General features: G+C 48.0%; 1 protein-coding gene across 2 annotated transcripts; it reads right to left on the reverse strand.

Annotated features, from left to right (window-relative positions):
* Positions 1–1170: 1170 nt before the first annotated feature.
* LOC140384644 (uncharacterized) lies at positions 1171–92992 on the reverse strand. Of its 2 annotated transcripts, XM_072466533.1 has the most exons (6): positions 92501–92992; positions 68784–68883; positions 22529–22674; positions 9177–9425; positions 7425–7547; positions 1171–3253 (listed from the first exon to the last, which is right to left on the reverse strand). In XM_072466533.1, exons 4-6 carry the CDS (start codon positions 9397–9399, stop codon positions 1854–1856), a joined length of 1746 nt encoding a protein of 581 aa, XP_072322634.1. In that variant the 5' UTR covers positions 9400–9425; positions 22529–22674; positions 68784–68883; positions 92501–92992; the 3' UTR covers positions 1171–1853. The 2 variants fall into 2 exon arrangements, with proteins under 2 accessions (XP_072322634.1, XP_072322633.1); XM_072466532.1 differs by lacking the exon at positions 22529–22674.
* Between the last annotated feature and the right edge of the window lie 51187 nt (positions 92993–144179).

The raw sequence follows: 144179 nt of genomic DNA on the forward strand, positions 1-144179 counted from the left end.
TTGCCGGACCTCCTCAGTGCAGGATGAGATTGGGATCCATTTAAAAAAGGCATACTGATCTCTCAAACCCCCTGATGCAACCCCCGGACCCCCCCCCCCCCCCCCCAACTCACCGAAAGGAGGGTCCTCCACACCTGCTCTTCCCCTCAATCGCACTAATTCTCAAGACATGGAATGTGTGCAGCATATGAAGCAGGAGACTATGGACGAGATGTACCAGCCGTGTTATGCCCGAACTGCAACATGGCGCAACGTGGCCAGTAGATGCCGGGTGATACCTCCTCCAGGATCTACCAGGCTTGCCACGCCTCGCGGGATCTGACGCGATGCCCCCGGGCCTGATCCTGTCATGGGAAAATGCCAGCGTGGCATTTTGGCAGTGCCAGCCTGGCACCCTGGCAGAGCCACTGCCAGCCTGGCACCCTGGCAGAGCCACTGCCTACTTGCAGTGCCAGGCTGGCACCTAAGTGCCAGGATGCCATCCTGTCCTGAGGGTAAGCACCTGGGGGCCTCCAATCCCCTGGGAGACCCCCAATAATGCCGCTCCGTCTGGTCCCTGTTTGTGGAGACCAGAACTGAACGACGCTTGCCCGAGATCTCCAAAGCAAGGGAGTTAGATCCCAAACCTTGCGTAAATTGTGGGGATGCATATTAGAGTGAGACTAGCTGCCTCACTCTAATATGCAGATTTGCTGAAAAGAGATCCTGTCCACAATGGGCAGGATTCACAATGCGACGTCTCGCGAGATTGCGTTAGATCCCGTGAGGCGTGGCAAGCCGATAGATCCTGGGAGAGGGATCACCCGGCATCTACTGCCCACATTGCGCCACCCTGCCTTTCAGGCATAACGTGTCCGGTACGTCTCGCCCATAGTCTCCTGCTTCATATTCTGCACACATTCCATGTCTTGAGAATTAGTGCGATTGAGGGGAAGAGCACGAGACATCCATCATGTGGCAATTTTGAACTGATAGCTGCTGAGCTTTGCTGTGTTGAGACTAAGCTGCTGTTAAGAGACGCTATGCGAATGACATATGCTAAAGTAGTACAAGTGAAATTATGTGAGCTCTGCACTATTAAGTTATCAGATTTGGTCTTCCATTAAGGTAATACTGCAGTTCAAAAAAGCAGAGCATTTGCGGCAGAGGGATACGACAGTATCTCAGTAATTAATATACAGGAGCTATTTTAATAGTTGTATGATGAACTAAAACACAGGAATCGCAAAATTATACACAAGCACCTCCCAGAAAAGAGATGTAGATTTCAGAAATGTATAATTTTAAAAAATTAAAGTTTAAGGCAAGAAAACTGCATAGTGATAAATTACAATTGTACATTCTGGCTTCATGTTCAATAGCACTGTTTTTTGTTCTGTATTGCTGGGAAGGTTATTTTAGGTTACTGAATTGTTCTCATTAAAAACTTATTTTATTGCAAAATTCCTTTTTAATCAAAAATACACCGAGGACATTTTTTTTAATGAGACAGTGGCTGAAGCAGTAGCATTTTTGTTGTTGCAATTCAACCAAGGGGGGCATTCCCCCAAAATATTTAATCGATATTAATAAAGAGGAGCACAGTTAAACTCAGGATAGCCCAAATTAGAATCACAGTACCTATTTTCATCACAGTAATACGTGGGAATTCATAATGAATGTTCAGGCAACTGATCCTTCTGAAAGCCCCCCAGATGTTCCAGATGTGAGACAGTACTGTTTGACTTATGGCGTACGTTGCTGCTGATGTGCATCTTACTTTCTAACAATGTGCTTAGTTTTGACGCAAGAAACACTCTTATTACTGTAATGGAGAAGTGTTTTGTTTCCTATATTTCTCACTGTCCCTGTTCTTACATTTCTGAATCTGCATACATTCCATTTATTAAATAGTCCACTTGCACATAGTCTTTCCTTTTATAGCTTTCGAAAGCTTTCTGAGCAAACAATAGAACACTCACTAAGAAAAACAGCAGCCCAAATATTAGTACAGCTATTAATGAGCTGGTATCAGCTAAGTACTTGATTAGGGATCCAGCAGGCACCGAAGGAAAGGTGTAATTCTGCCCATCATTAAAAGGAAGTGTAGTTCTGGATTTGATTTCTGGTGGCTGTGATGTTCCTGCAGCCACTGTGGGCATGGGCATGGTTCCAGGAGCCAAACTACTCACTTGGGTTCTATCTCTTAGTTTCTGCAGCGTCGTTGATTCCTGGGTGAGTGGTGTTGGCGACCTACTTGTTGGAGCCCCAGTCAACATAAGGGTTTTGGTGGTCAATTTGGGGGTCGATGATGGGGCTGCGGTTTTCATGGCATGCGTTTGATTTGCAGTAGTTTGAGGAAGAGCTGTCGGTGGAATTGAATGACTATTGGGTTTTGTAGATGATGTATTTGCCATTACGGCTTGATGAACAGTTGTTGGAGCTGCCGCAGTCGGTACAGCAGCCGGCAGTGGTAGATCGGTTTCCGCTAAACTAGTCGTGGGAAGTTGTGTGGTATGTTCAGTTGATGATGTGAGTATCATTGAAGTTGGTTCAGTGACATTTATTGATGAATGATTTGTGGTGGGGGATGTTGTCACCACTGTATTTATCACTGATGCTGAACTTGAAACATTTGAAGCTGCCAATGTGACATTAACAAATGTGAATGTACTTGTAACTTCTCCTGACTTCGTATCTGTGGCTGTGGTTTTATTGGTGATAGCTAGTGTTCCTGTTGTTGTGGCTGTACTGGCGGCAGTTGGTGATACTGTAGTTGTGGTTGTCTTGGTTACAGTTGGTGATGCTGTAGTTGTGGCTGTACTGGTGACAGTTGGTGATACTGTAGTTGTGGCTGTACTGGTGACAGTTGGTGATACTGTAGTTGTGGCTGTACTGGTGACAGTTGGTGATGCTGTAGTTGTGTTTGTCTTGATGACAATTGATGATACTGTAGTTGTGGTTGTCTTGGTGACAGTTGGTGATGCTGTAGTTGTGGGTTTATTAGTAATAATTGGTGATGCTGTAGTTGTAGCTGTACTGGTGACAGTTGGTGGTACTGTAGTTGTGGTTGCCTTGGTGACAGTTGGTGTTACTGTTGTTGTGGTTGCCTTGGTGACAGTTGGTGTTAATGTAGTTGTGGTTGTCCTGGTGACAGCTGTTGACACTGATCTATTTGTTGGAAGATCATTTGCCACATCTCTTGGAGGCCTTTTATTAATTGTTCTATTCTTTTGTAGACGATTTATAAAAATCTTGATTGGTAAACTTTGCCCTAGAAAACACACAAGAAAAACGTTCAGTTAAAAATGTTTAATGATGCTATGCACATTCACACTAGGCACACATTATTCCTGTATGGCTACACAGAATGCTCACATTAAGATATACGATAGGTCTGCTTGGGTGTTCAAGAACCTTCTAACCCAGGGTTTTTCAAAGTCAGGGTCACGACCCTCGGGTGGGTCGTGGGTGGGTGTCAGGAGGGTCACGGAACGATTGGGTTTGCGGTTGTCCCGATCGCGGGAGGAGCGCCCATCTTTTACTTTGAGAATGGTGGCTAAGTGTGAGTCTCACCCCACAACCATAAAGATGTGCAGAGTAGGTGGATCGGCCATGCTAAATTGCCCCTTAATTGGGCAAAAAAGAATAATTGGGTACTCTAAATTCGTTTTAAAAAAGAAGAAAAAAAGGGACTAGTGGCCAAGCATGAATTGCGCCCCCCCCCCCCCCCATCCCCGGGATTCTTCGTGTTTTTTCTAGGGAAATGAGGCTTGTGCGGGCCCGAGAGTTCATCTGCTGAGACAGGCCCTGGTGACTGAGGCGCCACCCCCTCTGCCCGCTGTTCTGGGTGAGACCCAGCACCCTCTGGTTTGTGGTTTGCTTTTGGGGGTTACTGGGCACCAGGTTTTTTTTTGGGGGGGGGGGGGCGGGGGCTGCTGGGTGGGGTGCTGTATTGGTAAAGCCCTGGGCCGCACTGACTGTGGGGCTTGTAACATGGTTAGTCTCAGGAGTTGTGTCCATGGCTTTTTACATTTTATTTTAGTCTCTGAGGTCGCATTTGAAAATAAGTCCCGGTCTCAACTGACAATATATAACTCTTGTGATATAAACTGAACTTTGGTGTAAAATGTATCCTGAAACCCTGAAAAGTGTATCGCTTATTTTGATTTTCGCACAGCAGAGCATAATGTTTGGAGAATGCAGACTTTATGTTGTATCTTCTCGAACATTAAACTTCTGTGTCACGACTTAAAATTGCTATCTTGAAGAAATTTACCATATTTTCATTTTGACGTCAATTATAATGAAATTGCATTCTGGGAAAATAATGGATTTTTAAAAAACAAATTCCAATTAAGAGGCAATTTAGCATGGCCAATCCACCTACCCTGAACATCTTTGGGTTGTGAGGGTGAGACCCACGCAGACACAGGGAGAATGTGCAAACTCCATACTGTCAGTGACCAAAATAAAGGATTTTTAAAGCCAGATTGCGATACCAGCTGAAATATTGCTCTTTACTAGTGGTCAAGTTGTGATCTCTGGTGCCTACCTGTCCAAAATAAAACTCTTCTTGAAAAAATATATAGCGCCTGCTGCCGCCTTTTAAATGATAATAAATTAGGCTGTGTGAGGTTTTCCAGAAAGAAGCGGTGGCAGAGAACAGGTCACATGTCCTGCACGCACACTTGACGTTAAGCGCCCTTCAGGTTGTGCTTTCGGCGCCAAATCACGGGATCAGTGTTGCCTCCATTTCCCAGCTGCTGGCAAGCAAGCCAAGTGAACTGTGAAGATGAATGGTTTTCTTAAAAGTAACAGCCGGCCAGAGAGTCAAATAGTCAGTTCAGCTATTGGACAGGATCTCACAAGAGAATCTGCTGGAGAGAGCTGCTCAGGAGAGTCCAGGGCAGGACAGAGCAGTGCTCGTGTTCGCTCTGCTCACATTTCCAGGGCCTCTGGTTAACAGCCTACAAAGAAGAAACTTAACTTGGGAACAAAGCAGTATAAAGATGATTTCTTGACGTACGGTTTTGTCTTTCATGAGGACCTACATGTGCAAGGTTGGATTTTTCATTTCCGTAAAGATGAAGAACACATTGACTTCACTATTGAGGCACTAGAGCATGGCATTCCGTCAGGCGCCCAGCGCCAGCCACGATTTTTGGCTCACGCGCGCTTCTCCACCCGATCGCATTTCGCGATTCCGGCATCGGTCCCATAAGCCTCTGCCAAAACAAATCAACAAGAGATAATCCAGATAGGTCAGTCCTGTGCGGAAATGGTTAGCCTCCAATTGTTTTTTTCAAAGGAACTGGCTGAGGTCTGCACCTGATGCGCGCATTGCCCTCTCCTCCTTTGCACCTGATTCAAGTGAGATCATGAGGACCAAGCAGGCTCCCCTGTCGCATTAAAGCTAAGCAAACATGGCGAAGGTCGACCAGCGTGGGTTGCGAAAGTCGGCCGGTGTGGATCCCGAAGGTTTGCCGCTTGGTAAAAGTGGGTCCCGGGGGACGTTAAACTGTCTTATTTTCAATACTGTGCACCATTGAAAAGAACAATTGGAAGCTCACCATTTCCGCACAGGACTGCCCTACTTGGATTATCTCTTGTTGCTTTGTTTTGGCAGAGTCTTATGGGGCAGGATTCTCCGTAGGTCGATGCCGAAATGCGATTGGGTGGAGAAGCGCGCGTGAGCCAAAAATCGTGGCTGGCGCTGGGCGCCTGACGGAATGCCGCGCTCCAGTGCCTCAATAGCGACGTCAATGCGTTCTACTCTGCACGTACAGTAAACGCCGTTGGCATATCATTAATGGGCCCGACCCGGTATTCTCCAGGGCTTCTGCGATGTTCCGCCTCAGGCAGGAGGAATTACTAACGGTGAGCTTCACTTGTGATTTTACAAATCGGAAATAAGTGGTGGGGCTGCTGAGATAGAGAAGTGGTAGGACATGTTCCCAGATGCGCAACCGTGGGCTGCCAGTCCTGCTGCCGGCCTGGGGGAAGAGGAGGAGGGGTGGTGCCAAGGGGACGAGCCATGGCGTGCCAGGGGATGAGCAATGGACCGCTATTGCCGCAGCCTGCAAGGCAGCCATCTTTCTGCACACCCCACTGAGTGACACCGGCTGTATGTTTGCACCCATGGCCTTATGGAGGGCAGAGTGCCGGGGGAACAGCCGGGGGTAGGTATGGGGTTGGGAGAGGTGGCGGAGGGGAGAGAGGGACATGTGGGGCAGGGGTTGCAGTGCAAACCGGGGCCACCATGTAGCCCGTTGGACCTGGTTGGGCATGGGGGCACCCACCATGCTAACACGTTTGCCTTTCACCCTCTGCAGACAATGGACCGGAATTCAACCAGCCATCATCCTAGCCACCGCAGCCCGGGGTGACGAACGGAGGCTATACGAGCAGTTACTGCTCAGGGAGGACCCTGCAGCAGCAGAGCTTGCCCCAGAGGAGCAGGAGCCACCGGTGAGGATGGAGAGCCGCCCGCCCAACAGGCCGAGGAAGAGGTGGGAAGGAAGGCCCGCATTAGGCCTCGCGTGTACCGGCAGTGTCTGCCACATGCGTGGTTCACAGTTGTGGGGGGAGGGCGGGGTGTGTGTGTGAAGGGAGGGTTGGGGTGGGGGGGGGTTGAAAGGGGAGGGAGTGGAGGAAGGGTGATGGTGTCTACTCACTCGTGCTGCCCTGGCAGAAGGCCCCCCCGGCCAGCGGCACAACTGTCAGCAAACGATGCCGATGTTGGGCACCCCCTCGCCCTCCCTCAGCAGCCACCACTCCGGTTTCACGATTTTTAAAAGCAGAAGTGAACCTCGTTGTTATGAACTCGACCCATCAGAGACGGAGAATCGCGGAGGCCCCGGAGAATACCGGGTCAGGTCCGCGAATGAAATGCAAAGGGTGCTTACTGTATGTGTGTTCCGGACCGCATTGATGCTGCTGTCAAGGTGATGGAGAATTGTGATGTGGCATCAAATCGGCGCCTGCCACGATTTAAAAAATAAATTTAGAGTACTCAATTCATTTTTTCCATTTAAGGGGCAATTTAGCATGGCCAACCCACCTACCCTGCACATCTTTGGGTTGTGGGGGAGCAATGCTAACCACTGCGCCACCGTGCTGCCCGCCCCCCCCCCCCCCACTCGCCACGATTTTTCCGTCGGAACATACTCTCTGCCCAATCGCGTTTTCCGATTTCAGTGTCAGCCAATGGAGAGCCCCGCCCACTTAATTTTACAAAAAGGATTAAAAAATGCAAATTACTCTGGAGGGTGCTTCGTCCACGTAATCTGCAGTCAAAGGAAAAAGCAATAAACTTATCAAAAGGTTTCCGGACTTAAAAATCTGAAACATTTTACACCGTTATCAGGGATTTGTCAATTGTTATTAACAAGTGCTAAGTTTATGCAGTGATCCCTTAAAAAGTAAATTGATTCTGTTCGTACCTATTTGCAAAGCTTTAACATCTTCCACAGATACTCCTTCACAGATCTGAACATCAAGACAGTGTAAATAAAAACAGAGGTTTCGTTTTTCTTCAATTACCACCCAGTTACACTGCAAGCCATCTGCAACAGAAGTAAAATGTATGCATCAGCTGCATTGTTTTTAACAAATTCGCACACAAATATTGTATTCACAATAAATCATGGGCTAAAAATGGGTTTATGGCATTGGATGTGGACAGAAGGAAATATGCCCCATAGGGGCCAGGATCGTCTGATACCACCCTCAGAAAGGATTAGGAGCAGGTGGCCACTGAGGACAGTTCCTGGAGTCTAGTCCCAAGGAGCTGGCCGCTAGGCTACAAGAAGTCTGTTGGTCTCATGTGGGTGGTCAAAGTCAGTGAACGCATCCTCAGATGAAGGATTTGAAATTTGGATGGTTAACAATTGATTTCCCTCGTGGGGGTGCATGTTGCATCACCAGCTTAGTCCATGGGGGTGCATCATGTTGAGACAAGTAGGTGCCAGAAGGGCTGTGTATCAGCACAACAAGAACAGTTGTGTTTTTTTTCCCTTTCATGGGATGTGAGTGTCACTGGCAAGGCGAACATTTGATGTGATTGGACCACACAGGTCCGTTCTACAAACCTGCAAGGCATTCACCGGAGATCAATTGTTTAGCGGCAAGAAGGGCCCTTGACTGGTGTTATGTAAAGGGCCGAGCAACCCCTGCTGCCCCTTCAATGGCCAGAATGCCTTGCCTGATCCCCTCCCCTGCAATCAGATTCTCCACCATAACCGGACCTGAGCGCCAACCTTTAATCTATCATGGGAGGAGATGTCCAATCGAGGTGGTGATTGGGATCAAGTGAGATTGATTAATTAATTAAAAACATACCCAGCCAAAGCAATCTTAAATAAAGCAGGTTCCTCCAAGTCAGTGCCGTAGGAATGCTTTAGAAAATACCAATTCCCTCACCGTAGAAATGCTTTAGAAAATACCAATTCCCTCACCGTGAGGGAATCCATCCCTGCCGCCCAGGACAAAACCCTATCCTCAACAACTTTACCACGCCCAGTTCCCATTCATCACATTGCTTTCCCTTTCACTGTCTCATTCATACCCCCTACCTCCAATTGCCAACTTGTTCAAAGGAAAACTCCTTTGCTCAGTGTCTCTCTCTCACCCAGAAAATACAATAACATTAATTTCTGTTCATGCATTCTTTTTCGTCAAAGTGTATATTCTGATACTCAACTGAAGTACAATTTAGGAAAAGAGGATTTGAACTTTAAAGGGAGGTGAATGGAAAATATCGTGTGAATGTCATCATAAAAATAGATTATAATAAAGCTGCGTTTTCTGTATAAGAATTCGACACAGGTACGTCTTTGCGATTATAAAACAGGGAGCTGCTTCATTATGATGTGGTATATATGTAGTTTTAGGTGTTCACAGGAGGTTTGTTACAGCCTCAGCAGTACAAGAGACAAAATGTGATGGTACATTTTAATCGGCAGGAAAGAGTTTGGGTTAATGCCTGCTGCTCGGATTGGTGGGGTATGCTAGGGTTCAATTTGTAATCCTATTTAGAGTTGAACGATCAATACCAAAATTTATGTAGGAGGCTCAGCAAATACTAAGGAGGAATGCAAAATACTAAAGGTCATTCGCAGGTTAGCAGAATGGCTACAGTGGATAAAACATCCTCTGACAATATTCTCTTGCTCCCATATTTGTGCACACTTTACCTCGATCTGCCACGTTGTCACAAGTTTGGTTACATTCTTCTGCACCACTGACATGAAGCGACTTCAGCACTTTGATTCCATGATTTTGTAAATTATACATTGAGCTCGCAGTCAAAGAGGAAATGGATATGTAAAGAATCAGAGTCCACATTTTTGGGGGCAATCCAGACAAATTGCTGGCTTGGCCTGAACTGCAGCTTAAAGGAGTCATCGGTGGACTCATCGAATTCTGTTTGCTCTTTGCCAGATCTGAAAGAAAAGAATAAACATAAAAAATACGGTTACAGATTTAAAAGCAAAAGAAGTTTGCCATCAGGGAGCCTGACAATCTGTATGCGCAGCTCAGGCTGTGGAGCCAAGTTCAAATCGCAGCACTGATAAATATTTGATTACTGTTAGTCCCAGTGAGGAATGTTTTCTAGTTCCCAGTTTGGCTGCTTGCAAACAAAGTGCCTCACAGCACCAACTTACCCTCATCTCTGGCAGTAGACAAAGAACAAATTTCGCCCAGAAAATCACACCTGCTGTCAAACGATAAGGAACGACACTAATGGCTGCCAAGGAAAGATCTGTGCCCTTGATCACATGGCTGCACACCTCTATGGGGCTCCTTTGTGCCATGTCGCCACATTTGCTTTAAACCTATTTTTCTAGAAAATATCCCATCTTCTTTTAATATCACAGAATCATAAAATCCCTACAGTGCTGAAGGAGACCACTCGGCCCATCAGTCTGCACCCCTCTGAATCTCCACTGTCTGGAGGCCACTCGGTCCATCGAGTCTGCACTCCACTGAGGCCCAATCCCCCGCCCTATGCCCGTAACCTCACCCTGGGAAATTTTAGCATGGCCAATCCACCTAACGTGCACATCTTTGCACTGTGGGGAGGAAACCGGAGCACCCGGAGGAAACCCATGCAGACACGGGAAGAATGTGCAGACTCCACACAGTCAGGCACCCGAGGTCGGAATCGAACCTAGGTCCCTGGCGCTGTGAGGCAGTAAGTGCTAACCACTCTGCCACCGTGTCGAAGTACGGAGGAGGAGAGGTTTATGCTTTAATTTTTTTCAAATTTAGAGTACCCAATTATTTTTTGCAATTAAGGGGCAATTTAGCGTGGCCAATCCACCTACCCTGCACATCTTTGGGTTGTGGGGGCGAAACCCATGCAGACACGGGGAGAATGTGGAAACTCCACACAGACAGTGACCCGGGGCCGGAGTCGAGGCTGAGTCCTCAGCGCCGTAGGCAGCCGTGCTAATCACTGCACCGCCGTATCGCCCTTTATGCTTTAATCTAACCCAGCATGGGCAATAGTGCTCCTTCTAACAGTAAAAGCTTTGTATTAATTTTGGGTAAGTTTTAAAAAAGTGCCAAGGAGGTCCTTTCAATCCCCTTGAGATTTTTAAAACCCAGTTTGATACTGTATCAGAGTCAACCTCACCTCCTGACAGTGAAACAACCTTCTATCTGTCCTCTTGGACCCTTGACTCTACTAGAACTCTGGATTCTAATAGAACTTGTGTTGTTACCTTGCAGAGGAAACTGCTAATGTATAAAAATGAGTGCAATTAAGTCTGGAAAATGGAAGTGTGTTATCGCACAAAAGTAAACCTTCCATGGAGCGTCTGGACTAACCATGTTCACGAAAATAAAGGAAGATAAAGAAGAAACAAACAAAACTGAAACCATTCGAGGAGAGAATGTCACTGGACCGGTAATCCGGAGGCCCAGGCTAATGCTTTGGAGACACGGCAGCTGGTGGAATTTAAATTCAAATTAATAAATTAGGAATTGAAAGTTAGGCCCCGATCCAATGGCCACGCTGCGCCCGAAAAGCAGCTCGCCGTGGCACAGCGTGGCCAATAAAAACCGGAACCTACCCGGCTCGCAACACCTCAGAAAATCTAAAGCGATCTTGAGACATTGCGATGTAAATCTCACCTTTTGGGGGGCGGGATTATTTTTTGGCAAATCTGCATATTAAAGCGAGACACTCACTTCCCGAAGATTCCCGAGGTACCGGAGGCTTTGGGATTCATCCCCTTTGCCTCGAAGACCTCGGGCGAGCACCATTTGGTTCTGGTCCCCACAAATGGGGACCAGGATGGAACGGCACACGTGGGAGGTCTGCCAGGTGATTGGTGGCCCCCCCCGGCTGCACGCCTTTTGGGAAAGGTGGTACCCTGGCACTGCTGGTGTCACCAGGGCACCCTGGCAGTGTCACCTGGGTGCCAGACTGATACTGTCAAGGTGCCAAGCTGGCATTTTCCAAGTGCGTGATCAGGCTGGGGTGTGCCCTGCCTGGGTGTGGGGGGGGAGCTGGGGACCATCCCATAGTCGTTTGGGCTGGGAGGGGTTGCTTCGGGGGCCTTGGAGATCAGGACACCATTTAAAAATGGCGTCCCAATCTCTCGTTACATTAGGCAGCTCATGTGAGCAGAGCTCCTCAGTGTGCAAAAGGGGGCAATGTGCGGCCTCGGCCACATGTTCCCCACTGAGGCCCCTTATACCACGTTGAGTGACGTTGTATAGCCAGGTGTTCCTCAGTGCTGCGAGCGCCGGGAAACACGCAGTCAAACTGCTCGGCCCAAGACTGCAAGGATCTCCAGAGTCGTGAACACAGCCCTGTTCATCACACAAACCTGCTTACCATCCATTGACTCTATCTACACCTCCCGCTGCCTGGGGAAAGCGGGCAGCATAATCAAAGACACCTCCCACCTGGCTTACTCGCTCTTCCAACTTCTTCCATCTGGCAGGAGATACAAAAGTCTGAGAACATGCACGAACAGACTCAAAAACAGCTTCCCGCTGTTACCAGCCTCCTAAACGACCTTCTTATGGACTGATCTGATTAATACGACACTCCTGTATGCTTCACCCGAAGCTGGTGTCAATGTATTTACATTGTGGACCTTGTGTTGTCCTATTATGTATTTTCTTATTATTTTCTTTTCTTTCATGTACTAAATGATCTGTTTGAGCTGCTCACAGAAAAATACATTTCACTGCACCTCGGTACACGTGACAATAAACAAATCCAAATAGGAACCAGTCTTTGCAGGATGGACAAAACTTTGTAATAGAATGAAAGTTTTCCATTCTATTACACTCAAGAAAGTTACTCCTTTAATTTCATTCAGTATCTTGTTTGAAACAGGGTAGTAATGGAATCTCTCTTCATGGGAACTCCATGATTCTGCATTCTCATCAAATGATTCCATAGTACCACCTTTATTGGGATCACAGTTACCAGTTCTTAAGTTGTAATACTTTCTTTAATATTTCCTCCTCCCCTCTAATTTCTTTCTTATCCAATTTAATTTGTATTATTTCTTTTGTTGTTTCTTTAAAATTTATTTTCTTGCTTGGACTGTGACTTAGGGCAAAAAAAATTGTTTTTTTGCAAACATCAATCTGATCAAAATCAGAAGATATCAGCTGTTATTCTTCTTAATCTTGGTTACTATTGCTGTGTTTTTCCTTTTTGAGGAGTTGCTGTTCTTAAAAGGGGGTCTCTCTCCCCGGGTTAGAGGATCTGACGCTGTATGCGACCGCAGCTGGAAAAAAGCCCCAGCTTGATAAGTAACTTTTTTGTTTACGGCATACCCCCTGAGGGCTGCACAGTAGCATAGTGGTTCGCACTGTTGCTTCACAGCGCTAGGGACCCGGGTTTGATTCCTGGCTTGGGTCGTTGTCTGTGCGGAGTCTGCACGTTCTCCTCATGTCTGCATGGGTTTCCTCCGGGTATTCCAGTTTCCTCCCACAAGTCCCGAAAGATATGCTTGTTAGGTGAATTGGACATTCTGAATTCTCCCTCTGTGTACCCGAACAGGCGCCGGAATGTGGCGACTAGGGACTTTTCACAGTAACTTCATTGCAGTGTTAATGTAAGCCTACTTGTGACAATAAAGATCATTATAAAGATTATTTCCTGGCTTCTCCTTTTCTAGGAGGGTTTTTTTCTGAGCACACTGATTGTACAAATCGACTGGCACAACAGTCGATGCTCTTGCTGAAAACGTCCTTCTTTTTCGTCTCCGACCCTCCGAGTGTTCCCGGGTCGCTGTTGTGTAGAACAAATTTAAGGAATGGTCCTGAGTGCATCCTCTCACTTTTGAAATTAATATACACTCTTAGCAATGCTAAAACCATGTTCCCGATGACCAGTTTTACCGCACATTTATGGAAATTTGATCCTTGACTGGAGGTCCAAGTCTGAGTTGTTTCTTCTGACTATTTCACTGGGAAAAAAACATCCTCGTCGCCAGATTTGTCTTTATGTAAGACAAGTGTTTTATGGGGGTTTGCTTTTACTTCACAGTAGAGGCAAAGAATAGCCAGGTTGCCACACCGAAGGTTACTTAACCAGTTGTCAGAGTTTATTGCAGAGGCATTGCTTGCTCACAGCCTCAGATGGAAGTGATGGAAAATTGCCCAAGTCCCTCTGATGATGTCACTACGTAATCATGTGACACACTACACAGAGGGCATTGGTTACAATATATAACAAGTACCCTTACTGATATCTAGAAATTTTGACTATTTTTAATTTTGTGTCAAAATGCTGAGAGTGGAGTGCTTTCGCCGAGGATGGGTCAGGAGCCACACTAACTCAATTCGCCCAGTATCTAGAAGTTTTCGAAGTTAAAATGATCTTGAAATTGTGCTCTTTTGCTATGTTGGCTTTGTGTTAAGTTGGGGTGTTAATTTATTATTTGTGTACAGGGGGGAGGGGGGTATGGAGGGTTGTTTTTTGACTGTGTTTTGTATTTAACCCCGTTGGGTTCCTTTTTCATTTTGTTATTGATATTCTGTGAAAATCTGAATAAAAATTATTTTTTTTAAAAAATGAAATTGTGCTCTCCATTCTGGGTCTTTTATGCAATAATACAATCGGCTGCTTCATATAACATTCGGGCTACGTTTTTGTAAGACACATACTTGGCGAAAGATGACTCAACGCTCTTAAGAACCAATTAAACTGGCCTGAATTGGCTTTTTCGGAGCACATTTGCACAAATATAAATTTTTGTATGTTGAAAGAACATATAAAGAGCGGACCCCCCCCCCGTTGTGCAATGGATTGTGCCACAGTGCACACCCATAATCTCACATACGTTTTACCAATCTTGGCAGTGTTGCTGAGCCAGGACACGAGGCCCAATGCTTCCTTATAAAGAAATAAAGTAAATAAAATTTAGTCAACAGGTGAGTCACCCCAAGCCTTTTGGCACGCCTTCCAGCTGCTGTTTAAAAAGGACAGAATATGCCGGAACCTGCCTAATCTAGCAGGGAAATAGTATGCAGCATGTACGAGGGGGCTAGGAAACAAGAACAGTGTTTGAAGCTGTAATCGAGTTCCTGATCAGATCTGTCTGCAGTCTGATTCTGTTTTGAGCATAAAGTTATAGCTTTGACTTTGGTATTCAATGAAAAGGCACAGCAACCGCACGAATGCAAGCAACATTGATTCAGCACTGCAGTTACCTTAAACACTTCAACAGTGTGTGACTCAAGAGTGCCCCCAGCAGGAAAGTACCAATTTCCATCACAATCTTCACTAAAAGTCAGCTTCCTGTTTCTGGGCTACATCAAATGATCTCACCGTTTCTCACCTAAGCATTTGTCCACACAGCAAAACAATTATTTATTTCCCTCCATCTGGATGGGGAATATTTTTCCAAAGCAAGACGATGCAAAATTCCGTGCAGAGCACGGAGTGATTTGTCACTGCTCAGCCGACATCCAGGAATGACCAGCAGAAATGGTGGGCAGCACGGTAGCACAGTTGTTAGCACAGTTGCTTCACAGCTCCAGGGTCCCAGTTTCGATTCCCGGCCTGGGTGATCGTGCGGAGTCTGCACGTTCTCCCAGTGTCTGCGTGGGTTTCCTCCGGGTGCTCCGGTTTCCTCCCACAGTCCAAAGATACGCAGGTTAGGTGGATTGGCCATGCTAAATTGCCCTTAAGTGTCCAAAAAGGTTAGCTGGGGTTACCAGGTTATGGGGATAGGGCGGAGGCATGGGCTTACATAGGGTACTCTATCTAAGAGCCAGTGCAGACTCGATGGGGCGAATGGTCTCCTTCTGCACTGTAAATTCTATAAAATGTCTTCCGATTAACAATCAGGAAGAAGACTGAAGCCACTATCTTCAGTCCCTGCCACAAATTCAAAACGGTAATTCCAATGATCCCTCCGACCAGCATCCAAGGCTGCACTAGACCATTTGTAATCTTGACATTCTACTTGACTCTGAGCTGAGTTTCTGACTTGATGGGCAGCACGGTAGCACAGTGGTTAGTACTGTTGCTTCAGAGCTCCAGGGTCCCAGGTTCGATTCCTGGCTTGGGTCACTGCCTGTGCGGAGTCTGCACGTTCTCCCCGTGTCTGCGTGATTCCTCCAGTTGCTCCGCTTTGCTCCCACAAGTCCCGAAAGATGTGCTGTTAGGTAAATTGGACATCTGAATTCTCCCTCTGTGTACCCGAACAGGCGCCGGAATGTGGCGACTAGGGGCTTTTCACAGTAACTTCATTGCAGTGTTAATGTAAGCCTACTTGTGACAATAAAGATTATTATTATTATATCCTCTCTATCACCAAGACTGCCTACTTTTCACCTTTGTGACTGTAGCCATGTCTGCCCCTCTCTTAATTCCTCTGCTGCTGAAATATTCATGCATGCCAATTGTTATTTCGAGACTTAAATAATCACATGCTCTTCTGCAGCTCCCCATCTTCCATAAACATGAGCTCATCCAAAACACTACTTCCCACATGCCCACTCACATCGAGACCTATTCATCCCTCACCCATGTGTGCATTGACCAAAGCTCTGGAATTCCCTACCTAAAATTTGCCCCTCTCTCCTCCTTTAAAATGCTCCTTACAAATTACCTCTTTAACTAAATCTTTGTTCGGTTGTCCAAATATCTCCTTATTTAGCTCAGTGTTTGACACTGTTCCTTTGAAGCACCATAGGATGTTTTATTACAATAAAGGTGCTATATAAATGCAAGTTGTTGTTGACGATGAAAGGAAATTGCTGAACAAACCATTGCGAAAAAGATGTTCCAACAGGTTTCACTTTATGCTATTATTATGCTCTGTTATCAGTATGGTCCTTCACTGCTATTAAACTGGAAAGGAGCTGTTTGAGATAGCACAGAACATGTCGTGGGAGTTTGCTTTACTTAAGATGCCATTAGCAGATAAAATGTTGCTGTCACTTCATGCCTTAATTACATGAGGTGATTAAAGCTTTGGTTGCCAATTGTAATATTAAAAAATTCTTCATCACTTCACCACCCACTCCCCCCCCCCCATCCCTCAACATGCCTGGTGGCGCTATGTGCATAGAATCGGCTGGTGAGCTTACATCGACAGATGCAATCTTTACCTGAGCGTCCACCATGTTATGGAATAAAATCACTGTCGACCAAATTATTGTTGCCAATCCTGCAAGAAGGAAGCAGCCATTTCTTTGAAGCTGTTTCCTGAGGCAGGCTGGTTGAAGACTGACACAGCCTGTTAAGAGAGGCAATAAACTGGGTTTGAGTTTCAAGAAACCTCAAAACTCAAGATCACTACTTTATAGATCAAACATTGGAAAATTCATTTATGCAATTTATTAGATCAGAATGGTGGTTAGGGAGACTTCCGGACACAGGCAGTGCTGTAGTTCAAACTGGAAATGTTAATCTGCAGACATTATCTCATTGCTCTGGAGGCAATATCTTTAGTCTGGATAGAGTATTGTGGCGGTTATGTTACTGGCCCAGTAATGCAGAAAACATGAATTCAAATCCCACCACTGCTGTTCGACAACTTTAATTATTTTTTAAAAATCTGGAAATAAAATATTTATTTCAGGTAAGTAAACGTGACATTGAAGCTGTCAGGCTGTCATTCGCTAATTTCCTTTGAAGAAAGAAAGGCTTGAATTTATACAGTTATTGCGAGGCTATTTTTAAAAATGCGATTTCTCCGGCGCCAAGGGCCCGGGATGGATCCCAGCTCCGGGTCACTGGCTGTGGGGAGTTTGCACATTCTCCCCGTGTCTGGGTGGGTCTCACCCCCAAAACCCAAAGATGTGCAGGGTAGGAGGATTGGCCATGCTAAATTGCCCTCAGTGTCCAAACGAAAAGGTCGGGTGGGGTTACTGGGTTATGGGGATAGGGTGGAGGTGTGGGCTTAGGTAGGGTGCTCTTTCCAAGGGCCGGTGCAGATTCGATGGGCCGAATGGTCTCCTTCTGCACTGTAAATTCTATGAATTGGGAAAAAAATAATTTGGTACTCCAAATTTATTTTAAAAAATAAATGATTTGTCAACTTTCAACTGACTGGTAACTGTTAAATTTGAACAGAGACAGAGCAAATTGCTTAAAAATGCAAGGCTACATTTCAAAGTGAAGGTGAGTAACCAACAAATCACCTTCAGGGGAGTGTGAAGAGAGAGCCATTTCCTACAATCCAGACACACACTGAAACTTGTAACTGTCTCAGAAAGAGACATTAAAAATGCAAAGTACTGGATATTGAAACAATAGCTGTCACAGACAGATGCACTCAAACCTTTTGGAAATACACAATCTATTTCAAGGTAAGACTGCCTAGACATCGGAGTGATTGCAAGTTGGCAGTTTCCAAAGCCTACATCAGTGGAAACAAACTGAGGGCTTCTCGCACCTTTTCCCTTTGGGAATAAGCATGTGGCCCGGTTTAATAAGCCAACCGAGATCTCATAATAATTGCAACATTCTCTAGTAAAGTCGCCGTAGTGCCAGATGACCATAGGCTGCTTTCCCTTTTGAAGGGGAAAGCTGGCTGGTGGTGATTTAATCTGAGGATCACAACACCTCAGGCAAAGGGCAAGGTTGAAAACATGGACCTTCATGAATAATCTCAGCTGGTGCGGGAATTGAACCCGCGCTATTGTCCTCATTCTGCATCATGAACCAGCTGCCCAGCCAGCTGAGCAAAACCGGCCCCCATTACATCTGACTGCATCCAAGAAACTAGCTAACTTAATTCGGCTGCAACGTTTAAAATATATGCTTCAAGCACAGTAAAAGGACACTGAATCATCTATTCTTTTACCTTTGTTATTGGACTTTACCTCCCCTTATTTCTGATTTCTGTGTGTGAGGACATATGTGCGGACCCAAAGGACGGCATGAGAGTCAAAAGCTTGGTGCTGTGTTTCTATTATTTTTCCACCAGTTTAGCGGTTGATAAATTTACTCTTTCTTTGACTCAGAACCTTGCTTGATTGACTCCTTATTGCTCACAGTTTAAATAGTTAAATACATTCCGATTTGGAATAATTTATATCCTCGTAAAAAGATACTTAAACCTTTGTTGTGGCCAAAATAGAAGTCAAATAATTGGGAGCCAATTCATCCCTCCTCACCTGATCGTAACACAGCATCTTTCTCGACCACTGCATGTCTCAAAAGCGGTTTACAGCCAACAAAGTGTTTTTGAAGTGTAGTGACTGTTGCAAACAGCTGCCAATTTGCACAAAGCAAGCTCCAACATGCAGCAACTAATATAAACCAGATTCTGTTAATGTGATCGTTTGGAGACTTGGGCGGAGAGATGGCAGATGGAGTTTAATCCGGACAAATGTGAGGTAATGCATTTTGGAAGGTCTAATGCAGGTAGGGAATATACAGTGAATGGTAGAACCCTCAAGAGTATTGAAAGTCAGAGAGATCCAGGTGTACAGGTCCACAGGTCACTGAAAGGGGCAACACAGGTGGGGAAGGTAGTCAAGAAGGCATACGGCATGCTTGCCTTCATTGGCCGGGGCATTGAGTATAAGAATTGGCAAGTCATGTTGCAGCTGTATAGAACCTTAGTTAGGCCACACTTGGAGTATAGTGTTCAATTCTGGTTGCCACACTACCAGAAGGATGTGGAGGCTTTAGAGAGGGTGCAGAAGAGATTTACCAGGATGTTGCCTGGTATGGAGGGCATTAGCTATGAGGAGCGGTTGAATAAACTCGGTTTGTTCTCACTGGAACGACGGAGGTTGAGGGGTGACCTGATAGAGGTCTTCACAATTGTGAGGGGCATAGACAGAGTGGATAGTCAGAGGCTTTCCCCCAGGGTAGAGGGGTCAATTACTAGGGGGCATAGGTTTAAGGTGCGAGGGGCAAGGTTTGGAGGAGAAGTACGAGGCAAGTTTTTTTTACACAGAGGGTAGTGGGTGCCTGGAACTCGCTGCCGGAGGAGCTGGTGGAAGCAGGGACGATAGTGACATTTAAGGGGCATCTGGACAAATGCATGAATAGGATGGGAATAGAGGGATACGGACCGAGGAAGTGTAGAAGATTTTAGTTTAGTCGGGCAGCATGGTCGGCACGGGCTTGGAGGGCCGAAGGGCCTGTTCCTGTGCTGCACTTTTCTTTGTTGTTCTTTGTGATATTGATGGAGGAATTCTGGCCAGGACACATGGGATAGCTTCCTTGTTCTTCTTCAAACAATGTCATAGATCCAACTGACGAGACAAACGAGAAGGCATTTGAGGCCTCAGTTTAACATCTGATCTGATGGTGCCTCTGACAGTGCAGCTCTCTCTCAAGACTGCACTTGATTTTTTGTGCTCAAGTCCTGGAGTGGGACTTGAACCAATAAACGTCTGACTCAGCTACCAATTAAGCCATGACTGGCATGGCAAGGGAAGATGGGTCTAACTCATGTAGGATTCCAGTACACAATGGGCAGAATTTAATGATCACAGCGGCAGGCCTGTCCACTGGCGAAAGAATCAGTGACAACGCCGACGCAGGCATTCCCGGAAGCCCTGAAGGGATTAAATCCCACTCAGGCAGTCACCTGCCTGACGCCAGAGTTCCTAGGACCTGGCGGGCATATGTTCCGCCTGCGAGAGCTGCTGGCCAATCAGAGGCCCAAAGCTCTTCAGTACCAATAATGTCATTGGGAGAAATGGTACTGCAGTAATCTCGAGGAGAATGATCATTGCTAGAGTCCTGGAACACAGGTAAATGGGATGGGCTTGCTGAGGTTGGTGTAAAGGGCAGGGAGGGTCTTACTCTGTGGGTATAGACTGCCTGAAAAGTCCCCACCCCTCCCCCCATTAACTGGCTGAAGGCTTCCCGGTGCCTTGTCCACATGACATGGCCTCCAGCTCTCACTGCTGGTTGAATAGGAGTGTCAGTTGGCTGAGGCCCTTAAGTAGCTACTTAAGAGTCTTAATTTGCCTCTGATAGGAAGACTATCTTTGACTCTTCCTACCCTCGACTTAATTGGGGTGAGTCAGGAAGGTGTTGAGCTTCACACTCTGAAATTTCCCAGCCCCTTATACAGCCCCACTGGCCTTCCAGCCCGCTCCTGTGCAGGCATTAAATTTCCCCCAATTCATTTGTCTCTTAAGTGCTCCCTAAAATGGTCTGGCAAGTCACTCGGTGATTCAAGAACATAGATTTAGGTCAACTAGGGATAGGAAAATATATGTTATCCTCATCAATGATACCCACATCCAAATAATGATATATTTTTATAAAAATGAAAGCGTTAAGAAGCCAATCAGAAACTGTGGGCGAGATCTTCCGGCTGTTCATGCTAGCGGGGTCTTTGGGTCCCGCTGACGATGTACCCCTGCCGTGGGTGTCCTGGCAGCGTGGGGTGGATTCAATGGGAAATCCCATTGACAGCGGTGGGCTGGGATGATCCCGCCGCCGGCCAACGGTGGTTCCCCTCCCGCCGCCGAGAAACATGCCGCGTGGAGGCCAGAGAATCCTGTCCTATTTCTCGGTTAGCTGAACTCCGATAGTTTTTATACAGACACGTGTGCGCGACATGGCTGAATTCAGATACATTCACAAAGAACATAATCAAATGTATGAATGAGAGAAAGAGAAAATAGACAATTAGTACAGGACCAAAAATGAATCAAAATCCCAAGCAGCCGGCACCTGTTTAGATTTTATCAATCCTTATCTAAGTTTGGCAACAGATTTATTGGCACAATTTGACAGTGCCCTTGTCAGTTTATTCTGCCTATATTGATGTATGACAATTCTGTGCTACCTATTTGCATACACATAACAAACATCCTTGTAGTCATAGTGATAAATACAGAAGAGTATAAACAATAACCATTTGTGATTTGAAGATAGTCTCGACAGTCCGTACCCTGGGGAACAAGAGCCTCAGCAACATAACAACCCTAAATCATGCGATCCAGAAAACTATACTGTAAGGAAGTTCACAGTGAGAATAAACGGGGTTTGTATTCAATCATTAAAAAAACTGGGTTCACCCTGCATGTTGATTTTAGTATAAAAATTGAATCGCATTAAAAAAAAGTTATTATTAATAGTATTTGGTTCCAAACAATCCTGTGGCCTTGCTGAACTGCACAGTGAATCATTGAACAAATCCGTTAACTACTTCGAAATTGTTTATTTTTTCGTTTTTTGTGTATTGTGTGGACAGACTCAGTTAAAAAAGAAATAAGGAACTTAAAAGTAAAAGAAAGCTACTGCAGATGCTGGCAATCTGGAAGGAGGAGAGAAGATGCTGGAAATACTCAGCCGGTCAGGCAGCATCTGTGGAGATAAAAACTGAGCTAATGTTTCAGGTTTAGGACCTTCATCATAATTTGAAGGTTTGCGAACTTGGATTTCAATATGTACGCCTGCCTTTCTCAGCTCACATCTCTGCTGGACAATACACAGCAGTTCTTCAGAGTGGAGAAAGGGTTAAGTTACTTCCCGGCCATTAAACCGCCAAGGAAATGAAAGCTACTGTGTAGAAAACAGTTCAATTTGCAACAATGAATTCAAAAAATTAGATGATTGCCAAACACAGAATGCTCTTCCATTGTAAATCTGGGCAATATGTTGATCTAATTCCTTTCTTATATAAAAGGCTTTGTAGATTGTATGGATTCAGGCCGTGAAACAGCAACATCAACGTTGGTATCGCAAAACAGGAGGATGTATATTCATTCTCAGAATCTGCTTAGTGTCTGATCTGTGGTTGACCACAATGGCTGCAGCATTTTCCTTCAGCTGCTGAGGGAGAAACAGGAGTTCAGCTTTGGGAGCACCAAATGTACCCAGCTGCCAGCTCAATAAGGATGTCAGTGTAGGAATAGGCCGAGGTATCCACTTGTTCACTTTTGCAGTAAAATCGTTAATTAATTAATTTAAGAAAACACAATAACCTATTTTGAAAATTGTTACCTTTTTAAGTGTTGCGAACTTCAGCCATGGTGCAGGCAGGATGAAGTTAAAATGAGCCTCAGTACCACCCTGGGTAGGGTGGGGGGGGAGGAGGTATGGACCAGGAGAAGAGAAAGAAACTCACTCACATACCTACTGTTACTCTGCTTGTGTGAAGACCAGCGGAGGCAGCATTAGGTTCAATTATTCTGCCTGGCCCAGGTGACCAGCCTGCTAACTGAGGAGAATGGTCATTTGCCTGAGGTATCAAAGGGCACTTCACATCTGTGGTCTCTTACCTGGCATGGAGAGGAAATGAAAAAAAAAAAAGCAGCATATAATATTGGTGAAGGGACTACGGCAATTTAAATTAGTGGGTACTTTTTTCCTTATTGACCAGAAACATATTTGTTGTTTATCAGGCTGTTATGAGAATCTTGGAAACATACACTGTTTTGTCAGGATAGGAGCTTATATTACATAAAGCATATTGCCTTTCTCTGGTGCTACGGTGGGTTGCGCACATCTTGCTTAACTTATAAGGCTGCGTTCTCATTGTTTTGAGAACGCACATCCTGAAGTCAAACAGGGCTCATAAGCAGATTGCAAGGTCAATTAATGGAGATCTGACTCAATAAAGGGCTGGACTGGGCAATAAATATTCCTAAACATGAGGGGTTCGATTCTCTGCTCCCGCGCCGGTTTGGAGAATCGCCTGGCGCGCCATTTTTCCCCGCGACGCCGTTCCGACGGCCTCCCGCGATGCACCCAAATGGCGGGAACGGCCCCGTCGAGTTCTGCGCGGCGCAGGCCGGAGAATCACCTGGTACACCCAAAATGGCGATTCTCCGATACACCCGCTATTCTCCGGCCCGGATGGGCCGAGTGGCCTGCCCAAAACGACGTCATCCCGCCGGTGCCATCCACACCTGGTCGCTGCCGGCGGGAACAGCGCGGGAACGCTGGGGGGGACGGCCTGTGGGGGGGGGGGGGCGAGGGGGGTTCTTTCACCGGGGTTGCACTCAAAAGGGGTCTGGCCCACGATTGGTGCCCACCGATCGGCAGGCCGGCCTCTCTGAAGGAGGACCTCCTTTCCTCTGCCGCCCCGCAAGACCCATCCGACATCTTCTTGCGGGGCGGCCTCAGGGAGGACGGCAACCACGCATGCACGGGTGACACCAGTTATGCGGCGGATGACGCGGTGCCGCTTTTATGCGGCGCCAATGCCTGGCACGCACTGACAACGCTGCTTTAGCAACACGCCCCCCGAGTTTCACGTGGCCCCGATCCTAGCCCATTTTCGGGCCTGAATCGGTCGAGATCGGGGCCGTTTCGCGCCGTCGTGAACCTCAACGGCGTTCACGACGGCGTGGGCACTTAGTCGCGGGAGTGCAGAATCGGGCCCGAGATGTTCAGGTAAGATACGGAAGGAAAGCGGGAAGGAGGGGGTGTAGTATTAATGAGGGAGAATATTACTGTGCTGGAGGGCGAGTCACGACTCCGTCCCTGAGTAAGCGGTGATATTGCGGGCGGCTGACGGTGACGAATGTGATATAAAATAGTTACTTTAGAGATATTAGTTAATGTAATGTAGAAATAAGCCACTTTGATTCTGTCAAGTAGAGACAAAGGATCTTAGACCGCATGGAAAAAAGCAGGAAGAGGTGTGTCTATGAGAGTGATGCTGAATTGATAGGGGCCGGAGAAAGGGATTGGAAGTGAGCCAATCAGAATAGATCAAACAAGTCAGGAGGGACATAGGATGACCTATGGGTGTCGAGTATGTGAAACTTGATGCCATTTGAATGTATCAGTACTGATCTCTTTGTCTGGGACATTCACTTAGTCCCGGAGCTGCAGAGAGCAACATGTTATCTGTATCACTGTGGACTAAGTTTAGCTTGCAAGCTGAATAAAATAACTAATGTTATACTTGCAAATCCATCTCGACTTTTATTGAGGCCAGACTGACGGATAAAGAAATTTGGGATTCAACATTTGGTGCCGAAACGCGGGATTTCTCAGGGCGATCCTGGTCCAACTGCGAAATCAGAATTAGACTGATTATGAACAGGAGGATGGGGAACAAGGGGCCCTCAATGTAGAACTGGAAAATAACCGCGCATTGATTGTTCCCCTCTTCTTATCGTCTGATTAGTCTGGTCACTCGCGGTTGGCACAGAAAGACCGCCTCGACGAAATCACAGGTCAGTCTGGGGATTAGCAATTTAATTGATGGGATTAAATTTGTTGATTCGGCTTGGGTTAGGGTTTTGGGTTGATGTGACATCTCAAATGATGATTCAATTCCAAGTATAAGGGTTCAGAGGCTGATGGGACTTCAGTAGTGAAGGTTCAGTCTATTATATGGGTTCAGGGGCTGATGGGACTTCAGTAGTGAAGGTTCAGTCCAGTATAACTGTTTTTAAATCTGAAGATGGTTCAACTCTATGTGTGAGTGTTTTAAATATATAGTTGATTAAGCTAAAATTGTCTTCTTGGACTGTATTGGCGAAAAACGCAGTTCCGAGGACTAGTTGAGATTGTGGGGAATGCTGCATATTGGTTGAAGCAGAAGTCTCTCAAAGGGTTAACAGCAGCAGGCAAAATCAAAAGACAGACAGTGCTTCTCACTCAGGCTTTGAGATAACAGCAGCAGCCTGTAGTGTAATCGGATACCTTTCCTTTGAGTCAGTGAACACCAGCAAAGTTACGTTTTGAATTAATTAAAGGAAACCAGTGGGTTTCTCCACCTCTTTGATAAAAGTTATTATTTACGAAAGCAATGATTGAAATTGCCAGAATCTTAAGTTTTACTTACTTGAAATAATGTTTATCTCATTTTATCAGGAGATTGATAGAAACTTAAAGGAGGTCACGGACAGCATTTTGTGTAAATCTGGAGATGATAGTTGATTTTGCCAACACTTATGTGAATGTAAAAGGAAAAAAAAACTTGTTAAAAGAAAAACTGTTAAGATAAAGAAATAATTAAGTTGTAAATGTTATACAAGTTTGTGTTAAGCAAATTGTAAATTTGGTTCTGAGTTGAGATCAGAGCAAAGCTTGCAAGTTGCAGTAATTCAATTTGAATTTTCAAACATTTTAAAGTTTTAAATAAAAAGCGCAAGTAGAGACAGGAAAGACGCGGGTCAAACAAGAGATGAGCTACGTAGTTCAATGGCTGGCCTTGAATTGACAGAAAAAGAAAAATTCAATAATTTGGAAAAGTCAGTAAAAGTTCCGTCTGCACCCATAGCATGGTCTGCGCTCATTCCAGAACCACCAGAGTACAATAATATATACCCAGTCATTGCTCCCCAGATTCCAAATATGCCAGAAACTCAAGCCCTTTTGGGTGATAGTGTGGGTCCTGATTTACCAACTTCACGACCAGAAGAGCAAAAGGAACTCTGTCCCACAAGCCCAGTTAGCTCTAGGACAAGATCTCGGACAGCGAGAGAGAGGCTTGACCCTCACCAGAAACAATTAAGCATATCACCTAAGTCTCTCCAAACTAAGGAGAAACCACAAGATTCAGGAACAAAGGAAGCTGAAACAACTTCTTTTGAAGAGAAAGAACTCCCCCTAGTGACAGGGAGAGACGTTGAAGTCTTGGAACAACCAGGGGAAATAGCTAGAGTGCCCCCTGGTGACATTCGGAGACAGTTACCGATTAGGAAGATGCGAAACCCCGACGCAGTGACTGCGGAAGCGAACCCCACGATAGACGTTTACTTCCCATGGACACCCAGTGAGATGATGGCTATTATGTCTACAATCCCAGATAGAAAAAAATCTCCTGCTGCCTTCATGGATTCCTTGAGGACTACCATCTCAATTTATCAAGCTGATTTAAGGGACCTCTGGGCCCTAGTCCAGCAGATTTTAACACCAGCAGAGTACCGCAATTATCTTAACCACCTGAATTATGCAAGTCATGCCGCACTTCAGCAGGCCTATGCGTTAGACGACGATAGAAGGACACAGATCTTGAATGCGTTGAATAGCACATTTCAAAGGCCCATAAATCTTTCTGTTATCTTAGACCTAAAACCTAAGAAGACTGAAGAGCCAGAGGAATTTCTGGAGCGTTTTAATGAAATCTACCGGGGGCAGTCAGGCGATTTGCTGTATCAAAATGGTCAGAATTCCCCTCAATATTGTGCTATGTTAATGCATTGCCTACCACCTTCTGTGGTTACTGCTGTGAAATGTAATAACATGAATTGGACAGAGAACGACCCTTCCCAGATGGCAAGGGCAGTCAGATTTTATTGGAAGGAGGGTGTAGGCCAAGAAGGAGGCTCAGTTACAAAGGTTAAGACTGAGTATGTAATGAAAAAGGATGATTGGCGATCCCAACAAGCGGCAGAAATGGTAGTTTATCAGCAGGAGCCCCAATATTGTGACTTTTGGTGGGTGGATCAGCGAGGAGGAGGATACCAAACCCACCCAAAGGGACCCTCACCTCCTTTTTATGGCCCACCGAACGAATCAACAGCTCTACAACCGCAGCCCCCTCTGAGGGGCCATTGGTCTACTGGAAGAAGAGGACGGGGCAGAAATAGAGGGAGCAATGCATGTTTTAATTGCGGCCGTATAGATCACTGGCAACAGGAATGCCCCTTTAAAAGACAGGCAGTAGAAGGAGATTATCCGACCCAAAGGAGAGGGTACCCACCAAGGGGAGGACAGACGAGATACACTGACTTCTCCCAGGAAAACCCTTTCCCAACACAGGATTGACTAGCTAATTTAGCCATAAGGACTCTCCAATCGGACAGGGAACCTATTATCTCTCTGCAGATAGGAGATCAACATCACTCATTTGTAATCGACATCGGGGCAGCCATGTCTTCTGTGCAATCAGCACTTAAATTACCATTATCCGACCACACGCAGCAATTGTCAGGGTTCCAAGGACAGGTGTGTGAGTATCCTATTTCTGAACCTGTGACAGTCACTTACGAGAATAAGTCTGCAGAGCATCAGTTTGTAGTGACTACTGGATTGGACTGTAACTTGTTGGCCCGAGATTTACTGTGTATCTTCCAGCTACAGCTAGAATGCGGAGATGAGGGGGTAACGGTTACATCATGGAGGATGAGACAACAGTGCTATATTTCTATCACCCCCCAGTGGTGGACGTTAGACGTTGAACAGTCACTGCATCACGTTACCCTGGCCGATGACAGAACTGGACGAAACAGGGAGTTGGAGGACAAATACCGGCCATTACTTGAGACCGAATGGCCAGTCAAGGTTACAGCCACAGTCACGGGAAAAGAAGGTACAGCCGATTTTGTGACAATATCACCACATTTATGGCCACAGTCAGCTTCGGTAAGCCCTCATATTACACGTCAGGTCCATGACCAGTACCATGCCAGGGATATGGGGCGAATGGTCAGGAGGGCAGTGGATCATTCGGATCCAACAGAGTACGCACTTCAAGTCATGCCAGACGGCACTACCATAAAAAATTTTGAGGTCCCTGAAACAATTAACACTCGACTGCAGCATCACAGGGGGACATGATGTGTTGGAATATGTCAATCCACAGGTCTGGGCGGAATACCCATCACAAGTGGGAAAGACAAATGTTACACCTATTAAGGTGATGATTAAGGATCATGTAAAGCTACCTTCCATTCGACAATACCCCCTGAAATCTCAAGCTGCTCCATCAATAGATAAAGTAATTCAAGAGCTGTTGAAACAGGGTATTTTGGTCCCTTGCCAATCAGAATGTAACACCCCCATACTTGCTGTGCCTAAACCAGCCAAACCAGACCAGTACCGATTAGTACAGGATTTACTTTCAATCAATGCCATCGCATAGCCGTTACATGCTCTCACCCTCCAACAGGATATTACGGTGTATAGCTCTCACTCGGTCATCGCACTACTGAGGCAACTGCAGACTCAGCATCATACCGCAGCTCGTCTGAATAGGTATGAGATATACCTTTTGAACAATCCACGTCTGACATTTAACCACTGTACCACTATCAATCCAGCCTGTTTTCTTAGTGGTCCCCCTGTCCATGAAGACGCACCTGGCCACGACTGTTTAGCCTTGATTCAGGAAACTACCACAATAAGGGGCGATTTGAGTGACATTTCGTCAGAACAACCTGACATGATTATGTGTGGTCAAATATCCCACCGGGGTTTAGTTAATGACCGACTGCAGGCCCTCCTTATGCCCGCGCAGATTTCCGTTATTAAATGCGCTGCCCACACGAATGGTACAACCCCAGTTGACGTTGGTAATGAACGAGCAGATTGTGCAGCGCGAACAGCCGCGCAAATTCAGCAAGTGATGGTGCCTAAGATGTTAAGTCAGACTAAACGATCTACTATAAATATGTCTGCTTCTGACAAGTCAATGCCAACCATCCAAGACGTCATAAGGTTACAGGAGGACGCTCCTGAGAGTGATAAACAAATGTGGAAACGGTTAGGTTGTACATATGATTCTGTTTCCTCTTTATGGACCACGCCTGCACATCAGACTTGTATGTCTGATGTGCTGGCTTTATGGGTCATTGAATGTGTACACTTTGCAACTCATTGTGGGGCTCGAGGGACTAGTGATTTGTTGCTGGACACTTGGTGGCACCCTAAAATGCAGGGGTTGGCCCAAAGTATCAGTAATCGGTGTTTGATTTGTCAGCAATATAACACCGGAAAAGGTATCCCTTGTGGGATGGGGCAAACCCCGTTGCCCAGTGGTCCCTTTGAGATGCTCCAAATGGATTACATTGAGTTGGAAAGGTGTCAATGTTATAAATATGTTTTGGTCATTGTGGATGTGTTCAGCAGATGGGTTGAGGCGTATCCGTCTATCGATAATAAAGCTGCTACTGTGGTTAAAGTCTTGATGAGGGAAATCATTCCCCAGTACGGTATACCAGCTCAGTTAAGTTCTGATAATGGGCCTCATTTTATTGGACAAATTAACAAGGAGTTTTGCTCCCAGTTGGGCATACGCCAGCAGTTACACTGTGCTTACAGACCGCAGGCAGCCGGGTTGGTTGAGAGACACAATCAGACCCTCAAAACTAAATTGGCTAAATTAAGAGCAGACACGGGACTGACATGGCTTAAGTTGCTCCCCGTTGCCCTCTTCCAGCTGTGGGTTACACCTGCGGGACCGGCCCGGCTCTCTCCCGCCGAGATTCTTTATGGCAGGCCTCTTAGAACTCCCTGGAGCCTGCAGGTTCCCAGACTGGTTCAGTTTCACCATATGACTGAAGAGATGACCACCTATGTTCTAGCCCTCACGCAAGTGCTCAAGGAACTCCATGGCCAGGTCCGCGCGGCTCACCAGCCATCGCCCCCAGTACCTAGCTCACTTTCAGTCCAGCCCGGTAGTTATGTCATGGTCAAAAATTGGACTAGGAAGGGGTCGGAGCCGCGATGGGACGGGCCCTTCCAAGTTCTCCTTACCACCCCCACAGCAGTTAAAGTGGAGGGGCGAAGTGCTTGGGTCCACCTACATCACTGTAAATTGAGTCCATCTCCACTACTGTAAAAGGTCGGATACTAACCTGCCTCCCTTCTCCAGTGCTATTTTACAGGTGTGGAGCATGATGGAGTGGCTACGCATCGTCTGTATGATATTTGGCCTCACTCCGCTTGGCGTGTTATTGGCGATGGACATGGAAAAGGGGAATATTATGTATCTGTGTAGCCCCAACCAATCTACAAGGATACATCACCTCTGCAAAGGTGATGTTCTTCGCTGCCCCCATATACGAGGACATGGTATCGACTCATGGAAGGTCATCAAAGTTAAGGAGAATGCAGGAGTCATGAAGCAGTTGCACCGGTCCCGGCGATGGGAAGGGAACATTATATGGACATTGCCTTGTTTTTGGAATACATGTAAATTCGATTTTGGATGTGTTTAGAGTGGTGCAATAAAGGTAAAATCAGGCTGTCAGAAGAGCGTAGGAAGAGGCTATGAGAAAGTGAAAGGGACTAGAGAGAGGATGGGGCGTATGAGAAGGGAAGTACAGCTAGAACGTAGGTTACCGGGAGATACACTTAAGTTAATTAAAGGCCAAACTGAGGAAAACCCGGGTAGTAAACCTTGGGAGCCCTCGGGGCAATAACCAAGGAGTTGTCTCAGCTACGGTTGTTTGCAATGCAGAACCGGTATGCTCTTGACTATCTTCTGGCCCGTGAGGGTGGGGTATGCGCCATAGTGCAGGGCATGTATATCATGGGAGTTCAAGACTTGACCGCTAACATCACTAAATTTATGGATCGCATAGGGGATCACTTGGACGGGATGCAGGATCCTGGCTCTTGGGGTAACTGGGGATTTGGAGGTTGGAAGGACTGGTTGATAAATATGGCCATGTATCTAGTGGTAGCTATCGGCTGCATCTTTGTGGGCCTGGCCATCCTTAAATGTGTGATGGGTAGAATGCGGGGTGCACTGGATCAGATCACCGCCCAAAAAAAATTAAACTGTTAAAATCCATGAGGGTGAAGCAGATGAAGGGGGGCTAAGACAGGAATTGGAAATGCAGCGACGGATCTTTTTAGATGGGGAACCGTAGCTATGGATTGGATAGTCCAGTTATCATGGAATGATAAAAGGAGGGAATGACGAATGTGATATAAAATAGTTACTTTAGAGATATTAGTTAATGTAATGTAGAAATAAGCCACTTTGATTCTGGCAAGTAGAGACAAAGGATCTTAGACCGCATGGAAAAAAGCAGGAAGAGGTGTGTCTATGAGAGTGATGCTGAATTGATAGGGGCCGGAGAAAGGGATTGGAAGTGAGCCAATCAGAATAGATCAAACAAGTCAGGAGGGACATAGGATGACCTATGGGTGTCGAGTATGTGAAACTTGATGCCATTTGAATGTATCAGTACTGATCTCTTTGTCTGGGACATTCACTTAGTCCCGGAGCTGCAGAGAGCAACATGTTATCTGTATCACTGTGGACTAAGTTTAGCTTGCAAGCTGAATAAAATAACTAATGTTATACTTGCAAATCCATCTCGACTTTTATTGAGGCCAGACTGACGGATAAAGAAATTTGGGATTCAACAACGGTTGATCTATGTGAGATGAAATGGGCTCATAGTGAATCCGCAGTGGATTTTTCATCAGGCCCAATCTTCTTTCCATTGCGGCTCACAGAACGACAGGTGAAACTTGTTTTGAAGATTCATTTCCTTGTCTCACTGTCACTTTTCCTTGTTTTGACAGTAAACATTTTGGCAAAGTTTTCCAAGTCATTGGAAAATGAAAAGCAGTGTAAAAAAAAAAAATGCTGCCAATTTACGACAAGCCTGTTGGCATATAGACCAATTTCAGCAGCATCCCTTCTCCTCTCAAATTCCTGTAGAGGCATCGGATAAATTCACTAGTGAAGGACTTCTTATTGAAACCTAGTTCACTATCAGGTTTAGTGTACATATTCCGGAGGCTGCACAGAGTTAAGACTTAGCTCAGAACAGTCAGACAGTAGAGACGGTTACCTTGCAACAATGCTCATTTCTGTAGATCTTACCATTAGGATGTTTTACAGTGATATAGCTGCAGACTGCTGTTGTTTAAGCATGAGATATAGGGGGAGATGAGAAGGGAGCTGCTGGAGTCTACTCTTGTACTCTATCTCCATTACAGCTTTCATAACATAATAACCTTTATTTGTGTCACAAGTAGGCTTACATTAATACTGCAATGAAATTACTGTGAAAATACCCTAGCAGCCACACTCTGGCGCCTGTCCGGATACACAGAGGGAGAATACAGAATGTCCAATTCACCTAACAAGCACATCTTTTGGGACTTGTGGGAGCACCCGGAGGAAACCCAGACACACACGGGGAGAACGTGCAGACTCCACACAGACAGTGACCTAGCCGGGAATCGAACCCGGGTCCCTGGAGATGAGAAGCAACAGTGCTAACTTGCAGGCAAAGGTGGTTCCATTCTCTATTGGACCAGGTCACGCTACTGCCAACTCTTATCCAAATGGTGGGGAAGTAGGAGAGAGAAAGAAACAAAAAAGGTGAGGCAGTGTCTGGAGCTGAAGACAAGGTGGACAGAAAAGTCTTCAGAGATTGATAAGAAAGTGACCATGTTCCTCTTTTGTACTGTAAGCAATGCTAAGGATGATTGAGTGCATATATAATGAAATTGAGTTTTTCCCGTCTCAAAGTATACTTATAAAAAAGAAAGCCAATGATTTCAACTCTATGAGAGTAACCTCTTGCACCACAGAAAGTATCTCTGATACTTTCATATAATCTCAGAACGGTTACAGTAGATGAGGCTATTCAGCCACCATGACCGCACCGACTCTCTGAAAGTGCAACACAGAGAGTTCCACTCACTCTGCCCTTATCCCGTTGCCCTGCAAATGTTTTCTCTTAAGGTGCTTAGCCAATTCCCTTTTGAATCTACCTCCACCACACTCTCAGGCAGTGCATTTCAGAACCTAACCACTTGCCGTATAAAAATGTTTCCCTCATGTTACCTTCGCTTCTTTTCCATTCACATTAAACCACTGATCGCTGGTTCTCAATCCTTCTGTCAATAGAAACAGTTTCTCTCCATCTGATTTTGAACACATCTATCAAATCTCCTCTCAATCTTCATTTAAGCGAATAACCACAGCTTCCCCATTCTATCCCCGGTAACTGAAATCCCTCATCACTGGAATCATACTTGTAAATCCTTTCTGCCCCCACTTTACTGCCTTCCCAGCCTCTCTGAAATCTGGTGCCCAGAATTGGACACAATACTCCTGTTAAGGCTGAACCAGTGTTTTATAATCGGCTCGATCTTCTCAAAAGGGAACAAAGTTCTTGAGTGAGCGCGTTTAGTCGCGCGTTTCCTGGTACTCGCTACGCCGAGAAACACATGGCTATTAAGCGCGACTCCCATTGGATAAGGGGCATAAACGGTGAATGCTCGACTGAGGCCGCCCTCTTTTTTTTACAGTGGGGAGCTCCGCTCGCCGGAATGTTCCGTTGTCGCGAGAGATCAGGCTATTTTTAAATGGAGGCCCCAAAAACAATCCCCGACCTCCAGCCAGCCCGAACACAACATGGGAGGGTCCCCCCGCCATCCATTCCCCCCCCCCCCGCCATCCATTCCCCCTCCCGGCCATCCATTCCCACCCGCCATCCATTCCCACCCGGCCATTCATTCCCCCCCCGGCCATTCATTCCCCCCCCCGGCCATTCATTCCCCCCCCGCCATCCCCCCCGCCATCCATTCCCCCCCGGCCATCCATTATTTCCCCCCCCCTGCCATCCATTCCCCCCCCACCATCCATTCCCCCCCGCCATTCATGCCCCCCCGCCATCCATTCCCCCCCGCCATCCATTCCCCCCCCCGCCATCCATTCCCCCCCCGCCATCCATTCCCCCCCCGCCATCCATTCCCCCCCCCCGCCATCCATTCCCCCCGCCATTCATTCCCCCCGCCGCCATCCATTCACCCCCCCACCCAAACACCCATGGCAGGCAACCCCGGTCCAATTGCCCACATGCAAAAAAAACGTCAGTTTGGTACCTTGGCAGTGCCAACTTGGCAGTACCCCTGCCAGTTGGCAGTGCCACCTGGGCATCTTAGCTGGCACACAGGTGGCCATGCCAGGGTGCCAGGCTGGCAGTGCCAGCGTACCCAGGTGGCACAAACAGTGCCAGGGCACCACCCTGCCCAAGCGGCATGCAGCTGGGGGCCTCCGATCCCCTTGAAGACCCACACAAATGCCATTCCATCTGGTCCCCGTTTGTCGGGACCAGTACCAAACAGTGCTTGCCCAAGGTCCCCGCGGAGAAGGGATTGAATCCCAAAGCCTCAGGTACCTTGGGAATCTGCACATTAGAGTAAGGCTTACTGCCTCGCTCTAAAATGCAGATTTGCCAAAAGGTGATCCCGTCCATTGCCAGCCAGGTAGATCCCGGGAGCAGGATCTCCCGGCTTTCACGGCCACGTTGTGTCGCGGTGAGATGCTTTGTCGTCTCAGCGTGGCTGGAGGATCGCATCCATAGTTTCACCAGAAATTCCTTTATTTTGTGCTCTTATGTCCTTATTTATAAAGCCTAGGATCCCAGATGTCTTGTTAACTACATTCTCAACCTGCCCTGTCACCTTCAATTACCACTGGGTCCTTCTGTACCTGACCAACCTTTCGAATTATATCCTTTATTTTATATTGCCTCTCCTTGTTCTTGCCACCAAAATGTAACACTTCACACTTTTCTGCATTACATTTCATCTATCGAGTGTGCTCCCATTCCACCAGCCCCTCTGCCCCCTCGAAGCCTATCACTCTGTTCATCACAGTTCCAAGTTTGGGGTCATAGAATTATAGAATTTACAATGCAGAATGAGACCATTCGGCCCATGGGGCAAAATTCTCCGGTATCGGCGCGATGTCCGCCGACCGGCGCCAAAAACGGCGCAAATCAGTCGGGCATCGCGCCGCCCCAAAAGTGCGGAATCCTCCGCATCTTGGGGGGGCCGAGCTCCAACCTTGAGGGGCTAGGCCCGCACCGGACTGATTTCCGCCCCGCCAGCTGGCGGAAGTGCCCCGCCAGCTGGTGCGGAAATGACATTGCTGGGCGGCGCATGCGCGGGAGCGTTAGCGGACGCTCACGGCATCCCCGCGCATGCGCTGTGGAGGGAGTCTCTTCCTCCTCCGCCATGGTGGAGACTGTGGCGAAGGCGGAAGGAAAAGAGTGCCCCCACGGCACAGGCCCGCCCGCGGATCGGTGGGCCCCGATCGCGGGCCAGGCCACCGTGGGGGCATCCCGGAGCCCGCCCGCACCGCCTTGTCCCGCCGGTAATGTAGGTGGTTTAATCCACGCCGGCGGGACAGGCATTCTAGCAGTGGGACTTCGGCCCATCCAGGCCGGAGAATCGCGGGGGGGGGGCCCGCCAACTGGCGCGATTCCCGCCCCCGCCAAATCTCCGGTGCCGTAGAATTTGGCAACCGGCGGGGGCGGGATTCACGCCAGCCCCCGGCGATTCTCCGGCCCGGCGGGGGGTCGGAGAATCTCACCCATGAAGTCTGCACCAGCCCTTGGAAAGGGCACCCTACCTAAGCCCACGCCTCCATCTTATTCCCATAACCCAGTCACCCCATCTAACATTTTTGGACATTAAAGCAGTGTTCTTCAAACTTTTTATCCGGGGACCTATTTTTACCAACCGGCCAACCTTTGGGACCCAACCCGGCCGATCTTCGCGACCCGCGCCGGCCGACCTTCGCAACCCACCATTTTCTCTTACCTTGTTTGCTGCTGACAAAAATGGAGGAAATGGTTTTGGGTCCCTTTGGCCCTCGTACACGCTCCTCCAATGGAATCTGTTGGATGAAGATGAAGCCTTCCCGTGTTGGAAAGTATGGAGTCTCCATCTGTCCAAAGTTGTGCATTTTTCCCCTGTAAAATTTCATCAAATAAACCCCCCCCCCCGAACTTGTAAAGAAAAAGAAAAATGAAATGAATAAAATAAATGAATAAACCGCCCCCCCGAACTTGTAAAACAAAAAGCTGCGACTGTTTAAAAAAAAAAAACAGCCGCACTGCGCATGCGCACCGATGATCGGGCACGCATGCGCAGTGTGGCCATATTTGTTTAACATGATTGTGGCCATTTTGAAGGCCGCTTGCAGCCGGCGTTATTAATAGCCGGCTGCTGCGGCTGTTGCGCGCAGATTTGCGCGATCGGGAGCACCGCGACGGACGGCTCTGCGACCTCCCGACACCCACCCGCGACCCACCCGCGGGTCGCGCCCCCGGGTTTGACAATGCCTGCACTAAGGGGCAATTTAACATGGACAATTTGCCTAACCTGCACATCTTTGGACTGTGGGGTGAAACCGGAGCACCCGGAGGAAGCCCACACAGACACGGGGAGAAAGTGCAAACTCCACACAGACAGTCACCCGAGGCTGGAAATAAACCGGGGGACCCTGGTGCTGTGAGGCAGCAGTGCTAACCACTGTGCCGTCGTGCCGCGCACACCAGGTCACTTGCTAATTTTGAAATTGTGCCCTACTCATCCAAGTCTAGGTCATTAATATGGATCAAGGAAAGCAGTCTTAATACTGATCACCAGGGAACACACTGTAATCCATTGTCCGGTCTGACAAAAATACATGAATTGTACACCCTATTCCCGGTCACTCAGCTAATCTTGTATCTAGGCTGCCACTCTTTATCCCATGGACTTGAACTTTGCTGACAGGCCTGGTATGCACTTTATCAAATGCATTAAAAAAAATATATATTTTAATTGGCATTTCCCATATTTATAAACAGTTGTATATATACACATCACATTTTTCTCGCCTGCGCTAATTTCCTTTATTATACAGAGGTTTAGTTTGTCCTTCGTTTAACTGACCCTACGTGCCTTTCATTGCCCTCTGGATCGGTCTATGGTTCCTCCCCCTTCTCTGTTCACCGCCTACCCCCCGGGTTGCGCAGTCTTTTGGTAACTCATCTATCTTGGTGTTTTAATAAAACCTATCAGGTCCTCTAGTAGTGTGCTTTCTGGGGCCCCAGGGTACCCCACTGTCTCTTTGCGGAGGAAGTGTTTTATTTAGAGGTGTCTCATTTGCTGTCCTTTTGCTAGCCTCCACTTCCTCGTCAGTTCGTCTAGTGTCGCCAGTCCGTGCCCTACGTAGAAGTCCTCGACCGTCAATGTGCCCCCGTCCCACCTCCATCTTTTGAAGGTGGTATCTAGCATGGCTGGGGGAATCTGTGATTGCCGCAGATGGGGGCCATGGGGAACATTTTAGTTATCCCGAAGTGTTGTCTGAGCTGGGTCCACGTTCTCAGCGTGGCCGCTACCACTGGGCTCGTTGTGTATCTTGTTGAGGGGGATGGGAGTGCTGTTGTAGCCAGGGCCCAGAGGGTCGTTCCTTTACAGGATGCCTCCTCCATTTGTACCCAATCTGTGTCAGGTTCTTGTACCCATCCCCTCACTCTTTCTGCCGTTGCTGCCCAGTGGTGGTACTGTAGGTTTGGTAAGGTCAAGCCCCCTTTGATTTTCCTTCTTTGCAGTGCCTGTTTTGGGGTTCTTGGGTTCTTCTCCCCCCCCCCCCAACCACACACACACACAGACACACACACACACACACACACAAACGCCATGATTAGACTGTCTATGCTTTGGAAAAAGGCCTTGGGGATGAAGATCGGGATGGATCTAAACAGGAAGAGGAACCTTGGCAGTACGTTCACCTTGATCGTCTGCACTCTCCCCGCCAGGGAGAGAGCCCCACCTTTGAAGGTCTCTTCTTACTTCCTCCACCAGGCTGGTCAGGTTCCACTTGTGGATCTGTGTCCAGTCTCTGGCTATCTGGATCCCCAGGTCGCGGAATCTGTTCTGGGCTGTTTTGAACGGGAGCCCCTCCAGCTCTCTCCCTCCCCCGTTTGGGTTCACTCGGAATGCCTCGCTTTTGCCCAGGTTAAGTTTGTAGCCCGAGAAGGTTCCAAACTCTCAGTCTTTGCAGTATTGCCTTCAGTCCCTCCTGTGGCTTTGAGACATAGAGGAGCAGGTCATCTGCATAGAGTGAGACTCTGTGCTCTCTGTCTCCTCTCCGGATTCCCTTCCAGCTTTTCGCGTCCCGCAGGGCTATCGCCCGGGGTATCGATGGCTAACGCGAACAAGGGTGGGGACATGGGGCAGCCCTGTCTTGTTCCTCTCTGTAGCTGGAAGTATTTAGGGCTGGTGGTGTTAGTTTGGACGCTCGCTTTGGGAGTGTTGTACAGGAGCCTCACCCAGGCGGTGAACCCTGCTCCTAGCCCAAACCGTTCCAGTACCTCGAGTAGGTATTTCCATTCGACTCTGTCGAAGGCTTTTTCTGCGTCCAGGGAGACGATCACCTCTGGTGTTCTCTCCCCGGGGGCGGGGGGGGGGGGGGGGGGGGGGGGGGTCATTATTACGTTCAGCAGCCGCCTGATGGTCGCTGTGAGCTGCCTACCCTTGAAAAAGCCGGTTTGGTCCTCTGCGACCACCTCTGGTACGCAGCCCTCCAGCCTTTTGGCCAGGACCTTTGCGAGTATTTTCGCATCCACGTTCAGCAGTGCAATGGGTCTGTATGATCCGCATTCCGTAAGGTCTTTATCTTTTTTGGGTATCAGTGAAATTGTGGCCGGCGCTAGCGTTGGGGGCAGGGTGCCCCTTGCCAGTGAGTCCGCGAACATGTCCCTTAGGTGTTGTGCCAGGACTGGTGCAAATTTTTTGTAGAAGTCCGCCGGGAACCCATCGGGTCCCGGTGCCTTCCCCGCCTGCATGGAGTTGATGCTCTCCATGGTTTCTCCCAGGTCTATTGGTGCTTCCAGCTCCACCCATCTGTCTTCCCCCACAACTGGTAGTTCCAGTCCATCTAGGAACAGTTTCATCCCCGCGTCCCCGTTGGGGGGCTCGGAGGTGTACAGTCCCCGGTAGAAGGTCTCGAATGCCCGATTGACCTCCTTTGGTTCTGTTACCAGTCTGCCTTTGCCATCCTTTACCTGCGCTATTTCCCTTGTGGCTGCCTGCTTTCTCAGCTGGTGAGCCAATAGGCGGCCAGCCTTGTCTCCGTGTTCGTAGAAGGTCCCCTGTGTCTGACGGAGTTGGTACACTGCTTTCTTAGTGGATAGCAGGTTAAAGTCCATTTGCAGCTTTTTCCTCTCCGCCAGCAGCCCTACGGTCGGGGCCTCGGAGTATTTTCTGTCAACTTCCAGGATGGAGTCCACCAGTTGTTGCCTGGCCACCCTCTCTTCCCTATCTCTGCTTGCCTTGTAGGCTATGATCTCTCCTCTAATCACGGCCTTCAGCACCTCCCAGAACGTGGAGGGTGAGACCTCCCCATTTTGGTTGTTACTCACGTAGTTGCTTATGGCCCGCGATGTTTTCTGACAGAAGGCCTTGTCGGCCAGGAGGTCCGTGTCCAGCCTCCATGTGGGGCGCTGGGCCCGGCCTGTCTCCAGCCTCACATCCATATAGTGTGGAGCGGGTCAGAGATAACAATCACGGAGTACTCCGTTCCCGTGATCCCTGGAAGCACCGATTTCCCCATTGCAAAGAAGTCGATACGGGTGTATACCTTGTGTACTTGTGGGAAGTATGAAAGTTCCTTCTCTCCCGGGTGCAGGAACCTCCATGGGTCCACCGCCCCCATCTGTTCTGTTCCATAAATGCTCCTAGTTCCCTAGCCATACCAGTCTTTTTCCCTGCTCTGGGGTTTGATCGGTCGGTCAGTGGGTCCTGTACACAGTTGAAGTCGCCCCCCCATAATCAGTCGGTGTGTGTCAAGGTCGGGGATTTCTGCCATGGTCGTCTTTATGAATTCTGTGTCATCCCAGTTGGGTGCCTACACATTTACCAGTACGACCGGTGCCCCTTCCAGGACATCGCTGACCATGATGTACCATCCCCCTGGGTCTGTAACTGTCTTGGTTTCTGTAAACCTCGTCCTCTTACTAATTAATATTGCTACTCCCCTAGCCCTTGTCCCGTAGCATGAGTGGTATGTCTGTCCCACCCAGCCCTTCCTTACCAGCCGTCGGTCCTTCTCCCTCAGGTGCGTCTCTTGTAAGTAGATTATGTCTGCTTTCAGGCTTCTTAGGCGGGTGAAGACTCTGGATCTTTTGACCGGGCCGTTGAGTCCCCTTACGTTCCAGGTAACAATCCTGGTGGGGGGGTTTTTGACGCCCCGGTCCTGCGGGGTTTCCCTTCGTTAGGGGGCCGTACAAAATGGCCGCGGTCACCGCTCTTACCATGAGGTCGGGCCCCAGGGTTTCCTTTTGTCCAGGGGGCACCCACCATGGCCGCCACATGGCTGCGCCCCTGCACTCCAGGATCTCCCTTCATCCTGAAGCCCTCCCGAGTGGCTGTTTGTGGCACCATCTTGGTTCCTCGCCCTGCTCCATGCCGCCGAGACCTGTGTTTGTGCTGCTTATCTACCTCACCCTTCCCTTTGCTTCTCTTTTGTTCTGCGCTCTCCCCCCGACTCCTCTCCCCCCCCTTATTCCCTGTTCCTCTGACCCCCCCTGTGTTCTTCCCCCCCTTCTGCCCTGCCCCCCTTCTCTTTGTGCCAGGCGCTCCCTCTCCCCTGAGAAGCGCACCGCGGCCCTCCTTTCTTCCTGCCCTCCCGTGTTAGCCCTCCTCGCTAGCAGGGTGGCCCCCCTCCCAGCACTTGCCCTGCTCTGGTCCTGTTTTACCTTCCTTTTGCTGGCCCTTGTCTCGCCCTCCTGTCTGCCTTTGTCACCCTCATTCACCTTGCTTCGCACCCCCCCATTGCATTGAGAGGGGGAACGAGCCCGGGAACGAGTCAGCACATTCCCGTGCACCAAACACGTGTGTACAGTTCGTGATCGTATTGTCTCTGTTTGCGGTCTGCCCGCTGCTCTTTGTCCCAATTCTTCCTGTCTTTTCCACCCCTGTCGCTTTCATGATGGCCGTTGTGGCTGTCCCTCCCCCAGTTTGTTCGCTCTAACAAACTCCTCCGCTGCCGCTGGGGTGTTAAAAAACAGCTCCTTCCCCTCAAATGTTACCCAGAGTTTGGCCGGGAATAACATCCCAAATTTCACATTACTTTTGTAGAGTGCTGATTTGGCCCTGTTGAATTCAGCCCTTCTTTTGGCCAGGTCCGCCCCAATGGCCTGGTACACCCTTATGGTCTTCCCTTCCCACGTGCTCGCTTTCGTCTGCCGGGCCCACTTTAGGATTTTTTCCCTGTCTTGGAACCTGTGCAGCTTCACGATAATCGCTCTGGGCTGATCCCCGGCTTTGGGCCTGGGTCGGAGTGACCTGTGCGCCCTGTCGATTTCTGGGGGGTTTGGAAATTTCTCCCTTCCCACTAGCTTGCCCAGCATTTGGGTGACGTAGCCTGTTGGATCTCTGCCCTCCATCCCCTCTGGCAGACCCACCATTTTAACATTCTGCCGTCTGGACCTATTTTTCTGGTCCTCCACTTTCCCTCTTAGGGTCCCCTGGGTCGTTACCAGCCTTTTCACCTCGGTTTCCTGAGTTACCATCCTGTCGCTCTGGTCTGAGGCGGCCCTCTCCAACTCCTGAATCGTTTTCTCCTGCACCTCCACCTTCCTTTCCAGGCCATCGATGGTTCGCTGCATTTTTTCTGTTGTCTCCGCCAGCATCTCCTACATCATTGTGTGGAGCTCCGTCCTGAGTGCCTCCCTCATGGCGTTTATCTCCATTTTTATTTCCTCCTTTATGGCGTTTATTTCCGTTTTCAGCACGCTTCTCCATTCCTCCCCCTGTGCGGGGGGGGGGGGGATGGTCGCCGTGTCCTGTTCCTGCTCCGCTGCTCGGCTCGCCAGCTTTTCCGCTTCCTGATTCACCTGAAACTCCGCCTCGCTCCGTGGGGTCGTCTGCCTGCGCGGCCGCAGCTCCTGCTTTTTTCCTTCGCCTTCGCTGCTGTTCCTTCTTACATCTCGCCGTCCCCCCAATTTATTATTTGGAGGCATATTTCTGTCTGTGCCTCTCTTTTGTTCCTGAGTTTTGGTGCGAAAAAGAAATTCTCATTTTTTTTTGTTCCCCCCCCCAAAAAAAAACCCCAAGGGTTTTTTAAAATCCTTTTAAAAACAATTTTTTTTTATTAAAAGGTTTTTTTTAAAAAAAAGTTTTTTTTCCCCTTTAAAAAAGTTTTTCTTTTTAAAAAAAATTTGCAGGAGAGGAACAAGGAAAGTTGAATTTAAAAATTCTTATTTTGTTCTTGTGATCCTCTCCGCGCTCCGACTTTCAGGCTGTTTCTGAGCGATCCCCACTCCTCCTCCACAGGCAGCTCACCAGGGCCAGTCTCTCCTTTTTTTTTCTCTCTCTCTCCAGCTCTGTGGATCGGAGCTTTGGGGCCTGGGCAGGGCCGAAATAATTTTTTTGTTGTTGAAAAGTCCCTGGGAAACCCCCCCCCCCCAAAAAAGCCGCGATTTCGTGGCTGTGCGGGAGCGACTTTGCTGCGGCCGCTCCGTTCGCGATCGCCGCTGGAAGTCATCAAATGCATTTTGGAGGTCCATTCACATCACATCATCTGCATTCCCCTCATCAATCCTCTCTGTTAACTCATCAAAAAGCTGCCTGCAAAGTTAGTTCAACAAAATTTGCCTTTCACAAAACTGTGCTGGCTTTCTTTAGTTAATCCATATTTCTCCAAGTGACTGTTAATGTTGTGCTGGATTATCATTTCTAGAAGTTTCCCCGCCACTGAGATTCAAGTGACTGGTGTGGAGTTGTTGGGCTTATCCTTACATCAACAAAAAGTGCAACATTTGCAATTCTTTCCAAAGAATGGAAATTGGAACAGTCAAATATTTCTCCAAACAGCCAAATTTTCAAGAAGGAAATTTCCAAGTTGCCATTCATTAACATCAAACACCGAACAATGATCAACAAACATTCTTCCCGAGGTTTTATTGAATTTTACAGTTTAGGCATTTTCTTACTTTAATTTATAAATGGAGCAAAATGACAAAATGCTAATCTGCAATACCAACTTGAGCTCTGTAACCGGGAGGTGGAGTAACTAGCAATATTACAAAGCTTGAATGCAAACCGTGACCACCAGTCTCTACAAGGACGCTGCTTTGCAATAATAATAACCTTTGTTAGTGTCGCAAGCCTACTTGTGACACTAATAAAGATTATTATTATTGCAAAGGAGCTTCCTTGCCACGTGTAGCTTGGCCAAGTAGGTATTTCTTGTACACTTGTTGGTGACTGGTGTGGGAGCAAAGGAAGAGGGTGGCTAAGTTAGAGTACCAGTGGTGTCACCAATCTTCGACTAGCCTATATTTTCAGTGAATGAATGTCAATCCTGCATTTGAGCGAACAGAGAAAGATCAGAATTCCAGTCAACAGTGCAATTGGAGAGAGCCCACAGGCAGCAGAATCAATATTTGAAACTGCAGCTCTGGTAGTCTGTGCAGACCTTTCAGATCAGTACAGAATAGTAATGTGGATCTACAGGTTATAAAGATGAAGACAGCTATGACAAGCAGTGAGCAGTTTTTTTTGGTGCCACTTTAGGTCTTAAACTAATGAAAAACTGACAGGTCATTGCTCGGATTCTGAAATGGCCATCCCCTATACAGCATTGTCAAGATAAATACAAAGACAGGTTTTGGCTCTTCCTGGAAGCCGACCCAAAAGATAATGTGGAGCTGATAATAATTAGTCCCTGACAGATAGTAATTAATTCAATTCGGGACAAATTCATTGCAAAATATACTCACAGATTTACTTTAGTTTGGATGTAGGAATCTTTCATCCGTCTTATGCATTAACAAGAGAAAGAAAGTAATTGATTTCACAAACAGATAAATGCTGCTTTGCTCATCAATCCTGGTGACATTGAAGGGGTCATAGAACTGCAGGTTAGTGATGCAGCTACTAACAAAGCTGCTTACCATCCAGAGGTAGTATATTGCCTAATCAGGTTCGTGCAATAGGATACATTTGTTCTTATTTTCTGTTAAGCCCAAATTTAATTCAATTTTAAAAGCCTAAATATCTAATATTTAAATGAAATGACAATGTGACCACAAATCCTCTTTGTAACTCAGTTTTAAGTGGCATTAGAGTCTGTTAAATTATTTTTAAAAACTTGTTAATGGAGTGTGGGCATCACTGGCAAAGGTAATTCTTTTTGTCCATCGCTAATTTATTATTGTCACAGGTGGGCTTACACACTGCAATGAAGTTACTGTGAAAATCACCTAGTCGCCACACTCTGGCGCCTGTTCAAGTACACAGAGGGAGAATTCAGAATGTCCAATTCACCTAACAAGCATGTCTTTCGGGTCTTGGGAGGAAATCGGAGCACCCGGAGGAAACCCGCGCAGACACGGGGAGAAGGAGCAGACTCCACAACAGACAGTGACCCAAGCGGGAATGGAACCTGGGACTCTGGCGCAGTGAAGCAGCTGTGCTAACCACTGTGCTACTGTGCCGTCCATTGCCCTGGAGAAGGAGGTTTCTTGAGCTGCTGCAGTCCATCTGGTGTAAATAGACCCACAGTGCAGTTAGGGAGGAAGTTTCAGGATTTTTACCCAGCATCAGTGAAAGAATAGCAATATATTTCCAATTCAGGATATGGTGTGGTTGGTGGGGAATTTACAGGTGGTGATGTTTGCTGTCCTTGTCTTTCTTGCTGGTCGAGATTGTGGATTTGGAAGGTGTTGTTGAAGAAGACTTGATGAGTTGTACATCGACTATATGGTGCACGCGGCTGTCACTGTGCACTGCTGATGGAGTGAGTGACTGTTTGAGGTGGTAATACTTTGTCCTTGATACAATGGAGCTTCTAGAGCGTTGGCCAGGCAAATGTGCCTTGTAGATGGTGGACAGCCTTTGGGGAGTCAGGAGGTGAGTTACTCACCACAGAATTCCCAGCCTCTGACTTGCTCTTGTAGCCTACATTATTTAAGTGGCTGGTCCAGTTCAGGGTTTTGGCACCAGGATATTGATGGTGGGGAATTCAGCAATGATAATGCTGTTGAACATCAAAGGGAGATGTCAGATTCTCTGTTGTTGGAGACTGTCATTGTTGGGTATTAGGGCACTTGCCACATATCAGTCCAAGTCCAAATCCTGCCACAGTTTCGCTGCATGCAGACATGGACTTCTTCAGTATCCGAGGAAACACAACTGGTACTGAACCATATTCAGCAAACATCCCCACTTCTTTTTTAAAACATTTTTAAAAAATGTTAAAAAATTTAGAGTACCCAATTCATTTTTTCAAATTAAGGGGCAATTTAATGTGGCCAATCCACCTAACCTGCACATCTTTGGGTTGTGGGGGCGAAACCCACGCAGACACAGGGAGAATGTGCAAACTCCACACAACAGTGACCCAGAGCCGGGATCGAACCTGGGACCTCGGTGTCGTGAGGCAGCGGGGCTTACCCACTGCGCCACCCTGCTGCCCGAACATCCCCACCTCTGACCTGTTGCTAAGCGTCTGGGGCTGGGTTCTCCGGTCGGTGATGCCGAATTCGCGTTCGCCGATTGGCCGGAGAACCACAGTTCCCAACCAAATCGGGCGTGGCGCCGCTTTCGCGATGCACCGCCCCCTCCAAAGTGCCGTACTCGGAGAGGCCCTGTGGACCCCCCCCCCCCCCCGATGCTCCACCCCCAACCGGCCGAGCTCCCGACGACGTCGGTCGCGTGCCATCTAGTCCGTCGGGAACTCGGCGTGGCAGCTGCGGACTCAGTCCAGCGCCGCCACAGTCGGGGGAGGGCCGATCCGCGGGCAGGAGGGACTTTATTAGGGGCTGGGGGCACTGGGTGGGAGGTGGTTCAGGGCACGCGAGCCTGCCACAGGGGGGGGGGGGGGGCATGGCACGGCCGCGAAGCCACGTACCCAGCAGTTCTCTGGGCCTTATCGGCAGCTACAGCCGGGTGCTCTACGCTGCCTTACTGCTATCCCCCAGCAAGACGGGGAATCAGTGGCCATTTTACGCCATATTCTCTGGCATAAAACGCCACCGTTCCCACGGAATAGCCCCAGAAAAGGAGAATCCAGCCCCTGATCCACACCAGTTATCGTTCATAGCCACCAAGCGAAAATGTCAATTTTGTGCCAATATAAAGCTAATTTTGCTCAGTTGGATCCGACCCATCAGCACTTGGATCCTACCACTTCAAATAGGATCCCAATAAGCCTTCAGGTATAAGCCACTTTTTCCTTACGGTATACTCCTTTATGCTAGTGTTGAATCTGCTGCAGTTCAGTCCCACCGGACCAGTAGCCTTCGAGCAACTACCTCAAAACACGAGCATCGGAATACTATTCGGAATATCACAGCTGAGCTTGAACCTTGGGCGAGATTCTCCGACCCCCCGCCGGGTCGGAGAATCGCCGGGGGCTGGCGTGAATCCCGCCCCCGCCGGTTGCCGAAATCTCCGGCACCGGAGATTCAGCGGGGGCGGGAATCGCGCCGCGCCGGTTGGTGGCCCCCCCCCCCCCGCACGATTCTCCGGCCCGGATGGGCCGAAGTCCCGCCGCTAAAATGCCTGTCCCGTCGGCGTAGATTAAACCACCTACCTTACTGGCGGGACAAGGCGGCGCGGGCGGGCTCCGGGGTCCTGGGGGGGGCGCGGGGCGATCTGGCCCCGGGGGGTGCCCCCACGGTGGCCTGGCCCGCGATCAGGGCCCACCGATCCACGGGCGGGCCTGTGCTGTGGGGGCACTCTTTCCCTTCCGCCTCCGCCACGGTCTCCACCATGGTGGAGGCAGAAGAGACTCCCTCCACTGCGCATGCGCGGGAATGCCGTCAGCGGCTGCTGACGCTCCCGCGCATGCGCCGCCCGGAGATGTCATTTCCGCGCCAGCTGGCGGGGCACCAAAGGCCTTGGGCGAGATTCTCCGACCCCCCGCCGGGTCGGAGAATCGCCGGGGGCTGGCCTGAATCCCATCCCCGCCGGTTGCCGAAGTCTCCGGCACCGGAGATTCGGCGGGGGCGGGAATCGCGCCGGTTGGCGGGCCCCCCTCGCGCGATTCTCCGGCCCGGATGGGTCGAAGTCCCGCCGCTAAAATGCCTGTCCCGCCGGCGTAGATTAAACCACCTACCTTACTGGTGGGACAAGGCGGCGCGGGCGGGCTCTGGGGTCCTGGGGGGGGGCACGGGGCGATCTGGCCCCGGGGGATGCCCTTCCGTCTTTCCCTTCCGCCTCCGCCACGGTCTCCACCATGGCGGAGGAAGAAGAGACTCCCTCCACTGCGCATGCGCGGGAATGCCGTCAGCGGCCGTTGACGCTCCCGCGCCGCCCGGAGATGTCATTTCCGCGCCAGCTGGCGGGGCACCAAAGGCCTTTTCCGCCAGCTGGCAGGGCGGAAATTCGTCCGGCGCCGACCTAGCCCCTTAAGGTTGGGGCTCGGCCCCCAAAGATGCGGAGCATTCCGCACCTTTGGGGCGGCGCGATGCCCGACTGATTTGCGCCGTTTTGGGCGCCAGTCGGCGGACATCGCGCCGTTTCCGGAGAATTTCGCCCCTTATCTCTTCAAACATCCACACACTGCAGGGATCACTTAATATCCACTGGAAGAAGAAGCACTTGTCCACCCTGGAACACTGAAGATGTCTAATATTACTGCCTCAGGTGGGATGGACTAGATCACCATAGTCCAGGCATCTGTCTTGCAAGATTCAGTATAAGCCAGGTTCAATTTTAACTTTTGCTTTTCAAAAATCTGCTGCCAAGCTTAACAGCAATAACAATCTTTTAGATAAATTTATTTTTGAATTAAAGCTCACTTTCTTTGAAGAACGGCATCAATTGATTGCTTCTAATCGCTCTTCAGTGACCCTTGCTGTCGGTGAATCTGTGGTAATGTTGAATGAGGGCATGATCTGGTTTGGCTCTTTTCTTTCCATGCATAACGAACCCTGCCAAATCTACTGTCAAAGCTAACACATAATCTTGAATATTTTTACACCGTACCAGAGGATGCTTGGCACCCACCTAACTCTATCCTAGCAAGGAATCAACACTTTCAAGGAGGGGAAGGGGATAGGGTGAATGTGTGACAATAGGGGGGGGGGGGAAATCCTCATGTTGTAGTGTACCACAGCTTTCGTGGAATCATATACCAGAGAAAGAGGCCATTTGGCCCATCATTAACAATCTCGCACTTCAGTATCCTTAATTCTACATAATTAGCTTAATGCCACCAGTACATTACAATATTGGTGTTTCTTAAAAATATTACAAAATTTTCAATCTGTCTTTAAATAAACTGTTGAAACATAAATTGGGGATACACAACAAGCAAAATAACCCAATACTTGCTAAATTCAAGCAAATAAAAAGCAATTAAAGTACAATGGGCGGGATTTTTCGTCTATCTGAGCCGGAATAGCAAAACGCAATTGGGCGGAGAGTCGGTTTTAGAACATAGAACAGACAGTGCAGAAGGAGGCCATTCGGCCCATCGAGTCTGCACCGACCCACTTAAGCCCTCACTTCCACCCTATCCCCGCAACCCAATAACCCTTCCTAACCTTTTTGGTCACTAAGGGCAATTTTATCATGGCCAATCCACCTAACTTGGACTGTGGGGGGAAACCAGAGCACCCGGAGGAAACCTACGCAGACACGGGGAGAACGTGCAGACTCTGCACAGACAGTGACCCCGTGGGGAATCGAACCTGGGACCCTGGCACTGTAAAGCCACACTGCTATCCACTTGTGTTACTGTGCTGCCCTGGTTTTGCCGCTGAAATCGTGGCGGGCGCCGGGTTCACACCAAATTGCAATTCTCCGGTGCCTCGACTGTGGCGTTAATGCGTTGGACTCCGCATGTACAGTAAATGCTGTTTGCATATCATTAGTGAGATTTGAGGGAAAACGTTTTTACCCAGAGAGTGGTGATGGTCTGGAATGCACTGCTCGAGTAGGTGGTAGAGGCGGGTTGCCTCACATCCTTTAAAAAGTACCTGGATAAGCATTTGGCATGGCAGATCAATCAAGGCTATGGGCCAAGTTCTGGCAAATGGGATTAGGTAGGCAGGTTCATGCGTCGGTGCAGATGGGCCAAAGGGCCTCTTCTGCGCTGTATTATTCTGGGATTCCGATTCCGTGTAATCATTGGACTTTTAATTCCAGATTTTTATTGAATTCAAATTTCAGCTTCTGTCATGGTGGGATTCGAACCCGGAACCCCAAAGCATTACCCTGGGTCTCTGAATTACTAGTCCAGTGGCAATACCACTCTGCCACCACCTCCCCTTTATATCCAAACGGAATGCGAAATTGAAGATGGAATGACTACATACCGAGAGGAAGAGAAAATAATTCAAAGCAGCCAACATAGATTTTGGAAAGGGAGATCATGCTTGACAAACGAGAACTGGTGTCCCCCAAGGATCTATGCTAGGCCCATTTCTATATCCCATCTACATGATGTCCCGAAGCAACATCATGTGAAAACAGGTATTGGATTCCACATGTATGCTGGCACTACCCACCTCTACCTCAACACCATCTCTATATCGTCCATGCCAATGTCTATGCTTGTTCACATAAAAGCCTGTATTTAATAAACAGCAATTCCTCCCAATTAAACATGAGGAAGATTAAAACCTTAGTTTTCAGATCCTGGTACAAAATCTGCTACTTACCCACTGATTCCTTCTTTCTGGTCATTGTCGGAGGTTGAACCAGGCTGTTCACAATCTTGGTATCTTACTGGATCCCAATTAAGCTCCATTACCAAGACCGTGTACTTCCACTCCCATAATAATTGCCATTCTTTGTCGAAACTGTCATCCATGCTTGTTACATCCGGACTTGACTATTCCAATGATCTATTGCTTGGCTGCCTATATTTCACCCTCCATAAATCTGAGCTCTTCCATGCTCCACTGCTGCCCGTATCCTACCAAGTCCTCTTCTCTCATCACTTCTCTGGCTGCTGACTACATTGGAGCATTTGGTGAACAGGGAGCCAAATTCAAAATTCACACTCTTTGTTCAAATCTCTGGCTTCATCCGAACCTTATTCCAGTCTTTGAAAACTCTGCATTCCTCGAATTCATGGCCTTGGTGCATCCCGATTTCCATCTCTCCACCACTCTCAGCTACGCCTTCAGGTGTTGAGATCCCAAGCTCTGGAATTACCTCGCTAAACCTTTCCACCTCTCTCTCCCCTACTTTGAGACGCTCCCTAAAACCTGCCTTTCACAAGAAAGTTTTGATCACCTACCCCAATATCTCCTTATGTAGTTTGGTGTCACATTTGTTGTCTGACAAGGCTCTTGTGAAGCATCTTGCAATGTTTTATGATGTTTAAGACACTATCCAAATGCAACTTGTCATTAATGCTGTTGCCAGGCAGCATCGTACCTGAAACCACAATTCTCTGCCACCACACTTGAGGTTAATCCTTATCTGGAAAGTTGTGACTGGCGACATTATCTGGCACAGGTCGGCAGAGTATTCTGCCTCCCTTCTGGCTGTTGTAACAGCCAGCAGCCACCACTGTCAATTGTTTGGGCGGCACGGTGGCACAGTGGTTAGAACTGTTGCTTCACAGTGCCTGGGTCCCAGGTTCGATTCTCGGCTTGGGTCACTGTCTGTGCGAAGTCTGCACGCTCTCCCTGTGTCTGCATGGGTTTCCTCCGGGTGCTCCGGTTTCCTCCCACAAGTCCCGAAAGACACGCTGTTAGGTGAATTGGAAATTCTGAATTCTTCCTCTGTGTACCCGAACAGGCGCTGGAGTGTGTTGACTAGGGGCTTTTCCCAGTAACTTCACTGCAGTGTTAATGTAAGCCTACTTGTGACAATAAAGATTATTATTATTTACATTGCTGCACACATATATACCTTGTTGCTTCTTGACGGGTGATGGTGGTCGGCACTTAGAAATCCTCAACACTGTCGGGTTCTTGATATCAATTTTACTGTTGTACTGGAGCTTTGAACATTACCTTCCCTCCAAAAAGCACAGTCATAAGGAACAGTTAATATCGGTTACTCTCACATAGCCTAGCACTGAAGCTAGGATTGGAAAACTCTGGGAGCTCACCTCCTAATTACCCTCTCAGCTGTAAACGGTACACACCCCAGGGAATGGTGGAAAAAAATAGAATCAATTAAGAAAAGCTGAATGCATTCAGAATACTGTAGAATTATGGCATACAGTTCAAAATGTTTAAACATTAAGAACAGCACATGCTAACATTTTGCCCTGTCAACTATTTCAAAAATATATTCTCTCACACACAGACACACACCTTGGATTCCAAGGCATATAAAAGGCCAGTCCATCCTCATGGATAAAGATTCATGTTCTACTCTTTCTGCAGCCTCCACTATACACGATAACCCCAGAAAAGGAACCGATTGTCACATTCAGATGCACAATTGTGTCAAAAACCTAAATACGAGTACATTAACACATTTTAGCCACTTGAGACAGAATATAGAGAAAAAAGGCTCACATTTAAGCCAGTTTTAACTGCCTTGCAGCTTAGTTTCACAGGGAAAGTGCTCATTTTTAAACCCAATTTTGCGTTTCAGACTGAATTCTCTGCAAGTATATAACTCACATGGGAGAATAATTGCAGAAATTTCAAGATGAGAACCAGTAGCTGGTTGTACTAACAGAAGGTAAAGTCCGCATTTCATGATCCAGTTATTTACAACTGTGTGCAGATTGGAGGGTAGCTCAAGTCAAATCTGGTGGAATTCTTTGACGAGGTAACCAGTACAGTCGACAAGGGGGAGCCATTTGATGTGGTATATTTGGACTTTCAGAAGGCGTTTGACAAAGTCCCGCATAAGAGATTCTTGTGCAAGATTAAAGTGCATGGGATTGGAGGAAATGTATTGAGGATGATAGAAAACTGGTTGGCAGAGAGGAAAGAAAGAGTAGGGATTAATGGGTCCTTTTCAAATTGGCAGGCAGTAACCTGTGAGGTACCACAGGGATCAGTGCTGGGACCCCAGCTATTAATATATATTAATGATTTGGATGAGGGAACAAAATGTAACATCTCAAAGTTTGCAGATGATACCAAATTAGGTGGGAGGGTGAATTGTGACAAGGATGTAGGGATCCTACAGCAAGACCTGGACAGGTTGGGCGAGTGGGCAAACTAATGGCAGATGCAGTATAATTTGGATAAGTGTGAGGTTATTCATTTTGGAAGCAAAAACAGGAAGGCAGACTACTACCTGAATGGTTGTAAATTCGGAGAGGGGAGTGTGCAGCGGGACCTGGGTGTCCTTGTGCACCAGTCACTAAAGGTAAGCATGCAGGTGCAGCAGGTGGTAAAGAAGGCTAATGGCATGTAGGCCTTCATTGCGAGAGGTTTCGAGTACAGAAGCAGGGATGTGTTGCTGCAATTGTACAGGGCCTTGGTGAGGCCACACTTGGAGTATAATGTGCAGTTTTGGTCTCCTTTTCTGAGGAAGGATGTTCTTGCTCTCGAGGGAGTGCAGTGAAGGTTTACCAGACTGATTCCAGGGATGGCGGGACTGTCATATGAGGAGAGATTGACTAGATTGGGATTGTTCTCGCTGGAGTTGAGAAGAATGAGGGGGGATCTCCTGGAGACTTATAAAATTCTAACAGGACGAGACAGGGTAGATGCAGGGAAGATGTTACCAATGATGGGTGTGTCCAGAACCAGGGGTCACAGTCTGAAGATTCAGGGTAAATCATTTCGGACAGAGATAAGGAGACATTTCTTCACACAAAGAGTGGCGAGCCTCTGGAATTCATTACCACAGGAAGTAGTTGATGCTAAAACTTTGAATATATTCAAGAGGCAGCTAGATATAGCACTTGGGGACAATGGGATCAAAGGCTATGGGGAGACAGCAGGATTAGGCTATTGAGTTGGATGATCAGCCATGATGGTGATCAATGGCGGAGCAGGATCGAAGGGCCAAAAGGCCTCCTCCTGCTCCCACCTTCTATGTATCTATGAAACTGTGTTTTTTAAAAGATGAATTTTTAAAAACAATTTCCTCCAAGACAGCAAAGTAAATTACAAAAAAAAGGCACAAAATGTGATAAACTTTCCTGGCTTCAAACTTTCCTGGCTTCATATAAATAATAGTTACACTATTTATTTTTTGTACAAACAAATGGCTTTGTGAGCAACACAGCTTACTAACTGCCTGCCTTGAGCCAGATGGCCGCAAGCTTCCAAAGCCTGTCTGTCACTTCAAAGCCAATTAGGAGGAGACATTTTCAGCCCTCAGTTGGCACATTAGGTGAAAATAGAAATCTATCTGGTCAGGTTTATCCAACTCTTTATTAGCTGACAAAAAATCAGCATTGACAGCCATTCAAGAGAATTGCAGTCGATCTAGAGTTTCCCATCTATACAATTCCTAAGAGAAATGGCTGCTGGGGGTGGGGGGGCACGGTGGGGGGAGGGAGGGGTTGGAAGTGAAAAGAGAAGGGGCAGGATTCTCCGTTGTCGGGATTCTCTGTAACGCCAGCAGCACACCCACACCCGGGGATTTCCCGACAGCGTGGGGCTGCCCACAGTGGGATACCGGGGATGGATTCTCTGCTCTCCGATGCTGAAATCGCGTTTGGCGACGGGGCGGAGAATCCGTTTTGGCGCCAAAATCGGGAGCGGCACCGGTTTTTAAATTCGCCGCCCCCCCCCTGAAAATCGTCGTACTCATGGAGTGCGCCGCGCCGAATATCCACCGCCTCAGGCCATTGCATGAGGCCCGCCCAGTGATGCTCTGTTGCCGACCAGCCGAATTCCCGACAGCATGGAACTTGTGTGGTCTCACCGTCCGGGATCCTCGCATGGCGTCTGCGGACTCAGGCCCGGGCCGCCACAGTCGGGGGAGGGCCGATCGGCGGGTAGGGGGTGTCTTCATTTGGGGCTGGGGGCAATGTGGGCGGGCGGTCCGGGGCGCACGAGCGGCCGATGGGGCGCACTACTTTGGCGGTCCAGGTCCGCGGGCTGAGTCCGCCATGGAGCACGGCGTGGCTGCTGCAGGCTGCCGCTGTGCACGTGCGCGGCCTCTGACCCGGAAGTGCGGGGGGCCCCTATCGGCAGCTAGAGCTGTGAGCTCCATGACGGTTGCCTGCTAGCCCCCAGCAAAACTGGGAATCTGTGGCCTTTTGACACCAGTTTTCCTGGTGTAAAAGACCACAGTTTTCACGATGGCGTGGGACTTAGTCCCAAAAACAGAAAATCGAGCCCCCCATTGGCTGGCTGGCGAGACGGAGAATCCCGCCTATGAAGTGGGAAATACGGAAAGCAGAGGCAAAGAAAGGATAAGCTAGAAGACATTAGCAAACAAGCGGGTCTTTTGTCAGACAGATGCAAACTGCAATTAGACAGAACTTTTAAATTTAACTCCTCTATGGCCAGGGATTTATTAATTTTGTCGCACAGACCCATCAATATGTGTTAACATCACAAAAGCAGCCCCAATGCTATGCACCAAAAATGCATGAATAGTATGCATACAGTGAGGCTCAAAGTCTCATCTCAATAATTAATATACAGAATTTATAATCCCGAGGCCTGAATGCGGGATCTGGAATACAAGTTCAAATCCCACCATGCCAGCTGGGGAAGCAAAGAGCAATAATGGACAGGAAAGAATTCTCTGGTCCACCCGGCCTGTCCCACACAATTGAGATATCTTGGCCGGAATTCTCCGGCCATTGCGATTCTGTGTTCCCACCGGTAGTGCACCCCTACCTGCGGCTTCCCATTGGAGTGGGATGACTTCAATGGGAAATTCCATTGACAAGCTGCGGGAACAGAGAACCCCGCCAAGGGGAAACATGCGGCTGGGGGCCCAGAGAATCCGGCCCATTTATATACAATGTCCACCCACAGCCATGTGTGATCTCCTAGAAGAGGCAATGAGGATAAAAACTCAAACCAATTCGTGGGGCAAAATATCTGGGAAATTCCTCCACCTGACAGGCAATTGAAAGTAGTCCAGGAAATGACCCTGGCCCTTACAGTTCTATGCAGTACCTACCCACTTGTAAAAGAGATGATCTAATCCCCAGCTAGAAACAATTCCAACTCTTGTCTGAAGGGGTTCCCTGAACCGCTGTCCACTGCATGAGCTGGCAGCCTTTTGCAGAAGTCCACTATTCTCAGGTTTAAAACCACCCCTTGAGATTGATCCTGTATCTGACAACTTACAATTCTGATCCTTGGTACTCCCTAACCTATTAATTTGGAACAAATTAACGCAATCTGTAACAATTTCCTCTTTATTCCCTCGTCAGGGGTCTGGCTCTTTTCGTTCAATAATTATACTGATTAAATGTGCCTTGTATTTTTTAGTCAGTCAGTGAGAATGTCTCATTCTTTAAAAAAGCAGGTATTTTCCACTGGGGCCGGAGTAATCCCAGTTAGTTAATTACCAGACTCTACTCTTCATTGATTCTTATTTATTTATCTCATACTTGAAAATCATTTTTTAAAAATAAATTCAGAGTACCGAATTCTTTTTTTTCCAATTAAGGGACAATTTAGCGTGGCCAATCCACCTAACCTGCTCATCTTTGGGTTGTGGGGGTAAAACCCACGCGGATACGGGGAGAATGTGCAAACTCCACACGGAGTGACCCGGGTCCTCACTGCCGTAGGCAGCAGTGCTAACCACTGCATCAATGTGCCGCCCACATCATACTTAAAAATCATGTACAGAATAGAGGATTGGATGGTCAATAACATAGAGAAACTTTGTTATTACCAACAGATGTAATTATAGACATAGGTCTATGACAATGAATAGGTGTTGTTGTTGCACTGCCCTATCTGTATTACACTGGAGACGCAGCGGACTCAAGTTAAAGTCTGATGAACATGCATTTAGCGTGGTGTATCTAGGCAGCTGCAGTGTCGAGAAACACCCCGCCATCAATGACATTTTGCCGTTTCTTTTGGCCTCACCCCACCTCATGAGGACAGAGCTGGCTGATAGTGATTTAACCGGAGGGTTAACACACCTCGGGCGAGGAGTAAGGTTGAGAAAGTCCGCCTTGATGAATAACCTCGACCGGAACGGGAATCGAACCAACGCAGCTGCCCAGCTGACTGAGCTAAACTTATAAACTGAGGAATGCAATGGGGAGAATACGGACGTACAAACGAGCAATTTGTTATACACCTGTACCCACTCAGTGGCGAATCATTCAAGTTATTAAATGGTCATCTATAATGAGAGGAGACAATAAACTGCGCAGGTAATCATTGTTTTTTCAGAAAAACTTCAATTTTCCATCCTCGGCCAAAGCTGAAATAGTTTGATAAATGTTTGATCAGTTTCATGCACAATTTGTTGCTCTAGTTTCTCACATGGGGGATCATCGACTTTCAGAATGAAATTACTAAATACTAGCAAAGAATTTAAAAGAGGTTTGACGAATCTACTTGTGAGTTGGTAGATTTCCATTTGAAGTTGTTGTGCAGGCTAATAAATCACGACAGGATGAGAAATATTTCTGCTCACGGCACAAGGCAGAACTTACTCGCTCAACGCCAGCTGCAGGTTATTCGTTCAGCACTACTTGGGAGATATTGACCTCAGTTCACTGTTGGCCAGAACATACACGATGTGCAATTAATGCTGTAGCAATGCTCACAGTATCATAGCATCATGCAAGATTCTAACAATTCTGAGTGTGTATAGAATTTGTGCTTTCAGTCTATGTTCACAATGAAAACCTAGCCTTTCTGTGAACTGTTTATTCCAGATGTTGCATGCAATTACAGTCACTGTAGTGTTGAAAGTGCCAGGCTGACAAAATACAGCATGACGAACAGCAGGTTAGTGCTTCCCTTGGACTTACACAGCCCAGCACCAAGCGAGGTATTGATTAAAGAAGCTTGCACAGTATCAGTGGATGAATAGAACAACTATTATTTGCATCACTCATGTTGACTGGGATGTAATTAACTTGATTCATCGACTGGTAACAGGTGTCCTCTGGAACATTCAAAGCACATGTCTGATAAGAATACCTTCATTCTCTGAAAAACGTGATCCGTGAATGTCAGCAGACTCAGGAATTTGTGACGTGCCATATCGGAGCTCAAAGCACGGTGTCACAGTAAATCCCTTGTAACAGTATTGCCGTTCGGGACGCTGAATGCAGTTACCCAGGCTGCAGCAGAGTGGATCAGGCAGCCCGCCATCTTGCATTGTGCTGGTACTGCTCAGACGGTAACACTAGTAATAGCTTGGTTGTCATTCCTCCAACATAGCCTCTCACGTCGAGGAAGGTGTGTGGGCACAAAGGAGAAAGAAATGGAGGAAATACCTGAGCAGCATAAACAATAATAATAATTTTTATTGTCACAAGTAGGCTTACATTAACACTGCAAGTGAAGTTACTGTGAAAAGCCCCTAATCGCCACATTCCGGCGTCTGTTCGGGTATACAGAGTGAGAATTCAGAATGTCCAAATTATCCAACAGCACATCTTTCGGGACCTGTGGGAGGAAACCAGAGCACCTGGAATAAACCCATGCAGACACAGGGAGTGCCATAATATACACATCAGTATATGATGGTGCAGAGACACACACTGACTGACACACTGCAAGACCAATCAACACACACAACACAGCAGCCAATTACCAGTTATGGCACGGTCACTATAAAGACAGAGGGCACCAGTTTTCCCACTCATTCGGGATGCAGCCTCTGAGAGAGACAGAGCCCGCAGTCAGTAGCACAAACATCCACCATGTGCTAGCAGTATAGGCTGGTCAGGTTAGGCATAGGTCTTCAGTCAATCTAACATAGTGTCGACCCACAGTGCAAGTATGTTTAACAGCTCTTAGTTAAATAAAATAGAGTTATACTATTACAAGTGTTGGTAGCCTGTCTATATTACTGCTAAGGTAAATGCAGTCTCCATAGATCCAGAGTACCCAATACATCAGGAAGAACGTACAGACTCCACACAGAAAGTGACCCAAGCCGGGAATCGAACCTCAGACCCTGGAGCTGTGAAACAACAGTACGAACCACTGTGCTACTGTGCTGCCCACGTTGCCAGAGTCACGTTAGTGCTGGTTATCCACCAGATGACAGCCCCCACTCTTTGTTGGTAATTAGGATAATTGAATATGGGACACTCTCAGATATCTACCAGATATAACGTACTGCTGAGTGTCTCAACATGGGAAAGATGGTGGTGGGGGTTCATAGAGTAATAGAATCCCTACAGTGCAGATGGAGGCCATTCGGCCCATCGGGTCTGAACTGACCCTCTGAAAGAGCACCTTAACCCAGACCACTCCCCTGCCCTATACCCCGCAACCCCACCTAACCATTTGGACGCTAAGGGGCAATTTAGCATAGCCAATCTACCTAGCCTGCACATCTTTGGACTGTGGAGGAAACCCAAGCAAACATAGAGGCGTGGGATTCTACGTCTCGCCAGCCGGCCAATGGGGGTTCCCATTGTGGGCAGCCCCATGCTTTCAGGAAATTTCCAGGCGTGGGTGCGTTGCCGGCGCAACGGAGAATCCCGTCAGAGGAGAATCCAGCTCCCAGAGAATGTGCAAACTTCACACAGTCATCAAAGGCTGGAATTATATCCGGATCCCTGGTGCTGTGAGACAGCAGTGCTAACCACTGTGCCACCGTGGGGTTGTGGAGTAGTCATCAAAAAATCATCTGCTTTTGTTTTGTGACAGTGCATTTTTATTTTACTGTGTTCTTTAAATAAAGTTCAATTTATTAATGTTAACCTTTTATCCAAATACAATGCAGTCTTCTAAATGGATCTGAGTTAAAGTTTTACAGAGCAAGGGAGAACTTAAATACTCTGGATTCAATTAATGTTAAAAATAACTGTGGAAATAAAAATTAATTCAAAAGATGTACAGATTTAATGTGAACTAAACAAGAGATGAAAGATCAAACCACAGAAAACAAGAATGGACCCTTTAATTTTCTTCTTTGTTATTTTGGTCAGTGGATTCACATTTTCTGCGGTTTGCTGATTGTGACAATCCGCAAATACATTATGGGGTGGGATAATTAACTTCCCTGTGGACTTTGCAGAATACCAGCCCCCCGTTAAGGGGGCAAGGGACCTGTAAACAATGTTAGGCACTGGCAATGCACACCCAGTTGGGATCTACCGAGTGACGTATATAATAGTTATTGTAAATAAACTAAATTTCTTTTAACTACTCAGTGTGGACTCCTTCGGGGCCTTATAAATCTGATGGAGTTTCATATTGGACAAGTACGATTTTTATCTGGCACCGAGAATCCGGGTTCGATCCCGGCCTCGGGTCACTGTCCGTGTGGAGTTTGCACACTCTCCCCGTGTCTGCGTCTCACCCCCACAAACCAAAAGGTTGTGCAGGCTAGGTGGATTGGCATATTAAATTGCCAATTAATTGGGGGGTAAAAAAAAGAATTGGGTACTCTAAATTTGAAATTTAAAAATAAATAAATTAAGTAACGATTTTAATCAGCTCTCATTAACAAAACTGTCCATCCTCTTAATCTATTCAGCACAGGAGAACAAATGTGTTACGACACGCTTTGGGGGCCAAGGACTGTGCTCAATACGATTTTCCCCTTACACAGCTCAGTATGAACTCCCCTGGTAATTGGGGGCAGGGTTTCCCCTTAACAAGAGGGAAACTACTCTATCTATAAACCCTGACCTGGGTGCAGGTCAGGGAGGGTGGCCCTTTGGAGACAGAAGTTATAGTTTTGTTATTTTGTGTACACCGTAATAAACCTGTTGTTCATTTCTACCCCATCCTGCGTTCCTGTTGTCTCTGCCGTTTGGGTTCGACAAAAAGATATTGCAGACAATATTTAAACTGAAATATTGAAGGATCTTAAATTGAGGCAGTGTGGCGATTATCACAATGTAAATATTGCATGTTCCTGGTGTGATCACGACATTCAATCCAGTTTTTCTGCATGGAAATTGAACTCTATATGCTGAACTGACAAATAATTGAGAAAACTAAATATTGAATGGATTCTCGGTTCATCAAAGAGTCAAAGCAGAAATAGAAGTTCAAAGTCTCAGGGTGATGAGTGTAAAATTATGTTTTCAACATTGAGGGGTACTTTTAAACTCATGGTTATGGCAATTAAATAACTTGCACCAAACCCACATTAATATGGAATTGTTCATTGACAAGTCCTGGGGTTTCTTGCCTGTGAGGGTGGTGGAAGCGAAAACCATCAACGGTTTCAAAAGAAAATTGGATGGCCACTCGAAGGACGTAATTTTGCTGGACTCCAGGGACCGAATTGTGAAGTGGGATTGACTAGATTTCAATGTGGCAGCCGGCATGATGTTGATGGGCCAAATCCCCTCCTTCTGTGCTGTAAATGACACTAAGGGTGAGATTCACTGGACTCCCCATGGAGCATTTCTTGGTGGCGGTAGGCGGCCCGATGTTGGCCGGCGGCGAGATCTTCCCATCCCACGGCTATCAATGGGATTTGGCATTGAATCCACTCCATGCCACCAGGAAACCCGCAGCGAGGGGCAGGAAGATCCCATTAGCATGAACAGTTGGGAGATCTCACAATAAGTTAAAACATCTAAATCAAAATAATTATTTCTCCCTTCCCCTGATTTGATGCCCGTAACATTTTTTAACACAGAGGTTCTGTAAAAGTATTATTCAAGGCCCTTTTTTCCTCTCTTCCCAAGTTTTCATGGGGCTGTTTAGCACAGGGCTAAATCGCTGGCTTTGAAAGCAGACCAAGGCAGGCCAGCAGCACGGTTCAATTCCCGTACCAGCCTCCCCGAACAGACGCTGGAATGTGGCGACTAGGGGCTTTTCACAGTAACTTCATTGAAGTCTATTTGTGACAATAAGCGATTTTCACTTCACATTTTGATGAAAATCTCATCCTCCCCAGTTCCTCCTCACCTGGAGATCTTACCCTAGTTAAAATATATAACCATGGTATTGTAGTTCTCCAGTAACTTTCCAAGTGGTTACTCTTCATGACTGAGCTTGGAGGTATTGGGCGGGATCTCCGTCCGTTCGCGGCAGCGGAATTCTCCGCTGCCATTGCAGTGAATGGGAGATTTGGCTGAGTGTCGGATTCTCTGTCCTTGCTAGCAGCGGTAGCGGGGCGCGCTCGCAACGGAGAATCCCGGCATCACATCTGAGGTTCAACCTATTCTCAGCTGGTATCTACTTATATCTACACATTGAGGCAGTTGCTGTATATCTAATATGGGTGGGACTTGCCAGAGCACTGGGCACCAGTTCTTGTATTCCAACTGCCAGCTCCAGTTTGGTCATCTGACTCATGTCATGTGAATGTCCCTTTAAGAAAAGTGTGCTTTATCAAATGGCTGCAATGATGTCATTGTGTGGGTGGAGCTGGAAGCTCTTTTTGGCTCTGTGTTTAGTTTTGCTTTCAATTGGAGAGCTGCATGCAAACCAAGCAGATGTGTATTGATCTTTCTCACTGCAATCTAAGGAATGTCTCCAGATCACTTGATGATTTCAAAGCAATACCTGTTTCTGTAAGGAATGCAAACCTACCGTCTTTGTTAAAAAGGGTTTTTTGACTTACGGATGTTGTTTGGAAAGTTATTAAGGGTTATTTATAGAGTATTGTACCTTTTTTGGGAGTTATCAGTGTTGGTAGTTGGTAAGATGTTTACTGTGGGTTTATAAAATGTTAACTGGATTCATAGAATAAACATTGTTTTTGTTTTTAAAATGTTTAGATCTCTGTTGTATCACACCTGTAAAGTGGGCCCTTGTGCTCCCCATAACCAAAATCTATTCCAAGTTGTGGGTCAGGTGAACTCCATGATATACTTTGGTGTTCTCTAAACCCTGGCCCATAATACTCACCATAGGCCAGGAAGCCTTTTGGTTTGTAGGGTACATCATGTGGTTGTCGTCTTTATTTCAAAAGGGAATTCCTAGCTTTGGAAAATTACTACGCCACGGTTAAATGCTATGTCCTGAGTATGGTAGGTGTCAGCACAATACAACTCTACAAACTGATTCTAAATAGAATGACTCTGAACAATGTGTAACATCTGACTTAAACATAGGGCTGGATTCTCCATTCTGGAAACTAAGTGCTCGTGCCAGTGGAGACTTGCTAGGGCTGGCGCCCAGGTGCGAGTCTCTCTCTCTTTTTCCATGCTAATTCAAGTCAGGGCTACGCTTGGGAAAGCTTGCATCAAATCCTGCCAGGAGGATTTCCTGCTATGGCAGTCAGTGCATAATGGGGGGGGCGGGGGCGGGGGGGGCGGGGGCGGGGGGGGGGGGGGGTTCCAGCCCATTAATCGGATGCAAATGACCCATATGCATGCTTCCGCCGCCGCAGGGCACGAAGCTCACTGCCGCCGCCAGCGGGAGACCGGAGGTCCCAATCCCATTTTTCGGCCAATGCTCCATTATCCGTCGGCTCAGGAAGCCACCGGTGTTGGGCAATGGAGAATCCATTGTTTTGGCTGCATGTTCGAATTAACCAGCTGGTAGTGTGAAAATGGCCATGTGCTCTATTTTAAAAAATATATAAATTTAGAGTACCCAATTCATTTTTTTCAATTAAGGGGCAATTTAGCGTGGCCAATCCACCTAGCCTGCACATCTTTGGGTTGTGGGGGCGAAACCCACTCAAACACGAGGAGAATGTGCAAACTCCACACAGACAGTGACCCAGAGTCGGGATCGAACCTGGGACCTCGGTGCCGTGAGGCTGCAGTGCTAACTAACCACTGTGCCGCTGTGCTGCCCCCCCCCCCCCCCCGGTCATGTATTCTAACCATGCAATTTTATCTCATTGAACTTTAGCTCCATATATTCAAAATTGATTTGCTTTCTTTCTGTGAAAGAAATTAAGTGAATAGGGTTTATCTTCAAATTCTCTTAATTGATGCTGGAGTATGAAGTATTTGCCTCAACAGCTCCATCTGGCTCATTTTACCCAACATGAAACTCCCCAGCTGGCAGCTCAAGGTGACATGCTGCTACTAAGAATAAGAATGGAAAGCATCAACGAGATAAGAGCTTTCTACCAAACCTTGACATCCAAGTGTTTAATAATTGTATTATATTGTAATGTGGAAACTATATTTTAAAAATGAGAGCTTGGCACTGGCTGTGATAGCAGACAAGCATGTTTCTATTCAATTTCTCTTTGAACTCAGGAATAAAGCATTAGATTTAAATAGGTTACTACAATTGGTAAAATATTTCACATGAATACATCAGATAGTAATTGCTAATTTCACTAACGATATTTTTGAGGCTACAGTTTTCAATACAGTTACAAAGTTTGAAGGTTAGTTTGTACTGAGATAAGAATTTCCCATTTATTTTACCTTGTAAAGGTTGCATTTAAAACTCAATTAAACACTTAAATAATTCAACTGTGCACAGACACTGCCAAAGGGAATTTAAAAAATGATATTTACAGAAGGCTTTTCATGCTGAATGATAGCACAGGATAATGTTTTGCCAGCGATCCAGATCCGTGGCTCCAATTTGAAACAACTTCATTGTATCATAGAATTTACAGTGCAGAAAGCGGCCATTCGGCCCTTTCAGGTCTGTGGAGCTGTAAGGCAGCAGTGCTAAACACTGTGCCACTGTGCCACCCTACTTGACATATTCATCTGGCCGCTGTTCACCCATTTGCAAGTGGGTGTCTGGTGGCAACCCTAGTGATATGTGGGTTAAATAGTTTCTATCAATGTAGTTTATTTAGTTATTTAACTTGTATATGGGTAGCATGGGGCTAAATCTTCAGAGGAGTGGTAACCACCATTGGATTACTACTCCACTCCTATTTACTTGCCCTGCACTGGAGTTCCATATTTCTCCCCATGCCGTCCGAACCAGGCCTCCTGAGAAATTGGGAGTGTACCGGCTCCTAAAGTCCTTCCCTCATTGTGTAGGGGTGTTGGGGGAAGCCAAGCACTAGCTGGTATTATTTGGTACGTTTGAATGTCCCACGGCCACTTTGACAATCTAGCAGAGAAGGTAAGTGTGTAGGTTAAGTGAGTGAGGGAATAGGAGGGAGGGTGAAGTGTTCATTGGGGTTGTGGGGATAATCGAAAGTCCAGGCTGGGTGGTCAGGGAGGGGTGTTGACTTGGTAGGGATCATGGAGTGTTCAGGTGGTTGGGGGGGGGTTCTTGATGGGTGGGGGTTAGTCAGTACCCAGGAGGGTAGTCAGGTGATCTGGCGTAGTCAAGGGATCAGTACTATAATTACTCAGGAGTTAGAACTGGAATTAATCGGTCTAACTTTTCCTGCACACCTATTCTACTAAGTGAGTCAGAACCATCGGAAGTCTCCAATTTTAGCTCAGAGTTTTGGACGGTTCCAGAGCCAGGGAAATTGCCCAATGGAAGTTGAAACTTCCCAGGCAAATTCCTGCAAAGTCCCTGCATCTTCCACGGTACCAACCGGAGACAGAAAGATCCAGGCCTGTGCTTTACAATACAAAATGGACAGGTTTGAGGTTGTGAGGTTGCAGCCTATGTGGATGAAAGTAGGGACAGCAGGGAGGATGAGCAAACTGACCACAGCATTGTAAAACAGGGCGAGGAAGTAAGAGGAATAAAAAGGAATTTAGTAGCAGTAGTGGATAGTATTGTTCAGGGAATAGATACTGTTCACAGCAGCCGAGGGTTTAAGTCTCCAAGGCCGCGTTGCCCTAGAGGAACTTGCAGTTGGAGGGAAAGGATCCAGCAGTCGTGGTCCACGACATAGCAGAACCTCTTTGTTTTTTAGTGTGACTTAAGGCAGAACGAGTCGCTCGGAACTAAATTAAATAGCAGAACCATAAAGGTAATAATCCCTGGATTACTACCTGAGCCAGGAGCAAATTGGCACAGGATAAATAAGATCAGCGAGTTGAAAGCATGGCTCAACGGCTGATGTGGGAGAAATTAGTTTTGATTCATGGGGCTCAGGCACCAGTGCTGGAGAAAGAGGAAGTTGGACCGCTGCGATAGGCTTTACTTGAACCAAGCTGGAACCAATGTTCTGCATTATAACTACGGCTGTGGAGAAAACTTTAAAATAAATCGGGGAGGCGTGGGGGGACGGGGTACCCGCGAGAGGAGATTGAGAAAGTTTAATGCAAAAAGGACAAGGCAAGACAAGAGTGCAGGGTGGCGATACAGTTATTGATGACCAGAGTATGACAGGAAGAGACAATCATAAGAGGGCACCAACCAATAGAGTCAGAGAAGGACGAAATTATAAAAAGACAGAATTAAAGGTTGACTATCTGAATGCACATAACATTTGTAACAAAATGGATGGACTAATGAATCAAATAGAAATAAATGGTTGCGATTTAATAGCCCTTGCAGAGACATGGTTGAAAAGTGACAAAGGCTGGAAACGAATATTCAAGGATATTTGACATTTTGGATGGACGTGAAGAAAGGAAAGGGAGATGTTGAGGGGGGGAGGGGGCGTATCGGTGTTGACAAAATATGAGATCTGTCCAGAGTGAGAAATTATCTTGGTTTGCAAGATAAAGGAGTAGAATCAGTTTGGTTGGAGGTAAGAAATAGCAAAGGAAATAGTTAACTGGTTAGGGTAATTTAGAAGCTACCGTCCCTGGAGAATTATGGAAGTTAATGATGGTGTTGAATTGAAAGGTAGGGTACACAATGCTGCAAACATTAGTGGGAGGACAGAGGAGTGAGAACATTTTAGAAACCAGTAAACAATAACTAAAAAAAGGGATGAATTAGAATATGAGTGTAAACCGGTAAGAAGTCAAACAGTAAGGCAGAAATCTCCCATCCTCATTCACAGCAGGGATTTTCCAGTGCCACTGAAAGTTATTGGAGTTTTGGCTGGCACGCTGAATTTTCTGTCCTTGCTTGCAATCGGTCCTGCCATGGATGAGACCAGCGAATCCACCCCCTTTTGAGTTTCTACAAGAATATAAAAAGGAAGAGAGTAGTTCAAGTAGACATTGCGCCCTAAGAGGATGAGACTGGGAATTAATGTGAAACAAGAAAATGACAGACTTTGAATAAGTATTTTGCATCTGCCTTCATGGCAGACGGTACTAAAATAAAGGGACAGCAGGGAGGGAGGGACGTAAAACCACGTTGACTAGAGGAAAAGTACCAGGTAAACAAATGGGATTAAAGGCTGACCTTGGCCTGGTGTCCTGCATCCTCGGGTCTGAAAAGAAGCGGTTGCAAAGATAATGGGTTCATTGGTTGCAATGTTCCAAAATTCCCTTGATTCTGGAAAAGTCCCAGTGGATTGAAAAACTGAAAATTTAATACCACTGTTCAAGGAAGGAGGGAGACAGAAAACAGGAAACTATAGACTAATTAGCTTAATACCTGTCGTTTAGAAAATGCTGGAATTCATTATTAAGGAAATGGTAACAGGACATTTAGAAAATCATATTATAATCAGAGTCATAATCATAATCAAGTATGGTTTTGTGAAAGGGAAATTGTGTTTGCCAAATTTATTATAGCTATTTGAGGATGTAACACGCAGCATAAAGGGGACTCAGTAGGTGTTGTATACTTGGATTTCCAAGAGGGATTCAATAAGGTGCCACACAAAAGATTAATGCACAAAAAAAGGCTCATGGAGTTGGGGTGTGTATATTAACATGGATAGAGGATTGGTTAATGGACAGAAAGTAGGGATATATTGGGCATTTTCAAGTTGGCGGGCTGTGATCAGTGGAGTGTCGCAAGGCTGGGCCATTGAATATATTCTAGGCTGAGCTGGACAAATATTTGGACCACAGGGGGAAAAAGGGCTATGTGGGGCAGGCAGGAAAGTGGAGTTAAGCTCAGCCAAGAAATAATTGAATGGTTGAGCAGGCCCGAGGGGCAAAATGGCCTGCTCCTGCTCCTATTTCTTAAGATCTTATGGTATTAGTACTCTGCTACTTGATATCATTTATTAAAAATTAAATTATGTTTTAGGGTAGTGCATCTTTCACCTGACTTATTCAGTCAGTCCCTATTTCTCCAGAGACAGGCAAGGCAGCAGAGCAGCGAGTTAATTATGCATGTTCCTATGCGGCGTTCAACGATGGAATCAGAGCAGCAGGACAAGTGGAATTGCAGAGCCCGAGCTCCTTGCACTAGATCGGCTGCAATGTAGCAAATTGGACATGAGTACAAGCAATTATCCATTGATTTTAACAATTATTCAATGTCTACAACACATATTATAGCCTTTTCTTTCCAAATTGGAGCAAATCTGCTCTTTAATACAACTCATTTAACCAAGCTTAATTATGCAATAATCCCTCGCTAGCCAAATGCATTAACACTCACATACTTCATTATGAGAGAAAACGACCGTAGCAAGACAGACATGAATTCCACAACAAATACCCAGGAGATCCATTTATGTCTTTACATGAATAACAATGGAATGATCAAGGATTTGTCAATAAAATCAAAGGCTACTGTTACCAACACTCACAAATACACCAACTCAAATGGAATTGTCTGGAATGAAATAAAGAAATCTTCATATTTTTCTGAGAGGTTGGCCCTTAAACATATTATTATTTTCTATGATGAAAATGACTTTGTGTTTTATCTTTCACATTTTCCAGTATTTACATCAAAATATTAACTCGGTTTCTCTCTTCACAGACGCCGCCAGACCTGCTGAGTTTATCCAGTATTTTCTGTTTTACTTCAGATTTGGGCTGTTGCTGTCCATGTACCACACATTAAGGTATATTTATCCATTGAGTCATTGGAAGTTAAATATCTTGCAGTCTGGACTTCATAACGCAGGCACAGAAGAAGCTATGTAAAGAAAGAATTTCCAATCGCTTCAAAAATAATCCTTAGGTTCCACTAAGCTTTCGTTATTAAACAGTCTGAAGTTAATTGACTATAATATGTCAGCAAATGCTACAGAAAATGTATGGACAATGTAATCTGTTATCCCCGCTAGAAGGTACTCAGTGAAATTCTACAACTAAATGGAATTAAATGACCAGAGAGAACACAAAGCTATATTTTAAATTGTGAGAATTTGGATAAATCAATTATTTAAGTGACACATCCAAAGGAGCTTTTGGTAGTTAGATGTACATTTCTACATTGCCTTTTGATTTCATAATTGTAACTGTAACAATTTCGCTGAAGTTGACAAGCGGAGCACTAGTTAACACCACCAATCGTTCAATATTCAGGGCTATGGGCAATTTCCAAATCAATCAATTGCCCTGTCCCAAAGGGTGGAGTTTACAAAAGCACCACAGATTTGCAGGTGTGGAACAGGAGCAGTCCTTCTCGGCATGCTCCGAAACAGGAAGGACGGAGGAGGGAAAAAAAGCTCAGGCAGGGGCATCACCCAAGCACCTTCTACTACTCTCATTAAAGCCAACTAGAAAATTCAATGGTCAAATTGGACTGTACCATCTCTTGATGGATTGCTCCACACCTATCTCTGACACATCAACAGTTCTTTCTTCCAAGCCACAACTCTATCTTCCAATGCTGCTGTTTCTACTACATAAAATGTCATCAGATATTCCTTCAGAGTAGCATTCTGAAATCATCTGATAGTAGTTTTAAATCATTATTTACACATTCTTAAGAGTACAAATTTAAATCACAGAAAATGCACTCCTGCACAAATAATAACTTGCCTTACTAGTGTATACGCCAAGTGCAACTGTGCTACTGAGCAGAAGATGAAAATCAAACTGCTGCTAGCTGTGCACACAGAAAGATCTGCCATGCAGAAAGTAAATCTTCTGCTCCAGAAAGCTCAGAATGGCATGACTAGAGTCACAGATTCCAGGTTTGTGGAGAAACATTAACCCTTTCACTTGCAAGTCACTATCGTCAGTTTTGAACATCTTGAGCTGGAGTCTTCAGATCCCAGATCTTTCATCAGTAATGTGATTTTGTGGGAGTAAAATGAGCCTTACCTGAAAGAAAATGGGGTAGAGATCCAGCACAAATAAATGGGATCTCCGCCAATTTTGCATATTTTCATTGGGGGACTTTGTGGATGTAAGTAGCTCCAATCTGAAAAAGCCAGAAAATTGATTTGAATACTTCAATACAGCTCTAATAATATCATTTAGATATATGTATATAACTACCTCTGAACGATCTACGTGCTCACATAGTATTAGTCCTGGGCTGTTAGGCCCCCGAGTTTTATCTGGAATTAAGAAGCCATTAAGTGTGCTTATGTGGTTTTTCAGCCAATCATCTCGACCTTTATTTAATTGTTTCCTCTCCCACAATGTTGCTTACTGTACCGAAACAACTGTGGCATTTGTGGTGGAATCCTTTCTCCTACTCACTGGAACACACAGCTCGTATACAACCATCAACAGCAGTCCACTCCAAAATTTGACCCAGACTAATCAAGGCTATCATGCCTGATATTCCAAAATGTCAGTTCAATAATGAGCTGCAAAACAAACACCAAAGTATTCACCAAAAGGCAAGCCATGTGAATGTTAAACCATCATTTCAGATGCCTGGCTGGGTCTGTTGTGTCCTGCAAAACTGCCTGTTTAAAATTTCAAGGGTGGCTGCGTTATCTTGCATTCTGCACAACTTTATCCTGCAGGGAGGATGTATCATGGGGATTGAAGGCCAACAGGTACTGGCATTGTCACTGACACCTAGAAGGAAGAAGGGCCCCATGGCACAGGGACAGGATAACCCTGAGGATGTGGCACAGCACAACAAAATGTGGGCCCTGGAAGCTATTTGATAAACATTCACATCGGTCTTCTCTTCTATGAAGGTTGCTACTGTATTAATAATGCTGTGTACACCCGCCCATGCCCAATGCAAATAGTACGTTAAATCTCATAGGTAACTCACAAATATTTAATAATGATGAAATAGACTCTCAATCCTTTGCAACAACACTTTCCACAAATAATTCAATGCAATCAGATTTTAATCGCAAAACACACCACATGAAAATGAAATGAAAATCGCTTATTGTCACAAGTAGGCTTCAATGAAGTTACTGTGAAAAGCCCCTAGTCGCCACATCCCGGCGCCTGTTCGGGGAGGCTGGTACGGGAATTGAACCGTGCTGCTGGCCTGCCTTGGTCTGCTTTAAAAGCCAGCGATTTAGCCCAGTGTGCTAAACCAGCCATGAGTGTCTGATTTTTGTTTACATGGTGCTTCCTTTTTGCCAGCATTTAATGATTATTTCTCAAACCCAGGCTTGGATTTTCCCAAGACAGATAGCGTGAGTCAGGAAATTTCCCCGCACCGCCTCAGGAGAAGCCAAATGGCAGGGCCTTCATTTCGCGAGAGGTGGGTGCTGGATGGTGTTGGTCCCACTGCCCCTCTAAACAGATTGAACACAGACGCAAAGTGCTGGGGTGGGCTGTTTAAAAGGCCTGTCTTGGTTATCTGAGACTCCATCCTCATTGTTTGTTCGTATCATAGGTCCTCTCGGCCTCACCTCTCAAACTCCCTTCTCATCCCACGTCCATGCCAACTCATGATCCCCAATGGCCCGTTGCACCTTACATGCCAACTTATGCTGCCACCCACCCCTACATGGGCCCTCATGTCCTCCATGCCAACCCAAGGTCCCCACCCACTTCCATGACCCCCTATAGCCCCTAGTTCCAATTTATGGTTAATTCAATGCAACTGGTGCCAACCATCCTTTGCACCACAACCTTCACTATATAAAAAAGCTTCCATTCAAGAAAGCCAAACAAAACTTTTCGATTCTCTCAAGTACTTAATCCCTTATAAAACAATCACTGCATTCATAAACCCACATCAAAGACAACAAATCTTTCATAACCTATTTTAACTGTCAATCAAATTGAACTGTTGGGATAATTATAGGTTGTGGAAAGCTGCCACGCATTAATAATGGCATAATGATAGCCCTTAGGGTAATGTCAACAACTGCTAGGCTAGACTTTTGCGACAGGGAAAATGGATCTGTTTGAACTCAGCACGGAGTTCAAATGGCCCTGCTGAGTTCAGGGTTCCCTCCTGTGTGAGCCGTGCTCCGACTTCTTTCCCTTACCAACAGAAAAAGGGTCTGTCAGAAATGTAAGCAGGGCATCTGGATTAAGGTCCTGTCTACCATTTTGGAGTTTCTGCAGAGAATTCTCAACTCTGTGAAAATCCAGGCCCCGGGCCCCGGTATCTTAGTGCAGGAAATAGGTGAGCTAGGGCAGGTGCTATGCACACATGAGCTACTTGCAACTTAGGATAATCATCAAATGGAGCCATTTTGTCAGGATCACTGATCCACCTGGCAGCAAACCTAATTACACCAATGATCAACAACAACAGCTTGTATTTACATAGCACCGTTAACATAAAATATCCCAAGGTGCCTCACAGGCGCATTATGAAGCAAAATTGGACACCAAGCTATGTAAGGCAATATTAGGGCTTGGTTTTAATGAGCATATTGAATGAGGAAAGGGGCAGAGAGGTTTACAGACTGAATGCCTGAGTTTAGGGTCTGGGCAGTTGAAGGCACAGTCACCAATAATGGAGCAATAACCATCAGGGCTGTTAAATAGGCCATAATTAGATGATTGCAGTTATCTCAAAGGTTGTGGAACTGGAGGAGATTACAAATAAGGGAGGGGCAAGCCATAGTCAGACTTGAAAATTTTGAAATTGCAGCTTTGCTTGACTGAGCCAACAGAGGTCAGTGAGCACAGAGGTGTGGAGGGAATGGGACTTGGTGGCGTTTTGGATGACTTCAGGCTTACTGAAGTTAGAATGTGGGAGGCTGGGCAGTAGTGTGTTTCAACAGTCAAGTTGGATCCACTAAACAAGCAATCAAGTGTAAATTGTGAAGAAAATACAAGAATAAATGAAAAGAAATGGGGACCCAGTAAAGATTACTCAAAGTATGTAAAAACATGGAACAGGCTGCTTTGCAAGAAAGCATTTCAGTGTCTAAAATGCCTCATTTGTTGGTTGCATCCCTTGAAATGAAATGAAAATCGCTTAGTGTCACAAGTAGGCTTCAATGAAGTTACTGTGAAAAGCCCCTAGTCGCCACATTCCGGCACCTGTTCGGGGAGGCTGTTACAGGAATTGAACCGTGCTGCTGGCCTACCTTGGTCTGCTTTCAAAGCCAGTGATTTAGCCCTGTGCTAAACAGCCCCTTGCACCTAGAGCAGCCTGATAGAATGAGTACTTTAATGGCTTATTTTATGGACAGAAGGTATGAATGTTGAAGGAAAAGCACTGAAGGGAGTGGGTAGAATTGGGTAGCTCTTTCATAGAGCTCGTACAGGCCAAATGGGTTCCGTCTATGCTCTCCGATTATATGAATACATACAAGCAGACATCAGTGTTCTAAATTCTGAAGATGACAGTCAATCGTTTGTAAAATTGTTACACACTGTTTTCTATAACGACAGTTATCAGAGTTCAAAATAGCTACAAAATTAAAGTCAATGACGTTCAACAACAAAGTAGTGAGCGTGGCCAGAATTCTCCGGCCGTTGGGATTCTCTTTTCCCGCTGTCGGCAGCGGGTTTCCCAGCGGCGGAGGGTGGCTTCAATGGGAGATCCTGTTGACAAGCAGCGGGAAGAGATAATCTCGGCACTGGCGAAAAACAGGCAGCTGGGGGACTGGAGAATCCCGCCCTATATCCGGATTTGTGTCGATCTTCACCCCTCCAGAAACAAAAATTATTGCGACTGACTAACAGATGTAGCTTAACCATCGAGGGAAAAAAAATATATTTGAGGGCAATTAGGTATCACAAATGTTAATGTGAGTTATCAATTCATCTTTTGGTTAGGTTGTTCCAGGTCGTAGGGTGATGCATTTCACTGTCCTTGAAGCTGTTGTTAGAACATTGAAAAAAGAACAGAGAGGTCTGGCATAAATTACTCCCAACACATGAAAAAATTTGACAAGCACAGATACAGCAGGAGGTAATTTTGTGAAATGTAAACAATAATTTGAAAAAGTCTTGGAAGGATTATTGATGTTTTTTTTAAAAACAGAGGTAATGATTGCAGTGCTCCAGGGCTGACTTGAATGAAACAGAAATTGTTGTTTAGCTCCCACTAGGTAGGGTATTCTGTGTTGTGAAAGCTAAATGCTAAACAAGATCAGTACACTTTCATCGTCAGAAAGCTCTTGGGAACCAAAAGAACCTCTTAAAACCTGTCCAGGTAGTGAAGAAGAGGAGGTAATGTGCCTAATCTGAGATTACAGAATAATACCTTAAACTGTCTTCATCACGTGAAACAGTTAAACTTTGTACACCGGCATCTCCACAAAGTTTAAAGATTTGCATACATGTGCATTCCTTTATGTCAAGATAAGTGTTCACAAGTTAAGTGAGTGAAGTGAGAACAGATTACAAGGATTATATTGCTATTGAGAAATAGAGGTGTGTTTGGTTGTATGGTTCAAACTTTATTTCTGGGCACTTCCTTGTGCTTTTCAAAAATGTATTCATGTGATGTGAGTGCCTCTAGCAAGGCCAGCAGTCATCATCCTGAATTCTCCAATTGTCCTTGAGAAGATAGCACTGCAGACCTTCTGGTAAAGGTGATGTGAGGCTGGGGGTTTACAAAATGTTAACCCAGCAATGATGACAGTACAGCGATACATTTGCAAGCCAGGATGCTGGAACGTGGAGGGGAACCTACGGGTGGTGGTCCCATTTACCTGCTGCCTTTGTTCTTCTCGGCAGTAGAAGCCACAGGTTTGACAAGTGCTGCTGAAGAAGCCTTGGCGAGTTTCTGCAGTGCCTCTTGTGGATGGTACACATAGGAACCATAGCATGCTGGTGCTGGAGGATGTGATCATTTAAGGTGCTGGATGGGGTACCAATCTCACGGTCTGTCGCCTTGCATGATGCCAAGCCTCTTGAATGTTGTTGGAGCTGCACTCATCCAGGCAGTATTCTGACTCAGTCCTGGCTTGTGCCTTGTAGAAGAGGGGAAAAACCTTGGGGAGTCCACAGGCGAGTACTCACCCCAGAATACACAACCTCTAGCCTGCTCTTGTAGCCAACGTAAAAGGTAAAGTCACCATAGTCCCAGATGACCATAGGCTGCTTTCCCCTTTGAGGGAAAACTTGAGGATCACCAGACCTCAGGCGAAAGGCAAGGTTGAGAAGGCGGAGCCTTCGTGAATAACCTCAGCCGGTATGGGAATTAAACTCGCATTGTTGGCCTCGATCTGCATCACAAACCATGGGCGAGATTCTCTGACCCCCCGCCGGGTCGGAGAATCGCCAGGGGCTGGCGTGAATCCCGCCCCCGCCGGTTGCCGAAGTCTCCAGCACCGGAGATTCGGCGGGGGCGGGAATCGCGCCGGTTGGCGGGCCCCCCCGCGCGATTCTCCGGCCCGGATGGGCCGAAGTCCTGCCGCTAAAATGCCTGTCCCGCCGGCGTAAATTAAACCACCTACCTTACCGGCGGGACAAGGCGGCACGGGCGGGCTCCGGGGTCCTGGGGGGGGGCGCGGGGCGATCTGGCCCCGGGGGGTGCCCCCACGGTGGCCTGGCCCGCGATCGGGGCCCACCGATCCGCGGGCGGGCCTGTGCCGTGGGGGCATTCTTTCCCTTCCGCCTCCGCCACGGTCTCCACCATGGCGGAGGCAGAAGAGACTCCCTCCACTGCGCATGCGTGGGAAGCTGTCAGCGGCCGCTGACGCTCCCGCGCATGCGCCGCCCGGAGATGTCATTTCCGCGCCAGCTGGCGGGGCACCAAAGGCCTTTTCCGCCAGCTGGCGGGGCGGAAATTCGTCCGGCGCCGACCTAGCCCCTTAAGGTTGGGGCTCGGCCCCCAAAGATGCGGAGCATTCCGCACCTTTGGGGCGGCGCGATGCCCGTCTGATTTGCGCCGCTTTGGGCGCCAGTCAGCGGACATCGCGCCGTTTCCGGAGAATTTCGCCCCATGTGTCTAGTCCACTGAGCTAAAAGGTGCACAACCCAGTGAGGAACAGTCCAGTTGTTGTGTGAACAATTAATAAAGAATATTAACAAAAGCACATATGAGATGAAGGACTCTCATATACTGAAGTAGACTGATGACTATACACACATAATTTTACACAAAACTATCCCTTGGCCCTCAAACATACGTTTAATTGAACTCTGAGAACCCCCTCCCCCCTTTCCCAAACAACATCCAATATGAAGAAACTTTATGAGCTAAATCCAGCAAATAATTACGACAAGCAGGTTAAGATGACCACGTCTGGAAAATTGTGTTCAGGTTGAGCGAAGGTGGAAAATGGCTGCTTCTTTCGGAAGACGATGGGCATGATTTAACCACCGCGTTAAGCCTGGCTGGCGCGGACCTGTGCGCGCAGGTTAATGGCGGGTAAGACCCCTAGATTTGCACCAGGCGCGAAGCTGTTTGCAATTCACCCAGCCCATTCTTGCTGTAGAGGGAATGCAGCAAAGGTTTACGAGACTGATTCCTGGGATGGAGGGACTGACGTACGAGGAGAGAATAAGTCGGTTAAGATTGTACTCAGTGGAGTTCAGAAGAATGAGGGGGGTCTCCCATAGAAACCTATAAAATTCTAACAGGAGTAGACAGGGTAGATACAGGTAGGATGTTCCCAATGGTGGGTGTGTCCAGAACCGGGGTCATAGTCTCAGTATAAGGGGTAGACCATTTAGGTCAGAGATGAGGAGAGCCTGTGAAATTCGTTACCACAGAAAGTAGTTGAGATCGGTCGAAACATTGTATGTATTCAAGAAGCAGTTAGATATAGCACTTGTGATGAAGGATCAATGAAACAGGGTAAGTGTGTTGATGAGCAGAGGACAGCTGAGCACGGCCTTCCTAATGTTCCTGGCAGAGATCTGGAGTCTAGAGGCTCCTGATGTGTCTGGGGGTGAGTGTGCAGTGAAAGGTTTGCCAGCACCACTGGCTTGCTGGATGGCACTCTGAGAGAAGGCGGGACACGTAACAGTGGGGGAGGCTTGGGAGCTTTGAGGGTCCCAGGCTGAAAATCCTAACTGATCGTCGGTCTATCTCCTTCTCCAATTCCTTACAGATACAAAAATAGTTGCTGATGTCGACCCCGCAACGGCTGCCCGCGTGTTGCTGCTGGCAGCCCTGCAGCCAGACGGCAGCGAAGACATCAGCGTCGACACAGGCTGGATGATGCGCCCCATATGCAAGGGGCCTCCGCACATCCTGAAGACCCAGCCGCTCATCAGGCTGAGGAGGGACCCAGAAGTGCAGGCCAGCGATGGCCCATGGCGTACAGGCGTCCTTGGTCATTCAATATGACGGACAGCATTTGACACAGAAGCCTCCATCTCAGATAGTGCGCCACCTGTGCCACGTCCTCACAGACATGGCACCCCATGGAGGAGAAGGACACTGCTCCCGGCTGTGAAGGTCATCACTGCCCTCAAATTTTATGCCACCGGTACATTCCAGGGCTCGAACGGGGACCTGTGCGGCATTTCACAATCTACAGCCCACAGGTGCATCCTTGAGGATGAGCTGGACGATGCACATCAAGATGCCCGAATTGTAGAATTCTCTGCCATCACCGGGTTGCAGCAGGTCCAGGGGGCAATCGATAGCCTGCACGTCATCCTGTGCACACTGGGGCATCAGGGAGTGTCCTTTATTAACAGGAAGGGGTTACACTCCCTAAATGTGTGTGACCACTGCCTCAGAATATTGCACATGTGTGCCCGCTATCCAGAAAGTGTGCATAACAGCAACATCCTGCGGCACTCGGAGATCCCCAGTGTCTTCGAGAACCACTCCAGTATCAAGTGTTGGCTCTTGGGGGACAGGGATACTCGCTGAGGTCATGGCTGACGTGACCAGTGCAGAAGTCTCAGACTGATGCGGAGACCCATTATAATGAGGCCCATGTTGCCACCCGTGCCGTTGTCGGACTGCTGAAAATGCGGTTCCGATGCCTGGATCGCTCTGGTGGTGCCCTGCAATACACCCCCCAGAGGGTCTCCCACTTTGTGGTGGTCTGCTGTGCCCTCCACTACCTTGCGCAGCAGTGACATGCTGGAGGAGGAGGGAAATGCTGCTTCGTCTGAGGAGGAGAAGGAGGCGGACCAGGAAGGGCTGGAGGACGCACCCAAGGAGGTGCCGAAGGATGGAGGACAGGCGGCAGCAAGGGTCCGATAAGCCCAGAGGACCAGGGAGGCCCTCATCATTTCCAGATTCTCATAGGATGAGGCTGAGTCCCTCAACTCAATGCCCCCTTCAACTTCCTACCTTCCCTAATCCCTCCTTCCCCCTCCCCCACAATTCCCTCCTTCTCCCACCCCCCATTTCCCTCCTACCCCTCCATTTACTGCTCCCCCCAATCACGGTGCCCCATCCCCGAGCACCCTGTTCCATCCTTCAAAGGTTTGTGTAACATCACTCCAGGGTGATGCACCTGTGTCGGCACTGTCAGCGGGTCAATATACAAAGCAGGGGAGTGGTGATAACTCACCATGAGGAAAGCTCTGGTGCTCCTCAGTTTGTGCCAAAGTCTGACTCCTGTCTTTCTGCTGACAGCACGCTCACACTATCCTGTGAACGGGGTCTGCATCGGGGGCTTCTGATCTTGGACCACTGTGCCTGGCGGGGTGGGGAGAGCGGTGGGCAACAGAGGGTGGGGCGCAGACAGGCCCGCTGTGAGGATTAACCGAACAGAGGTTTCACATGTGTTACATGTTTTATAGTGAACATTTTACATTCCCGTTCCCCCTCACTACAGATAATGAACCCCCCACTGCCCACTCAGTGCTCCTTACCCTTCTTGATCTTTCGTGGTCTAGTGCTACGCCTAGGTGTGTCCTCAGGATGCATATCAGAGGTGGAGGCAGCTCGCTGCTTTCCGAGCCCTGTGGCCTTTGATAGCCTTGACAGATGTCCTCTAGTGGGCCTGGAGCCAGAGAGCCCTGGCTCATGTATTGGTGCCACAGGCGCCGCTGTGCTACCCTGTTCTAAACACATGACAAGACTAAGTAGCAGAGCATTTCTCAAAAGGCATCAATTCAAATTGGTTGTTCCGTCCATGTAAACTTAGGGAGGAAGAGTATTTAGACTCTAGGCTGCATAAGCAGGCACTTCTAAAATGTAATTAACGCGAGTAGAAATCCTCTAGCTTAGATGAGATGCGCTTTATTCACAGTGGTAACATGCTGCTTTTAATATTAAAAGTATAACTACAAAGCAAAATGATGAAGCCTTGCTGAATATAATAATTGGTAAATATGATAATTTAATATGATTTTGATATATTTGTATAAGTGCTTGTGTTCGAGAAAACATTGACTTTGTCTGGTTAAATATTGAAAAACCACTTTCGGGAGTGATATGGGGGGAGCAAAAAAGCTAGACAGGGGTCTAGCGGGGGGGAGGGAAGGGGGGAAGGGGGGGAGGGGGGGGAAAACAGGGTTGCTGCTGCACTGGCCGAAAGGGAATGGGACACAGAAGAGGTGGCCGGGACGGAGGCGAGGGAGACGCGGACACGGGAGTGGCCCAGAAAAGGAGATGGTTAGTCGGCGGGGGGTGAGAGGCCCTCCAATCCGGCTGATAACGTGGAACATGAGGGGCCTGACCGGACCGGTGAAGAGGGCTCAAGTGTTCGCGCACTTGAAGGGACTGAAGGCAGACGTGGCTATGCTCCAAGAGACACACCTGAAGGTGGCAGACCAGGTCAGGTTAAGGAAGGGATGGGTAGGACAGGTATTTCACTCGGGACTGGACGCGAAAAACAGAGGGGTGGCAATTCTGGTGGGAAAACATGTGTCATTTGAGGCCAAGACTATCGTAGCGGACAATGGAGGGAGATACGTGATGGTGAGTGGCAGGTTGCAAGGGACGTGGGTGGTGTTGGTAAATGTACACGCCCCGAACTGGGATGATGCTGGATTTATGAAGCGCATGTTGGGGCGCATCCCGGACCTGGAGGTAGGAGGACTGATAATGGGAGGGGACTTCAACACAGTGCTGGACCCAGCACTAGACCGCTCCAGATCAAGGACGGGAAAGAGGCCGGCGGCGGCCAGGGTGCTCATTGGGTTTATGGACCAGATGGGGGGAGTGGACCCATGGAGGTTCGCAAGATCGCAGGCCAGGGAATTTTCTTTCTTCTCCCACGTGCACAAGGCATACTCCCGGATAGACTTCTTTGTGCTGGGCAGGGCGCTCATCCCGAGGGTGGAGGGGACGGAGTATTCGGCCATAGCCGTGTCGGACCATGCCCCGCACTGGGTGGAAGTGGGGCTGGGAGAGGAGAGGGACCAACGCCCGCTGTGGCGGTTGGATGTGGGACTGTTGGCAGATGAGGTGGTGTGTGGTAAGGAAAGGGGGTGCATTGAAAGGTACTTGGAGGCCAACGACAACGGGGAGGTGCGAGTGGGGGTGGTATGGGAGGCGTTGAAGGCGGTGATCAGGGGAGAGCTAATCTCCATCAGGGCTCATAGGGAGAAGACAGAGGGCAGGGAAAGGGAGAGGTTAGTGGGGGAGATTTTGCGAGTGGACAGGAGATACGCAGAGGCCCCGGAGGAAAGATTACTTGGGGAAAGGCGACGGCTCCAGACGGAGTTTGACCTGTTGACCACGGGGAAGGCGGAGGCACAGTGGAGGAAGGCGCAGGGGGCGACCTAAGAGTACGGGAAAAGGTCAGTCGGATGCTGGCTCACCAGCTCCGTAAGAGGACGGCAGCGAGGAAAATAGGGGGAGTCAAAGATGGTGGGGGAGCTATGGTCCAGAGTACAACGGAAATAAATAAGGTATTCAAGGCCTTCTACGAAGAGCTGTACAGATCCCAGCCCCCAGGGGGAGAAGAGGGGATGGGAAGATTCCTGGACCAACTGCGGTTCCCGATGGTGGAGGAGCAAGAGGTGGCTGGTTTGGGGGCACCAATCGGGTTGGAGGAGCTGAGTAAGGGTTTGGGGAGCATGCAGGCGGGGAAGGCCCCGGGGTCGGACGGGTTCCCGGTGGCGTTCTATAGAAAGTATGTGGACCTGTTGGCCCCGCTACTAGTGAGGACCTTTAACGAGGCAAGAGAGGAGGGGTCCCTGCCCCCGACAATGTCGGAGGCGACAATTTCCTTGATCCTGAAGCGAGACAAGGACCCACTGCAATGTGGATCGTACAGGCCGATTTCGCTCCTAAATGTGGAGGCTAAGCTATTGGCAAAAGTGCTGACCACGAGGATTGAGGACTGTGTCCCAGGGGTGATACATGAGGACCAGACGGGATTTGTAAAGGGCAGGCAATTAAACACTAATGTGCGGCGGTTCTTAAACGTGATAATGATGCCATCGGAGGAGGGAGAGGCGGAGATAGTGGCAGCCATGGACGCGGAAAAGGCCTTTGACCGAGTTGAGTGGGAGTACCTCTGGGAGGTGTTGCGCAGGTTTGGGTTCGGGGGAGGGTTTATTAGCTGGGTTAAGCTCCTTTACAGCGCCCCGGTGGTGAGTGTGGTGACGAACCGGCGGAGGTCGGAGTACTTTCGGCTGTACCGAGGAACGAGGCAGGGGTGCCCTTTGTCCCCCCTGTTGTTTGCATTGGCGATCAAACCCTTGGCCATATCACTGAGGGAGTCTAATAAATGGAGGGGGGTGGTCCGCGGGGGGGAAGAGCATCGGGTGTCGCTATACGTGGATGACCTGCTGCTGTATGTGGCGGACCCAATGGATGGTGGAGGTCATGAAGACTTTGAGGGAGTTTGGGGAGTTCTCGGGCTATAAGCTCAATGTAGGGAAGAGCGAGCTTTTTGTACTACAGGCAGGGGACCAAAAAAGAGGGATAGGGGACCTACCGCTGAAGAGGGCGGAGGGGAGTTTTCGGTATCTAGGGATCCAGATAGCCAGGAGCTGGGGGGCCCTACACAAACTGAATCTGACGAGGTTGGTGGACCAAATGGAGGTGGACTTCAAAAGATGGGACATGTTGCCGCTCTCGTTGGCGGGTAGCGTGCAGTCGGTAAAAATGGTGGTCCTTCCGAGGTTTTTGTTTGTGTTCCAGTGCCTCCCCATCGTGATCACCAAAGGCTTTTTCAAGAGAGTAGGTAGGAGTATTATGGGGTTTGTGTGGGCGAACAAAACCCCGAGGGTAAGGAGAGGGTACCTGGAGCGCAGTAGGGACCGAGGAGGGCTGGCGCTGCCAAACCTAGGGAGCTACTACTGGGCAGCTAACGTGGCGATGATCCGTAAGTGGGTTATGGAGGGAGAGGGGGCAGCATGGAAGAGGATGGAGATGGCGTCCTGCAAAGGAACGAGCTTGGGGGCGCTGGTGACGGCGCCGTTGCCGCTCTCGCCATCAAAGTACACCACGAGCCCAGTGGTGGCGGCAACGTTAAGGATCTGGGGCCAGTGGAGACGGCATAGGGGTGCAGTGGGAGCCTCGCTGTGGTCCCCGATCAGGGGTAACCACCGGTTTGTCCCGGGGAAGATGGACGGGGGGTTCCAGGGCTGGCACCGGGCGGGGATTAGAAGAATGGGGGACCCGTTCATCGACGGGACATTTGCGAGCCTAGGGGCACTGGAGGAGAAGTTTGAGCTACCCCCGGGAAATGCATTCAGATATATGCAGGTGAGGGCTTTTGTGAGGCGACAGGTCAGGGAATTCCCGCTGCTCCCGACACTGGAAATTCAAGACAGGGTGATCTTGGGTGTATGGGTCGGGGAGGGCAGGGTTTCGGCAATACACCAAGAGATGAAAGAAGAGGGGGAAGCGCTAGCAGAAGAGTTGAAGGGTAAATGGGAGGAGGAGCTGGGGGAGAAGATCGAGGAAGGTTTGTGGGCTGAGGCCCTGGGTAGGGTCAATTCCTCCTCCTCATGTGCCAGGCTCAGCCTGATACAATTTAAGGTGGTGCACAGAGCGCACTTGACGGGGGCGATGTTGAGTAGGTTCTTTGGGGTAGAGGACAGATGTGGAAGGTGTTCAGGGAGTCCGGCGAACCATGTCCATATGTTTTGGTCATGCCCGGCACTGGAGGGGTTCTGGAGAGGAGTGGCGGGAGCAATATCTCAGGTGGTGAAAGTCCGGATCAAGCCAAGCTGGGGGCTAGCAATATTTGGAGTAGTGGACGAGCCGGGAGTGCAGGAGGTGAAAGAGGCCGGCATTCTGGCCTTTGCGTCCCTAGTAGCCCGGTGAAGGATCTTGTGAATGTGGAAGGAGGAGAAGCCCCCTAGCGTGGAGGCCTGGATAAACGACATGGCTGGGTTCATAAAGTTGGAAAGGATTAAGTTTGCCTTAAGGGGGTCTGCGCAGGGGTTCTACAGGCGGTGGCAACCGTTCCTAGACTACCTCGCGGAGCGTTAGAGGAAGGTCGGTCAGCAGCAGCAGCAACCCTGGGGGTGGTGGAAGGGGAGGGGGGAACGAGAGATTGTTTGAGGGGACGGACAAGCGGGGGATAACATGGAGGGTGGGGGAAACTGGCACGAACGGGCGAGAGCCAGTGTATAAAGCTCTGTAAATATATCATCTTACCATGTATATATCTTGCTCAGGGCGATTTTGCGTTATTTTGTTACGGAGGGGGGGTGATTGTTTGTTACGGAGGGGGGGGTGGGGTGATTGTTTGTAAGGGGAAAAAATTGTTTTGTTTTGTTAAAAAACTTTAATAAATATATATTTTTTAAAAATAAAAAATATTGAAAAACCATGTTTTTCTGCACTGAGAATAATGGCAGAGATAAGAAAGGTCAAGAGAAACAATTGTGAGTCCACAAATTTGTTAATTTTATTTCAATCATGCTAGCTTACTGAAACATCATATGATAATAGGGGAATAATGATGGAACCCAAATGTAATATATTAGTACGATAAGGTACCAGCATCCTGAAAAATGATAAAAGAAATACTTCGAGGCATCAGTGTGCACCGACAAGAAGAATCAAAGATCATCAGTCAATTGAACACTTGAAGAGATGGTGCCACAGCGAAGTGGGAGGCAAGGACTGGGAGTCGTAGATGACTGGCTACCTAATGTTAAGCATCACATAGTTTAACCGGTTACTTAATAAATCTATTGTCACTCATAATCACTGTCTGTGCCTGTGAGGACCGTAATCAGTCATGAACGAGTCTCAAATCGAAAATCTAACATTTTTTTCCCTCTGATCACGAAACACCAGCCCAGTCTGACAGATATTTCAATCAGGACTTGGGTCAGTAGTAATGCTACCAATCCATCCTTGCTAATAGATGCTGAAGTTCTCCACTCAGAATACATTGTAGCCTGGGTACCTTCAGCACTTACAAGTTCAGTTCATCGTGGAGGACTGGGGTGGGGTGTGGGGGGGGTACCCTGGTGGTTGAGCAGCAGGGGGTTTCCTTGCCTAGATCTGAGATCACCAGGTTAAAGTCCAACAGGTTTGTTTGGAATCACTAGCTTTCGGAGCACAGCTCCTTCATCAGTTGAGGTCACTCCGAAAGCTAGAGATTCCAAACAAACTTATTGGACTTTAACCTGGTATTGTAAGACTTCTTACTGTGCCGATCACAGTCCAACGTCTGCATCTCTACATTATATCTGAGATGCAATGAGACTTAAATGTTGGAAGACTCCCGTTGACGCTGTCTCCTGACTGTACGTCACAATACCGTGATGAACATTGATTACATTGATCAGATACACGTTTATCAACCCTGAATGAAATAACACAAATTCCGTAAGGGAGTAAATTTGCATCAATGTCAATTTCCACACCAATTACCAAGCACTAATATGCATTAGCAGCAAGTTATGGAAGTCACACCTCACAATTTGAGCGTTTGAAATGTTTCAATTACTGACATTAACCTGGTTGTTAGGACACGACTGCAGAAATTTCTGCAGCAGCAACATTAATTTACAAAAGGAAAGTGGAATCCAATATGACTGGTTTAACCAGATGCACAATTATTTTTGCACAGTGGTTTGTGAAGTTCCTGAACCTTTAGAGGCAGAACATGTCTGTTAACATCAAGATGTCAACACTTCATGCCAACGATAACCAGATTTTGATGTAAATGTACAGCCCATTCTGGTACTGAGTCATATAATTCATGAAGAACCCAAGTACAAACTCAAGGCTATTAGTCTATTTTTTGTTTTTTAATAAACATTTTATTGAAAATTTTTGGTCAACCAACACAGTACATTGTGCATCCTTTACACAACATTGTAACAATACAGATAATAATGACCTTTTTTATATAAACAAAAAACAACAAATAAATAAATATTAAATAACAAAAATGAAAACTGGCCCTAATTGGCAACTGCCTTGTCACAGGCTACACCCCCCCCACCCACCCCCCCCATCCCTCCCCCCCCCCCCCCCAAGTCCTGGGCTGCTGCTGCTGCCTTCTTTTTTCCCCCATCTATCTTTCCGCAAGATATTCGACGAACGGTTGCCTCCCCTAGCTCTTCTTCCCATTTCCCTTTTAGTTCATCCACCATAGTCTCCCCTTCGACCCTCATTTCCCTATATATATATCCGACACCTTACCACCCCCCACCCATTTCTTTGAGATGACTCTGTCCTGCACCTCTGGTGTCGGGAGCTGCAGGAATTCCCTCACCTGTTGCCTTGCAAAAGCCCTCAATTGCATGTACCTGAATGCATTCCCTTGGGGCAACCCATATTTCTCGGTCAGCGCTCCCAGACTTGCGAACTTCCCATCCACAAATAGATCTTTCAGTTGCGTTATTCCTGCTCTTTGCCACATTCCATATCCCCCATCCATTCCCCCCGGGGCAAACCTATGGTTGTTTCTTATCGGGGACCCCCCCCAATGCTCCGGTCTTTCCCCTATGTCGTCTCCACTGTCCCCAAATCTTCAGTGTAGCTACCACCACCGGGCTCGTGGTGTAGTTCCTTGGTGAGAACGGCAATGGGGCTGTCACCATAGCCTGCAGGCTGGTCCCCCTACAGGACGCCCTCTCTAATCTCTTCCACGCCGCTCCCTCCTCCTCTCCCATCCACTTACTCACCATTGAAATATTAGCGGCCCAATAATACTCACTTAGGCTCGGTTGTGCCAGCCCCCCCCTATCCCTACTACGCTGTAAGAATCCCTTCCTCACTCTCGGAGTCTTCCCGGCCCAAACAAAACCCATGATGCTCTTTTCTATCCTTTTAAAATAAGCCTTCGTGATCACCACCGGGAGGCACTGAAACACAAAGAGGAATCTCGGGAGGACCACCATCTTAACCGCCTGCACCCTCCCTGCCATTGACAGTGCTACCATATCCCATCTCTTGAAATCTTCCTCCATCTGTTCCACCAACCGCGTTAAATTTAACCTGTGCAATGTGCCCCAATTCTTAGCTATCTGGATCCCCAGGTAACGAAAGTCTCTTGTTACCTTCCTCAACGGTAGGTCTTCTATTTCTCTACTCTGCTCCCCTGGATGCACCACAAACAGCTCACTCTTCCCCATGTTCAATTTATACCCTGAAAAATCCCCAAACTCCCCAAGTATCCGCATTATTTCTGGCATCCCCTCCGCCGGATCCGCCACATATAGTAGCAAATCATCCGCATATAAAGATACCCGGTGTTCTTCTCCTCCCCTAAGTATTCCCCTCCATCTCTTGGAACCTCTCAGCGCTATCGCCAGGGGCTCAATCGCCAGTGCAAACAGTAATGGGGACAGAGGACATCCCTGCCTTGTCCCTCTATGGAGCCGAAAATATGCCGATCCCCGTCCATTCGTGACCACACTCGCCACTGGGGCCCTATACAACAGCTGCACCCATCTAACATACCCCTCTCCAAAACCAAATCTCAACACCTCCCACAGATAATCCCATTCCACTCTATCAAATGCTTTCTCGGCATCCATCGCCACTACTATCTCCGTTTCACCCTCTGGTGGGGCCATCATCATTACCCCTAACAGCCTCCGTATATTCGTGTTCAGCTGTCTCCCCTTCACAAACCCAGTTTGGTCCTCGTGAACCACCCCCGGGACACATTCCTCTATTCTCATTGCCATTACCTTGGCCAGGACCTTGGCATCCACATTTCGGAGGGAAATTGGTCTGTAGGACCCGCATTGTAGCGGGTCCTTTTCCTTCTTTAAGAGAAGCGATATCGTTGCTTCAGACATAGTCGGGGGCAGTTGTCCCCTTTCCTTTGCCTCGTGAAAGGTCCTCGTCAGTACCGGGGCGAGCAAGTTCAAATATTTTCTGTAAAATTCAACTGGGAATCCGTCCGGTCCCGGGGCCTTTCCCGTCTGCATGTTCCTAATTCCTTTCACCACTTCTTCTACCGTGATCTGTGCTCCCAGTCCCACCCTTTCCTGCTCTTCCACCTTGGGAATTTCCAGCCGATCCAAAAAATCCATCATTCTCTCCCTCCCATCCGGGGGTTGAGCTTCATACAATTTTTTATAAAATGTCTTGAACACTTCATTCACTCTCTCCGCTCCCCGCTCCATCTCTCCTTCCTCATCCCTCACTCCCCCTATTTCCCTCGCTGCTCCCCTTTTCCTCAATTGGTGTGCCAGCAATCTGCTCGCCTTCTCCCCATATTCATACTGTACACCCTGCGCCTTCCTCCATTGTGCCTCTGCAGTGCCTGTAGTCAGCAAGTCAAATTCCACATGCAGCCTTTGCCTTTCCCTGTACAGTCCCTCCTCCGGTGCTTCCGCATATTGTCTGTCCACCCTCAAAAGTTCTTGCAGCAACCGCTCCCGTTCCTTACTCTCCTGCTTCCCTTTATGTGCCCTTATTGATATCAGCTCCCCCCTAACCACCGCCTTCAACGCCTCCCAGACCACTCCCACCTGAACCTCCCCATTGTCATTGAGTTCCAAGTACTTTTCAATACATCCCCTCACCCTTAGGCACACCCCCTCATCCGCCATTAGTCCCATGTCCATTCTCCAGGGTGGGCACCCTCCTGTTTCCTCCCCTATCTCCAAGTCTACCCAGTGTGGGGCATGATCCGAAATGGCTATAGCCGTATATTCCGTTCCCCTCACCTTCGGGATCAATGCCCTACCCAACACAAAAAAGTCTATGCGCGAATAGACTTTATGGACATAGGAGAAAAACGAGAACTCCTTACTCCTAGGTCTACTGAATCTCCACGGGTCCACCCCTCCCATCTGCTCCATAAAATCCTTAAGCACCTTGGCTGCTGCCGGCCTCCTACCAGTCCTGGACTTCGACCTATCCAGCCCTGGTTCCAACACCGTGTTAAAGTCTCCCCCCATTATCAGCTTTCCCGTCTCTAGGTCCGGGATGCGTCCTAGCATTCGCCTCATAAAGTTGGCATCATCCCAGTTCGGGGCATACACGTTTACCAAAACCACCATCTCTCCCTGTAATTTGCCACTCACCATCACGTATCTGCCCCCGTTATCCGCCACTATAGTCTTTGCCTCGAACATTACCCGCTTCCCCACTAATATAGCCACCCCCCTGTTTTTCGCATCCAGCCCCGAATGGAACACCTGCCCCACCCATCCTTTGCGCAGCCTAACCTGGTCTATCAGTTTCAGGTGCGTTTCCTGTAACATAACCACATCTGCTTTAAGTTTCTTAAGGTGTGCGAGTACTCGTGCCCTCTTTATCGGCCCGTTGAGCCCTCTCACGTTCCACGTGATCAGCCGAGTTGGGGGGCTTCCCACCCCCCCCCCTTTGCCGGTTAGCCATCATCTTTTTCCAGCTTCTCACCCAGTTCCCACGCAGCTGTATCTCCCCCAGGCGGTGCCCCCCCGCCCATCCTCTCCCGTACCCACTCCCCCCCCCTTCCCCAGCAGCAGCACCCCAGTAATTCCCCCCTCCCACCCCCCCCGCTAGACCCCCCGCTAGCGTAGTTACTCCCCCCATGTTGCTCCCAGAAGTCAGCAAACTCTGGCTGACCTCGGCTTCCCCCCGTGACCACGGCTCGCACCGTGCGACGCCCCCTCCTTCCTGCTTCTCTATTCCCGCCATAATTATCATAGCGCGGGAACCAAGCCCGCGCCTCTCCCTCGGCCCCGCCTCCCATGGCCAACGCCCCATCTCCTCTCCCTCCCCACCTCCCCCCATCACCACCTGTGGGAGAAAGAAAAGTTACCATACCGCAGGATTAGAACATAAAACCCCTCTTCGCCCCCCCCATTCGCCCCACCACTTTGTCCAAACGTTCTTTTTCATAATCCACTCATTCCACTTTTTCTTCTACAATAAAAGTCCACGCTTCATCCGCCGTCTCAAAGTAGTGGTGCCTCCCTTGATATGTGACCCACAGTCTTGCCGGTTGCAGCATTCCAAATTTTATCTTCCTTTTGTGAAGTACCGCCTTGGCCCGATTAAAGCTCGCCCTCCTTCTCGCCACCTCCGCACTCCAGTCTTGATAAACGCGGATCACCGCGTTCTCCCATTTACTGCACCGAGTTTTCTTCGCCCATCTAAGGACCATTTCTCTATCCTTAAAACGGAGGAATCTCATCACTATGGCTCTGGGAGTTTCTCCTGCTCTCGATCCTCGCACCATAACTCGGTACGCTCCCTCCACCTCCAACGGACCCGTCGGGGCCTCCGCTCCCATTAACGAGTGCAGCATCGTGCTCACATATGCCCCGACGTCCGCCCCCTCCACACCTTCAGGAAGGCCAAGAATCCTCAGGTTGTTCCTCCTTGCGTTGTTTTCCAGTGCCTCCAACCTCTCCACACATCGTTTCTGATGTGCCTCCTGTATCTCCGACTTCACCACCAGGCCCTGTATATCGTTCTCATTCTCGGCTGCTTTCGCCTTCACGACCCGAAGCTCCTGCTCCTGGGTCTTTTGTTCCTCTTTTAGCCCTTCGATCGCCTGTAATATCGGGGCCAACAACTCTTTCTTCATTTCCTTTTTTATCTCCTCCACGCAGCATTTCAAGAACTCTTGTTGTTCAGGGCCCCATATGAAACTGCCACCTTCCGACGCCATCTTGGTTTTTGCTTGCCTTCCTTGCCGTTGTTCCAAAGGATCCGCTGCAATCCGGCCACTTTCCTCTCCTTTTTCCATCCGTGTCCAGGGGGAACACCCTTCTGGTTTACCGCACGGTGTTTTTAGCCGTTAGAATTGCCGTTGGGGCTCCTATCAAGAGCCCAAAAGTCCGTTCCACCGGGAGCTGCCGAAACGTGCGACTTAGCTGGTCATCGCCGCACCCGGAAGTCCCCCGCTATTAGTCTATTTGCTACAAGAGTGTTTCAATTGGCCTCAGCTACCAGTTAAAGGGAGAAAAAAAAAAAAGAAACATTACTGTTATCCATAAATCAGTGTTGGAAATAACACTTGTATGGAAATCAAAAAAGAACAGGATATAGATCAGGATATGACACCCTCTATGGTTCAAAGGGGTAACACCACCACTCACTTTGGAGTTCACATGTCAATATTTTTGGATAATGTAATGATGGAAAACCACCATGATCAAGCCATGCTGCAACATAAATCAGCAGCTTCTGGAGTAAGGGGGCAATATTGAAAAAATATATACGAGCGCGATGAATGTAGGAATTTCAGATCTATTGTATTATATGTATTTGATATGGTAAAAGGTTAAACACCTGGATTTGTGTGTGCATGACTGCTGCAGTAGTGTTTTTAAAAAACCTGGTTTGCAAGACAGTTAGGATTTCAGAACCAGAGGTGCAATTAAAGCATTGTAAAAAGTTTGGGCTAATGGATTTTTATTTATATTAAGAGGGTCTCCTGGGGATCAGTTAATTGGAGACATTGTGTTCAGTCAATGATGTAGTTAATGGGAGAAGCCAGGGGTTTAAGCAGTCAGGTGTTCAGGGTTTTCAGAGAGTTTTAGTTTGTGGCTGGAAGGCAAGCTGAGAAGGTTTTCTGAAGAAATACAGCCAGAGATTCTGCATTGTTCTGACAGGGTTCAGGTCTTTCCCTTTAAAGCAGTCTCCAAAGATCACTCTTTCTGAAAGTGGAATAGTCAAGACATCTCTGTACAGCCATTATTCCCAAGTGCAAATTGTATTGGAATCCGAGGTGGTTTTGTTGTTTGAGTAGAAATAAAGATAGCAGTTAAAGGTTATTGTGTCACCGCATTGATTAGCATTGTTTAAGGGGTATTTGTAAGCTATCTTCTTACGTGATGTTAAATATATTTTAATATTGTGTTAATAATAAAGTTTGTTTCAATATACCATCTCTCTGTTTTGTATGAAATCACTCCTGGAGCAAGGTATCCTTTTCACACAGTTTTACAAAATTAAAACATTGGGGTTTCTGTCCAGTATACTAGCTACTGTTGGGGTCTGGTCTGGGATCATAATACCAGGGAGACTTGTGTCATTCACAATTGATCTCAAAGTCAATATATTGTAAAAATTATGAACATTGTTTAATGAATTTTGCAAATACTGACCTCTACTTTATAAACAGAAAAGCTAGACTGGCAAACAATACAAGTTAACTATGGAAGCAGGGTACTGATCTAAATTAATCACTGAAGATATCACAATACCAGCAAATGAATACTTTATTCCCGTGCACAGAAAACATCAAATAAGCTATTATTTGTCAAATGGCATATTTTTCCAATGGGAAGTTCTGACATCTTAGGGGAGGTGGTGGCATAGCGGTATTGTCACTGGACTAGTAAGCCAGAGACCTAGGGTAATGCTCTGGGGACCCAGGTTCAAATCCTGCCACTACAGCTGGTGAGATGTGAATTTTTGGGCAGCACGGTAGCATTGTGGATAGCACAATTGCTTCACAGCTCCAGGGTCCCAGGTTCGATTCCGGCTTGGGTCACTGTCTGTGCGGAGTCTGCACATCCTCCCCGTGTCTGCGTGGGTTTCCTCCGGGTGCTCCGGTTTCCTCCCACAGTCCAAAGATGTGCAGGTTAGGTGGATTGGCCATGATAAATTGCCCTTAGTCTCCAAAATTGCCCTTAGTGTTGGGTGGGGTTACTAGGTTATGGGGATAGGGTGGAGGTGTTGACCTTGGGTAGGGTGCTCTTTCCAAGAGCTGGTGCAGACTCGATGGGCCGAATGGCCTCCTTCCGCACGGTAAATTCTATGAAATCTGCCACTGATGACTCTGCTCCCCCAGCAGTTCTGTAATCCAAATCAGTAGGATAGTGTAATCACAAACATCAGGGTAAATTGTGAAGCAGGGGAAATCGCTCCCCTGGCTGCAGTCATACCGAGCACAAAGGAAGGTGGCTGCGGCTATTGGAGACCAATTATCTTAGCCCTGGAACATCGCTGCAGGATTTCTATCCAACCATCTTCAGCTGCTTCGTCAATCTCTGGCCCTCCATTCTGTGGTCAGCCAAGTGGGGTGTTTGCTTATTGCATGGTATTCAATCCTATTTGTAATTCCTCAGAAAATGAAGTAGTTTATGCCCTCATGCAGCAAGTCCTGGAGAACATTCAGGCTTGTCCTAACTAGCATTCATGCTACACGTGTGCCAGGCAATTATCATCTCCAACAAGAAAGAATCTAACCATCACCCTTGACATTCAATGGCATTACCACAGCTGAATCCCTCACCAACAACCACCTTCCAGTTATTATTGATCAGAAACTTCACTATAGGCAAATCACATAAATACTGTTACTGCAAGAGCAAATCAGAGGCTGGGTATTCTGCACCAAGTAACTCACTTCCTGACTCCCCAAAGCCTCCACCATCGAGAAGGCACAAGTCAGGATTGTGATGGAATGATGAGTGCAGCTCCAACAATACTAAAGAAGCTGAACAGCATCCAGAAGAAGGCACCCCGCTTGATTGGCACCCCACCCACCACTGTTGGATTTCCTATCTTCATCACTGGAGCACAGTGGCAGCCGTGTGTGCCATCTACAAAATACACTGTAGCAACTCACTCAGGCTTCTTCAACAGCACCTTCCAAACGACCTCTGCCATCCAGTAAGGCAAAGGCAGCAGGTCCATGGGAACATCACCATCTGCAAGTTCACCTCCAAGTCAGGCACCATCCTGAGTTGGAAATATATTGCCGTTCCTTCACTGTCACTGGGTCAAAATCCGAGCGCACCCTCCCTAACAACACTGTGCATGTTCCTACACTGCAGGATTGGAACAGATTCAGAAGTGACTTGTCACTACCTTCTCAAAGGCAATTAGCGAGGGCCAATAAATGCTGGCATTGGCATCAATGCCTCCATCCACATCCCATGACTAAACATAAATGGCATAAATCCAATGAAGCTGAGTGGCATGTCAGCAATTTGGCGAGTAGCCAATTACTAGGAATCAGTGCTATAACCATGTATCACCAACAAGTATGGAAGAACAATGGCATTCATGGTATAATCTGGGGAAGAGAAAATATGGATTACTTGAAATATTCAGCTGATCATCAACATGAATGTTTCTGCTCATGAGCTTGTTGGTCAGATCACTCAGTGAATACATGTCATTGAACGTCAATATCTCATAAACCCCCAAATCAATACAAGGATTTATACAGAACATACTTGTAAACTTACTTTGGAAAGAGGAAGGGAGGCATATACAATGAGCACAAGCTGTAGAAAATAAAATTCCCATGAACTGCCACCAGATCACCCACACACACACACAAGTGATCAGTAAAACAGATAGATAAGCTTTGAAAGATTGAGGCACTCCATGGGCAAGTAAGTGAATCGTATCCGTGATCATCCTAGATTCTGTAAATCAAGTTATTGAACTAGGCCAGGCAAAACTTTCGGGTCTTAACTTTCCCTTTTCTGTAACTTACCATTTCTGGGGTGAATCAAAAAGTCTCCAACTTGGGCAAAAAAGTCACCCCGCAGCGAGCAGCAAGGCTAGGTGAGCCCCTTCAGCACTGGAGGCTACAGGAACGAAGCGCACTTCACATTGGGTGGACCTGGATTCGGCGTCTGCAGGAAGCTTTTTTTTTTGCGCTCTCTCCGCACTCGGGCTTGCAACGTCATCGCATGCCTGCACTCGGATTGTCAAGAGTGGAGACTGGGCGGGGAGAGGGAAAGCAGACGGGCCGGCGGAACTGAGGTAAAGCCAACCCAACAAAGCACTCGCAAAACATGCCAGGTGCAATGTAGCTGCTGGTGTGGAGGAGCAACTCTGCCCCGGGGACCAGGAAGAGCTTGCGCTCCTCCCCAACTCCCTCGCTGATTTCCAAACGATTGTATTTTCAACGCATGTCTATTACGTCTGCGAATAATAATTGCAGCACGTCTGAACCGGACGCACACGTCCTGCCTCTTTTCCCAGGCAGAGATTCCTGTTCCCGGCCTGTCTGTTCAGCAGGGCCGCGCCAATTCTGCCAGCTGGATTCAAGTCGGGGGGGGGGGGGGGGGGCTGTGAGCGGTCACTGGAGAGGATGGTCGGGAGCGGTCTACTATTGAAGTGCAGCCAAACCTTCATTATACTGCGTTCATAAATACGTATAAATATTACATTCAGGAAAATACATTAAAAAATTTCAAACTCAATGTGTTAAATGCACAGTATGTTTTATTAAATAACAAAATGCCCATTTTCATCGAAGCATAGAAAAGTTACAGCGCAGAAGGAGGCCATTCGGCCCATCTTGTCCATGCCAGCCCTAGTTCACCCAGGTGCCCTTTCTCCTGCACCCGGTCCGTAGCCCTGTGTCTTGGAGCACTTAAAGAGCCAACCCAGTTACTTTGTCAAAGAGCTTTGGGCCTTTGTCTCCACCCCCAACTCAGGCAGCGAATTCCAGACACCCACTACCCTCTGCATAAAAAAGTTCTTCCTCATGTCCCCTCTACACCTTTTGCAGCTTGTCTTGAATCAATGTCCCCTGGTTCTAGAACTTTCCACCAAGGGAAACAATTTTCTCCTGTCCACCCTACATCTTCCCCTCATAATTGTTTCCACCTCAATTAAGTCACCCCTCGGCCTTTGTTCCGAGGAAAATAATCCCAACCTATCCAATCTCCTCGAAGCCACACTTTTCTAGCCCTGGCAACATTCTTGTAAACCTCTTCTGCACTCTCTCCTAAGCAGGCAGTTTGAAGGATAGCCATTTTAAACAGTTATGCCCCCCCCCCACCCCCGCAGCCCCGAATCGTGCTTTCAAGACTTGTGAATGATATTAACCTTAAATGTTGAGCTGGATTTAGGCAGAGTTGTGGACACTTCGTGGACCTTTAAAAATTGTGGGCAGAATCCAGTTTGGGGATTTTGCACCCTGCATTCCCAATCTAGCTGGCCCTATTGCGGGGGTTATCTCCCAGCCCCCTACAGTTTTCGTTAAGTTGGCCAGCTTCTCCAGGACTTTTACCTTCACGGCACCCCAAAATGGCTTACCCCTTCCCCACCCCATGTCTACTCCTGCCTCCCCACACAGCCCCGATGGTCCCTCACACCTTCCTTGCCAACTCATAGCCCTTCCACAGCCATTCACCCAGTTAATACTCAGCATAGATCCAATCAACCCTTTAGTAACAATGGCACGTGTGGTAATTTTTTTATAAACAGCAAAGTAATGAGAGCCCATCAGACTCCATTAAGGCTTCATTTTGTTAAAACAGATGCACAAGAAGAAAAACATTGCGTGATTGATAGCTTTACAAGCTTTTTCTGTGATCTATTTTGTCACTGGCTCAATGTTATTTGCACCAGATAATGAGGTGTCATGTGATAATTTATTTTATCAATACTTTAAAGATATGCTCCCGGATTCTCCATTGGCGGGATGCTCCACTTCGCCAGCAGCACATGCCGACGTCTGTGGATTTCCGAATGACATGGGGTGGCCTCAATGGGAAACCCCATTGGCCGGCTGTGGGCACGGAGAGTCCTGCTGACACAAGCGCACGCCGCGCAGGAAAACGGAGCTGGCGGGACGGAGAATCCCGTCCATGGTTAATTGACAATTTGCAGCAGCAGTTTTTTTTGTAAAGAAAATTATGAATGGCTTTTTTTAAAAGCATTTCTATACCTGCCATTGTTACTGTAGGGTTTTGTTGGGTTCACCGAAGCGACCACACAGGAAGCGTAAGGAACGGAAGATTCATTTACAGAGGAACGGAGACTCTATATAACTGATCCCAGAAAGGAATACCCTGGCCAGGGTTTTTATATTCGACTTTGCTCTCCCACAGATGAGGGGGCTCTGCCCCCCACCCCCCACCCATCCCCAACCCCTCAGCAGGTTAGCTCGCATTCCACGAGACTCATGGGGCGCCTAATTGGCCCAGCTTCGTGGGTCTCGTGTAAGTTACAAACTGCTCTCCCCACCAATGTCCAGAAACACGTCCAACAAAGGAGGACGTGGCGGAGGAGACCTGCACCTCTATTCCTGTGGCTGTTTCTCGGGAGCTATCGGGCCAGGGCCAGGTGGCATATAGCAGTTAAGTAACCAATGTTTCCTTGTTGATTGTCACAACGGTACCACCGTCAGTGGTTGGTCGTCAGGAGACCCGTCACTGGAAACGTCCGCCAGTGGCACCTCGCATTTCGGAGTCTGAATCCTCGGCATCAAAACCTCCGTGGGATGATGCCTGCGGCAACTTGAGGGCGTCCAGGATGTGCTGTGCCCACTAAAAGGACATCATTCATAAGGGAGCTCTTACCCTGGAGATGAGCAGGGTGCCTATTTGATTCCTGGTTCCACACATGCCCCCGGTACGACACTGGCCTGGTCTGCCGAATAATAGTGCCTGGAACCCACTTAGCACCGTCTCTGAAATTGGGTAGGTGGACCGCGTAGCCTGGTGCAAATTTTGTAGGTGGGGAATGTTTGGCAGGGCCAAACCATTGGAAGCGGGCAATGCATATGTGGTGTACACCATTGGTCCTCATGAAAGTTTCAAACTCCACATTCGTATTTGGTGCTCCGTTGTCGGAGACCAGTACCTCCATAATGCTGTGAACACTAAACGGCCTGAGCTTCTCGACCGTCGCCCTCGTGTTTGTCGATTACATCCTGTGGACATCCAGCCACTTTGAGCATGCGTCGACAAGGAGGAGGAACATGGACCCCTGGAAAGGGCCAGCAAACTTGGCATGGAGGTGTACCCATGGGCAACTCGGCCACTCCCAGGGATGAAGTGATGTGGCAGGCGGGAGCCTCTGCTGCTTCTGGCATACTCGGCATTGTTGGACGAGCCGCTCAATCTCCGTATCCAAACCTGGCCACCACATAACAAAGACAGCTATGTCCGACTCCTATTTATCGACGACAGCTCAGCCTTCAACACCATCATTCCTACGAAACTCATCTCCAAACTCCGTGGCCTTGGCCTCGGCTCCTCCCTCTGCAACTGGATCCTGAACTTTCTAACCCACAAGCCACAATCAGTAAGGATAGGCAACAACACCTCCTCCATGATCACCTCAACACCGGTGCCCACAAGGCTGTGTCCTCAGCCCCCTACTATACTCCTTGTACACCGATGACTGTGTGGCCAAATTCCCCTCCAACTTGATTTTCAAATTTGCTGATGACACCACCGTAGTGGGTCGGATTTCAAACAATGACGAGACAGAGTACAGGAATGAGTTAGAGAATCTGTTGAACTGGCGCGACGACAATAATCTCTTCGTCAATGTCAACAAAACAAAGGAGATTGTCATCGACTTCAGGAAGCGTAGTGGAGAACAGCCCCTGTCCACATCAATGGGAACGAAGTAGAAAGGGTTGAGAGCTTCAAGTTTTTAGGTGTACAGACCAACGACAACATGTCCTGGTCCCCCCCCATGCCGACACTATAGTTAAGAAAGCCCACCAACGACTCTACTTTCTCAGAAGACTAAGGAAATTTGGGATGTCAGCTCTGACTCTCACCAACTTCTACAGATGCACCATAGAAAGCATTCTTTCTGGTTGTATCACAGCTTGGTATGGAGCCTGCTCTGCCCAAGACCGCAGGAAACTACAAAAGGTCGTAAATGTAGCTCAATTCATCACGCAAACCAGCCTCCCCTCCATTGACTCTATCTATAATGCCCGCTGCCTTGGAAAGGAAGCCAGTATAATTAAGGACCCCACGCACCCCGGACATACTCTCTTCCACCTTCTTCCGTCAGGAAAAAGATACCAAAGTTTGAGGTCACGTACCAACCGACTCAAGAACAGCTTCGTCCCTGCTGCCATCAGACTTTTGAATGGACCTACCTTGTATTAAGTTGATCTTTTCTCTCCACCTTGCTATAACTGTAACATTATATTCTGCAGTCTCTCCTTCCTTCCCTATGTATGGTATGCATTGTTTGTACAGCATGCAAGAAACAATACTTTTCACTGTATACTAATACATGTGACAATAATAAATCGAATCAAAAAATGTAACTGTGGGTGAGCTTAATTTGTGACATGCTGAGGTGCCCAATTTTGGAGGATTGCCGAGATGGGGCTTTGCCCCTTATGTGGAACCACCACACGCCCCCCCCCCCCCCCCAAGGAGTATACCATCCTCCACCCTGAATTCGGCGATATTTGTGCTAAAAGCCTTCAGTTCGCTGGGGATGGCGAGATGCTGGGCCCCATACAAGACAGTATGACAATCTTTGATAACAGAGGTCAGCCTGGGTCCATGCACATATCCAGGCTGCCGTGACCGGCAATGTACCCATAAAATGTATCATAGCGACCTGATCGGCCCTGAGGGGTGTCGGCGGCCTCCTCGGGAGCGGAAGTCTACTCAAAGCGTCCATGTGTGTGATCTGCATCCTCGGGCAGTGTTCCAGTGCATATTCTTACACCGCCAGTTAAAGGGTCCATCGTTGAATTCTGGCCGACACTATGGGTGGGATGGCCTGACCATATGAATAACCCCAGCAGGAGCTTGTGATTGGTCAGTACTGCGAACCGACGCCAGTGGAATTTGTTGATGGCGAAGACCACGGCCTGACCTTCTATTTGGGCATAGTTGCGCTCAGCTGCAGCCAGTGGCCTTGAGGCGAAAGTGATGGGGTGCTCCTTACTGTCGCTCATCCGATGCAACAATATGGCTCCAATGCCGTACAGCGAGATGTCACAGGTGACCAAAAGCGGCTTTGCGGGGTCAAAGTCAGCAGCCTTTTTACCTCCGCGAACACCACCTCATGTGACTTTCCCCATGCCCATACCTGGTTCATTTTGAGGAGACTGTGCATGGGGGGCCAAGGGTCCTCCCGACACGGGGGCCTGTCAGATGGCCCGCACTATGTCTTCAACCAGGTGGAGGCCCTCCCGATTAATGTGGTAGCCTAGATAGATCACCACCTGGGCGTGAAAACACAATTGTCTCTATGAAGGCGATGGAATGCCCGAAGCGATGGAACATCTCATCCAGGTTATTCAGGTGGTCATGTTCAGACGTTCCCGTGATCAATACATCATCCAGATAAACCACCATGCGTGATAGGCCCCACAAAATGTTCTCCATCACATGCTGGAAAATGGCGCAGACCGATGACCTACTGAAAGGCAATCTGGTTCACTCATACAATTTCCAATGCGTGTTCACCATTACGTATTTATGAGACTCAGGGTCCAATGCCAATTCAAGGTACTCGTGGCTCATGTTGAGTTTGGCTAATGAGTGACCCCCCGCCAACATGGCTTAAAGGTCCTCGATCCATGGCATTGGATACCGGTCCGGCTTGGAAGCTCTATTCACCATCATTTTATAGTCCCCTGTTATGGGAGAGGTGTTTTCAGAACCCCAAAATGTATCATGGAGTTCAACCAACCTCCCTTTAATGGATTGCTGCTCTTTGAAGCACACGGTTTGTTCCCCAGGTGTGGTATTACAATTATGGACACGTGGTTTTTAAAACAAAACAATTTTTATTCCATGAACTCAAATTAACTTTTTAAATAAACATTGGATCACTTAACACCCCTTACTTCAAAGATAACCCCAGAAAATAATACAACACTAAATAATCCCTCAAAATGTTCCTTCAAACATCCAAAAGACTTCACCTGTAACAACAGACATGAGGTTACATTCAATATATTTACAGTCTTTGGATTTGCAGACATCAACAGACCAGCTCTGTTTCTTCTTGCAGCTCTCAGCAAAACACACAGACACTCCCAGCTTTCTCCTCAAACTGAAACCAAAAGCAGAAGTGAGCTCAGCTTCCCCCATCCTCTGACATCACTTCAGTAATATGATCAGCTCCATTTCTTAAAAGTACATTGCTTAAACATCCATTTCTTAAAGGTACTCTCACATGACACCCCGCAGAGGTGGTTAGTGCCATCGGGTTTCATTACGGGGACGACCGGCCGGTGCAGCCCAATCTGCAAACTTCACCGGACAGATGATCCCCAAGCCTTCGAGCCAACCGAGCTCCGCTTCCACCTTAGGCAGAAGTGCGAAAGGAACTGGGTGAGCACGAAAATATCTCGGTTGTGCCGTAGGGCCCATGTGGATCTTTGCCATGGCCCCACGGATTGTCCTCAGCCCGGTCTTAAAAACTTTGGGGTACTTTGCCAATACCACGTTGAGGCCTCCCAAGCTCATTCGGAAAAGGTGCTGCCAGTCAATGCGGAGGCGTTGTGGCCATTCGCGGTCGAGCAAACCGGGGCCATCACCTCTCACCATGACCAGGGACTGTTGCCCAAGGACCACCGGGCCCATGGCGGTCCCTGCTGTGGCCAGTGGCTGTCCAGTGTACGTGAGCAACCAAGCTTCTGTGCCCCGCAATGACAGGAGATTCACTTCTGTCCGGAGTTTCTCAGAAGTGAGGTACCTGTGTCCAACTCCATTAGTAATGGGTGACCATTGACTCGCACCGTGACTGTTTGGACTCTTATTTTACCTTCTGATCAAAATCTGTAGTCCGGTTGGTGGCAGGTGTCAAAAATATGACATTATTGTTATTTACTCACTGGTATACACTTGAATAAGAACTGAATAGAAACTTAGAAACAAAATATCAAATAATACATTAAAAAGTCAAGCACATGGCAAAAAGCATAAGCACAAAGAAATCACTTTAAACACTAACAAACAGATGATTCAAGTTTTCAGGAACAAAAGACCTCGGCCACGAGGTTCTATTTTTAAAGGAATTCTTATCTCTGGCTTAACCCCTGATTTACTTTCATTGGCTTCTGATTCTCAGCTGAGACCTCCTGGTTTGTTCAAATGAATGTCTGTTACTTAGACGATAACTTGTTAATCAAACATTGGACATTACTTAAGGTTGACGACTGGTGCCGATCAAAACTAGCTTAGCTTCTGTGTGAGCAGTCTTAGGAAAAATACTGGATATGCTTTCTCACATGCTATGTCTCATAGCTTGGCGGAGACCTTAAGAATTGATTAGTTGATTAGACAGAATACACTGGAATAAATTCATTATACGAGACAATGACTGAGCTCCAACAGTCAAGACACTTTTATATTTTGCTTTTTTAGCTATATGCATTGAGCTAGCACCTATATGAATGAAACTATGAATAAAACTATACTCTATCAGCGACCTTAATGGGGGTGACCTTGGGTGCAGAATCGCAGTTCAATTGCAGACAACCATCCATGGACTCTTCCACGAAAAGGTGCAGGACCAGGACAGGCAGCCAGCCCTGGTGGGGCGATGAGCGGATGGACCATGCTGCGACCACTGCTCCCTGCGACCACGCCCGGCCACATGTCCCACAACGCCTGGGGGCCTACCTTGTCTGGATAAGGGGAGGGGTCCAGCCTGATCGGCAGGGTCCTAAGCCACTAGCCTGACCCCGGTGAATTTCCACCCATGGTGGAGAACCGCTGTTACCTGGTCGAGGGGATGCCAAGCTCCAGTGAGGCATGTGGCCTAAGCTGAGGACTTCCTTCCCCTGTAATCCTTGTAGACCTTGTTCTGCGTTTCCCATGACAGGGCGATTGCTACAGCTTGCTTGATGTCCAGTTGAGGTTCAGCGAGCAACCTTCATTGGGTTGCTGTGTTACGGATGCTGCAGACCAACTTGTCTCACAACATTTTGGAGAGGGCTACACCATATTCGCAGAATTTAGCAAGTTTCTGGAGTCCTGGCAAAAATTCCATAATGGACTCCCAGATACAGCTTGGCTGTATCTACCGGTAGCGTTGCACGATTACTGATGGTTTGGGGTTGAAGTGATCCATCACAAGCTCTACCAGGTCTGTGAACGACTTCAAGTCCGGGGCGGCGGGGTATGTTAAGTTCTTCGTCAGACTAAAGGTGGGCGCTCCACAAGCTGTCAAGTGAATCACATCTGATGCTCACAGTGACCCGGGGCCGGCATCAAACCCGGGTTCTCGATGACGTGAGGCAGTAGTGTTGCTAACTTTTGGTTGACTCTTAATTTGGTTCTGTTTAATCACGTTTGCTCAAGAGTCGCCAGGTATCTTTCGAAACCGCCACAAGGTTCAGAACCGAATACTGATCAATGACTCGATACACCAGTTAGTAAATTCAAAAGCAATGCTCATTTATTTACACACAGTCAAATCTACTCATGCATAAACTCTACAAACTAAACTACCACTATTACTAAAGCCTATACTTAGCTTTGGGCGCCCACTCAGTCAGAGGAACAATGGCCATTGCTCGGTTCTGAGGATGCTGGGTTGAGCTGTTTACAGGGTAGCAACTAGGAGCGTCTATCTTGTAGTGTGCGTTGACTTGGGACTTACTTGGTCTGATGCAGCTGCTAGGCTGGTCTCTCTCTTTGTGGAGAGCCAAAGCCAAAGGAGAGCGTTTCTCCCTTGGGGGTACCTTTTATATGGAAAAGGGGCTTCACGCGCTTTTGGGCGGGCCTTGAACTTGGCCTCAACTAATTGGGTCTTTCCCAATCATCTGTATCGATTTTCCTCCAATAGAGGGGTGGTTCCCTGATCGCTGGGCGTGTGGTGACTGTAAATCTGCTTTGTCTTGGCATCTTCTGGTGCCGGGGAGTCTGCCTTAACATTGTGTATCTGAATGTTTCCCATTTGTCCCCAGAGATGGCTCATTAGTATGTAGATTGTTTGGTAGTTTCTGTCCTGTCTGAGAGTTTAAGGTTCTAATCAACAGACAGAGCTTGCACCTGCTTGTTTCTTAGCATTGTCCAATTTTCCCTGCATTCTTTGCAGGTGTTCATTTTGTAATCGGGACGTGGCCATCCCAGATGGCTACAGTAGTGCTAACCACTGTGCCGCCGTACCACCCCCTGCCTTGATGAGATTCAACAGAAATCTTGTTGGAACAGGTACAAATTAAGTGGAAACCTCCTTTTGCAAATTGGACATTAGGTAGATAAAATAGCCCAACGCAGACTCTATAAATCTGCAGCACACATCCTGGTGTTTTCCATAGAATCCATACAGTGCAAAAGGAAGCCATTCGGTCCATCGAGTCTGCACCAACTCGCTGAAAAAGCACCTCACCTATGCCTACTCCCCTGCATTATCCCTGTAACCCCACCTAATCTGTACATCGTTGGACTTTCTGGATCACCCGGTAGAAACTCATGCAGACACGGGGAGAATGTGCAAACTCCACACAGATAATCACCCAAGGCTAGAATTGAACCGAGGTCCCTGTCGCTGAGAGGCAGCAGTGCAAACTCCTGTGCCACCGAGCCGTTTCGTTGCTTCGGGAATTTTTATTAAATTAATAAGACCATAAGACATAGGAGCGGAAGTAAGGCCATTCGGCCCATCGAGTCCACTCCACCATTCAATCATGGCTGATTTCAACTCCATTTACCCGCTCTCTCTCCATAGCCCTTAATTCCTCGAGAAATCAAGAACTTATCAACTTCTGTCTTAAAGACACTCAACGTCCCGGCCTCCACCGCCCTCTGTGGCAATGAATTCCACAGACCCACCACTCTCTGGCTGAAGAAATTTCTCCTCATTTCTGTTCTAAAGTGACTCCCTTTTATTCTAAGGCTGTTCCCCCCGGGTCCTAGTCTCCCCTGCTAATGGAAACAACTTCCCTACATCCACCCTATCTAAGCCATTCATTATCTTGTAAGGTTCTATTAGATCTCCCCTCAACCTCCTAAACTCCAATGAATATAATCCCAGGATCCTCAGACGTTCATCGTATGTTAGGCCTACCATTCCTGGGATCATCTGTGTGAATCTCCGCTGGACCCGCTCCAGTGCCAGTATGCCCTTCCTGAGGTGTGCGGCCCAGAATTGCTCACAGTATTCTAAATGGGGCCTAACTAATGCTTTATAAAGCTTCAGAAGTACATCCCTGCTTTTATATTCCAAGCCTCTTGAGATGAATGACAACATTGCATTTGCTTTCTTAATTACGGACTCAACCTGCAAATTTACCTTTAGAGAATCCTGGACTAGGACTCCCAAGTCCCTTTGCACTTCAGCATTATGAATTTTGTCACCGTTTAGAAAATAGTCCATGCCTCTATTCTTTTTTCCCTCGCACTTGCCCACGTTGAATTTCATCAGCCATTTCTTGGACCACTCTCCTAAACTGTCTAAATCTTTCTGCAGCCTCCCCACCTCCTCCATACTACCTGCCCCTCCACCTATCTTTGTATCATCGGCAAACTTAGCCAGAATGCCCCCAGTCCCGTCATCTAGATCGTTAATATATAAAGAGAACAGCTGTGGCCCCAACACTGAACCCTGCGGGACACCACTCATCACCGGTTGCCATTCCGAAAAAGAACCTTTTAGCCCAACTCTCTGCCTTCTGCCTGACAGCCAATCGTCAATCCATGTTAGTACCTTGCCTCGAATACCATGGGCCCTTATTTTACTCAGCAGTCTCCCGTGAGGCACCTTATCAAAGGCCTTTTGGAAGTCAAGATAGATAACATCCATTGACTCTCCTTGGTCTAACCTATTTGTTATCTCTTCAAAGAACTCTAATAGGTTTGTCAGGCACGGCCTCCCCTTACTAAATCCATGCTGACTTGTCCTAATCCGACCCTGCACTTCCAAGAATTTAGAAATCTCATCCTTAACAATGGATTCTAGAATCTTGCCAACAACTGAGGTTAGGCTAATTGGCCTATAATTTTCCATCTTTTTCCTTGTTCCCTTCTTGAACAGGGGGGTTACAACAGCGATTTTCCAATCCTCTGGGACTTTCCCTGACTCCAGTGACTTTTGAAAGATCATAACTAACGCCTCCACTATTTCTTCAGCTATCTCCTTTAGAACTGTAGGATGTAGCCCATCTGGGCCCGGAGATTTATCAATTTTTAGACCTCTTAGTTTCTCTAGCACTTTCTCCTTTGTGATGGCTACCATATTCAACTCTGCCCCCTGACTCTCCGGAATTGTTGGGATATTACTCATGTCTTCTACTGTGAAGACTGACGCAAAGTACTTATTCAGTTCCTCAGCTATTTCCTTGTCTCCCATCACAAAATTACCAGCGTCATTTTGGAGTGGCCCAATGTCAACTTTTGCCTCCCGTTTGTTTTTAATGTATTTAAAGAAACTTTTACTATCATTCCTAATGCTACTGGCTAGCCTACCTTCAAATTTGATCCTCTCTTTCCTTATTTCTCTCTTTGTTATCCTCTGTTTGTTTTTGTAGTCTTCCCAATCTTCTGACTTCCCACTACTCTTTGCCACATTATAGGCTTTCTCTTTTGCTTTGATGCATTCCCTAACTTCCTTTGTCAGCCATGGCTGCCTAATCCCCCATCTGATAACCTTTCTTTTCTTTGGGATGAACCTCTGTACTGTGTCCTCAATTACTCCCAGAAACTCCTGCCATTGCTGTTCTACTGTCTTTCCCACTAGGCTCTGCTCCCAGTCGATTTTCGTCAGTTCCTCCCTCATGCCCCTGTAGATACCTTTATTTAACTGTAACACCTTTACATCTGATTCTACCTTCTTTCTTTCAAATTGGAGATTGAATTCTACCATATTATGATCACTGCCTCCTAAGTGCTCCCTTACTTTAAGATCTTCAATCAAGTCTGGCTCATTACATGACACTAAGTCCAGAATGGCCTGTTCCCTCGTGGGCTCCATCACAAGCTGTTCCAAAAAGCCCTCCTGTAAACATTCAATTAATTCCCTTTCCTTGAGTCCACTGGCAACATTATTTACCCAGTCCACCTGCATATTGAAGTCCCCCATGATCACTGTGACCTTGCCTTTCTGACATGCACTTTCTATTTTGTGGTGCATTTTGTGCCCCCGGTCCTGACCACTGTTATGAGGCCTGTACACAACTCCCATTATGGTTGTTTTGCCTTTGTGGTTCCTCAACTCTACCCACACAGACTCCACATCATCTGACCCTATGTCGTTTAGTGCTGTTGATTTAATTTCATTCCTAATTAACAAGGCAACCCCGCCCCCTCTGCCCACCTCTCTGTCTTTTCGATAGGTTGTGAATCCCTGGATGTTTAAATGCCAGTCCTGAACCCCCTGAACCATGTCTCTGTGATGCCTACCACATCATACCTGCCAGTCACAATCTGGGCCACAAGCTCATCTACCTTGTTCCGTACACTGCGCGCATTTAAATATAGCACCTTTAATTCTCTATTGACCGTCCCTTTTTGTTTTCTTAGTGTGGTGGACCTTGGTATACTGAGCCTTTTCATACACTGTGTCATATTTTGTGGGATGGGGACAATTGTAACCACTCTTGCGTTTTGTCTGTTCATGTTTTTTTGTATTCCTCAGCAGCTACGCTCCCCGCTGATTACTTCACCTCTTGGTTCCCTGACTTTCCCTTAGCCCCCCAATCTTTAGTTTAAAGTCCTATTGACCACGCTATTTACTCTTTTCGCCAGAACACTGGTCCCAGCTCGGTTCAGGTGGAGACCATCCCAACAGTATAGGTCCCCCCTGTCCTAAAACTGATGCCAGTGTCCCATGAAAAGGAACCCCTCATTCCCACACCACTCTTTCAGCCACGTGTTAACTTCCCTTATTCTTGCCTCCCTATGCCAATTTGCACGTGGCTCGGGCAGTAATCCGGAGATTATGACCCTTGAGGACCTATTTTTTAATTTGAATCCTAGCTCTTTATAATCTCTAAACAGGTCCTCTTTCCTAGACTTGCCTATGTTGTTGGTACCGACATGGACCACAACAACTGGATCCTCCCCCTCCCTCTCCAGTATCCTTTCAAGCCGGTCAGAGATGTCCCGCACCCTAGCACTGGGCAGGCAACATACCATGCGGGACTCTTTATCCTGCTCACAAAGGATACCATCTATCCCCCTGATAATAGAATCCCCTACAACTACAACTTGCCTATTTACTCCCTCCCCTTGAATGGCCTGCTGAACCATGGTGCCTTGGTCAGCTGACTCATCCTTCCTGCAACCCTGTTCGCCATCCACACAGGGAGCAAGTGCCTCATACCTGTTGGACAGAGTCAAGGGCTGAGGCTCCTGAGTTCCTGACTGCTGGTTCCCTTTACCTGCCTGACTTGCAGTCACACCCTGCTCTCCCTGGCCACTGGCAGGATTTAAACTACTTACTCTGACAGGTGTGACTGCCTCCTGAAACACAGTGTCCAGGTAAGTCTCCCCCTCCCGAATGTGCCTCAGTGTTTGAAGCTCAGACTCCAGCTCATCAACTCTGAGCCGGAGCTCTTTGAGCAGCCAACACTTACTGCAGATGTGGTTGCTGCAGCTCGCAATGGGATCTGCCAGCTCCCACATCAAGCAGCTCAAGCACATCACCTGACCAGCCATCACTAATTAATTAATTAGTTTAATTTAAGTTTATGGTGGGGGCAGCTTCAGCCAATCAGACACTAATCTACACTGCACTTTTACCTGAAAAACAGCACAATTAGATTAACCACTTACCTTTCCTGGTTACCTCACTGCACCAAACTACCAAATTCTCACTGTCTGTATCTCTCTCACTCAGGCTGTGTCTCCTTGACCTGCGCAATGCTAATAATATAATATAATAATGCTAATAATAATAATAATATAATATGGCACTTACCGCACACCAATGGATCTTATTATTAGGTTAGAGGAGGAGGGTGGGTGGGAGACACTACACGTGTAGTGTCTCGGGTTTCCTCTCCACCAGAATTTATTGGTTGGGGGGGGCCTCCCCAGAAGTCCGCGGGTCGAACTTCCGGTTCCCGCCTTATATTAAAAAAAATTAAAAAATAAAACGGAAAAGAAGAACAGAAACGGGACTAGGTAAGTGTTTTTAAAGGAAAAACTTACCTCCCAGAAATCACTTGTGCACCGCTCCCGCCGAAATCCAAAGGCCTGCTCCTGTGAAGGTAAGTGTTTTTAAAGGAAAAACTTACCTCCCAGAAATCACTTGCGCACCGCTCCCGCCGAAATCCAAAGGGACCAGATAATTTATGGGATGTGGTGTCTCTGGTTAGACCAGCATTTATTGCCCATCTCTAATTGCCCTTCAGAAGTCGGTGGTGATCTGCCTTCATGAACCGTTGCAGTCCTGAGTTGTAGGTATACCCACAGTGCTGTTAGGGAGGGAGTTCCAGGATGTTGTCCCAGTGACAGTGGAGGAACGGCAATATATTTCCAAGTCGGGTGGTGAGTGACTTGATGGGAAACGTCCAGATGGTGGGCTCCCAGGTATCTGCTGCTCTTGTCCTTCTAGATGGTACAGTTGTGGGTTTGGAAGGTGCTGTCGACGGAATCTTGATGAGTTACTGCAGTGCATCTTGGAGATTGGAAACACGGCTGCCACTGCTCGGCCGTGAGCAGGTTATTGCTGAGTACGTGCCGCTTGATAGCACTGTTAATGACTCCTTCCGTCACCTTGCTGATGATTGAGAGCAGACTGATAGGGCGGTAATTAGCTGGGTTGGATTTGTCCTGTTTCTTGTGTACAGGGGACACCTGGGAAATTTTCCATATTACCGGGTAGATGCCAGTGTTGTATCTGTACTGGAACAGTTTGGCTAGGATTGCGGCAAGTTCTGGAGCACGAGTCTTCAGTACAGTTGCCGGAATATTGTCCGGGTCCATAGCCTTTGCAGTATCCGGTTTCTTGCTATCACGTGGAGTGAATCGTATTGGCTGAAGGATGACATCTGTGATGCTGGGGACCTCTGGAAGAATCCGAGATGGATCATCCACGCGGCACTTCTAGCTAAAGATTGTTGCGAATGCCTCAGCCTTGTCTTTCGCACACATGTGCTGGGCTCCTCCATCATTGAGGATGGGGAGCCTCCTCCTCCAGTGAGTTGTTTAATTGTCCACCACCATTCATGGCTGGATGTTACAGGACTGCATTCGTTGTGGAATCATTTAGCTCTGTCTGTTACTTGCTGCTTATGCTGTTTGGCTCACAAGTAGTCCTGTGTTGTCGACTCATGGAATCCCTGCAATGCAGAAGGAGAGCATTCAGCCTATCATGTCTGCACAGACCTTCCGAAACAGTACCCTAGGCCCACTCTCCCGCCCTATTGCCGTAACTCTACCTCACCTTTGGACACACTTAGGGCAATTTAGCATGACCAATCTACCAAACCTGCACATCTTTGGACTGCCGGAGGAAACCGGAGCACCTGGAGGAAGCTCTCGCAGACAGGTTGGAATCGAACTCGGGTCCCTGGCGTTGTGAGGCAGCAGTACTAACCACTGTGCCACCGTGCTGCCCATTGTAGTTTCACCAGGTTGTCACCTCATTATTCGGTATGCCTGGTGTTGCTCCTGGTAAGCTCTCCTGCATTCTTCTTTGAACCAGGGTTGATCCCCTGGCCTGTTGGTAACAATAATCTTCATTAGTGTCACAAGTAGGCTTACTTTAACATTGCAACAAATTTACTGTGGTCACCACACTACAGCACCTGTTTGGGTACACTGAGGGAGAATTCAGAATGTCCAATTCACCCAACAAGCACGTCTTTCAGGACTTTGGGAGGAAACCGGAGCACCCGGGGGAAACCCACGCATACTAGGGAGAACGTGCAGACTCCACACAGACAGTGACCCAAGCCAGGCATTGAACCCATAATTGCTGCCGCTGTGAAGCAACAGTGACGATATGCCGGGCCGTGAGCTTGCAGATTGTGGTGAATACAATTCTGCTGCTGCCGATGGCCCACAGCGCCTCATGGGTGCCCAGTCTTGAGTTGCTAGATCTGTTCGAAGTCTATCCCATTTAGCATGGTGGCAGTGCTGCATATGCGATGGAGGGTACCCTCAATGTGAAGACGAGTTATTTCAGTCTCCAGGTATTCATGAGAAGCTTCCTGCAATGTATTATAAATGTGGGTCTTGAACTCTTCCTAATTCACCATTCTCTCAATCATTTATGTGGAAATTGTTTTCACCGGTTGTATATTGTGGTAGTCTGTGTAGAGGTATTACGGTACCTGGTAATGCTGGAACACCATTGGTAGATATTGTATGTTTCCCATTGGTCAAGCTGTATGGTAGCTCCGCCCTGCAAGGCAGGGTATAAGAGCCCGTGCCACCCCAGCAGCCTTCATTCTGTACCTGAGCTGCCGGGGAAACATCTAGCTTATTAAAGCCTTCAGTTGGACTACAACCTCGCTTTAGTAGTCATTGATCGTGCATCAATTTAATAAGCTAGATTTAAAAGGATGGAGCTCCGAATCAAGCCGGAGTGTCTGCAACTCAGCCCCCACGCGGCAAACTCAGCGGCAACCTTCAAGCACTGACTGGCGTGTTTTAACGGATATCTCGGAACGGCCGAAAACACACCCACGGGAGAACAGAAATTGCAAGTCCTGCACTCGAGGGTGAGCCCGGAAATTTACACCCTCATCGAGGACGCGGCCGACTTCAATGCAGCAATGGAGCTGCTAAAAGGACATTATATTCGCCCGGTAAACCAGGTCTACGCCCGACATCTGCTAGCAACAGTCCCTGGAGAGCTCAAGTAGTGGTGGTAAAGACCGGGGAGAAGCATAGGATGGCCATCGACTACAGTCAGACAGCAACAGGATTACGCAGCTGGACGCGTACCCTCTCCCCCGCATATCCAACCTGGTAAACAGGATCGCGCATTACAAGGTCTTCTCCACAGTGGATTTTAAGTCCGTCTACCACCAGCTCCCCATCCGCACTGGTGACCGCAAGTACACTGCCTTTGAGGCAGATGGGCGGCTCTACCACTTCTTAAGGGTTCCCTTCGGTGTCACTAACGGGGTCTCGGTCTTCCAGCGCGAGATGGACCGAATGGTTGACCGGTACGGTTTATGGGCAACATTCCCATATCTCGATAATGTCACCATCTGCGGCCACAACCAGCAGGATCACGATACCAACCTTCGAAAATTCCTCCAGACCGTAAAGATCCTTAACCTTACGTATAACAAGGATAAATGTGTGTTTAGCACCGACCGGCTAGCCATCCTCGGCTACCTTGTGCGAAATGGAGTTATAGGCCCCGACCCTGAACGCATGCGCCCCCTTATGGAGTTCCCCCTCCCTCACTACCCTAAGGCCCTGAAGTGCTGCCTAGGCTTTTTTTCTTACTATGCCCAGTGGGTCCCCAACTATGCGGACAAAGCCCGTCCCCTGATCCAATCCACGGTTTTTCCCCTGTCGATAAAGGCCCGCCAGGCCTTCAGCCGCATCAAAGCAGACATTGCAAAGGCCACGATGCATGCCATCGATGAGTCCCTCCCCTTCCAGGTCGAGAGCAACGCGTCTGACGTAGCTCTGGCGGCCACCCTCAACCAAGTGTGCAGATCCGTGGCCTTCTTCTCACGTACCCTCCATGCTTCCGAAATCCGCCACTCCTCAGTCGAAAAGGAGGCCCAGGCCATAGTAGATGCTGTGCGACATTGGAGGCATTACCTGGCCGGCAGGAGATTCACTCTCCTCACTGACCAACGGTCGGTCGCCTTCATGTTCGATAATGCACAGCGGGGCGAGATAAAAAAACGATAAGATCTTACGGTCAATAAGATCAAACTCTCCACCTATAACTACGAGAGCTTGTGTCGTCCCGGGAACCTAAACGAGCCTCCCGATGCCCTGTCCCGTGGCACATGTGCCAACGCACAAGTGGACCGCCTCCGAGCCCTCCATGAGGACCTCTGCCACCCGGGGGTCACTCACTTCTTCCACTTTATCAAGACCCGCAACCTGCCCTACTCCATCGAGGAGGTCAGGACAGCCACCAGGAATTGCCAAATCTGCGCGGAGTGCAAACCGCACTTCTACAGGCCAGAGAAAGCGCACCTGATAAAGGCTTCCCGTCCCTTTGAACGCCTCAGCATGGACTTCAAAGGCCCCCTCCCCTCCACCGACCGCAACACGTACTTCCTGAACGTGATTGACGAGCACTCCCGGTTCCCATTCGCCATCCCCTGCCCCGACATGACCGCAACCACCGTCATCAAGACCCTCCACAGCATCTTTACGCTGTTCGGGTTCCCCGCTTACATACACAGTGATAGGGGGTCCTCCTTTTTGAGCGACGATCTGTGTCAATTCCTGCTCAGCAAAGGCATTGCCTCGAGCAGGACGACCAGTTACAACCCCCGGGGTAACGGACAGGTGGAGAGGGAGAACGGAACGGTCTGGAAGACCGTCCTACTGGCCCTACGGTCCAGGAATCTCCCAGTCTCCCGCTGGCAGAAAGTCCTCCCGGATGCCCTCCACTCCATCCGGTCACTGCTTTGTACCACGACCAACCGAACACCTCACGAACGTCTCCTTGTCTTCCCCAGGAAGTCCTCCTCCGGGACCTCGCTCCCGACCTGGCTGGCAGCTCCCGGACCCATCCTGCTCCGAAAACACGTGCGGGCGCGCAAGTCGGACCCGTTGGTCGAGAGGGTCCATCTTCTCCACACTAACCCCCAGTATGCCAACGTGGCGTAACCCGACGGCCGACAAGATACGGTCTCCCTACGAGACCTGGCGCCCGCCGGATCCCCACGCACACACCAGTCCCACCCTCCCTCCCACCGGTGCACCTTACAGCCGCCCCCTTCCTAGGAGGATCAGTTCTTCCGCCGGCCCCGTCTAGACGCCCCCGCCCACCGACACACCCCGCAGACGCTCCCTTCCCAGGTCAATCGGGTTCCCCACCAGCGCCATCTAGGGGTGTTGAAGCTGCCACAGAGATCGAGGCCACGCTCCCGGAGTCACAGATGCCCAATCCTCCACCGGCATCACCACCAAAGCTTCGATGATCACAGAGGACGACCAGGGCCCCCGATCGACTGATTGCTTCATCTTAAAGTGTATATAGTTAATTGTGAAATTGTAAATAGTTACGACAATAAGACAAAACGCTGTACGGAGGTATTACGGTACCTCCATAACTATAACTTCTACCACGTTACCATGTTGTAATACCAAGCCACCACCCCGCCGGACTCTTTTTTAACAGGGGGTGAATGTGGTAGTCTGTGGAGAGGTATTAGGGTACCTAGTAATGCTGGAACACCATTGGTAGATATTGTATGTTTCCCATTGGTCAAGCTGTATGGTAGCTCCGCCCTGCTAGGCGGGGTATAAGAGCCCGTGCCGCCCCAGCAGCTTTCTTTCTGTACCTGAGCTGCTGGGGGAAACATCTAGCTTATTGAAGCCTTCAGTTGGACTACAACCTCGCTTTAGTAGTCATTGATCGTGCATCATATATCAGACGCTGAGCTCTGATTCATTATTCTTTTTAAAACTAGATCTCTGACATCTAGATCCCTCGGTTCATTAGTTGAGGATGGTAATTTCTCTAACCACGGTGGAGGAATTCACTCTCCCAATCTTCCACACCCAATCAACCTACTCAGTGACTCACTAACCACTTTCTCTCACGGAGGTGCATCCAAGCTGGTGCTGAGGCTATACAGAGTTGGTGAACTTATCTAACCTCTTCAGTCATGCCCCAGGATTTAGAGAGTGCAGAATCTTCTTTGTTATGTGGTTAAATGACTCCTTGGCCAGGTGCACCACCAATGATATATGTTGATAATCTACATAAATCCAAAAGGACCTCTGTTTCTCCTTGCTCTGCCTCTAACAACCTGATCTGCGTCGACCTCTATTTCTCTGTCTTGGAGTATTTGTCTCCCAAGGATTTTGAAAACATGCTTCTCGCATGGACTTAATGTTTTCGAATTTGATGCTCCTCCACCTTGTTTAACACTGGTTATTCCTTTTTCAATGTAAAAAGACAGGCTTAATATAATGTGACTGGCAAGGACGCCATGTGCGGGATTCCCCGTTGGCTCACGGCAAAATCGTGAAACGGGATTGGGGAGAGAATCGGTTTGGACACCAAAATCACGGCGGGCGCCAATTTGATGGCAAATTGCAAACCTGTCACCTTGACAGCGGCATCAATGCGGTCCGAAACGCACGTACAGTAAACACCGTTTGCATGTCATTAGCGGGCCCGACCTGGTATTCTCCGGGGCCACCACGATTCTCCTCTGTGTAGGCCTGGGTGGCACGCATTGTCGCCACCACGTCCTGCTGCGTCTGCAGGTGCTAGATGCTCGCGGACAACCCCTCATGTAGTCTCTGGCTCTGCGACTGCATCTCCATGATTGATGGGACTGTCCGTTCCAGAAGCCCGAAACCCATCTGGACGGCAGCTAGTTCCTGGGGTTGGCCCGCCCTCTGACCGTCCGCCCCCTCGGGAGTTCCAACCTCCATCTGCTGTACCGGATCAGCTGTGTGGTGTACATCAGAGAGTGTCCCAGGAGCCTCTTCACTAAAGTGTCCAATCGCGGTGAGTGTCTCTGGGATTGTGGAGGGTGTTGGAGACAGCCGTGATGGGAAATCCGTGTCTTCCTCCGACTCGAGCTCCGGAGTCTCCTGAGTCCCGGGCTGAGGGCTGCTATCCGAGCTGCCCTCATTGCTGCTCGGCTCGGGAAGGAGGGGCTCCGGCTGTGGCACCGGCAGGGGGCGGGGGAGACCAAATCAATCTGCCCCATCTCCAGCTTCTCCAGCAAGGCATAACACAAGACGCATGATTAGGCCGTGGGTGGGGGGTGGTGGATGGTGAGGATGGGAGTGGTGTAGGGTGAGGAGGCGGGGGTGGTATTTTGGGGGGGGTTTGACACACGTGTCACGGGGAACCGCAACTCAGTGGAGTCTTAGTTCCTCGCCCACGGCCGAACTCCACCTCGCCGACCTCCCTTTCTTCTGAGCTGCCAACCACATGCAAGGCCCTGTGTTCTGCCAAGGTTAGGGTTCGCAGGTCCGGCGGTCCCCCTCCTGTCTACCCCCGCTCCCGGCGGTTGTGGGCGGCCTTTTCCTTGGGGAGGGGGGGTGTGGGTGGAGCAGAAAACGACAGTATTGGACAGTCCGACGACGCATGCAGCCCAGGGGCTGGGTAGCTGGTGGCATCAGTGGCCAGGGCACCTGGCCATGGTGGCAAGTATGGGTGCCAGCATGTGGTGCAGTGTGGAGGTTCTGCCGCCCTCCGGGTTGGGGTGGGGGGGGGCTGTCGGGTTATGTGTGGACAGGGGTTGGTGCCAGGGATACAGTGCTAGTGCTGTCTACTCACCCTGGCCGCCCTGAGGAGGTCCTGCATGGAAAACATTGCTATCCGACTAGCGATAGAGAGCATGTTTCTCCATTTCTGAGACAAAGTGCTGACGCAGGATTCGTGGATTTTCACGACAACAAAACTGGTGCCGAGCCTGGATCGATTCAGCAACTGTGGAGGGGCTAGCGCCAGCGCCACGTGGAACACAATCGATTCCAATGAAAAACGGTCTGGGGTTCGCCTGGTCTGTGCTTGAAACTCACGAGGCTGACAAGCTGCAGCCCCAGATGAAAAAAAAAAATGAAATGAAAATCGCTTATTGTCACAAGTAGGCTTCAAATTAAGTTACTGTGAAAAGCCCCTAGTCGCCACATTCCAGCGCCTGTTCACGGAGGCTGGTATGGGAATTGAACCGTGTTGCTGGCCTGCCTTGGTCTGCTTTAAAAGCCAGCTCTTTAGCCCTGTGCTCAACCAGCCCCAGTAGTTTACACATTACACTCCCCACACACACTCATCCCACCCAACAAGATGGCACTGGTTGTGCTGGGGTGCGCCCATACAGCTGATGTGCTGGCTGGGGCCAGAGGGCACCAAGGGGGGTGGCCTGGGGGGTCACCTATACGACTTGTGGCCCGAAGTTCACATTGGGCTGCCAACGGCAAGCGCAGCTGCATGGCTGCCTTTCCGGCTGCAGCAATAATGTTCTGTGTCCGTCCACCCCGGCCCCACAGCCCATCTCCTGGCCACCCCCCACTACTCCCTCCGACCCTGGCAGAAGCCATACCAGCCAGAGGCACAACTGTCAGCAAAGTATGGCGATTTTGAACACTTTCCGTTCCCCCCTCTCTCCCTCAGTAGCCACAACGCTGGTTTCATGATTTTTAAAAGCATAAGTGAACTCGGAATCGGGAATTCGCTCCAGTGTAGGCAGAGCATTGACGAGGTCCCAGAGAATACCGGGCCAGGCGTGCTAATGATATGCAAATAGTGTCTACTGTATGTGTGTTCTGGACGCATTGACGCTGCTTTCGAGGTGTCGGAGAATTGAGATTTGGTGTCAAATCGGCGGCCGCCATGATTTTAGCGTTGGAATGTATTCTCTGCCCAATCGCGCTTCACGATTTTGGTGCCCCGCCCAGAGATTCCTTTAAACGCCCGTGATTCAAGGCTAGCAAAACCCATTGTTGCACACAATGGAAGTACTGACAGTGGTTTAGATTTAACAAGATGCATTATTGTATCGAGATACTCCTTGTGAATTAGTTGGTTTTCTTGTCACCTGGGTGATGACAGCTAAGGAAGTTTGTCATGCCCCTGTCCGTCCAACTGGATGTGAGTGCAGAACAGACTCTTCAATCAGCTTGGTTACCTTTGAAGTGATTAAACCGCTTCCTGCATCATTTCCAATTCATGGTGTGGTTTAACTTTCTGCCATTGCCTCTGCCACCTTTGTCCATTAAGTATAGACCTTTATAAAGAACAAAGAAAAGTCCAGCACAGGAACAGGCCCTTTGGCCCTCCAAGCCTGTGCCGAGCATGATGCCCAAACTAAAAACAAAACCTTCTGCCCATACTCGGTCTGTATCCCTCTATTTCCTCCCTATTCATGTACCCATCCAGATGCCCCTCAAATGTTGCTAATGTGCATACTTCCACCACATTCTCTGGCAGTGCGTTCCAGGCACCCACTACTCTCTGCGTGAAAAGCTTACCCCACACATCTTCATTAAACTTTCCCCCTCTCACCTTGAACATGTGCGCCCTAGTAATTGACACTTCCACCTTTGGAAAAAGCCTCTGACTATCCACCTTATCTATGCCTCTCAATTTTGTAGACCTCTACCAGGTCTTCCCTCAGCCTCTGTCTTTCCAGTGAAAATAATCCTAATTTAATCAACCTCTCCTCAACCAGGCAACATCCTGGTGAACGCTTCCACGTCCTTCTGATAATGTGGTGACCAGAACTGCATGCAGCTGCAACATGATTTCCCAACTCCTGTATTCAATGCCCCGGCTGATGAAGGCAAACATGCCATATGCCTTCTTAATCACCTTGGCCACCTGTGACCAGTGGAACTGTGAACCTGCACGCCCAGATCCCTCTGTAGGTTAATATTCCTAAGGGTTCTGCCATTTACAGTATAATTCATACCTAGATTTGATCCTCCAAAATGCATCACCTCGCATTTGTCCGGATTAAACCCCATCTGCCATTTCTGTGCCCAAGTGTCTAATCTATTTATTTCCTGGTGCATCCTCTGACAATCCTCGGCACTGTCAGCATCTCTACCAATCTTCGTGTCATCTGCAAATTTACTAATCAGACTACCCACATTTTCCTCCAGATTATTTTTAGATACTACAAACAACAGAGGTACCAGCACTGATCCCTCCGGACATCACTAGCTACAGATCTCTATTCTGAAAACACCCTTCCACCACTACTCTGTCTTCTATAACCAAACCAGTTCTGTATCCATCCATCAGCCCAGCCTCGAATCCCATGTGATTTTAGTTTTTGTACCAGTCTGCCATGTGGGATCTTGTCAAACGCCTTACTAAAGTCCATATAAACTACATCCACAGCCCTTCCCTCATCAATTTTCTTTGTCACGTCTTCGAAAAACTTAATCCAGTTGGTGAGACATGACCTTCCCTGTACAAAACCATGCTGCCTGTCACTAACTAGTCCATTTCTTCCAAATATGCATATAACCTGTCCCTCAGTATCTTTTCCAAAAGCTTCCCCACTGGTGTCAAGCTCATGGCTTACAATTTGCTGGATTATTCCTGCTTCCTTTCTTAAACAAGGGAATAATGTTGGCATTCTCCAGCCCTCTGGAACCTCGCCTGTGGTCAAAGAGGATGTGAAGCTATCTGTTAAGGCCCCAGCTATTTCTCCCCTTGTCTCCTGCAGTAACCTGGGATAAATCCCATCCGCCCCTGGGGACCTGTCTACCTTAATGCAATTTAGGATACTCAACATTTCCTCCTTTGATATATTGACATTCTCAAGAGCATTCATACAACTTTCCCTGACCTCAACATCCATCATGTCCTTCTCCTGGTGAATACTGATACAAAGTACTCATTAAGGATTTCACCCACTTCCTGTGGTTCCTGGCATAACTTCCCTCCAAATGTCCTTGAGTGGACCTACTCTTTCTCTTCCTACCCTCTTGCTCCTAATATCTGCATAAAAAGCCTTGGGATTCCCCTTGACCACATTTGCTAAAGATATTTCATGGCCCCTTTTAGCCATCCCAATTCCATGTTTAAGTTCCTTCCTACTTTCACTGTACTCCTCAAGGGCTTCGGCAGTTTTTAGATGCATAGACCTATGGTATGCTTCCTATTTCCTTTTGACTAAGCTTATAATTTCCCTTGTCATCCATGATTCCCGAATCCTGCCATTTCTATCCTTCATTTTTGTGCGGACATCCCTGTCCTGCACTTCAATCAACTGGCCTTTAAAAGCCTCCTACATGTCAGATGTGGATTTGCCCTCAAATAAGAACATAAGAACTAGGAACAGGAGTAGGCCATCTGGCCCCTCGAGCCTGCTCTGCCATTCAATGAGATCATGGCTGATCTTTGTGGACTCAGCTCCACTCTCCGGCCCGTACACCATATCCCTGAATCCCTTTATTCTTTAGAAAGGTATCTATCTTTTTCTTAAAAACGTTTAAAGAAGGAGCCTCAACTGCTTCACTGGACAAGGAATTCCAGAGATTCACAACCCTTTGGGTGAAGAAGTTCCTCCTAAACTCGGTCCTAAATCTACTTCCCCTTATTTTGAGGCTATGCCCCCTAGTTCTGCTTTCCCCGACCAGTGGAAACAACCTGCCCGCATCTATCCTATTTATTCCCTTCATAATTTTATATGTTTCCATAAGATCCCCCCGCATCCTTCTAAACTCCAATGAGTACAGTCCCAGTCTACTCAACCTCTCGTCATAATCTAATCCCCTCAACTCTGGGATCAACCTAGTGAATCTCCTCTGCACTCCCTCCAGTGCCAATATGTCCTTTCTCAGGTAAGGAGACCAAAACTGAACACAATACTCCAGATGTGGCCTCACCAACACCTTATACAATTGCAGCATAACCTCCCTAGTCTTGAACTCCATCCCTCTAGCAATGAAAGACAAAACTCGATTAGCCTTCTTAATCACCTGTTGCACCTGCACACCAACTTTTTGCGACTCGTGCACCAGCACACCCAGGTCCCTCTGCACAGTAGCATGTTTTAACATCTTACCGTTTAAATAATAATCCATTCTGCTGTTATTCCTCCCAAAATGGATAGCCTCACACTTGGCAACATTGAATTCCATCTGCCAGACCCTAGCCCATTCACCTAACCTATCCAAATCCTTCTTCAGACTTCCGGTATCCTCTGCACCTTTTGCTTTACCACTCATCTTAGTGTCGTCTGCAAACTTTGCCACATTGCACTTGGTCCCCAACTCCAAATCGTCTATGTAAATTGTGAACAACTGTGGGCCCAACACTGATCCTTGAGGGACCCCACTAGTTACAGGTTGCCAACCAGAGAAACACCCATTTATCCCCACTCTCTGCTTTCTGTTAGTTAACCAATCCTCTACCCATGCTACCACTTTACCCTCAATGCCATGCATCTTTAGTTTATGCAGCAACCTTTTGTGTGGCACCTTGTCAAAAGCTTTCTGGAAATCCAGATATACCACATCCATTGGCTTCCCATTATCTACTGCACTGGTAACGTCCTCAAAAAATTCTACCAAATTAGTCAGACACGATCTACCCTTTATGAACCCATGCTGCGTCTGCCCAATGGGACAATTTCCTTCCAGGTGCCCCGCTATTTCCTCCTTAATGATAGATTCCAGCATTTTCCCTACAACTGAAGTTAAGCTTACCGACCTATAATTACCCGCTTTCTGCCAACCTCCTTTTTTAAACAGTGGTGTCACGTTTGCTACTTTCCAAACCTCTGGGCCCACTCCAGGGTCTAGTGAATTTTGATAAATTATCACTAGTGCGTTTACAATTTCCCTAGCCATCTCTTTTAACACTCTGGGATGCATCCCATCAGGGCCAGGAGACCTGTCTACCTTTAGCCCCATTAGCTTGCCCAATACTGCCTCCTTAGTGATTACAATCATCTCAAGGTCCTCATCTATCATATCTTTATTTCCATCAGTCAATGGCATGTTATTTGTGTCTTCCACTGTGAAGACTGACCCAAAGAATAGCCGCTCCCAATCCACATTCCCCAGTTCCTGTCTAATTTGGATGTAATTGGCCCTCGTCCAATTAAGCATCCTCACCACCAGGGCCACTCGCGTCCTTATTCATGACTACTCAAAATCTTATGGAATTATGGCCGTTAAGCCCAAAATGCACCCCCATTAATACATCAATCACCTGGCCTGGCTCATTCCCCAATACCAAGTCTAGTATGGCCCCCTCCCTAGTTGGATTGTCAACATACTGTATCAAAAAGCCCTCCTGAACACATCTAGCTAATTGCTCTCCATCCGACCCCTGGATATAAGGGATTCCCAGTCAATTTGGGGGAAGTGAAAGTCACCCATCACAACTACCCTGCTTTTTCCATACCTTTTCAGTATCTCACTACACAGCTGTTCCTCTGTCTCCTGCGGGCTGTTGGCGGGTCTATAGTACATTCCCAACATTGTGATTTCACCCTTCTTATTCCTGAGCTCAACCCATAATGCCTCACTACAAGATCCCTCCAATGTGTCATCCCTCAACACAGCTGTGATCTGCTCCCTAATGAGCAATGCAACTTCCCCACCTCTTTTGTTTCCCCTTCTGTCCCGCCTAAAACAAATATATCCCGGAATGTTAAACTACCAGCCCTGTCCCTCCTGGTTTAGCACACTGGGCTAAATTGCTGGCTTTTAAAGCAGACCAAGGCAGGCCAGCAGCACTGTTCAATTCCCGTAACAGCCTCCCCGAACAGGCGCCGGAATGTGGCGACTAGGGGATGTTCACAGTAACTTCATTTGAAGCCTACTTGTGACAATAAGTGATTTTCATTTTTTTAAATTTTCCTTTAACCGTGTCTCCGTAATTGCAATTACATCATAGTTCCATGCAGTAATCCAGGCTCTCAGTTCATCTGTCTTATCTGTTATACTTCTTGCATTGAAGCAAACGCACTCCAGACCTACAGGCCCGCTGAGCCCTGCGGTTTCCCTCTGCCTGCTCTCACTCTGCACTATGTTTATCTCAGTCTCACTCTTTTTCCCAGTCTCTATACTTAGTGGCTTGCTGTTCCAGTTCCCACCCCCCTGCCACACTAGTTTAAACCCTTCCGAACAGCACTAGCAAACCTCCCACCCAGGGTATTGTTGCCTCTCCAGTTCAGGTGCAACCCGTCCTTATACAGGTCCCACCTTCCCCAGAAGACATCCCACTGATCCGTAAGTATTTTACGTCCTGAGTTCCCCCAAAACCTTTAATTCTGGATCTTATTTTGGTGAGAAGGACATCCACCAAGGCATCAGTGAACCAAGGACCCCTTCCTTTTATTGACTCCAACAGTGCTGCTCCTTCCTCACCCTCTACTGCACTCCGCCAAAAATAGTGTGCCCCTTAAATCAGCAGCAATGGTTTAAATGCTACAGCACCACTGAATTCTCCCTCCTAGAAGCAGGGAACAATGAGCAGTGGTTTAACTGCTTCCATTCCACAAAACTAATGAGGCTAGTCCAGGAAGCTTGAGCAGGATGGTGATGTCACCGAGGTGGGTGTGGCCCGGTCACACCACTAATCAATCAATGGGAAAACGATCGAGCCCTTTTTGTTTCAAGGATCTGAGAATAATGTAATCCACACCTGCCGGCCAGCAGTCAAATTTAGTTTCTAAAGAGAAGGCCTGTGTTTGTTTATGAATTTGTAAATACTCATTCATTGCACTGCTCGCCAAATCCTTTGTGTATTTTTTTAGATATACCAATGGCCAAAACAATTTAAGGTTTGGTGTGGCCTATTTATTTATTTATTTGGTTTAAAAAATATTTTTATTGAAGCATTTGCAAAATTTTTAGAACAATAACAAACACAACAATAATAACATAAACAACATGGTAAAATAGACATTTCCCACCCAACCTCTTCTGTGCATCCCTTAACCATATTGCGCCTACCCGCCCCCCCTCCCCCCCCTTCAGAATGCTGCTTCTGCTGACATTTTAATCTTCCCCGAGAAAGTCGACGAATGGCTGCCACCTCCGGGAGAACCCCGGCATTGACCCCCTCAAAGCAAACTTTATTTTCTCCAGCTTGTGAAACCCAGCCATGTCACTGACCCAAGTCTCCACACTCGGGGGTTTCGAGTCCCTCCACATTTAAAGAATTCGTCTCCGGGCTACCAGAGAGGCAAAAGCCAAAACGTTGGCCTCTTTCACTCCCTGAACTCCCGGGTCTTCTGACACTCCAAAGATCGCCATCTCTGGACTCGGCACCACCCGCGTACCTAGCACCTTGGACATTGCCTGCGCAAACCCCTGCCAGAATCCTCCAAGCTCGGGCATGCCCAAAACATGTGGACATGGTTTGCTGGGCTTCCCGCACACCTCGCACATCTATCTTCTACCCCGAAAAACTTGCTCATCCTCGCCGCCGTCATGCGTGCCCAGTGTACCACCTTAAACTGTATTAGACTGAGCCTGGCACATGATGAGGAGGAATTAACCCTGCTTAGGGCATCCGCCCACAGACCCGCCTCTAACTCCCCACCTAGCTCCTCCTCCCACTTGCCCTTCAGTTCCTCCACCGGGGTCTCCTCCGCCTCTAACAACTCCTGATAGATATCCAACATTTTCTCCTACCCCACCCAGGTACCGGACACTACTCTGTCCTGTATCCCCCATGGCGGGATCAGCGGGAAAGCCAACACCTGTTTCCTCAGAAAGTCCCGGACTTCTAAATATCTGAAACCATTCCCCGGCGACAGCTTGAACTTGTCCTCCAGCTCTATCAGACTGGGAAAACTCACGTCTATGAATGGATCTCCCATCCACCGAATTCCTGCTCTCTGCCAACTTCGGAACCCGCCATCTATTCTGCCCGGTGCGAACCTGTGGTTGTTGCAAATCGGGGTCCAGACTGACGCATCCTCCACCTTCTTATACCTCCTCCATTGCCCCCAGATCCTCAATGCCGCCACCACTACCGGGCCAGTGGAGTACCGGGCCGGCGAGAACGGCAGAGGTGCCATTACCAGTGCTCCCAAACTGGTGCCTTTGCATGACGCCGCCTCCATCCGCTCCCATGTCGACCCCTTCCCCACCACCCACTTCCTAATCATCGCTATATTCGCCACCCAGTAGCAGTTGCAGAAGTTCGGCAGCGCCAACCCACCCTTCCCCCGACTGCGCTCCAACAACATTTTCTTTACCCGCGGGGTTTTATTCGCCCATACGAAGCCCGAAATAATCTTGTTTACCCGCTTGAAAAAGGCCTTAACGATGAAGATGGGGAGGCACTAGAAGATAAACAAAAATCTGGGGAGCACCATCATTTTCACGGTCTGTACCCTCCCCACCAGTGATAGAGGGAGCACATCCCATCTTTTTAAGTCCCCCTCCATTTGCTCCACCAGCCGGGTTTGGTTGAACCTATGTAATGCCTCCGATTTCTGAGCCACCTGTATTCCCAGGTAGCGAATGCTCCTCTCTACCATCCTGAGTGGCAGTTCTTTCAGTCTCCTCTCCTGCCCCCTTGCCTGGATCATGAACAATTCACTTTTTCCCATGTTCAATTTGTATCATGAGAACCTGCCAAATTCCCCCAACATCTGCATAACCTCTCCATCCCCTCCACTGCGTCCGAGATGTATAAGAGCAGATCGTCCGCGTACAGTGAAACCCGGTGCTCCACCCCCCGCCCCCCCCCCAACCCCCCGAACCAGCCCTGCCACTTCCTTGATGCTCTCAGTGCCATGGCCAACGGTTCTATGGCCAGAGTGAACAGCAACTGGGAAAGGGGGCAGCCCTGCCTTGTCCTTCGGTGCAGCTTAAAATACCCCGACCTCAGATGGTTCGTGCACACGCTCGCTACCGGTGCCTGGTAGAGCAATCGCACCCAGTCGATGAAGCCCTCACCAAACCCAAACCTTCCCAGCGTCCCCCAAAGATACTCCCACTCTACCCGATCAAAAGCCTTCTCCGTGTCCATCGTAACCACCACACCCGCCTCCTCTCCTTCTGAGGGCATCATAATTACATTCAACAGCCTCCGAACGTTAGCATTGAGCTGTCTACCCTTAACAAATCTGGTTTGGTGCTCCCCTATCACCCCAGGGACACAGTCTTCTATTCTAGTGGCCAAAATCTTAACCAGAAGCTTGGCATCTACGTTCAAAAGCGAGATCGGCCTATATGACCCACATTGCTCCGGGTCCTTTTCTCGTTTAAGGATGAGCGAAATCAAGGCCTGCGACATCGTTGGGGGGAGGATTCCCCTCTCTTCAGCCTCATTAAAGGTCCTCATCAGCAGTGGGCACAACACCTCTGAGAACTTCTTATAGAATTCTACCAGGTAACTGTCCGGCCCTTTAACAATTTCCTCTGCTTCAATTGGGGTCCCCAGCCCCTTGACCAGGTCCTCCTCCACCCTCGGAAACCTCAACTGATCCAGGAACTGCCTCATCCCTTCTACACCAGGCGGGGGTTCCGACTCGTATAATTTGCTATAAAATTCTTTGAAAACGTCGTCATTTCATTTTATTTTCATTTCATTTTTCACTTCCTCAGGAAACTAAGGAAATTCATCATGTCCACATTAACACTCTTACCAACTTTTACAGGTGCACCATATAATGCATCCTATCGGGCTGCATCACAGACTGGTATGGCAACTGTTCGGCCCAAGACTGCAAAAAACTTCAGAGAGTCGTGAACACAGCCCAGTCCACCACACGAACCTGCCTCCCATCTATTGACTCCATCTACACCTCCCGCTGCCTGGGGAAAGCGGGCAGCATAATCAAAGATCCCTCCCACCCGGCTTACTCACGCTTCCAACTTCTTCCATTGGGCAGGAGATACAGAAGTCTGAGAACAAGCACGAACAGACTCAAAAACAGCTTCTTCCCCGCTGTTACCGGACTCCAAAACAACCTCTTTTGGACTGACCTCATTAACACTACACCCCTGTATGTTTCACCCGATGCCGGTGTTATATAGTTACATTGTGTCCCTTGTGTTGCCCTATTATGTATTTTGTTTTATTTCCTTCTCTTTTCATCTACTTAATGATCTGTTGAGCTGCTCGCAGAAAAAAACTTTTCACTATACCTCGGTACACGTGACACTAATCCAATCCAATCCACCAAATCTATTGGGCACTAAGGGGCAATTTATCATGGCCAATCCACCTAACCTGCACATCTTTGAACTGTGGGAGGAAACCGGAGCACCCAGAGGAAACCCACGCAGACACGTGGAGAAAGCGCAAACTCCACACAGTCACCCGAAGCTGGAATTGAACCCGGGTCCCTGGAACTGTGAGGCAGCAGTGCTAACCACTGTGCCGCCATATCGCAGCAACCCCACTACTCCATGCATGGGCGCAGGTGGATGCAGGAGGTGTGTCCAAGTGGCATGGGCTACCACCAGCCCCATATAAAATTCCTGGCAGGGTCAATGCATCAAAAACTGATTCCCAACATAAACATACGGGTCATGGTCCACAGGTGTATACAGTTGTTCAATTGTTGCAGATTCTGCTGTGCAATATATTTGGATGATTTAACACAAGTGGGAGCTGGCATCACTCTGGAAGGTTTCCAGTGCAAAAGAGCCATTGGCATGAAGTGTTGGCTGCTCACTCCACGCAGCCTGCTTAAGTCAAGTATCACTTAACATTCACAATTATTTTTTAACTGAAAAGTTAGAATTCGGAGAAGAACGATTGATGACAGTTTAATGATTTGGTTTAAAAAAGACTGAAATAATATTGCACAAGAACAACAGTGAAATTAATGTAAATTTCTGGCACTTTCAGTAATAGCTCAGCTGAGAAGGCCAGAACATGTCGAAATGTTGGACCTGATTAAACAGTCAGTTAGCATACCTTGTTCAGAACTCTTCCTAACCGGGAAATAGTTCAACATCTTACTTAATAATTCATTGATATTTCAACATTAAGAATTTTGTGTTTAAATATTGGAGGGGTTTGGGCAGTAGGAACATTAGTACAAATTCATTAATCCTGCAGAAATTAATCAAGGCAGCCAAGGTAAGGTGGCTGTGGCACTAGGATGAGTATCTCAAAGGTGGTGGGGGAGAAATTGCACGGTTCCCAAAGTTAGAGGCTCAAGGATCACAAGAAATTATTCCTCTGGCCTTATGTAAATATTCAGGGTGAGTTGCCAGCATCACAGCCAATGGAGGGGAGTGGTGGTGGGGGGTGTCCTAGGGGAGAGACAGCAGGGGGAGCCAAGTGCCAAGTTACAAATCCACATTCGAGGGAATCATTGCAGTTACATCCCTGTCTGTTACTGCATTGGGAGAATGCTTAGCTTCAGCTTAGCTTCAGCTACTCCTCTTAATAGTAGAGGTTGGAACACAAGGCCGAGGTGAGGCAGGCCACCAGTAGCGGACCTCAGAGGGGAGTTAATACATTTCAAGGAATAGGCTACTATGACCCAGGGAAGAGAAGTGATTTTGGCCGTCACTGATTGCCCGTGTCGGCTGTGGCTGACTTGTAGGGAGGGTGCCTGTGACAAAGTTGAGAAGTGTGTAGATTTTGACCATCATGGGCAGAACAGTTCTGATACTTGATTGGCTAAGCTGGTTACAATGCAGAAGACTCCATGGCTCTTTTAGTACTTCCCTAAGCGAGCATATTGGCTGACGGCAGAGCTTATCACTGAGTTCCTCGCAAGATCTGCTGGGCCTATTATTATTGTTTCGTGGGAGTGTGGTGGTCATGGGGGGGGTGGGGGGGGGGGGGGGTGATGGGTGGTGGTTATGAAGATTAGAAACAGGCTGATCTCTGTTGTGATATTCAGATGTCAATATACATGATCAATGTAAGTAAACGCAGTACGGTCATTTCAACACTAGATGTCTCACAGTCAGATATTATAAGGGGCATCTTGACAAATACAGGAATAGGATGGGAATGGAGGGATATGGACCCTGGAAGTGTAGAAGATTTTAGTTTAAATGGGCAGCATGGTCGGCGCAGGCTTGGAGGGCCGAAGGGCCTGTTCTTGTGCTGCCCTTTTCTTTGTTCTTTGTCTAAGAACTGGGGGCAGGATTCTCTCAGCCCCGGGGCCAGGCCGTAGAATAGGCGCGACCGGTGCGAATCGCGCCACGCTGCCCCGACACCGGGACACGATTCTCCACCATCGGCGCCGGTGTGGTCAGAGCGGTGCCGGTCGGGGGCTGCTCTATGTGGCCCCCCCCCCCCCGACGATTCTCGGCCCAGGATGGGCCGACCGGCCGTCACAAAAAACCGAGTCCCGTCGGCGCCTTTCTAACCTGCTCTTAGCCAGCAGGACCTCGACGTGGAGGTGTCCGGGGGCAGCCTGTGGGGGGGGGGGGGGGAGGAGAGGGGAGGTTGGAGGGGTGGTCCTGACCCCGGGGGGGGCCTCCGTTGTGGCCTGGCCCACGATCGGGGCCCATTGATCGGCCGGGCCACCTCTCGGGCGGGGGCCCTCCTTTCTTCCACGCCGGCCCCTGTAGCCCTACGCCATGTTGCGTTGGGGCCGGCGCAGAGAAGGGAGCCACTGCGCTTGCGCGCGTTGGCGCCGGTGCCACTACGCATGCGCGGACCCCACGGCGCCCAGTTGTTGCCGGGATCAGCAGCTGGAGTGGTGTGGATTGCTCCAGTGCCATATTGGCCCCCTGTCGGGGCCAAAATTGCTGATCCTGAGGTCATGTTGGCGCCGTCGGGAAACGTAGCGGCGTTTCCAACGGCGTCAACACTTAGCCTCAGGATCAGAGAATCACGCCCGGATTCCCGCTCTTTTTAGTTAGTTAGAGAGTGTGATCTAGAACAGTGAACAAGCAAGACATAGAATAGCTAGAGTGAGAGAAGATAGAACTAGTTTGTTATAATAGTGTATAGATATATGTATTGTACTTTATTTCTTTATAGTTAGATTAGTATTGAGTAAAAGGACTCACAGTTTATTTTATTACTCATTAAATAGTTCACCTTTCAACAATACTGGTGGATTCAAGAGTAATATATATATTTTGGATAAGTCATTATTTAAAATATAACATGGTACCAGCGAGTTTTAAATTTAAAAAAAAGACTAACGAAGATTTAGTTTTGAAAAGAAGAATGAAAAAAGAAAAAACGGATTCAACTATTCGAATATAGCATTCATCACAACTTTGAAAACTTCAACGCAAACAACCTATCAATGGACCAAGTTCAAGCACCAAGACATCTAAAGACCACTGGTAATTTAAATTGAAATTGGAAGTTGTTCAAGCAACAATTTCAACTTTACCTAGAAGCTCGTGAATTAAGTGCAGCACCAGAAGCTGGAAGGATCGCGTTATTTCTGTCCCTCGCAGGACAGCAAGCAATCGAAATATTCAACTCATTTCATTTTAGTGCTGGTGAAGATAAAACTAAATTTGATTAAGTGATAGCGAAGTTTGATGAACATTGTAAAATGCAGACAAATGAGATTTTGGAATGACTGAAATTTCATCGGAGAATTCAAAAACCTGGTGAATCTGTGAATAATTTCATCACAGATCTCAAGCTCTTAGCTAAAACGTGTAACTGTGAAAATCTACATGATTCACTTGTCAGAGATCAAATGGTATAAAGCCAGAGAAGCATTAATTCGTCAAAATGATTTTACTCTACAAATCGTGATCGACAAATGTATATCAGCAGAACAGACCAGAGGCCAGCATCTAGCATTTTATCCTAAAGAAAAAAGCGCAAATCTCTACCACGAGGCAGAGAAAATTAAAATGGTGCCGCAAGCAAAGCAGAAATCTGTAAGGAATGGAAGCTATCCTCTACAAGCATTTCCGAGCTCTGCACATGTGCGCTACGCACCAAAATGCGAGACCATAAGACATAGGAGCAGAATTAGGCCACTCGGCCCATCGAGTCTGCCCCGCCATTCAATCATGGCTGATCTTTTCTCATCCCCATTCTCCTGCCTTCTTTGAATTCCAAGGACCTGTCCAAGATCAACATTCTGAAATGATTCCTCCAGAATGCTCATTGCGTGATTACAATGACAACCCCATTTTTTCACATGGATCTTGCTACCTAAGTGTCACAAACACAGACATTCAACAACAAGTAAGGTTCGAGATTGTCAATGGTACTCGTTCATCATTACTTGGAGCACAAGTATGCAAAGATTTGCAACTCATACAGAGAATCTTCATGAATACCTGTCAATCAAGTTCACTCACTGATGATGTTCAGCAACTCTTACAGCAATACCCAAATGTTTTCAAGATATGGCTACGTTACTTTTTCAGTACAAAATCCAACTGAAAAAGGATGCCAAATCAGTGATCCATCCACCTAGACATGTTCCTGTTCCACTTAAAGATCGACTGAAAGCTGAATTGTCAAATCTTCAAACTCAAGGAATAATCTCTAAGGTTACTCAACCTACTGACTGGGTAAGCTCCCTAATCTGTGTAAAGAAACCTACAGGTGAAAGAAGAATCAGTCTGGACCCAAAAGATCTCAATAGAATATCAAGAGAGAGCATTATCCAATACCAAAGAAAGAAGATATCACTGCTGAGATGGCAAATGCTAAAATATTCACCAAGCTTGATGCGCCTCAAGGATTTTGGCAGATGCAATTGGAAGACTCCAGTAAACTTCTTTGTACTTATAATACACCTTTTGGAAGGTACTGTTTCAATAGGATGCCTTTTGGTATCATATCTGCTTCTGAAATTGTTCACAGACCAATGGAACAGATGACCAAGAACATAGAAGGAGTTCGGGTCTATGTTGACGACATAATCGTCTGGTCAACAACGTCTGAAGAGCATATCAAGCATCTACAGGAGGCTTTCAAGAGAATTGACAACTATGGTTTAAAGTTAAACAAGGCCAAGTGCATGTTTTCCGCCTCATCTTTAAGATTCTTAGGTGACAATTAATGCGACCATCAATTCACACGAGACGATGAGTAGAAGTGAACAGTGGTTTTAATCAGCTAGATCTGTGCCTGCCTGCGACTGCTCTGTACTGAGTGCCGCCTACAGGCTGCAGATCTATATACCTGCCCCGAGGCGGCAGAACCATACGCGGAGCCCACAAGGGCATCAACATAATACAATACAATGTAATGCAATACAATGGTGAATGATAGCAGTAATACATTCACCCCCTGTAAAAAAAATTGAAGTCCAGCGGGGGTGACGTGGGCTCACAGATCGAGTCTGTCCGGCGCCTTGATCGTTCGCTGCGATCGTCTGAGCTCTGATTTTGCTGCAGGCACGGGTGTTGAACTCGTCGCTGCGGGCATGGGTGTTGGGCTCGTTGACTCCGGGATTGTGTCGTCTGGAGCTTCATCACTGTAGGTCGGCGATGGGGGGGAGGGGAGGTGTAGGCCATGTAGGGGCAGGAGCAGTGTTCGGTAAAGGGGGGGGGGTTAGGTGATGGTCGCTGGGGAACCTGCGGGTGCCAGATCCCGGAGGGAGACTGTATCTTGTCGGCCGTCGTGGTGCGCCAGTAGGCATACTGAGGGTTGGCGTGAAGGAGCTGGACACTCTCGACCAGGGGGTTGGACTTATGGCTCCTCACGTGCTTTCGGAGGAGGACAGGCCCCGGTGTTGTCAGCCAGGACGGAAGCGAGACCCCGGAGGTGGATTTCCTGGGGAAGACAAATAGGCGGTCACGAGGGGTCTTGTTCATGGCTGTGCAGAGGAGTGACCTAATTGAGTGGAGCGCGTCGGGGAGGACCTCCTGCCAGCGGGAAACTGGCAGACTTCTAGACCGTAGGGCCAGAAGGACGGCCTTCCATACCGTTGCGTTCTCCCTCTCCACCTGTCCATTTCCCCGGGGGTTGTAGCTGGTAGTCCTGCTCGAGGCAATGCCCTTACCGAGCAGATACTGACGCAGCTCATCGCTCATAAACGAGGAGCCCCGGTCACTGTGGACGTAAGCGGGGAAACCGAACAGGGTGAAGATGCTGTGTAAGGCCTTAATGGCAGTGGCTGCGGTCATGTCGGGGCATGGGATGGCAAAGGGGAAGCGGGAGTACTCGTCAAAGACGTTAAGAAAATACATGTTGCGGTCAGTGGAGGGGAGGGTCCCTTTGAAATCGACGCTGAGGCATTCAAAGGAGCAGGATGCCTTCACCAGGTGGGCCTTGTCTGGCCGATAGAAGTGCGGCTTGCACTCCGCGACGACTTGGCAGTCCCTGGTCATGGCTCTGACCTCCTCGGTGGAGTAGGGCAGGCTGTGGGCCTTGATGAAGTGGAGAAGCCGGGTGACCCCCGGGTGGCAGAGGTCATTGTGGATGGCCCGGAGTCGGTCATCTTGCGCGCTGGCGCACATGCCGTGGGACAGGGCATCTGGGGGTTCGTTGAGCTTCCCCGGACGATACACAATATCGTAATTATAGGTGGAGAGTTCGATTCTCCACCTCAAGATTTTATCATTCTTGATCTTGCCCCGCTGTGTGTTGTTGAACATAAAGGTTACCGATCGTTGGTCGGTGACGAGGGTGAACCTCCTACCAGCCAGGTAGTGCCTCCAATGCCGCACAGCTTCTACAATGGCTTGAGCTTCTTTTTCGACCGAGGAGTGTCGAATCTCGGAGGCGTTGAGGGTACGGGAAAAAAAGGCCACGGGCCTGCCTGCCTGGTTAAGGGTAGCGGCCAGGGCGACATCTGAAGCGTTGCTCTCCACCTGGAAGGGGATGGACACATCCACCGCATGCATCGCGGCTTTGGTAATGTCTGCCTTAATGCGGCTGAAGGCCAGGCGGGCCTCAGTCATCAGGGGGAACATGGTGGCTATGATAAGTGGGCGGGCTTCCTCCGCATAGTTGGGGGGACACTGGGCATAGTATGAAAAGAACCCAAGGCATTTTTTCAGGGCCTTGGGGCAGTGGGGGCGTTGCATGCGGTCGGGGTCGGGGTCTGGCCCTAGTACTCCGTTTTCCACGACATAGCCGAGGATGGCTAATCGGGTTGTGCGGAAAACACATTTCTCCTTGTTGTAGGTGGGATTTCGGGCTTGGGCGGTTTAGGGGAACTTCTGAACGTTAGCGTCGTGGTCCTGCTGATCATGGCCGCAGATGGTGACATTATCCAAATACGGAAACGTGGCCCGCAGCCCGTACTGGTCCACCATTCGGTCCATCATTCTTTGGAAGACCGAGACCCCATTGGTGACGCCAAAGGGAACCCTGAGGAAGTGGAAGAGGCGGCCGTCTGCCTCAAAGGCAATGTAGTGGCGGTCTTCCGGGCGGATTGGGAGCTGCTGGTATGCAGACCTCAGATCTACCGTGGAGAAAACCCGGTAGTGTGCAATCTGATTCACCATGTCCGCTATCCGGGGAAGGGGGGTACGCATCGAGTTGCGTGTACCGATTTATGGTTTGGTTGTCGTCTACAACCATCCGGTTCGTTTCCCCGGTCCTGACGACCACCACTTGGGCTCTCCAGGGGATATTACTGGCCTTGATGACCCCCTCCCTCAGGAGCCTCTGGACCTCTGACTTGATAAAAGTCCTGTCCTGGACACTGTACCGCCTGCACCTGGTGGCGACGGGTTTACAGTCGGTGGTGAGGTTCGTGAAGAGCAAGGGAGGGGTGACCTTAAGGGTCGCGAGGCTACATGCGGTGAGAGAGGGTAGCGCCCCGCCGAACCTCAGGGTCAGACTCCTGAGGATGCACTGGAAGTCCAGTCCTAACAGGAGAGGAGCACAGAGATGGGGGAGGACATATCGTTTAAAATTGGCGTACTCGGCGCCCTGTATCGCAAGGTTCGCGACACAGTACCCCCGGATCTGGACTGAATGTGATCCGGAAGCAAGGCAGATTGTTTGGGATGCGGGGGAAATCTGGAGAGAACAGCGCCTTACCGTGTCTGGGTATATGAAGCTCTCCATGCTCCCAGAGCCAAACAGACAGGGCGTTTCGTGCCCATTGACCCGGACGATCATCATCGAGTTCCTGAGGTGCTTGGGCCGTGACTGGTCGAGAGTGACAGCGCCGAGCTGCGGGTAGCCGGTGTGGTCGGAGGTAGCGGAGTGGTCCCAAGATGGCGGCCCCCGTCGGTCGCACGTGTCGGGCTGCGTTGAAGATAGCGGCCAAGATGGCGGCCCCCATGAGTCGCACGTGTCGGGTAGGGTTAAAGATGGCGGCCCCCACGGATAGCACGCGACTGATGATGCATCCGAAGGGGGCGGTACCGGCAGGCACGCAGCCACGCTGCAGGGTCTGCGGGCCTGTGAGTCTGTGAGCCGGGCCTGCGATTTAGGAGCTTTGGATCTGGCCAGGCAGTCTTTGGCAAAGTGTCCTTTCTTGCCGCAGTCGCTACAGGTCGCGTTCCGAGCAAGGCAGCGCTGCCTGAGGTGCTGGTTCTGGCCGCAGAAATAGCAGGGCAGCCCCCCCGGGTTGGGCGGGCAGCCGTGCGGCACAGGCCTGGGGCACCCTCTGGTCGGGTGTCCACGACGGGGGTCGCGTGGTCGGAGGGGAAAGCATTGAGGCTTTGGAAAGCCTTCTAAGGAGGTGGATAGTTTTACCGTCTCTTCTAGGTCGAGGGCGCCCTTTTCGAGCAGGCACTGTCTGACATAGTTGGACCGGACCCCAGCCACATAGGTGTCCCGGATGGCGAGTTCCATATGCTGCGAGGCCGTGACGTCCTTGTAATTGCAGTTTCGAGCGAGTACTCTCAGGTTGCGTAGGTATTCCTCCAGCGATTCCCCGGGGCGTTGACGACGAGTGGTGGGGAGATGCCGCACGAACACTTCGTTCACTGGCCTCACGTAGTGTCTTTTCAGGATCGCGACCGCATCTGCGTACGTGGGCGCTTCCTCGATAAATACGGAGGTTCGGTGGCTCACCCGGGCGTGGAGGAGACTCAGTTTCTGTGCCTCTGTGACGGCGGGCGAGGAGGAGGCGGCGAGGTAGGCCTCAAAACAACGGAGCCAGTGCAAAAAGATTCCTTTGGCTTCAGCTGCCTGGGGGTCGAGTTCCAGTCGATCAGGTTTGAGGGCGGCTTCCATAGCGATACCTCAGCTGATTAAATTGACGCGACCATCAATTCACACGAGACGAAGAGTAGAAGTGAACAGTGGTTTTAATCAGCTGGATCTGTGCCTGCCTGCGACTGCTCTGTACTGAGTGCCGCCTACAGGCTGCAGATCTACATACCTCCTCCGAGGGGGCGGAGCCATTGGTGGAGCCCACAAGGGCATCAACATAATAAATACAATGTAATGCAATACAATGGTGAATGGTAGCAGTAATTTTTTATTTTTTTTTATGCTGAAGGAACTTTAATTTGTAACTATGTTTTCTGTGATACAATAATGGAGTTTTTAATTGCACTGATGCACTACCGTGTAATAAACATATTTACTTTTGGGTTGGAAATGCAGTTTTTAAAAAAAAAAAAATTATTCTCCTCCTTTTTCACGTTTTCTCCCACATTTACATCCATCAACAATAAACAATAATCAGCAAGATATGTCAATCCCCATAATAACAACGATCCCATCTACCCACCAACCCCCGAACCTCAACCCGCATGTTTACATAAACAAATGGCAAAAAGGAATCAGGGATTACCCGTAGTCACCCTTAGTCTTACACAGCTCTCCCCCCCCCCCCCACCGCAGGTCTCCAGCTCCTCCCGTCCACTGCCTCTTGTAAAACTCCTCCTCCCAACCTCGGTTCCTTCCCCCCCCAACTTTCCACCCCGGCTAGACCACTCGGACCCTGTTCTGTCAGGCTCCGATGGCCGCAGCCCCTCCCCCCACCTCACTCCCGTTCACTGGCCGGCTTAAACCGGCCAGCGTGGAGGCCCACGCCCGGTTCCCTTTCCCACTTGCCCGGCCCTAGGAAAGCCCAAAGATCCCCTTTTAGCACACAAACCCCGCATATCCACCTACACCCCAAAGAGCTCTCATTTCGAGTGAAAGTCCCGTCCCTTCCCTTGTCCAAATATATACCACATTGGCTCCTTTAATCTCTACACCTGCGCGCAGTGATACAAAAAAGAAGAAAATACAGTCATGAGGTCACATCGACACATGGCCATTCCTCAATTTGTCAGTTCTGACACAGTCCTTCTGCTTTCGCAAACTTCTCCGCTGCTTCTGCCGTTCCAAAATAAAAGTCCCTGAGCTTGTAAGTCACCCTCAGCTTCGCTGGATATACAATGCCGCACCGCACCTTGCTAATGTACAGTGCCCTGTTCACCCGGTTGAAGGCAGCCCGCCTCCTCGCCAGCTCCACCGTAAAGTCCTGGTATACACGTATACCAGCTCCAGCCCACTGCACCACCCGCTTCTGCTTGGCCCAGCTCAGGACCTCCTCCTTCACATTGTACCTACGGAAGCAGAGTCACTGCCCTTGGCGGCTCACTCGCCTTTGGTACAGGCCTCCACGACCGATGAGCCCGATCCAGTTCATATCGGGAGGGATCCTCCCCCTCCTCCAATAATTTTGCCAGCATCGCGGCAAAGTACTCAGTCGGCTTCGGTCCTTCAACTCCTTCGGGCAGCCCCACAATCCTCAAATTCTGTTGCCTGGATCTGTTTTCCAGGTCTTCCATTTTTCCTCGCAGATCCTTGTTAGTATCAATCACCTTCCGCATCTCTGTCCCCATCGAGGAAAGTTGATCACCGTGCTGCAATAACGTCTCCTCCACTTCCTTCAGCGCCTCCCCTTGCTCTCGCACCTCCGCCGCTGCGCTCGCCACCTCCGTCCTCACCGGGGAAACCGCCTCCTCCACCAGCACACTCCCTCATCTCCTTCCTCACCGTCTCCATGCATTTCGCAATCTACGCCAACTGCTTTTCAAATTCTGCAGCCATCACCTTAGTTATTTCTTCAGCCGTAAGCAGTGCAGCCTTCCCTGGTGCTCCAGCCTCCATTTTTCCTGGTGACCCCGCGGTGATCTTTCCACTCCCTGACGGACCTCCAGCTGGGATTTTTTCGGCCGTTTTTCTGCTCACCCTCGACATTTTTCTTTGTTCTTTTTTTCCTCCTGTGTCTCCACTGTGCCTCCTCCGTGCCTTCTCCCTTCTTCTGCCGCCTCCGCGGACCCTGGGACCGGGCTTAAAGCCCCGAAAATGCAGTTGCCGACCGGGAGCCCTCCATTGTGCGGCCGCCTCCCGCCCGCCGTCACCGGAAGTCGAATGGTAGCAGTAATATATTCACCACAACAACATAACGGCTGAAGGCATAAAACCAGAGCAAGACCATGTGCAAGCTATCAAGGCAATGCAAATTCCAAAAGGTAAGAAGGCTGTCTTACGCTTTCTCAGATTTGTCAACTTTCTAGGAAAGTTCATTTCAAATCTATCCGCGAGAACAACTGCTCTATGTCAATTGATAAGAAAGAACACAGAATTCATCTGGACTGACAAACATACTGCAGAATGGACTGATTTGAAACAACAATTGATACAAGCTCCATCCTTATCATTTTTTGATCCTTCAAAACCAACCAAAATTTCAACTGATGCAAGTAAAAATGGCAGGGGTGCTGTTTTACTGCAACAAGACCGTTTTCATAATTGAATTCCTATTGCCTATGAGTCCAGATCAATGACTGACACTGAGTGTAGGTACGCCCAAATCGAAAAACAGTGTCTCGGATTAGTCACGGGGATTTCCCAATTCCACGACTATGTATATGGTCTACCCAAATTCACAGTAGAAACTGACCATCGTCCACGTGTACACATCATAGAACAAAACTTAAATGACGTGACTCCCAGACTTCAACGTTTAATGATGAAATTGAGAAAATACGATTTCACACTGAAGTATACACCAGGTAAAAGAATTAGTAATTGCTGATACTTTATCTAGGTCAGTCAACATTGACATTCCCGGGTAGCACAGCGGCGCAATGGTTGCACTGCTGTCTCATGGCGCCAAGGTCCCAGGTTCAATCCCGGCTTTGGGTCACTGTCCGTGTGGAGTTTGCACATTCTCCCCGTGCTTGCATGGGTTTCGCTCCCACAACCCAAAAAGTGCAGGCTAGGTGGATTGGCCACGCTAAAATTGCCCCTTAATTGGAAAAAATGAATTGGGTACTCTAAATTTATTTTTTAAAACATTGACATTCTCCAAGAAGAATCCATCAATAATGTTGATTCACATTTGCAACTATTCAAAGAATTACTACCTGTACCAGATGTCAAATTTCAGCAAATGCGCATCGAAACACAGAAAGATACCACGTTGATGAAAGTTATGGCACATCTTCAAGAAGGATGGCCCAAAGGTTGCAATATCAACCCATTCAGTCAGAACTGACTATTGTAGATGGTATACTGCTGAGACAAGATCGCATTGTAATTCCACAAAGCATGCGTTCTGAAATGCTGTCGAGATTACATGAAGGTCATCTAGGCATTGAAAAATGTAGCAGACGTGCCAGACAGTCTATCTATTGGCCTGGTATCAACAATGATATTGCGAACATGATATCATTGTGTTCAACATGTCAATCCCATCAAAATCAGCAATGCAAAGAATCACTACAACCACATGACCTAGTAACATCACCATGGATCAAGGTTGGTGCTGATCTTTTTCACATTTTTGGAAAAGACTATCTTGTAATCATTGACTATTTTTCCAATTTTGCTGAGCTAGTGAAACTGAAGGACATCACATCCAACAATGTCATAAAGGCATGCAAGGAGATATTTGCCAGACATGGTATTCACAGTATCGTAATGTCTGACAATGGCCCTTGTTTCTCAAGTCATGAATGCCCTGATTTCTCATCGAAATACAACTTTCAACAGGTTACTTCAAACCCACATTTTCCGCAATCAAATGGAAAAGCAGAGAAAGGTGTTCACATCATGAAACGGCTACTTAGCAAATCTAAAGAATGTGATTCTGATTTTTACTTAGCTTTACTCAATTACAGAACATCACCTCTACCAATAGCTTATCTCCATCTCAAATGTTATACAACAGAGTGTTGAGGACATTACCTCAATTACACTTTCCTGATCAAGAACAACAAAATCTTTTTAAAAAGAATGCAACAACAGAAAACCAGTCAGAAAAGATATTTTGATCAACATTCGAAAGAACTGTCTACTCTATCTGATGATGATATAGTTAGATTCAGACTTCCTGAAGGAGGTTGGTCTGACAAAGCTCACATATTAGGCAATTCTTACCAAGATCTTATCTGATCAGAACTTCTGATGGAACCATTCTAAGAAGAAATAGAAGAAATCTACTTCAAGTCAAAGATACTTTCAATATTTTTCCAGATCTTGATTTGAATAAGACTGTTTCCAAACAACTTGAAAGAAGAATGCAATCAAATGTACTGATTCACAACGAACTGAAGAATTCTTCAGCACCTTTGAAGTTGAGAAGATCAACAAGGAGGAGAAGACCCAATCGGCTGAATTTGTGAACTTTTCCAATAATCTAGTGATTACTGTATACTGTTTACACTGCATTTCTTACGTAAATTTTCTTTTCAGATATTTCAAAGAAAATGTTAAAAAGAAAGGGGATGTAGTGATATTCAGATATCAATGTACATGATCAATGTATGTAAATGTAGTACAGTCATTTTAACACTAGATGTCTCACAGTCAGATATTATAAGAACTGGATTCCCGCTCTTTTTAGTTAGAGAGTGTGATCCAGAACAGTGAACAAACAAGACATAGAATAGCTAGAGTGAGAGAAGTTAGAACCAGTTTGTTATAATAGTGTATAGTTATATGGTTATCTGTATTGTACTTTATTTCTTTATAGTTAGTTTAGTATTGAGTAAAAGGACTCACAGTTTATTATTTTATTACTCATTAAATAGTTCATCTTTCAACAAGAAGACTATTGGTCATTTTACCATCCTGGTGGATTCAAGAGTAATATATATATTTTAGATAAGTCATTATTTAAAATATAACAATCTCGTCCGTCTTTACTGCCTCACTGTCCTTTGCTCTTTTTGTTTCCCCCTCCCCCACATTCGTGACAGCGCTGAAGGAAATGTCATGCTGCTGCAGGATACCCTTACCATAGTTTGAGAGTGAAGATGCCATCGTGACCAGAGAGCATTTCACCCTGGCAGTTTGAAGTTCAGCACACCACACGGCAACAAAAACAGATTTACATAATATGCAGGTACTCCTGAAAAAGGGGCGATAGTTCCTGGATTAAATGAATTAATTCTGACAAACAGATCACTTTCTGAGAATCCCTACAATGCAGAAGGAGACCCTATGTAAGAGCACCCTAACTAGGCCCAATTCCCCGCCCTATCCCCATCACCCCACCTAACCTTTAAACACTTAGGGACAATTTTAGCATGGCCAATCCACCTAACCTGCACATCTTTGGACAGTGGGAGGAAACCGGAGCGCCCAGATGAGTCCCATGCAGACACCGGGAGAACATGCAAACTCCATACAGGCAGTCATCCAAGGCTGAAATTGAACCTGAGATCCTGGCGCTGTGAGGCCACCATGACACCCTAATGGGGTGGTGATAGTGATATCTTACCTATATTCGTGCTAATTACATTGACAGATGCAATGTCTAATAGGGAGAATAAATTAAGGAATTTTAACACCTTACACCATGGAGGTAATTTACAGGTGCATATCGCATCAGGCTTGAGGTGCGGACACGAGGGGATAAACCCAAGGTGTTTCCTGGGGATTAATTGGGATCAGAGAGGTGATGAGAGGGAATAGTGAAAACATGAAAAAGCCTGAGATTTTTCTGACACCTGACGACTTGATGCCATTTCCTGCTCTCACCCCGAACTGGTAAACATAGTCAACTTTGCTTCCAATTTTCACCCTTCCCTCTCCTCAACTCAGACTCTTCCTTTCCACTCGTTGATTCTCATTTCCATTTGAGCAGCATTCGTGGATCTTATGCCAATATTTTGCCTTCAGCCAACAGTTACCATGACTACAGTTCCTCATACCTTGCTGAGGATTCTGTTCCATTCTCCCAGTTTCCCTGTCTCTATCTATGATCTGATGATGACCCTCCTTACATTTGATAGATATTCCCTTTTTTCCTCAACGATGGATTCCTCTCTACCCTGGTTGACAGGATTGCCAGCCACTTATATACCGGAGGGGGGGGGGGGGGGTTCATGTGGTGAGAGTGTGGGAGCGGCTGCATTTTCACGAGCTCTGGCTCTGCTCATCTTTCAATCTTTGTTTTTATCCTAGTGCGCATCTCCTTTATGTCTTTTTTCAGTTTACATGGCTTTTACTATTTGTCGATATTTGTTCTTTACGGTGTCAGCATTTTTAGATGCCTCAATCCTCATTGATTCACGGTGGCTGGAGGGGATTGGGGTGGGGCCTGTCCTTGGTGGCGCAGCTGCCTTTGGGAGGTTTCCCGTCCTGGCGATATGGTGGCACAGTGGTTAGCACTGCTGTCTCACAGCGCCAGGGACCTGGGTTTGATTCTGGCCTCGGGTGGCTCTGTGTGGAGTTTGTACGTTCTCCAGGTGCTCCTGTTTCCTCCCACAGTCCAAAGATATGTAGGTTAGGTGGATTGGCAATGCTAAATTGCCGCTCAGTGTCCAAAGGTTAGGTGGGTGACAGGGATAGGGCGTGGAATTGGGCCTAGGTAGGGTGCTCTTTCAGTTGTCAATGCAGACTCGATTGACCGAATGGTCTCCTTCTGAACTAGGGATTCTATGATACTTTGTTATGGTGAAGAATAATGGATGATGGCTGTTGGCGATGAAGTTGAGCCATCTGATAGAATTTAATTTGCAGTGTGGGTCGTTGGAGCCCAATTTTAAGAGTTGCGAGGCATCTTTGTGGGGGTCGGGGTGGCGCACGAGGCGTTTCTTGTAGTAGAGAGAGCACTGTCTTTGGTGGAAGCCTGCCTCCACACGGAGGAGTTCCTGTTGTGTGGCCTGTGGTCCATCCTAATGGCTTCCGATTAGGACAAAGGGGAACCGATGAGGAACCCGGTCATGCCTGGTGTCTCCAGTGAAGTGGCGGAGATGTTTCTAGCCGAGTTAGAGAGCTGGCTGCCATGTTTCAGGCATCTCGATTTGGAGGCTAGGCAGCTCAAATTCAATGGAACACATTTCATCCTATCTCCAGGGCCCGAGGTTGGGTTGGCCTTCGACCTTTGGATTTGTGTGGTCTTGTTCCTGTTGGCAGTTGAGGGGGATTGGGGTTGCTTGAGCCAGCCGGGCTGTCGCCTCACACCAGAGCTTGGGTAGTTGGCTGTCTGGACTCGGTCGAGTCAACATGTTAGAAGTAATGAGGTTCATAGTCCGACCGTTGGAATCCTTGGAAGATCCTGAAAAGTGCTCTCCATTTCAGATCCTGGATGTCTACTTCCTTTGTGCACCAATGGTGGTCGTTATCCTGATGACTGCCTTGTTCCTCAGTTGCTATCCTGGATTTTACCCCCTGATAATCACATTATTGTCTGTTAATGTTGTTAATTTATCTGGTTGGTGGAAGTAAATATTTCGGATGTGATGTCCTGCATCATTGGTTATCCTGATTTAATAAGGTTTTATCATGGTAAGCTGTGCTTTTGGGATTTGTGCAGTTTCTTTATCCTAATATATCCTTGGGGACAGAGGTGAACTTACACTTTTGGGGGCACTGCACTCTCCCTCTGTGCATGGGCTCCAGTTCAGGCCCCACCCCCTTGTGATGTGGCAGCCCGCCCCCAATGACGCCGCAATTGATCAGAGAGAAATGACTGACACCAGAAGAATGCAGTAAATGCAACATACAAAAACAACAAGAAGAAAGCAGATGTTGGTTGCTGTCCAGCCCTCTCAGCCCTGCCTGGCTGCCCTCTGGCTCTGGTTGAGTTGCCCTGTTCCTGCTGGCCACTGCTTCCCGATTTCCTGAGACTCGACGCTGGCGCTTGCCTTCTTCGTACCTCCTGATTGTTGCTCTGCTCACCTCTTGGCTCTCGCTCCGATGGCCGGGCCTCGAGCCTTGCCGACTGCACGTGGCCATCTGGCCTAGAGGCCTCTATTCTTCTTGGGTGGTTGCCCTCCTCACCCTTGGCCTAGAGGCTGGGAGTTACCTCGTTGCTCCCCTCAACGGCCATTGGTCAGTGCCTCCTCCTCGCCTCAGGCTGCCTGCCAGACCGAATGCCAAAGGCCTGGCTGCTGCTTTACATCTTGATTCATTGAAAGTCCAGAAACTTCACACCACGAGAAGAGATCTGTGTCTGAACTGCTCTAAGTCTCCACCACTGCTTAACTTCTGGCAAACTGTTTTACCGCTCTAAAGGGGAGTCCACCAATCAGAGCCCGATGTTCATTTAAAAAAAAAACATTTGGCTGTATCTTTCCTTCCTCAGGCCCAGGCAGACTGTGTATTATCCGGTTGAGGACTGGGGTTTGTTGGACTCGCCTTTAGGGGGGAGTCGGTTGTTTTTCCTGATGGCGGTCTCTCTCTTTGACTATTATTGGTGTCTGTGAGGGCTGGTTGTGGTGGTGTTGAATGGTGAGCCTTCATGTCAGGGACACTGGGATACAGACCTACGTTGGCTTTTGGGTGGCATAATCCATTCTTCTTCTGAGTGGTCCTGGTTATGGGAGGGGGGGTCCTGCAATTCTGGCGGTGCAGTTTTGGGTTGACCCACCCTCCCTCACAGGGTGCTCTCCAGTTTGGGGGTCGCTCTGACAGCCCTCCCATCCTAAAATGGGTTTCCCCCCCTGTTTTTCGATTGGGACCAGTTCATATTGTTTGTTACATATATGAATGTATAATTAGTAAGTTTGCAGCTGACACCAAGATTGGTAGGGTAATTAACAGTGAAGAAGGGGGGTCATAGGTTACAGGAAGATATAGATGGGTTGTTCAGATGGCAGTGACAGATGATACTTTGGAAGAAGAAACAGGACAAGGGAGTATGTAATGAATAGAGGGCCACTGGGAAGCTCAGAGGAACAGATGGATCTTGGGGCGCTTGTTCACAGATCCCTGAAGGTGGCTGAGCAGGTGAATAGGGTAATTAAGAAGGCATATGGGACATTTGCCTTTATCAGTGTGGCATAGACTACAAGAGCAAGGAGGTTATGTTCGAGCTGTACAGAACGATGGTTAGACCTCAGTTGGAGTATTGTGTGCAGTTCTGGTCACCTCACTACAGAAAGGAGGTGATTTCACTTGAGAAGGTACAGAGGAGATTCACCTGCATATTGCCTGGGATGGGACATCTTGAGCTACAAGAACAGACTGGGTAGGCTTGGATTGTTTTCTTTAGAGCAGGGAAGGCTGAGGGAGGAGATGATTGGGGTGTATAAGATTATGAGGGGTTTGCACAGGGTAAATAGGAAGCTGCTGTTCTACTTGGCTGAGGGGCCAATCACAAGGAGGCATAGTTTTAGGGTGAGGGGCAGGAGATCCCAAGGGGATTTCAGAGAAACAAAATTCACTCAGAGGGTGGTGAGAATCTGGGATGCACTGCCTGGGAAGGTAGCGGAAGCTGGTTACCTCACAACTTTTGAAAAAACACTTGGATGAGCACGTGAAACACCCGCACATTCATTTTTTATGTTGTGTTTCCCGATCACAATGCGGTCTCCTCTGGAATGGGGAGACAAAATCACCCAAGTGTGGCTGGCGGTTGAAAGTATCCTTCCTGCATGCTGCAGTTTACAAATACATCTTCTCGAGAGTCCTTCCAACATTTATCCTTCCAGTCACATCCCCTGACTGTTTCTGCATGGGAGATTGCCCCCATTTAATCCCTGCGTATGACTCCGCATCCAGTCAGCTGTCATTTCAATTCTCCACCCACTCCCAATCAGACTTCTCCGTCCTTCGTCTCCTACATTGTTCCAGTGTAGCTCAATGTAAGGTCAAGGAACAGCGCCCCCTCCTGCACTTAGCCCTTTACTGCCTTTTAACTTAATATTGATTGCAGCAATTTCAATTCATAATTTCTGTTCACATTTATTCGGACACATGCTGTTCGTCATCATTCTGCTACTTCTGTTCACTCCAGACCCACCTTTTATTTCTTTGCTTATCCCATTACCATTTCCTTTTACCTTGCACAATCATCCCTGTTATCCCTTCATCTCTTCTGCCTGCCACCCAATCTCAAACCTTCCCTTTTGTTCTTCACCGGCACCCCCCACCACACCCTTCTCCCCGTCTCTGTATTCGCTTAAAACTGGTTACATCTTTTAATTTTTGCCAGTTCTGATGTAAGGTCACAGGGCGGCATTGTGGCACAATGGTTAGCACCTGCTTCACAGCGCCAGAGTCCCAGGTTCGATTCCCGCTTGGCTCACTGTCTGTGTGGAGTCTGGTGACTAGGGGCTTTTCACAGCAACTTCATTGCAGTGTTAATGTAAGCCTACTTGTGACAATAATAAAAGATTATTAAAGATTAGTAAAATGTTATTAACTGTTTCTCTCTCCACAGATGTTGCCTGACCCGCTAAGTCTGGGGCTGGTTTAGCACAGTGGGCTAAACAGCTGGCTTGTAATGCAGAACAAGGCCAGCAGCGCAGGTTCAATTCCCGTACCGGCCTCCCCGAACAGGCGCCTGAATGTGGCGACTAGAGGCTTTTCACAATAATTTCATTGAAGCATACTTGTGACAATAAGCGATTATTATTATTATTACGTTTTTTTTGTATTTATTTCAGATTTCCAACATCCACAGTATTTTTGCTTTTGGCTCAGGGATTTAACTATTGCAGTTGGGGCTTGGTTATTGGCGTAAACCTCGACGTCATTGGGAGCCTTGACAAATTGGTTTTGTCTTTTCTCCCAGGGATCAGGAAACTGACCAGGGAAAACTGAATTGAGTGTGTACAGCAATTCAGGAGGATACTTAAACAGGTCATTGTCCCATCTGAATAAAAGTTAATTTATTGCAGCTGCTGCCTCCGTTCCCTCTGGCAAGAGAATGCTTTTGTGGA

Source organism: Scyliorhinus torazame, chromosome 10 (assembly GCF_047496885.1).
Source record: "Scyliorhinus torazame isolate Kashiwa2021f chromosome 10, sScyTor2.1, whole genome shotgun sequence".
NCBI classification, from domain to species: domain Eukaryota; kingdom Metazoa; phylum Chordata; class Chondrichthyes; order Carcharhiniformes; family Scyliorhinidae; genus Scyliorhinus; species Scyliorhinus torazame.

Bases quoted from the DNA above. Each gene is read 5' to 3' on its own strand.
- LOC140384644 (XM_072466532.1), bottom strand. From the start codon at position 9,399: ATGAGTCCACCGATGACTCCTTTAAGCTGCAGTTCAGGCCAAGCCAGC. The intron at 7,548-9,176 runs GTAAAGTGTGCA...CTTCTGTTGCAG, and splicing joins TGACAACGTGGCAGATCGAG to ATGGCTTGCAGTGTAACTGG. The intron at 3,254-7,424 runs GTACGAACAGAA...TGTGTTTTCTAG, and splicing joins TGTTAAAGCTTTGCAAATAG to GGCAAAGTTTACCAATCAAG.